This window comes from Phoxinus phoxinus (genome assembly GCF_949152265.1).
Source record: "Phoxinus phoxinus genome assembly, chromosome: 15".
In the NCBI taxonomy this organism is placed as follows: domain Eukaryota; kingdom Metazoa; phylum Chordata; class Actinopteri; order Cypriniformes; family Leuciscidae; genus Phoxinus; species Phoxinus phoxinus.
The window spans coordinates 14802538-14946716 of record NC_136890.1 but is presented as its reverse complement, the minus strand read 5'-3'; the positions used below and the strand labels follow the sequence as shown (position 1 = coordinate 14946716).

The window sequence follows — 144179 nt, the reverse complement described above, 5'->3', positions numbered from 1 at the left end:
AATTTAATTGTGCTACATGCTACCTTTATAGCCAGTGTTGTCATGCTTTCAACATATATATATATATAATTTTTATTTTATTTTTTTATTTTTTATGTGGTATTCTATTCTATTCTATTAGTAGTAGTATTCATAACCTCCTACATTTTTCTAAAAACCCAGTCCGTCCGTCCATCCATCCATCCATCTATCCATCCATCTATTTTAACTGCTAACGACTTACACAAATTTTATATGTAATATACTTCATGCTTGTATACAGTACTCCCATTAATCTCGTTGGGTAATTTTTTTTTTTCACTTTAGAGAGGTTTAATGCTTGATGGGTTCAGTGTCTTTTCTAAACATTTTCACCTGTGACTTTTACCTTGTTTGGTGTCAGTGCAGTGAAATGATCACTGTGAAATTTCCCTCCATCATGGTCAAAGTGTTTCTTTCCTCTGTGTTCATATGCTTAATTGCCAGCATTTAGGAGCGTGAGCTCTTGAGATTCTCTTGGTGATTTAATATGATCAATAGCGTCAAAGAGGATAAAGGGAAATCCAATGAAACAGTCATTACCTTTATCTCATTATTCATCCCTTCTCGGCCCATCGTTAGTCATTTAAGCTCATGCACAGAGGCGTCCTGACTTAATGAAAGCTGTGAATCTCTTCTTTCTTTTCCACAAGCAACCTAAAAAAAACATAGTGTTGGGGTTTATTTCCCATCTGTGCATGTACTTCACGTTTAAGAACTATTTAAATGTATCCTTTAGGATATTTCTGTCATGGGGACACTATGTTTATAAAACCAAATTAGTAACAGATGGCTAAATATACAATGTATGGAATGCTAATCATTTTGGGGGGTCTGTATAATTTGCTTATGGGTTTTTCTTCAACTACTGCCACTTTTATGTCTCAGGGGTTGGTTATACTGTGTGTGTGTGTGTGTGTGTGTGTGTGTGTGTGTGTGTATATATATATTAGGGCTGTCAAAAGATTAATCGCAATTAATCGCATCCAAAATAAAAGTTTGGGTTTACATAATATATGTGTGTGTACTGTGCAATTATTATGTATAAATACACACACATTCATATATATATTTAATAAATATTTGCATTTATATACTGTATATACATTTATATAATTCATATTATATATATATATGTGGCACGCCACCATTAGATCTGGTGCCAAAAGATCTTGCCAGCAGTACACAGACTTTCTTAACAGTAGAAAACTGAAGCGCCATGCCAATCGTCGTCCTCGACGCTAAGGGCCTGAATGAATGATTATATATAAATATTTTTTATGTAAATATAACCAATTTTTCTTAAATATATACATGATTGTGTGTGTTTATATATATATATAAATAATTATACACAGTACACACACATATATTATGTAAACACAAACTTTTATTTTGGATGCGATTAATCACGATTAATCTTTTGACAGCCCTAAATATATATATATATATATATATATATATATATATATATATATATATATATATATATATATATATATATATATATATATATATATATATATATATATGACACTGGAGCACAAAACCAGTCACATGGGTCATTTTTTTTGGTTACACTTTATTTTGATAGTCCACTTTAGACATTCTACTAACTATAAGTAACTTTTCAACTCCATGTAAACTAACTCAGAGTATTAGTAGACTGTCAGTAGACTGTTAGGTTATGGTTGGGTGTTAAGGTTCAGGTTAGTCGAATAAGATGACTTGTAGTTGCCAAGGTACTTAGTCAGAAGAATGTCTGACCAACAAAATAAAGTGTTAGAAGATATTAAGCAGACAGTCTACTAATTCTCTAATGAGAGTTAATTGACATGTAGTTGCAAAGTTATTTACAGTTAGTAGAATGTCTAAAGTGGACTATCAAAATAAAGTGTTACATTTTTATACACCACATGAAAGCTGAATAAATAAGCTTTCCATTGATGTATGGTTTTTTAGGATAGGACAATATTTTGCAGAGATACAACTATTTGAAAATCTGAGGGTGCAAAAAAAAACATTGAGAAAATCTCCATTAAAGTTGTCCATTTATGTTTGTGCTGCATTCATTTACAAAAATAAATATTTTATATATTTATGTTTGGAAATTTACAAAATATCTTCATGGAAATTGATCTTTACTTAATATCCTAATGATTTCTGGCATAAAAGAAAATTTGATAATTTTGACCCATACATTGTTTGCTATTGCCACAAAAATACCTGTGCGTCTTATGACTGGTTTTGTGATCCAGGGTCGTGCGTGTGTGTGTGTGTGTGTGTGTGTGTGTGTAATAATGTAACTTGTTGCCATGCCTTTAAATGACTTTGATGTTTAGATTTTTTTGTTTTACTCTTGTTTCAGACCTTGATAATCAATCTTAAATCTTGAAAATTCAACATAAAATATTTATTATTATTTATATTTTAAAATGTATTATAATCTAGACAAAGAGTAAAATAATCACAAACATTTTCAACAGTGGGCTCCACAAATATTGGCACCCGTGGTAAATATGAGCAAAACTGACTGATATTTTGTTTTTGCAATTTATCGTCTTGATCTTTCATATAAAAAAATTCACAAAAATATAACCTTTAATTAAAGTCAAATGAAAGAAAAAAAAACTCTTATCAAAAAACAAATATTTGACATATGACGTAGGCGTACCATAAGCGTATGTGAGAATTGACAAAGGCGGAAAGCTTCGCTTACATTGGAATACGTCATAGGTCGGATCAGAGGCCACCCTTCTGCCGAAACTCGACTCTCTCATGAAAGTGAGTACAGCCGTTGCCGGAAGCAAGTGATTATAGTTTATAAGGTTTTAAATAGGGATATTTTTCTTACAAAAACCCATTGCTTCACTTCAGCAGGCATTTATTAACCCACTGGAGTCGTAAGAATTACTTTTATTATGTATGGATTTGCTTTTTTGAGCTTTAAAAACAGGCACTATTCAGTCCCATTACAAAGCTGGGAACAGCCAGGATATTATTTGATATAACTCCGATTGTGTTCGGCTGAAAGAAAGGGTGAAAAGCCACCCAAATTATGGGACAATTTTCAGTTTTGGTTGAACTAATCCTTTAAACTTTCTGTTTAAAATGTATCACAGTTTCCACACTTTCTTAAGCAGCACGTGAAATGTTTCTTGAGCTCCAAATCAGCATAAGAATGATTTCTAAATGATCATGTGACACTGAAGACTGGATTAATGGCTGCTGAAAAATCACAGAAATAATTAAATTTTAAAATATATTAAAACTGAAAAAATATATTACTCTATTTTAGATCAAATAAATGTAGCCTTGGGAATCATAAGTGACTTCTATCAAAAATATCCAAAATCTTACTTTTGGACAGTATGGTACTGTACATAAAACATTGTTAGTGGACTAAATAAACCATTGAGAGTGTGACAAAAAATGTTTAAGAGAGTTCATTTCATAAACGCTGAGACAAAAGTGCCTATTGTCAAATAAACACCCGTGTGCACTTCTAGATGGAAACAAATGAATTATATATACAGCTGCTGAATAAATAAACCGTGGATGAGTTAGAAGGGCCTGGTTTAATTCCAATGCCATTACAATGGATCTGTACATGATCTTATCATTAAACAGAAAGCACATATCCAATAGAAATGGTTCAATATGCCCATCGCAGAGGACCGTGTCATGATACTATTCGATTCCTGTCCTCTTATGCTCTGCTGACACCGCTGCTCCTCACAGCGCAGTCAATAGCTGCCAATCATTTTGTCGAATAGGTACTGATTCGTGGCATCAGACAATCAGATGAGAGGTATCTAGAGCATTACATGATGAAATATTCTTTCTGAAGTGACATATGTAAAATGTACATCACACCAACCTGTCTGAGAAACTTTTGAAAACTTTTCCATAAGTCCAAACGGCACAGAGTGAAGGTGACTTTCAGATAAACAGTTTTGTAAGCTACTGTATTGAGTTTGACAAAAGTGCAAATCAGTGCATCTTTTTGTTTTGATAATTTGGTTTTATGTCCTTTATGATGCTTTTATCCTACTTAGACAGCATAAAACATCTATTATAATTTTTAATGCATCCTCTTTTGACGTTATGAGTCTAATTTTGAACGAGCTTCAAAATATTATATATAATTTATAAGCTAAAAACGCAGCCCCAGTAAAAACTCTTCGAACAGCTTGTCCACGGCTCCGTCCAAGCAATCATTCATGGCCTGGATCCATAGCGTCAGATGTTCACACATTGTCTTTCTGTTGCCCAGCACTGTCCTTCAAATCGATGCCTCGCTGACAGTTTAATGGCCCTCTAGCATGTACAGTCTCAGTGGTGTTCTAGTGTTTCAGAACGAGATTTGATTATGCTGACCACAAGTGTAAGCATTAATGCCCTCACCTTCTCATAAGTGCTGGTCACGAGCTGGCCATCCTTTCACCATCCATTAGAGCTTTTTCTGAGAAGACCAGCAGATGCCACGGTGGCTGTGTTATTGCACGGTACTGGATAAAAGTCATTTGAAGGGAGCAGGGAATGATTTGTGGGAAATGCAGTACACTTTGCGCACTAATGTGAGTAATTCAGAAGCAGGAATTGATCTGCACTGACAATGCAAATTACTGTGCTTCCCCCCCCCCCCCCCAACCCCCCCCCCATAGCAGAAGACTTTATCAAAAGGATATCCATCTCAAGTTTTGAAAGTCGGAAAGCATTGTAGAAATTGTGTTAACCTTTACTCAGACAAGCTCTGAACTTTTCAGCATCTGTGTTCGGTTTGAACTGATATATTTCACATGAATGTTATTTGAAGTGCAGGTGAGGTGAAGAGAATCGTAAATGCATAGCAAACTACACACTAACTACTCTGAGAGGAGAAAGAAAACCAGACTGAAATACTCACGCAGCGCTTGGGGGATACTATGCCCCGTGGCTCTGTTTCTATTTCTCAGAAACATTTCTGTGCCTAGAAAGATCTCATGCTCTGTTTTTTTACAACAGAATCGAGACCAGAGATGCCTTTATGATCGAATTATTCAGCACATTGACAGAATATAAATTATGTTCTGAATAAATGATGCTACCACCCATAAAGAAGAGAGAAAATTAATATACCATCAAAAGACCTGCTGCTAATTTTTTAGGTTTATCCGTGCTGGAAAATCCAGCTTAAGCTTAACATAGTTCAATTGAGCAAACATTGAAAGCTGTGGGCACTTTTGGCCCTGTGGACTTTCAGAAAATAAACTCCCTTAAAACATACCTCACACTCTCACTGGTTTATTTAACTTTTCCACTAGAACCCACTATGCAGATATACATGAATCCCTGAAAAACATATTCTTCTTTTTTTCTGTACACATGTCATTCCCACCACAGACTAATTTGAGATGTGGTGGAAATGACAATGTTTGGGATCCTAGATTCCTGTATCTTGCTAAAGCTATTTTCATAGCGGACATTCTATGTATTCCAAATAGACCCAATTAGATAATATTTTCAGTCTTTTGTAAAGTTTGACAAGCTACAAAAAGTAAACAAATTGCCGCTAAGGGTCGCTAACCTCTTACAATAACAAAGGTGTAGGCTGATGACGCATAAGCGGAATTATGGAACTCGTCGTCATGCCATGGATCTAATAATGTTTATGGATGAATATATTGAAGTTTTTAACATGATGTGGTATGAAGCAGGGAGAGATTGCTAATAAGAGACAGATATCAGCACCAATCAAACAATGTCACACTCGGTGAGGGATGCTATTGCTCTAGCCTATGAGAGGTGCATGGTTAAGCTTCGCCTCTAGCCGTTAGGGTTCATTCTACCGGGGGGTTGCATCCTCCAGGGCTTTAGCAAGAGGCGTCCCTTTGCAGCAAGTATGTTATATGGCAGGCTAGTCCTCTCCACACATATTTATTAGATTCTACAGTTTAGATGTTCATGTTGCTCCGGCTCACACATCCTTGAGTCGACATTCCAAACTTATATCTGAGGCCTTTCTCATGTTTGTGCACACACACTACACAATGCTTTTAAACTATTCAAGCACGACAAATCAAAAGAGAACGCACTGCCTGTGAATGTCCTCTTTAAGTGACACACGCAGGACGCACAGAAAGACGCACGCCAGTATCGTGCCCCGTACAGACGGCACAACAGAATCGAGTTCTCTTTCGCGCTTGAACGAACAATAACAAAGTTAGACATGACGTCACTACTAGTGCGACCGTGACGTATAAAAGGGGCGTCAAGAGAACATGTCATCCACTTATTGCCTAAATCTTTTGTTTTCTTGATTTACCACGAGTACACGATGTGTTCACCATGCCTCAGAGACAATTTTCAAGTGGCTAACATAGCATAATCAGAGAGAGAGCTTTCCCCATTATACAATATATTTTATTTTAAAATTAATTGCATGTCATTTAGCAACACAAGTCATCTAGTTTTCATTAATATAATATTCTAACATCAATCTAGATTACTGCAAAGTGCAACAAGTCTCTCATACCAGCCACCGAGCGAACTCAAAGAGTAACATTCAAACATAACTTTCAACACACTCAAATGTATTTATTATGAATATTTTTATGTTAACCAATTTATTTTAACAGCGCTGCGTTACTCCACTTAGACAATGAAAAGAGTGAATGCGTCTGACTGCAATGCATAATAAAAGCACCGCTGGCCTCAAAACCGGTGTGTATCGCAAGTGTCTTTCAGTAGCATTCGTTCCAGCGGCCTCGTACAAATGTAATACATCCGGTCATTTAAATCATGAACATGATTTAAATCTGTTGGATTCCTTTCCATCAGCAGTGGAAGTGAAGACACCAACTCCCATGAATCCATGCTCATTAACGGCATCATCAAGATAAGCATTTGTTTAGAATAAGACATATTGTGCCTTTAAAGCCAAGTTCTTGGTGTGTTAGCCACACATACTTCACAACCAGTCAAACAATGATGTTTTCCCATAGAGCTAAATCAGAGCAGCATCTTGTTGCCACTTTTTCAGGGAACAGGGTTACAGTCAAGTAACCCGAGACATTTTATTTATGTTTCTGTCACACATCAGATATTTTACATTGCCTCATATTTATAATTTATCATCTCAAGCTCTTCACTAACTTTAGAATGGATTTCCTGTAGCTCAAACAGAAGAGCGTTGGCGCATGCAATATCAAGGTCATGGGTTTGATTCCCAGGGAAAGCAAGAACTGATAAGAATGTAAAAATGTGTACATTTAAATGCAATGTCTGTCGCTTTGGATAAAAGCGTCTGCCAAATGCATAAATACAAATGTAGAAAAAAAAAGGGATATAATTGTTTGTGTGGTGTAAATGACAGTTTTAATTTAATATATATAAATATAATTTTTTTGGAGGCTTCACTGTCTGAAGAAGGAAGGGTGTGCTCCATATGAGAGGGCACCTCTTGCTGCAGTGCTGACTGCCTCCCATTGCGGTCTAGGAACTCCACAAACCAAACTGCTCCATGCCGGACATCCTCCACATGCTAATGGGCTCATAAAGGGCATAGTCATAAGCAAGTCATTGAGAGCCGCATCGTTGTAACCCAGCCCCTCCGCAGCACTCGTGAACTCCAGGGCATTTCCCCTCAGGTCAGTCCCCGTTGACAGAGGGAACTCAATGCTGTTACCTGGAGCATGTGTTGGTAGAGCAGGCTGCATGCAGTTGAGGCTGGTACATGGTGTGAGCTCGTTCTCGGCTGAGTCATCATGTTGGCGAGTTCACACTGTCTTTTAATGGGTTTATGGAGTTCACAGACCACAGTGGGAGGCAGTCAGCACTGCAGCAAGATGTTCCCTCTCAGGACACCCTTCCTCCTTCAGACAGTGAAACATCCAGTTCTCAAACCACCTCCTGCTGAAGGAGGAGGAGAAATAGGTCAATCTATAGCCTTGCTGCAGCATCCCCACTGGCAGCCAAATATGGTGCAGCGCCCCCAGAGTCGGTAAGCTTCATACCACCGCCCCGCTCTCGTAAATGGAGGAGGAGGAGGAGGAAGGCCCACAAGGCCCGGAGGTCATCCCCAAGATCTTTGCCCTGCCTTTGCCTTCGCCGCCCTTACTCCCTGTCAAGTCAACTCCACCCAAGCTCCTTTCTCTGCCGGCTCCACCGGAGCCCACCTGCTCTGTCCCTCCGGTCCCGCCCTGGCCGTATGCTGGGGTTCCTGATTGGCCAGAGCCCGCCTGGTCTGTCCCTCCAGCCAGGAATCTAGACACGCCGGAGCCCGCCTGGTTCAGCTTTGCCCTGCTGGTGTTTGGATCCAGAGTTTTTCCCCTAAGGGGAGTTTTTGTTTGTTTCTATATTTTATTAACAATAAAAAGCCCATTTGTTCTCAACATTACTTAGTCCTCTCCTCATCCCTCACCCAACCTTGACAAGAAGTCTCAAGTAAGGGTACAACAATGAAACCAACATAAAGATCCATACATTGCATTTGAAAAAAAGTAAAAACAAATGATAAAAGGATTTTAAAAAGTTCTGAAGACCATTATCATGTGACCTTCACATAAAAAAAAATACCTTTATTTGTTATAATTTTGATGATTATGGCTTACAGCTTATGAAAACCCCAAATTCAAAGTTAGAATATTGTGAAAATGTTTTCATAGCTGTAAGCCATAATCATCAAAATTATAACAAATAACAGCTTGAAATATCTCACTTTGTGTGTAATGAGTCTATATAATATATTAGTTTCACCTTTTAATTTGAATTACTGAAATAAATTAACATTTGCACGATTTAAAATTTTTTTGAGTTTCACCTGTAGCCTATATAAAAATAGTTATTTATATAGTAAATCTAAAACATGATACCATGCAATTTAAAAATCAACATGACATGAAAGTGCCTGAGGTTAAAGAAACTATTACTTCCATTAATTATAATTATTCCATTAATTAATGGCATATCGTGTAATTAAACATTTTAATAAATTGACAGCCCCATAAACGTGTGACCAAGTATAAAGAATAATTATATAACCATATATATAACCATATAAATCCATATATAACCACAATAAGACCAATTATATAACCATATAATAATGGAATACATTATAGGACTGTTGCTGGAGATTGGAGATTCAACAGAAGAGTGATACAATAATGGTTATTGTTGAAATGTTTCTTGATGTTCAGCTAAAGTATCAATTACCATGGTATTGAAACCAGACTTTAGGTTGGCTAAAATGTTTTAAATTTGATTTATCCATTTGGACAAAACGATTTGTTTTGTTGACATCCAAAACCCATTAGCCTTCCTTCAAACAAAAACAAGCAATCACATGGCAAACTTTTCCATTTTTCTGCTTTTCCAAGCCTAGCATTAAGTGGTGAGTGGATGAGTATGAAGTTTGTTGTGGCATAGTTACTATGTGTTCATTCCCCTTAGACTTCGGGGCGTAGCAAAAAAAACGCCTTATTTCAGCTGAAGGTGATTGTCTATTTTTTTCACGTGAATCAGTGGTGACACTGACAACTGGTGTGTCGCAACTAGAAAATGGGTCACAGACAAGATCATACACACAAGGAAAAAGCAAATACATGCAAAAAATAAAACGCAACTAACAATATAATATATATAATTTTTATTAACTTTTATTTGATTAAATGAAAGCTTTAGCATAAGTTCTGCTGGGAAGACTCAATCGTTACGTCACTTATTACCTTCTCATCTATCCAATCATATTCTTATACTCGTGGTATAAAAGATCGGTACTTACACATGTCTGAGTTCGCAGATGCTAACGCTTCCATTCAACTCCATCCTCCCCACCACCACCAAGACGGGTCTTTCCCTCCATCCTCCCCAACATCACCAGGATGTCTCTTCCCTCCATCCACCCGACCACCACCAGGATGGTCCCTTCCCATACCTCGCAGGGGGTCGGCTGCGCCCCTGCCTTCGTCTTCAGGCAGGTTATGCAGAGTCCGGACCCTCGGATTGCAAGCTACGGACGGGGCCTACGCCAAAGAACTTTATTGCTTGCTGGGCTGTTAATAAATGTATTGTTAAATCACAGTATTTATTCTCCCGAGTCTTTCTGGTAGAACTGTATAATTGATTAACTTTTTCTTTTTTGTGAATGAGTTGATTTTAGCTGAGAGGGGAAACTGAGTTTTCGGTTTCAGAACAGCTGAATTGTGTTAGTTCAATCAACTCTGAGTTAAGCACATGCATATTTGCGTGTACAAGTTGCGTACATTGCTGTTTGCGAATGTTCAGTAGAACTATGTTTTCGGGGAAACACCGACTCATTGAAGTATGCTGATAACGACGAAACTTGCGGCCATAGTTGGCTAGCGATGCTTTTGGGAAACGCACCCCAGGTTAGGTTCACAGAGTAAGTTACAATGGTAACTGACTCTTGAGTATAAGTTACCTTTCTTTCAGAAACGGGTTTGACTTACCCTGCTTACTTGGGTTTGACATACTTCCCATTCTGAAACAGAAAACCCAGAGTTTTGCCTAAAACAAGGATACCTTTGTGCCCACTAAAATGTGTTGTGCATGGTGTGTCACATTATTGGTTGTCAAGAGCATGAAACAGAAGAAAATATACTTCCAAACCAAATTGTTATTGTTCCTATTTCAGCCTACTGTGTAAAATACAGCAATTACCTCATCTATCCTTTAAAAATGAATTTTATTAATGCAACTAATGTAATCAAATTGATTCAGTAAAATAACATACTATTTTTCATAAAAATAAAAAAACACACACACATGGGAGACATTTGAGATTGCCTAACAATTATTTTTTCTGCATGTTAACAATTTTGAATATTGTTGGGGTTGTTAATAAAAAATTGGGGTATTATTAAATTGCAATGGTTTGATGTCCAATGTAAAATCTGGGTCCAAACCCTGTTCTTTACCTATTTTTCTCTCAGTTGTCGTCTTTTCTCTCACTCTCTCTCACTCCTTCTCACTCTTTCTGCTTCTCTCCTTTTTCTCCTTCTCTTCTCCGATGAGTGGAAAATTACCTCAGATATTTTACATTCCTCTGTCCCCTCTGTTTGGAGGCTGCGGGGATGAAAGTGGAAGAGGGAAAAAAAGGTGTGAGATGAGAATTCATACGTTAGATCACAAGATCTGCCTGATAAACGGCAGCAGACACGTCATTTATCACCGGGCCCACTAGGGAATGGAGACTCTCTAACTACTATGGGAAGAAACAGATACTTTTTCCACAAGGGCAGATAAAGAAAAAGAGAAGAGAAAAAACTGCCAATCAGTTGAGCAAATTAGCTGCAGAAAAGGCCTGGCGGAACTGAAATATAAGTAATGTGATGTTGGTGTTACAATGTCACACTGATTCATTGCCTGGACCTGTAGTCATGAATATTATAGAGTATGTGGAGTTTCCCACTTTCTGATGCAGAGACGACACCTGCAGTCTCTTGGCTTGTGGCCTGTTTGCATTTGAAAATATTTTGAAATGGATAGGATAATGGGGAAGAGATATGCACAGAGATGTCTATAGTGCTGTTGAGACCATGGATATTTGTCATGCTTTGTGCTCCACCAAATATATTTTCAGGGTAGTGTAGTTTGAAGCATGTTCGGAGTGTTACATGATATATTATTTTCAGCAAAATGTAAAAAAAAGTGATACAACACAAGGCAATTTACAAAACAAGCAAGTTTACAGACAATATACACCAATGAGCCAAAACATTATCACTACTTGTCTATTATGCTGTTGGTCCTCCGGGTGCTGCCAAAACAGCACCGACCCACCAAGTCATGGTCTCTACAAGATCCCTAAAGGTATCCTGTGGATTCTTCAAGTTCTACCAGAAAGACTCAGGAGAATAGATACTTAACAATTATGCATTTATTAACAGCCCAGCAAGCAATATATGCAATAAAGTTATTTGGAGTAGGCCCCGTACGTAACTCGCAATCCGAGGGTACGGATTCAGCATTTCCTGCCTGAAGATGAAGGCCCCGCAGCCGACCCCCTGTGAGGTATCGGAAGGGACCATCCAGGTGGTGGTGGGGAGGTTGAAGGGGAAGGGACCATCCTGCGGTGATAGGGAGGATGGACGGAAGAACCCATCTTGTTGGTGGAGGGAAGAAACCATCTTGGTGGTGGTGGGGTGGATAAGTGTAAGTATGAGTCTTTTATACTTCTAGCATTTGAAAGTGATTGGATAGATGAGAAGATAATAAGTGACGCGACAATTGAGTCTTCCCGGCAGAACTTACGCTAAAGCTTTCATTTATGTAGGTTGCTGTGGATTGAACTTGTTGGGTCCAGCACATCCCACAGATGTATATTTTCCTGTGAAAAGAGGCCACTTCCACCAGGGATCACCATTGTCATGAAGGGGTGTACCTGGTCTGCAACAACGTTTTAGGTGGCACGTGTCAAATTTACATGCACATGTATGGCCCAACCCAGCGTTTCCCAGCAGAACATTGACCAGAGCATCACACTCTCTGTTAAGCGAAATTTGAAGAGGAAGAAAGGAAAAGAAAAAATGTATATATTCATCATTAAGTAAAGAGATTTGAGATCAAGATGAGTGCAGCCTATTGGTTGTGAGCAAATAGTGCAACCTGAGAGAAACAAGGAAGCTGATTGGCCATTGAAACTGTACATGGCACATATATCCAGTTGTGTGTAATTACCACAAGGCAAAGAGATCTTTGTGAGCAGTGGATGTGAGATTGTTCAAAGACTGCTGGGAAAGGCCACAATGTGTTCATCAACTTTGAGATGCTACTGGTAGGACAAAGATTAATTTATTTAGTGACTACAGATGTGTATTTTTGGAAGGTGTTTGTTGATGCTACCAATTTTAGCATCTAACATGCTAACTGGACATGTGCACTGTACATTTGATTTTACATTGCTATGTAAACTGTGAATATGTTAACAATGTTGTTTGTACTTTGATATCATTGAATGTACATAGCTCTCAATAATGTGTGTAGTGACTCATATATTTATATTTATTTATTTCTGTATAGGTTATTAAGCTAACCATCTGAAATGATCATTGAAACAAATATAAGAAGATCAAGTCATTTTTGAGAGATTTCCAATAAATTGCTTCGATGATGAAGAATCAGATGTTTTGAGTTATTCCATGCACCCTCAGAAGTTGATTGAAGCCTTTTTCAAGTTTGGGCAGACATTGAGGCAAAGAAACCCTGATAACTTGACACTTAATAACCACTAAATCTAGGCAGACTAGTTGGTTTTATCCTCACAACTGGTGACATTGGCATAGTTTTTGGGTCTATAGGACCTGCAAATTGAGAACTTCTTTCAGCATTACGTGCAGTAATAAACTCACTGTTTCTTGAAACAAGCTCATTATTTTCTACTTTTAACTGCTTTACTCTTCTCTCAAAGTCCTTCTCTCCTATAGGAATCCATCGCTCCCAGCTGGATAGAGTTTTGACTGCTCTACTCACGAGCCTCTCCAAGTGAATAAGTTGAACTTCATATCCTTCACAATTGACACCAGCAACAGGTATTGAAGCAGAATGATCACAAGCTTTCTCAGCTTCATGGACTGCAACAGTCAATTCCTCTTGGCCATACCTCTGCCACAAGTTATCTTGGACAATTTTTCGCACCTCTTCGAGTTTTGTCTCACAATCATTAAGTCTTCTCAATATCTGCTGCCTGCTGCATTTCAAGCTCCACTTTGTCATCACTCTTTGCTTTGGTTTCCAGCTCTGCCAACAATCCCATATTATAGTAATCATTTGCATCAAAAAGTGCTCTTGCACTAAAAGAAAGTTTCTGGAATTCCTTCCTAAGTTCAGATTCAATCATTTGGCTTGACTCTCGAATGAGCAGGTTGGCTTGCTTTGTAAAACACATCTTCGCAGTGGTTCTCTCTCTCTCTTAAGTTGGTGCACTGTTTTCCCCAAAGCTTCTTCTGACATTTTATTTTCAAGCCACAATGATACGTCTTCTTAAATAACTCAATTGATTTTCTGATGACTTGTCTTGACAATGTTGCTTTCTTCTTCTTTGAACCAGCTTTATTTTCTGGACCATCAGAAGCCTTTAATCTTCTTATCCACAAGCGGTGGTTATTAAGTGTCAAGTTATCAGGGTTTCTTTGCCTCAATGTCTGCCCAAACTTGAAAAAGGATTCAATAAATTGCTTCGATGATGAAGAATCAGATGTTTTGAGTTATTCCATGCACCCTCAGAAGTTGATTGAAGCCTTTTTTCAAGTTTGGGCAGACATTGAGGCAAAGAAACCCTGATAACTTGACACTCTCTCCACCGGATTGTCGTCGTCCCACTATGCATCGTGGTGCCATCACTTTCCCAGATAAATGCTACACACGAACATGGCCTTCCAAAAGGTGTAAAAGAAAAGAGGACACATCGGACCAGGCAAACTTCTTCCACTGCTCCATGCCCATTGTAGGTGCTTTCAACGGTGGACAGGGGTCATCATAGGCACTCTGATTGGTATGTGGCTATGTATGATGCACTGTGTGTTATAACACATTCCTCCCATAACCATCATTAAAATTGAGTGATTTGTGCAGTAGACAACTTTAATAATAATGAATAATTTGTTAAATTTATATAGCTCTTTTATGTATACTCAAAGCGCTTTATACATGGAAGGGAGAATCTCCTCAACCACCAACAATGTGCAGCATCCACCTGGAAGTTGCGACGGCAGCCATACTGCGCCAGAACGCATCAAACACCAGCTTATTGATGGAGAGGAGACAGAGTGATTGAGCCAATTAGTATATATGGGGATGATTAGGAGGCCATGATGGACAGAGGCCAATGGGCAAATTTGGCCAGGATGCCAGTTTTTTTTTTTTTTTTTTTTGACCACAGAGATTTACGACCTCAGTTTAACATCTCATCCGAAGTACGGTGGTTTTTTATTACCGTATGAATGTCCCCATCACTATACTGGAGCGTCGGGACCCACACAGACCACAGGGTGAGCTCCCCCTACTCTCCTCACTAACACCTCTTCCACCAGCAACCTGGTTTTCCCAGGAGGTCTTCCATCCAGGTACTGACCAGGCTCAGCCCTGCTTAGCTTCAGTAGGCAAACAGCCTTGGGCTAAAGGGTGATGTGGCTGCTGACCTTCTGTTGGCTTAGACCAGACAGGAAACCCTTATTGCCTTTGAGCATCAATGAGCCTTGGGTCCCCAACACCCTGCAGGCAGTTTGTTGATTATCCATTGAATTGGCTCTATCACTCTCTCTCCTCTCTCCACTATAGCTGGTGTGTGGTGACCGTACTGGCGCCGTTGTACTGTGGCTGCCGTCGCATTATCCAGGTGGATGCTACACACTGGTGGTGGTTGAGGAGAGACCCCCTGATATAATTGTAAAGCACTCTGGGTGTACAGTAGTACATTTATGAAAGCGCTATATAAATGCCTCATTCTATTCATTCTATCCCTCCTCGGACCTCTGTTGGTAAATTGACACCAGTGCTGACCGGGAACAACCCACAAGCCATGCCCTTTTAGAGATACTCTGACCCATTCGCCTTGCCATAACAATTTGGCCCTGGTTAAATTTCTGCCCTTGTTTCCTGGGGCACGTTGATTTTGACAACTGATTGCTTGCCTACAACCTAATCTACACATCCCTTAACATGTGGTATTTTTAGAAGACAATCAACAATATTCATACCATCTGTGACTGGTCATTATGTTTTGGCTCATTATGGTATACTGATATTTTGGCTCATCAGTATATACATCAGTATATATGTTTTGGCTCATCAGTATTAGCACTGTAAACCAGTTGTCTTTTTCTGTAACCTGGGTTACAAATTATAAAACTTCAAATTATAAAATTAAGTGATGAAAATAAAGGTAAGAGTGTTTGAACACAATGAAAAATGGCAATTTGTCCTTACTGATGAGTTTCTCATTACATAAACATTAGACGGTGCACTTTCGGAATCTGTTAAGCTGTCAGTTGTGGCCAAGAAATGATAAAGCTTTTCATTCTATGAGTTTAGCTTGTACTGTGAACATTCAGATCAATGATAGGATCGATGAGAGGCCTCTTTTGAGCAGAACAGATGCTATGATGTGTAATCATGAAGCTTTTGATATTTCAGTAGTTAAAAATCAATAATCCAGTGTTATGGGCTACTTTGAGGGGAGGGGGGGGGGGGGAGAAGACAGCCATTAAAGATTCACAAAAAGTATGTTTCGCATTTGGTTTGCATGAGAGTTCCTTTAGTGCAAATTTTACTTTGACTTGTGTTAAATTACGTTTTGTAAACTAACTAAAAGGTTCTTAGGGAAGCATATAATTTAAATATATTGGCTGCATTCATATTGAGTGCACAAAAAAAATTATATTTTCTGTCATAAACCCTATTTGGACCGGATTATTTTACGTAAACGAAAACTGAATATAAAATATGAATGAGTATTATACATTTTACTTTTAAACTTTTAAGTTGCATTTGTTTGGTTCTTTGTTCAATCTCAAACAATTATCTTATTTTTATTATTAAGAGGTTTGCACAAATGTTAACTGTAAACTGCAAAGATTTTACTTTGCTGAAATGAAATGTCTTTAACTGGAAGTATTCTGTTAACTCTTTGTCATAACTTGTTTTGTCCAAACAATGAAGCCCTACTGATGCTGAGACATGTACACAAATACATGACTTGAATTACTTGCCCTGTGACGTGTTTCTTTAAGAGAACACTAGAATTCATTGCTATGCAGATATAATGAAGAAGACGACAGTCCGTCACACCCACTTGTTTACAATCACCAGAATTCCGATTAGCAACACCTGCTAACTCCCCTTGACTCACTATTTAAGCAGTCCACAGTTCAGATTTGTCTGGTCTTGTTGTTCCTGAAATGCTCACCTGACTACCTACCTGTTATGATCATCCTCAGTCTTATGTTATCTTCAGTTGCCAATCTGTCAGCACCTGCAAAGATAAAAACTTTTATAAAAACAACGTTATCCGTTGATCAGTGTTTACTGCTTATCATTTGACTCTATCACTCACCTACTTGCATCGCTTGTTTCCTGCTCATTACCGCCAATAATAAACTTGTTAGGAAGTTACGTGTGTGTATTCTCTTCTGTTTTGGTAACATATACCCAGCAAACACAGAATGTTGGCACAACGTACCCGACCTTCTAACAACATTTTAACAACATGGCCAAAAGATTGTTTTAACTACGTTGTGTGTAGGTTGTTACAGCGTTGTCACAATGTTGACATTAAACCACCGTTCAGGGCCATTGCTTAAGGTTGTGCCTAGGGTGTCTGGACAACCACTGGACTACATAATGTACTCGTCACTCACTGCCCTGAAGCGGGAAAATCAGCCTTTTAAATTCCAACCACCTGTTGGGCTCATTGTGTTCTCATTCATCATCGAGCAAGGATACGCGAGTACTGCGTTTAATTTAGCCTCAGCTATCAAACGCGACCTGCAATTTTAATTTAATGTGACTAATGTAGCCTCACTCGCACTGGTTTAGTTTTTCATTTGATTTGTCCGCTATTTAGTCTCATTCGTTTCTTTGCTCCTCTTGATTTGTTTATTTTAAAAAAAAATGTCAGAACGTCGTCTCTCAGTTGCTGAATGTCGCGTAACAACGTTGCTACAGCCCTGACACGTCTTACAATTCTACGTTGTTACAATGTTGCGAGCACATAGACAGCGACGTTGCCATTGCAGAAATGCAACGTGCCAGAGACGTTGCCACAACGTAAATGTGTTTGCTGTGTATAGCCTGCAAATGTTGCAACAAGCAGAAATCAATTTTACGGAATATTTTCCCATATTGTTAGTCTAATGCATATAGAAAGTATATCCACAAAAAGAAAGATTTGAAATCACTTTCAAAAGATAGACAACATTTACAGTCATTCTGAATGTCCTCAATGATAAACAGACACAATGGGGTAAAAAAAAAAAAGCTATTAGCTTACATATCTCATCATCTTGGATTTAGCTCAGAATATTTTACCTTGTTTTTATCTATTTCTGTGTTAAGAGCATTTATCTGATCACTGAACACAAAAATGAACTGAACCCGTGAATGTTGTGAAACTTCTCCATGCTTTTGGAAAGGTTTTAAGAAAGATTCTCTTTTGGCTATATCATCAGTCTGATTGAAACGGAACACTATGAACATTTTAGTAGATGCAAAACTGTCTTTGTGAATGCCAGCATATAAACAAACATGCAGTGACAGGGATATTTTCCATTATATGCTTATCTAATGATGATCCTTCATCTAAACAGTGGAATGACGGCTGGTGCTCCTTTGCATGACAATAAAATGTCAAAATTATGCACATTCACAGAGAGCTACAAAAAAAAAATTCTCTGAATTTGTCAGGCGGTATAGTCTATCCGTAGCCAGGTCATATGCCTCTCACATAATGGGGCCTAATTGCAAGCAATTATAGGCTCCATTATAGAAAATAATGGTCACAATTTATCATCTTCGCAGACAAAGAGTAAAGGGAGTTTCATATGGTTAAAATGTTAGATTGGCCTTTTTTTTTTGTGATGAAAGAAGAGATTTTTACAAGAGCCATCAATTAATGTGTTCATTTTGACATGAATTGATTTAGGTGGAATTCACAGTTATATTCACATAACAATGCTCTGCTTTGTCGAGCTGCTGACACTAACGGCTCAGCTAAATGTGTAAAATTACAAGGGTGGTGAAACAAGAGAAGGATTTAGGCACGGGTGACATGGGCAACGCCTAGGCTCAAATGACCCAAAAGCATTGTTAGCCAACTTGTTGCAAGTACCATAGAGATGTGTTGGTAACAACGGAACGTGCGACCATAGTTTGCTAACGATGATTTTGGGTCATTTAACCTGGCCGGGACTCCGAGTTTGCCCCTGGAGAAGTCCTCTCACTCAGAAGTAAGGAGGAGCGGGGTTGGTTTACATCACCGCAGCGCTACCATTGGGGAGACCTGAAGTGACGTCAGTAGGGAGAGCTGGAGAAGTTGTAAATCAACACTTATTTTTAAATAAACATTAAATAAAGCACCTTTAGGAGTGCTGAAGTCTGGAGATCCTAGTCTGAAGAGTGGTTTGCCTTGAATAGTGAAGTCTTCATGTACCCCTTTTCCACCAAGGCAGTTTGAGTGCTGGTTCAGAGCCAGAGCCTAGTTCCAAATCAGTTCTTTGTCTTTCGACACCCAAAGATCAGCTCTGAACCAGGAAAAGTGGTTCTTAAGTAGCTCCAAAACATTGCTGGTCAAGAAATAAGAACCACTTGCGTCAGGGGCTGGGGGCGGGGTTACCGTGACCAACAAGACGAACATAAACTTGTGACCACCATTTTTTTAAATAGCAGGTAATCGGGCTCATAGCAGCTCAATTGTAATCTCCATCTATGCAAGTTACAAGATCTTGAAAGCTTGTCAGTCGAACCAACTCCAAACAATAGCTCTGGCTCTGAACTAGAACTGGTGGAAAAGGGGTAATGGTGAGCATGGATTGATCCTCCCCCAGTTGAGGGTCTTTATAGGATCCTCCGCTCCCTGAGAAGAGCTTGGTGGGATTCCTGGAATATATCTACTAGTCAAGCTCAGATCCACTGATCTCTTGATAATCAACAGAAAGTGGTTTTGGCACAGACTTGCAACCCTTTTTTGTTTTAGGCACCTTTGACAGTGCTTATACTTGAGATCTTATGAGGACAGATGGTTATGGCTAGCACTCAACTAACTCCCTTTTACCAGCAAGCCTTCAGGTTCTTCTGAAGAGTGACCCTCCCCCAATGTTGAAGGTCTTATGCTGCATCTCAATTCGCCTACTTATAATACACCCTATAAGTATGTACTCTTTTTGTGAAGAAAAAGTAGATACTTTTGAGTGTGTAGCAGAAGAGTAGACAAGCTTTGGGACTTACTATCACGTCATACAATTGCGTCTTTAGCGGTTGCTCTCTGTTGCATCCTGTCACAGTAAACTGGCCTTTCAATCACCTTGTCACAGATAAAATACTCAACATTTAATTAAATTTCCTACCGTATCAGAGAGAACTGCAGTACGTTGATCTGCAGTCGCGGGTCTTTCATACGGAGAACTCTCCACTTATTAATGCATGATGCATTTAAAAGTTAATGGCCAAACAGATCTTTATAAAAGTCCACATTGTTAATGCAAATTAAATATAACACGGATAACATTAAATAAATGTATTTTATCAGGTTACTTGTCAAAAGCGTCTCTCATCTCTCTGGAACAACCACTCACATTAAACAAAACACCAGTGAGGGCGGGACTTAATACACATAAAAACCAATAAAATAAAAAACCAATAAAATAATAAAACACCTAACTTGTTGGTTAATGCCACATTTTGCACATGTACATCGCAATCAAACTTGACATAGGAACGAACGTTCTTAAAGGAACACACCTCTTTAGACATACTATACTGAGATGTATATTTAATTCACATTTTTGCTCTGGATTAGAACTAAATAAAAACGAATAAATTTAGAAAACCCATAAACTGAAGAATTGTACTTTTAGGATGGATAGTATGGACATTGAGACGCAGGGTTAGAGTAGGGTTCTCTTATACTCTCTTATGCCCTTTTATACTCACGGTCGCACAGGTAGGGACGTCCTGGACTGTCGTTGCCTAATGATATTGTCGTGTTTTAGCACATGCTTCAGTCCAGGGTTATATTTGTAAACAAGACATTCTCCGTTGTGGATGTGTGAAGGTGTCACTCTATTTTTGTGTGTTCTGCATTGATTTATTTCTTCTTTTTTTTAGGGTCGAGGGGTGGAAGAAAGGGTGGTTCGCCCAGGGCGCCATACGAGCTAGAGCTGCCACTGGGTGAAACAATAACTGTTTGGATTTTTCAAGATTTTGTCATTGGATATGTTTTAATTCTGGATGACTTCCAAAAAAATTATTTTACCACACCAGACTTACACACTGTGTACACACAGTATACCTGATATCAGAGGTATACTGCTCTAAAAAAAGCTATTTTGAGCAAATACATCTTTATTTATTCATGAGCATCCTCTTGTTTTCTTCATAGTAAAATGGAAGTGACACACAAATGAAAATACATAAACCGGAAATTGTAATGTCTGAGCACTCGGAAATTTCCTGTGCGCACGCAATAGTACTGTGGCCGAGAAAGCTCAAGAAAACGCATACAAATAGAAAAAACACCAGCAAATTAAGAAAATATCTATTTGACTATCTATTTTACTCACAATGCAACCAAATACAGAAATGTGCTACAAATAGCACAAAGCTCAACACACTGCAACTGAAGAAAACATGCAAATAGAAAAAACACCATCAAAGTTAGAAAACATCTTCATCAGTTTGACAAGACATGTGTCACAGGTCGGGGGGGTCAAGCCAGACTGCACCCACCCCTGAAACCCAGGACCACCTCGAGGAGCGTACCAGGAAAACCAGACAGACGAGAGAATAAAAGTTTACAAGGTTTATTTTGTTAAAATCAATTAAAAGTCTCAATGCTGATTCTGTGTCTCCCAACCAGAACGGGATTGGACCGTGAACGCCGGGAGGGCGTGGAGTTCCCTTCGGCAGCTCGTGCCTGTGCGCGGCCGGTCAGGGAAAGAGGAGTCGGCCACCCGTCCACCGAGTGGGGGAGTATCCTGGTAAGTAGAACTTGTAGCCGCTTTAGTCAAGACGATGCAAGGAATATTTCTTATGTCCAACTCTTTTCACAGCGACATCACATACGGCGTGGGCCAGGAGGATCCTTCAATCTGCACAGCAGAGTAAGTAGTTCAATCAACAAGTATATGTTCTTGGAATGAATGAGGGGGCTTACGACTGGGAGATGCTTCGATCCAGACGAGAAAAGGAATAACGCTGGTGTCTACCTCTCTTCACAGCGACATCACATACGGCGCTTGGCCAGGAGGATCCTTCAATCTGCACAGCAGAGTAAGTAGTTCAACAACAGGTATATATTCTTGGAAGGAGTGATGGGGCTTACGGCTAGAAGATGCTTCGGTCCAGACGAGGAAAGGAATAACTCTGGTGTCCACCTCTCTTCACAGCGACGTCACATACGGCGCTTGGCCAGGAGGATCTTTCAATCTGCACAGCAGAGTAAGTAGTTCAACAACAGGTATATGTTCTTGGAAGGAGTGATGGGGCTTACGGCTGGAAGAGGCTTCGGTCCAGACGAGGAAAGGAATAACTCTGGTGTCCACCTCTCTTCACAGAGGCATCACAGACGGCGCTTGACCAGGAGGATCCTTCAATCTGCACAGCAGGGTCAGTAGTTCAACAACAGGTATATGGTCTTAGAACGAGTGAGGGGCTTACGGCTGGGAGATGCTTCGGTCCAGACAAGGAAAGGAATAACTCTGGTGTCCACCTCTCTCTCACGGCGACATCACATACAGCGCTTGACCAGGAGGATCCTTCAATCTACACAGCAGAGTAAGTTAATACATATACACACGATCTTCCAGCAGGTAGGGAGGATCTTCACACCGGACGCCTGGATTGTTTTGTTACGGTGACAGTGGTGGGCTTTCGAGATGGTGAGCGTACGGCATTAACTCTGCATATGAGGAGCTCTTTTCCAAAACGCTATAAATCCATTTCAATAGTTTTCAGGAAAATTACATTTTTTACCTAGACCCACACATTTTGTGAATATTCAATTTATCCTGTTAAAAAGGTTGTGTGGCTCAGTCTGAACATGTTGAACAATGATTATTAAATCAAACAACAATATTGTTGATGATAAATTCAAAGTTTATTTATTTATTTTTCAAAACGCTATAAATCCATTCTTCTTTTTTTTCAAAACGCTATAAATCCATCAATTGTTTCCAAAAAAAATATGGTTTGTCTTTAATACTTTAAATTAATATAAATTAAACAAGTGCAAATGCATGAAATAAATAAAAGCCAACTATAATGAATAGTTCAATAAAATAAATAATGACACATTTTAATATTGTCCAGCACATAGCCCTAACACACAAATACCAGTCCTTAAATACAACAATGTTAAAAATACATTTAAATAATTTAGTAATTTAGGCTAATTGTAATTTGGTGCCGAACCTGAAAAAAGTAATGATAGCCTAGTAGCCTAATGATAACAATATTCAATAAGTTATTTAGTAATACACTCAGAGTCATTTTTAGTAAAGTGTCAACCTGTAACAAATAGGACCAATTTGTCCACTACATATGCATGAAAAAACGAATTATTAAATAATGATAATAACGATATTCAATAGGCAAGTCAGTCAGTAATAAATAAATAAAATAAAAATCAAGATAAATAAAAATCAGATCATCCGGTGACAGCCTCTCGGCCTGACAGAAACCTGTGGGAGCAGCTTTGTTGACATCCGACTGTTGGTATTAACGCGCCTCCCGCGAATCTTCTTTTGTTGTTGTTTTTTGTGATTATCTTTGTCCAGTCTGCGTTTAGTAAACTTTAAAGCACTCGTTTTGAGGAATTAATTAAATAAACGTCTGTTCAGATCGCCGCCTATTTTGATTGCTTAGAACGCGCCCGAATTCTGATTGGTCGAGAGGATGTATCGCGTTTAGGCTAAAAATAGGTTCGGCGCTTATCGCGTTTTGGAAAGAAACTGCATCTTGCAGTACATTTTAAACCAGGAAATATCGCGATTTTGGCATGACACGCTGATGGAGCAGTGAATAGGTTCAGTACACAGCAAAATGACATGATAAACTCATTTTTTTTTTAAATGGCGTTTATCGCGTTTTGGAAAAGAGCTCTTCATATATTCCCCACACCCTGAAACTTCACTTCAAGCAATGTCTTGTGCAAACACACCACTTCAGGCACTGCATATCCACTCTTAGTGACCAAATAGAGCCAGCACTCACCCAACGATTGCTCCTTCCACTGTCAGGCTGGAGTCCCACCCAGTGGCGAGGAAGTGCGAATGCCTCCTTACTGACCCGGGGACCAAGCGTTTCCTTGCCCACACTCGAAGGAGAAACGAGAGTTCAACGGATCCCTTAATCCACACACTCTCCGGTGATACAACCCCCGTGATCAATCCACTTCACAACGTTATATCAATCTCAGTGCAGGTACATGCATTCAATCAAATTCCCGATCATATTACTTATCTTCCCTCAGATGATAATGGCGCGACTTGGTCTGCACTTGGTCCTCGTAACTCACTCTCTTTCCGTCCTCAGTATCTCCACTCGATCGCTGTTATATCTGCCGCACAGCCGAACGGCCAAACCCCACAACAATCCTCAGATGCCTTAGCACGCCAGCCCAACCGTCAAAGAGATCCACTTCTCTCAGGGGAACACATCCGAAGAAAAGGACAACCAGGAATAACGACCGGAAGAACGAACAACCCGTGGGAATCACCCCGTGGGAATCACCAACTTCCTGGTCTCTGCACTTCCTTTTTATACGGTTACTCCGCCTCTATAATCCTCGCGCAGATCCCAACATCTAACCCTCCGCACCAGATGTCAATCCGTCATTAGCGTTGTTATGGTGACATTATGCGCAACCCGGAAGTGGACCGGTGTTACAATAACACCGTCCCGGGGGGAACACAATTCCAGCGGGACTCAGTTCCGCTTGTATTTCGTCACCCCGTGACACATGCAAATACTCACAACGCAACCAAATACAGAAACGTGCTGCAAATAGCACGAAGATGTTTCAAGGGGACCCCAACAAGTGACAAACCTGTCTGGGACCTCTTTTTGTTCAGTGTCTACTCATCAGTCGTGTTGTCGATCACCTGAAAGCTGAGGTATTTTAACATCCTGATCGTATGTGTGTTGTGAGTATTTGCAGCGTGTTTCTGTTTAGTTGCTTTTTGAGTATTTGCAGCACACGTGTTGTCAAACTGATGAAGATGTTCTTAATTTACTGGTGTTTATTTTTCTATTTGGATGTGTTTTCTTCAGTTGCACCGCATTGAGCTCACTTGACCAACGTACAAAATGTTTCTTGTGCGCATGCAAATGTCTGTATAGTTTTTCATTTTGCACAAGTTCCCTTAGATGGTCCGTGCACGCACGCACACACACACACACACACTCCATCATTGGAAAAATTTCAATAGAGCACATAATTAGCCAGAGCTCTGCAAAGTCCATTGATTTTGTCTTTTGTTGTGATAAATTATCTCTCACACTTCTTTCCATGTGACATACGACACACTGAAAGTCAATATGACCCCGGGGGTAAACGTTCCCCCTCAGCTGCCATAATACTGTCATGTTTGTGTAAGCTGTGAACATGTGGAGTTGGAGTGACACCCTCCGCTCCTATCACCACCATAATTACTGTGTTTTTGGTGATGTTTTGTTTACTGCTATTACTGTATGTCTTCATGTCCTGACATGATGGGTCTTGCTTCTCACATTTAGCTGAGATCAGGTGTGTGGAACTGAGTTGAAAAGTATGTTTATTGAAAAAAAGTGGCATGAGTATTGATTATCACCGAAAAAGTATGTGGGTGTGCATGAGGGATGGTTACTTTTGAGGGTTCTTTGGGTTTGTTTGAGATTACTATTGAATTGTTAAAAAGATGAGTTATTGGAAACTTTTTTTCCGCTACCTGGTAGATTGCGGTGGCGAATTCGTATGAATTCCTCACTTATTCGAATTCGTATGATTTTTGCTCAATCGTACATATCTTACAAGTAAAAGTACAAATAACCTACCTCTGAACCTACCCATCACTGGGGTTTAGAGAAATCATACAAATTGAGTGAGGTCGTACTAATTCATACGAATTTGCCACCTCATACTCACTCGTACTAATTGGTCATGAGATGGCGTCGGTTGGTCATTATGGAAATGATCTGACTGTGTCCATGTTCTTTAATTTACGCGCTGTCAGTAGATCACGCGCATAACTTTGCACTCCCATCGGCTCTGTTTTGGAATTGTAGTCTCACGCTAATTTGCCCAGTTTCATGAGTTATCAGATGAAATCAGATGTAGTATTTTATGCGTATTTGGCGTGCTGTCCGGGAGAGGGCTCCGAGCTCGGAATTTGGCCCGAACCCAGAGTATCCCCCCCCCCCCTTTTAACTGGGATGAAACCAGCCAAGAGTGAGGTGATGGGGTGGTGGAGGGATGCTGTGAAACTGTCATGGGACAGAGGTGAGGAAAGGCTTTATTTATACCGGCTTCCTCTCGTGCTGATTGGTTGATTACCTGAACGTGCTCCTCCCGAACTTTGTTACATAAAACTTAATTTAGTAAATCTGTCCCTATGCGTTAAGGGAATCTCATTCACACTGTAAGCAAAATGATATGCTACCATATGCTTAGCACGCATGTGTGCCCTAAACCATACAGAATTTGGCAGACGCCTTCCTTTATCATCTTAAACATATGCTTGATGTTAAAAGAAGCGATCTTTAGGAGATGAAAAGCCTCCTCCTGTGATCTGAAATACATTTTACTCAGATTTGGTGGTCCAAAAGTATTTGCACAGTCTACATTATCTTCCCTTAAAGGAACAGTTCATATTCATAGTGGCATATAGACACCCTCATATTGTTTCAAACCCATGGGCCGGGTTTTTTTCTTATCTTTTTTTTGTGGCACACAAAAACAGAATAGACATGAGAGAAAAAAAATTGGGGGAGGGGACATTTTTCACTTTAAAAAAGGTAAATGTGCTGCCTCCTGTATGTCACAGAGGTCAAACAGCTGCCTTGCATGTTAGGTGTGGGTGTTTGGATGAACATTCACTATCAGATCACGCAGCCCAACCTTTAGATCATTAATCAAAGGGCTGTTGATTCTGATAGTGTTTTATTAATGGCTTATCTGAGTTATATAGATCCATGGGAGGTGGAGGGGGTGCTGGTGCCCTCTGCAGAGATGGACTTTGATCAGCTGCATGATATGAGGCAACTCAAATGTGACCTGGGACCAGGTCATTGTGTGGCATGACAGGCACAGGGGAGAGAGAGAGAGAGACCACCTGCTGCTGGCCCCACCATCACACTGGATCTGTACAACACAGGTGATATTAAAGAAATTATTTTGACATTGACATGCAAAGAAACACCCTGACTGCCCAATGAGAGAAGAGTGCTGTTGAATGCTAAAATGAATGTTCTGCTGAATTTGACATGATACAGAAATGTTGGGATACTGTACACTTGCTAGCTGGAAACATTGCTCTGCAGTGAATATTTGAGTATTTGGAGTGTTCACACAAAAATAAAATAAAAATTTCATCTCCGTGTCACAGTCACCAGGGGCCTCATTTATAAAGCTTGCGTACGCACAAAACGGGGCTGAAAACATGCGTACGCCAGTTCCTGCGCAAAAGGTGGGATTTATAAAGAAAAACTTGACGTGAAAATATGCGCACCTCCACGCAAACTCTGACCCATGCGTACGCACATTTTGAAGACAAAGCAGTTTGGCGACACTGATGGTGAGTTGAGGAATTGACTGCGGATAAAGGGAATTAATCCTTTGCAAAATGGCAAAAATAAGTTTGACATATTTCAATATTTACAATATTTACAAGTTGCTCATAGGTCCCGGTTACAACAAAAAATACAAACTAGAAACTACAAACTTGTTGAGACAAACTTTAAGTTGGCTTGAGAAAGCCGGACCAGAGAGTTTGAAGAAGTTTAAAGTAGTTTGATGTTTAAAGTAGGTTAAAGTTTGATAGATAGATAGATAGATAGATAGATTTAGAATGGTAGTTTAATTGAATCTAGGGCTTCAGGGAGTTTATATTTGAGTTTTTGGCTTGTACACTAATGGCCCACCGTAGTCTTGGCTCAATTTGAGCACTCTGCAATGTAAGTCTATGGGATTTTTAATATTAATTTTTAAGAAAACTGAAAGTCAAATCAGTTTGAAAAGATATAGCACACCAAGTCAGAACATGTCTGAAGGTCGGACCCGAGTTTGGAGTTTGTAGAATTAAAGCTCTAGGAGGAGTTAGAGTTGTACATTTTTAGTAAGAAGAATAATAATAAAAAGTTTAAATAAATTTGAGTAAGTTGGCTTTCTCAAGCCAACTTAATAACATTAAATCACCATTATGGGTCCTAAAGATACATACATCCATGTTTAGTTTAAAGACATAAAAGGAACTATATGCTGAAAGTACGTAATTTTAATTTCTTTCACTTCCATTCTTAAATGGATGTAGGCTTATCACTCATTATGTTTTAAAAAACACAAATTTCCTTGCTCCTTTAAAGGGCACCTATTATGACATTTTAAAATGTTCCTAATGTTGTTTAGGGAGTCCCCAACAACAGTTTTACGTGCATGCAATGTCAAAAAACACTTTTGTTGTCGTATAATATGCATTTATTTTTACCTGATTTGCTCACCGACTCCCAAATGATTCGTTCAACGACTCGTTTTTCCAAACCCCTCCTTTGCGCGACGCTAATCTGCGTTGATTGGTCAGATGACCCAGCAGTGTTTACAGAGATAATACTTATTGTTTAACACGGAGTACAATGATGCTTTTATCAATTAAATCGTGTTATAATAATGATTATAGTCCACTGCTTTGTAGTTTGTAGTAAAAAAATTAAAATAAGATAAAGAATTTAATGTTATGTTAGCGAGCATAGCCCAGAGTTCATATTGTAAAAGCACAATCAGTCTTTGTTTGCATTAGCCCGATGCATAAACAACGTTTTTACAAAAAAAAAATGCAGTTACGTTACTACGAGGTATTACTCTATTCTTTAAGACAACTCCGAAAACAACGACAAACACTTCACATATCTCAATACAATTGCCATTGAAGACCTAGAAGCTAAACGGTGCTTACTCAACAATCAAAATAATTATTAAGCATATGCTACATAAAACATAAAAGCAATAATTATTAATAACACTTACAGGTTGTGATACGGATGAGGAAGCTGATGCAAATACACTTAGAAATGAACCTTCCTTCAATATCAGCCGGCTCGCGAATCCAAGTTAGATTGCATTTAAAAAGTAATCGTCTTCAAAATGGCGCGAACAAAGCACAAGGCTCGGACTATACTTCTGTGGTATAGTTGTATATATGAAATGTAGCCACTTAGTCTTCAAATGCTCCTCCTTGGGCAGATGAAAAAGGTTTGCTTTTGAGTCGCACTTCAGAACACAGCGTCTCGTCGCCATGATATTTTCCCTGCTGGCCTTGGAGCGCAATAAGTGGGCGTATCGTATTCAAATAACTTGACAAGTTGACGTCATCTAGTCAGCTTTGGTCTTCTAACGATTCATAAAAATGACTCAGAGTCGACTCTTACTTTTGAAAGACATTAACTTTATATACGGTGCACTTTCATATTTCAAACTTTGCAGGATGTTTTTGTTCACTTAGATCTATGTTACACACTACATGAAAGGTAAATTTCAAAATTCCATAATAGGTGCCCTTTAATATATGCATGGCTAATGAGGTAATTTGCATTGTCTATATATGGTTGAATGTGGGCGGAGAAAGGGCGGTAAATTTTTTTTTTTGCGTGCGCAAATTATCAGTTAGGCTGTGATTAATAAAGTGAAAATTGCGTGCAGGTATGCGTACGCACGGTTTTATAAATCTGTTTTTTTTTTGCGTACGCCATTTTTGGCTTTTGTGCGTACGTACACTTTTAGTAAGGTTCCTACGCACAGTTTTATAAATGAGGCCCCAGCTCAGTCACCAACTCTGTAACCTGTCTGCACTACACTTCCCAGCATCCCTTCTGGTCCCCACCTGCACTCAGTCAGCCATCACCACACCTACTGCACCTGCACTCCCTCATCAACACAGCCTATCAACCTGCATCATCCTCACACCAGGGTCTTGTCAACATTACCAGGAACGTAACTGCTACGTAAACAGTCAGACTTCTTACCTTAACATTCACCTGAGATCGTCAAGCCTCCTGTCTTCTCCTGTCTGTCTCCTGTCCGTCATCCCGATCCAGATCTCCAGTCATCGTGCTCATCCTTCACCAGGTTTCCACTGTTTCCACTTCAGTTTCCACTTCAGTCATCGCCAGTCTTCATCACCTATCATCAAGTCACCATCCTTTTACCTTCGTCTGGTTCCCGCTGTTGTCCCATCACTCTGCTTTTACTTAAACCATTTCACCATTCCATTTTTTGTTATCAGCAATGCACATTAGGATGTTTTGTGGTACACATTCTTTTCACTTATTCAGCTGTTTATTGCATTATTTGCAAACCCTGATGGTGTTTTTTCCCTTGTGTGTATTCACCATCTATTACCATGTTTTATGGACAGGTCACTTGATGAATTGAGATTTATCAAAAGGGTTTCCATTGTGCCACCTGTATTATTATGCTGGAACAGAACATTTTAAGGTAAAAAGCAGAAATGTAGTTAAAGTATATTAAGCATTATATCACTCAAAAAAATTGAATACGTTTTTTTTAAAATGCAGGCATTAAATGCCATCGCTTAATATTTGAAACATGGTAACGTTAATTTTACGGGCTATTTCTGACGTTTTTGTAGTGCATTGGAAATGTTAATGATATATTGACCCTATAACAACAAATGTCTCAAGTTCCTATTTAAGAAATTTCAGACATCCAGTCATCTTTCTTACTCTACATGACTGCCTTTCCTCATTTGGTGGCATGTCAGAGCTCATAAACATGAGAAGATGAACTGAGGCTTTGAAATAACACAATATCTAACACTGACCCTGTCAACTGTTAATCTCTGCGTTACTGTAAAGATGATAGATAGATGGATAGATTTGAAAGGATTGAAAGAGCTTAAAATATATATAGATTTGAAAGGATTGAAAAAGGCTTAAAAGATACATAGATTTGAAAGGATTGACAAAAAAACTGGAAAGATAGATAGATAGATATATTTGAAAGGATTGAAAGAGCTTAAAGATATATAGATTTGAAAGGATTGAAAAATGCTTAAAAGATAGATAGATTTGAAAGGATTGACAAAAAAACTTGAAAGATAGATAGATTTAAAATTATTGAACAAAACTTGAAAGATAAATAGATTTGGAATAGATAAATAGATAAAATGATTGAAACAGACAGACAGGATTGGATGGATGGATGGATGGATGGATGGATGGATGAATGGATGGATGGATGGATGGACGGACGGACGGACGGACGGATGGGTAGATAGAAAGGATTGAAAGCATATAGATAGACAGACAGATAGATAGATAGACAGACAGACAGACAGACAGACAGACAGACAGACAGGATTGAAAACATGGATGGATGGAAAGGATGGATGGATAAATAGAAAGGATTGAAAACAGACAGACAGACAGACAGACAGACAGACAGACAGACAGATAGATAGATAGATAGATAGATAGATAGATAGATAGATAGATAGATAGATAGATAGATAGATAGATAGATAGATAGATAGATAGATAGAAGAGGGAAACCTGTTACGCAGTGCATTGCTCTATATCTATAATAACACTATATTCCCATCTCACACATGCAAACACACACATACCCACACAGCAAATGTCAGTTTATCTGGGAGTATAGCATCAGCTCAGTCCTTCTGCTTGTGCCAGTAATATATGACATTATACACAGTCCCAGCCATCTGCTGGCGGTACCTATTTCCCCCTAAAGTTTCTCTCTCTCTTTCACCTGAGCCAACATCTCATCATCTCAGCCAAACAACCTATTTAAAGTGACATGTAATTCAGAGCAAGGATGGCTTGGAAAAATGAAAGTGTTCTCTCCCGCACGAGGGACATCATAGCTGTGGAGATGTACTCTCTGGCTCATTTGGGAAGATTGATGACTTTTGTTTACTTTTGAGACTTTTCAGGTGAAAGTCCTCATGCCCGCAGAGAGGGAATTTGCTGAAGTGCATTTTTTTGGTAATAGATAATGTCTGTGGGTAATGTGATGGCAAACATAACCCCTTTAACACTCTCGTATACAGTTAGAAAGTGATCAATGTACTTCAATGGAGAACATGAAAGGCAAATTGTCAACCTGAATTGTGCACTGCATTTCATGCCTCACGCTTCAATATTGTCTGAATCATAGTGATGCTATTGTAACAATCATATCTGGATTTCTAACAGAGGCAAATCAACAAGCATGGCCAAGGAAATGCAGACCGCTTTTAGCACAAATATGCTGAAACATTTCAAAACAGTCGCCACTTTGAGCAATAGCACAGTGGGTCATTTGAGGTTCATCTGAACAAACACATAAATCTAAAGATAAAACTCTAATGCAGCTGTCTGAGATGCCACAAATAGAGCTGAAATAAGCCATGCATGCATATATACAACTGGATCCATCCAGCGAAATCTAGGTTGAAATTCAAACAGGAATGTCTACATAACCAAACTTTTTTTATATATATATATATATACATAATATATATATATATATATATATATATATATGATACATATATATTTTAAGTAATGCTTATAATGCATCAAAGGACTAATTCACAATTCACGATATTTGGTAACATTGCAAACATACAATGAAGTAGAAATAGTCATCTACAGTAAGGTCAACATCTACAGTAAATAACTCACCTTGGTTCTCTGGGGACTGATAGAATAAGGTCTGGACAATGGAGACTGTTCTGAAGCTGCAGTTCCACATATCTGGACAAAACAAACCGAGAACTGAATCAATGTGGAATGCATTGATATGTTTCAATGCATCAGTCAATCTTTCATTCATCAATCATCGAGGACATGCTTTTAAAGCTTTGTTTTTAAGTCTTTCAAACAAAACTGAAGGTTTGCCTTCACAATACATTGCAATTATAGTTAAAATTTCAAATAATTTCTTTCAATTGCATTGTCAATTCACTTAAATGGTGCATAACACTGACTATTACTAATAGAGATTAAGACTAATGTGAAAAGACTGGACTTGGACTTGGCCTTTGAAGATCTGAGACATTTACTGTACATGTCTGCTTTCTACAGTGCAATAGGCTTTATTTACAAGTAGTATTAGTTGTAAATTCATAGACATTCACTGCCCTACCATAACCTCAAAGTACAAAATGTTTAACTGTGACCCTGGTTGAAGCAGTATCACTAAAGTCATTATTCCTGTAGATGGACTAATTGCATTTTAATTACCGTATACATTCCAGCTCTCACTCACCTTACTGTGCTAGTTATTTTGTGTGTGTGTGTGTGTGTGTGTGTGTGTGTGTGTGTGTGTGTGTGTGTGTGTGTGTGTGTGTGTGTGTGTGTGTGTGTGTGTGTGTGTGTGTGTGTGTGTGTGTGTGTGTGTGTGTGTGTGTGTGTGTGTGTGTGTGTGTGTGTGTGTGTGTGTGTGTGTGTGTGTGTGTGTGTGTGTGTGTGTGTGTGTGTGTGTGTGTGTAATGTAACCTGAGGTTGTGGACAGAATTAGACTCAGGCGTTTTTTAACTCTAGATTTGGGGACATTGGCTCGGCTGCAGCTGGACAAAGAACAAAGGCCCTGAGCTTACACATCCATCATAAAAGCAAGGGAATTGTGTGCTTTTCCTCATGACAGTGTATGTCCACACTGTATTTATGTGTTGCCCTATTTAACACATTATTAGAGATAGCGCACCATGTCCAATTTATGAACCTAGTGGATTTTTAATGCAACTTTGATTTATATATATTTATTTGATTTATATATATATTTAATTGTATCTGTGGTATCAACCCAATTTGTCATATTTCTTTACACCTCTGTGATATGTGAGCTTGATTCCAGTATCATCTTTTTAGAATGTTTATTTTCAAAATTAAACAGAAACAAAAACAACAACGACTTATTGGAACATGCGCTTTTCTACTATGCTATATTATATGCAATTCACTGCTGCTTCCAGCTGAAATAAACACGTGAGGCAGTAAAACATCAAATTATATTCCTTTTCACAAAATGTATGATTACAGCAGATTAATAACTTACTTGTGCATGGTTCCTTTCTCAATACTCGTGTAAAACATCAAAAACACTTTGATTTTGTAAAAATAATACATTTTGACATTTGCATCACATATTCAGCTTCATATGTATGGCTTTTCTGACATTGTAAACGTGTCCGGTAGTTCCTCTGGTACAGCATTGCACTTGTGATGCGGAGTGCATGGGTATGAGTCCAGTTAAACTTGAGTCATGTTAAAAGTTAAAGTTAAAATGGCACGACTGCTTCAGCAAATGTGTTTTCTATCTCATGTTTGCTTTTGTTAACTCTCTTTAAGTTTAGGGTAGGGTTTAGTGTAGGCGGTATGTTATTTTCAAATGCAATAGAACATTAACCTTTTAGTGCCACTGACATTTAATTTCTGAACTACCACCAAACATATAACAATGTTGCCAGATTCACATTCATCTGTTTCAGATAAAACTGAATGCGCCTTTAGTTTCACACTGGAAAGTGTGGGGAAACATGCAAGAAGCAATGTAATAAAATAATGCAGAAATGTCATCACAGGGACAATTTTTTTAATGAGCCTTGGTTGAAAAAAAAAAAATGTTACTTGGTCAAAATCCCCCAAAAAACTATAAAATAAAAAATATTTATAAGAAAGTATTTTTTTTTAAATATATATATTACATTTCATTTTATTCACAATTAGTATATCGAAATGAGAAATGTGTGGCTCTTAAAGTGTAATTAATAAATAATTGGAATGATTATTGTAGATAAAAAAGTTGCTTGTCTAAAATCCTGTCACCGGTGTAAATTTGGTCAATCCAATCGAGTCGAACCTTCAACAGATCCTTTGGTCTCAAAGCTGCTTTTTTCTATTGATCAAAAATACATGGATATTACTAATATTGATATGTATCTATTAGTTTAAGATTTTCACTTAGATCTCCTTCCTCTCTAATCAAAAACTGGCACTTATATTGCATGCATATGATGAATTACTATGTTTTTTTAAATCCGTGCTCATATCTTATCTTGCCAAAGGCACCAAACGAGTCTAGTTGCCTCTGGTGGGCCCTTCAAATAGGAAGTAGGTGCATGACGCACACGTGTGTGTGTGTGTGTGTGTGTGTGTGTGTGTGTGTGTGTGTGTGTGTGTGTGTGTGTGTGTGTGTGTGTGTGTGTGTGTATACATAAATCCAACTCATGCCTGCACGCCCTTCTGATTCAGTTACCCGTCATACATGTAGTGCCAAACATCAAACCAATAAAAGCACAGCTGTTGCTGAACAAATGAGAGTGACAACCACACTAGAAAAAAAAAGTCATATAATCAGGCAAAAACAGTTTGGCTTTTCCAAGGTTTCTACTTAAGGCTGTGTGGGCTTCTGCTGAGATTAAGCAAACTGACAGGGTCAGGATTGGGTGGTATGTGATGGGCCTTTGTGCAGGGGGATTCATGCTTGTCACAAACTATTTGAAGCACTTGAACTGTGCTGATGTGGACTGAACTAAAGGCACAGTAGAAGATATCATTATCTGTGTAGGGAGCCGCTCTGAGTGCGTCAGATGGTCTATTCGGTTTATGCCATGATGTGGATTCAACCAGGGAAGAGGCTGTGAGTCACAGACGGGCTGTGTAAACTGCGGCAGACAGAATATAGACAGCGAACACCTGTGAAGGTGTGATATGTAAAGGTATACATCCAAAATAAGACAGAATTTATGCTCTGGCGCATTCTGTCAGATGCTTTGACTACGGCTTGCATAGTTTTGACAGTATATTAACAAACATCTGAATGCATTTATCCTTCTAGCTTATGATCAAGAGGCTGCGTTTAGCGGAACGAACCTGCTTCAATTTAAAACAAAATATACACAAAGTTGTTTCTTGTTTTTTTTTTAGCTTCTCTTTGTTTTCAGTTGAACATTTCACATGTTTTGTCTACTTAATCTACTAAAATAAACATTTGTACTCGTCTTGAGACGTGTTAGGGATTATTTAGATTCAGGGTTTGCGTTGATCAAAGTGGATCAAAGATCAAGTTGCAAAATCGTCTCGTTCGCCGTTTCACTCAAGTTTTGCTGTGATGCTTCAGATCAAACCTTCTCGTGCAGAACACAAACAAAAACACCTTTTATTATTTTATTAAATATCAAAACACATTTTATTCTCAAGTATTATTTAAGCCGCCTGAATACAACATTTTGATTGTATCCAGTCGATTACTACCCAGCACTGTCTTCACAAAGCCTATTTCACCCTGTGCCTTTTATTAACAACAGAAACAATTTGACTCGAGAAAATCTGAGATCAAACAACAATGTTTTGTGGCTCTCCGTTTTCCTCTGGCTGTCAGATGAACTGTGCATTCATTTTACTCCCAGAGATAAGAAGGTCAGAGACTGTAAATTGGAATTCATCAGAGTCCTTCCCCATACACAGAGAGATAGGCAGGATCACAGAGGTCCTCCATGTAGGTGCACATGCAGCAGCAACTGTGTACCTGACATGACCTTGTCTGTATTGACCACGTGCGGTCCTGCAGAGGAGGATAGTTCAAGAGCAGACCACTATTCTCTATCGGCCAGCATCTGAGGAGAAGAGGCTGGGAGTTACATGATTATGACTCTTACGAGGCGCCTTAAGGTTTAACCCACTGCAAAACAAAATATGAGAGCAGCACTTCGAAATTAGGAAGGAGGGTGCAAGGTTATTTCAATGAGAAAGAGTTGCAAAAGGAGAGTTTTCTCGGTTTGATATTGACTAATTCGTTCCTTTGCTGCAGTATAGCAATGAGCATTAAACCCAGATCTCTTTCTGAAGAAGCTTAGCACAGCTTGAGGACATCTGCTCTCTCCTCTAGTTACACTGATGCCTGATGTTCACATTAGATCATTTACAGTAGCAGAATCTGGTTTAAACCACAATCATATTCTCTTGCTAAATCAAATTCCTCTTATTTAAGAGAATCTGATTGGATTTCGCTGATATGAAATTAAAAAAGGATTATATTGGTCTGGCGAAGGACTGGCCAAGAGGGCTTTCTGAGAAAAGAAAAAAAAAAATCAGAGAAACATAAGGTCAGGTTGTGGCTCATCCCTTTTTTTCCCTGTCTATTTATTTAGGCTATTCAATAAAAGTTTAGGTAGCTTAGCTCTGATCTTTTATATAAAATATTTATTTCTGTGATGGCAAAGCTAAATTTTCAGTATCATTACTCCAGTCTTCAGTGTCACATGATCCTTCAAAAATCATTCTAATATGCTAAACATTTATTATTATCAATGTTGAAAACAGTTGTGTACAATTGTTTTTAAGGATTCTTTGATGAATAGAATCTTGAAGAAGAAATTAATAATTGTTTCTTGAGCAGTAAATTAAATGATTTCTGAAGGATCATGTGACACTGAAGAATAATGATGCTGTAAATTCAGCTTTACCATCACAGGAAATAAATTACATTTTACAATAGAAATGTTAGGAACAGAAGGAGACAACACAGGTAATTCAAACAAGCAGGTATAGGTATTTGATTAATGGTGAGTATAAGATAGTCAGATAGATTGCAGACACTTAGCTGGACATTGACTGTGCTTTCTTGTTTTTGCAGAGAGAGATGGGAGCATGAAACGCTGGGCGAGGGAAACTGATGACTGAAGACGGAGAGCAGAAGACGGATGACTGAAGACGGGCAAGACGGGTCAATGGAGATCAGGTAGGTAGCCAGGTGAGTTGAAGCGTATAGCAACGAGACCATGACAGTGTGGAGAGTGATGGTTTAAGAGGAGTGAGATAATGAGCCAGTGCAGGTGCATTGCGTTAGAACTCGAGTGATTGACCGGATGGTGCTGGGTGATCAGGTGTTGAGGGTGTGATGGCTGGTGTGGAGGATCCTGTGACAAGAAAACAGTTGTTTTATATTGTAATAATACTTCACAATATTACAGTTTTTTTTTTTTAAATCAAATAATGCATGCATGCAGCCGTGTTGAGCATAATAGTCTTCTTTTAAAAACATAAAAAATCTTACAAATCCCAACGTTTTGAGTGTGTGTGTGTGTTTCATCATTGCTGAAATTAATCTTGGTGACCCTGTTTTGAGTGGTACTACGCTCCGCTTCCGGCTCATGGGACCTTATTTCGGAAAAAAATATGTATGGTAGTCAATGGCGAGAGACAACTTATCCTTTTATTCCGCCTGAACTGTGCCCTGAATTACACATATGATGTTTGTCAATTTAAAAGATAATTATGAAAGTCAAGAAAGTCGTAGTTTGTCATAAAACAGAAGAGTAACATTTAGTTTTATGTGAAAATCGCTCAATGAACTACATCTCTCGTCTCACACGTACGTCACCGTTGCTCGTATGTGTGCAGTCTGGTACAATACACTCAGGCATGACGTCGTAACGTTACGATTATAACGTAAGACTATAGAAAAAATGACAGACGTTAGCTTCAGTAAAGTTAGCTTCATTCATTTAAAGAAAAGGTATGACGTCACATGTGCGCCTTTTGGGTTTGTAGTCTTTGTAATTAGGTATTTTCACAGTCTTATATCTCAACAGTTTTACATCAAACTGCGACTTTCTTGACTTTAAAATGTATCTTTTAAATTGACAAACATCATATGTGTAATTCGGGGAACAATTCAAACGAGATCAAAATATTTGTTGTCTCTCGCCATTGACTACCATACAATATTTTTCCGAAATAAGGTTCCATGGTGGTCCACTGGAAGGGGAGGGACTTAGGCTCTCTATATAAGATGTAAGGGAAATATATAACTTTTTTACTTGGTTACACCACATGACATTTTGTCATTCATGACATGACATTCAAGTTACTCTTTTTTATTTTAAAAGTGTACATTTCTAAAAAATAGTGTGTTTTCGTTTATCATGGACATCCTTACTGACCCATTTATAAATAGCTGACAAAAGCATCTATAAATGACTTTGGGATGATGACAAGTCTACTGCTTAGACATGATTATATTTCTAAGAAACATAATACACATAGGAATAAGGGTGTTTGTTTACACGGTCTCTATTTTTATCTGCTTTCAAAAGCTTGTGTATAACTCAAAGATTTGATATCTAAACCAAAGGCATTTTGAAAACATTCCCACTAATCTGCAGATTAAACTAACCCACTGACTTCCCGCTAACATGGCTAACATTTCTGGACTGCTAGCAGCTGTCCCTACATTAATATACAACAGATTATTCCCAGTGCACTGACTACATTTTGGGAAATTCTCACTGAGCGTGTCTGCTTGTAAACAAGCTTTGCCATTAAGCTGAAAGTCCATTCACATCCAAAAAAAAACACACCATAGAAATACAATAAAACTGATTCCCCACAAAAAAAAAAAAAAAAAAAAAAAACCTGCAATACAGCCAGAAGGTGTTTTCTACAACATCAAAGAACATCTACTTTCCCTCTTGGCGGTGTGTAATCCTCTTGTGAGTCTGCTGGCGTGGTCTAAATTTGGCTCGATGGCTCTCTAGACCCAACTGAGACTTAATAGCACCAAATCAGTGGGATTCTTACCATGCTGAAATGAAGGACATTGGCCTAACCAAGGACACAGCTAGCTTGACAGATTAGACACCAGAGGGATTGGAAAGAGACATTAATTAACATAAACTAAAAAACAGATGAAGGATGGTGCAGGTCCAAACCCAGAGCTGACCATGCCAGCTTTAGCTTCTCATATATGTGAAAATAAAAAGACCAAGTCCCAGCGTGACAGCTAGCCCATCACTCAGAATCAATCCATGGCAATTCCGCGACTGAACTCGGAAGACAACTCGAGTATTAGAAGAAAAGACTTGACAGCAACATGTACATGTCTTCATCATAAACTTATAGTCGGGTCATTTTTCACCACTCCGTTGTCTTGTCTTTCAATAGAGCTGCTCTGTGATTAATGAGTGGTCTGGAATGTGTTCAAGCAGTGACATACAGTGCGACTATTATGCCAAGTGATCTATACAGCCTTTGATGAGCCACAACACTGGGAAATTCCATATTTTCTTATGAAATTTGAGGACATTATGAGGGTATTTTAGCATTATTATCTAATCCTTTAGCCAGTGTTTGTTCCTGTGAACTTTTCTCCTCGGTGTCGGGAGTAATTGAACAGGCAATGATAGATAACTTTAACAGTACACCATACTGTATATGTTGAAATGGATTGAATGGCAATTATGTTATAATTTGCTTATTAATCATGTTACTTTTTTTATCTGTGGAATTGAATGGGCGCTTTAGCAACAGGCATATATAGGATATATTAGTCAACGCTAAAATATGTTGAGGCTAAACACACTTCTGCGTTTTGTCCCATTCAACCACAAGATTTGCAAGGCTTTAAATAAATCCTCTGAAGGTGGAAATGTCACGACATTGACATTTTGGCTGCACAGGATTAAAGTTGCTAGAGTGACACTTGCCTTATAAGACTGGCCTGATCTGAGAGACTTATTTTTATTTTATTTTTTACTTAAAATAGCCATTTGTGTTATGTCTGAACATCTATAAAATGCATTATAATATAACTTTTAAAGACATTGGAAAGTTAACATTGGTGTCAGTACTATTTTATATGCATTATGCCATCAATAAAAATGCAATGCTTTCTTGCCAAAATGCTGTGACTTTCATAAAACTGAACTTTTTATCTTTGTTTACCCAGCCTTAAATGTCATAGAAAGAATCGGTAGAAATGTGGAAAGCTCTTGTGACTTATAACCCAAAGAGGTCAGTAATACCTGTTGAAAGTTGTCAATTAACATACCATTTATCTTCATTGTCCTCCGGACAGTTTATATATGCCAGGCATCTTTCATCATAAGCGTTCATCCAAAAGCCAAAAGAATGTCCTAAAACCTTCAGCAACTATAATTAGCTGTGAACTCAAAGTTAGCAGACGGAAAATACAAGTCCATTTCACAATTTTAAAGAGCCATCCAATAAAGGGCATTTCAAGTAAAATCTTATCTTTTGAATGGAATATTGCAGTATTTATTATAAATGATTCATCCGTACTCAACATTATTTATTTTTTAATCAATGCCCTTGTAATCTTTAATCAAAATTCCCCTCCCTCTTATAGCGACTTCTCTTCTCTTCTCTTCTCTTCTCTTCTCTTCTCTTCTCTTCTCTTCTCTTCTCTTCTCTTCTCTGTTGACGTGTTTACTGGTACAAGGGCGTGACAACCTGTCACACATGAGATCACTACAATAGCAAACCACAACCATCCAATCAGTTCCTGATTAACAAAATCAAACCGCCCTATACTGTACCTTTTTTTTCCTGTTCGAGAAAGCGTTTCGCTCATATATAGGCTACACGGCTATGTCACAATATGGAAGAAAAGACCATCGCAACATCCATTTCATGCTGACTTTAATCAGCAAAGCTTTGAATCCTTAATAGGTATAACCAAGCACTGCAGACAAAGGATGGCAAGGATTCATTGATTTGTGAAATCCTTATTAGTGCTTAACAATTGCAATTGAACACATCCATTCCACACCATTATTTCAGCCACCTGTTTTTAGAAAGGCATTTTACATGACGTCAGATTCCTGTCTCCCAGCAATATTTACATCAGTCTTCAAACAGCCTGATTATGATGTTTTCACACAGTGTATTGTGTGAAAATCGCACAATACACTGTCAAAGTCGCTTATTATTCGATGATCCCGTGCATTAAACTGTGCCAGACATGATGATGATGATGATGTGACATCTCTACAGAGGTAACACCAGCGAGTATTCAAAATGACAAGTATTGGGTCCAAACTTAAATGCTCAAAGCATAACACATCATAAACCAGCATGGACAGCTCAAAAGTGTCTAAATCCACCCAAAACCAGCCACATCCTGGTCATACAGAGAGACCATGTAACTAATTCCTTCTTGAATGCTCACTGAAAAGTATCCGTTTATATTGTAGTTACACAATTGCTAGAGCAGTTACTAACCTCTTGTCAAAAGTTGCATTTATCTTTGCCCTAAAACCTATTAGTTAAGCGTAGTATGGTGATTCAGCTTGACTCCTTGTTTGATTAACTCATCCGTCTCCGGATCATTTACCATGTGGTTTGGAGCGCGTAACGGGGGCACGTGCGTTCGCTTATGCTTTGCTCCACAGGAGCGCACTGCCTTCGCCTGAAACAGAAGTCTGTCCGCAGAGCTCTGCCATCTGAAGTTTCTCACTGCCTTTGCTTGGGAATTTCGTTTCGGACACTAACGGAAGCGGGAATATCTTATAGAGGAGCATTGCTTTAGTAAGCCGGACGTCAATTCTGCGTCCTTTTGCAATAGTAGAACATCAGCATTGGGAATATGCGTCTGTCCACCCGAAACCACCACGAGTAAACGGTTCCTACGGAAACCTGGGGTTTAGTTCCCCTCCTGAGTGGAACAGAGAACTTTTCCCTCTATATATGAGGCTTTGGATTATTTAGACAGGAAAAAGAATCATGGTCCGACAAACGCTGGATACAATTTGGGATTTCTAAGGTCATAGAGCGTTTAGAGCAGCATCGGTATTTTAAAAGGACTAAGCAGAATACAGTAATTTGGAGGGAACATATGACAGCACGAGCGGCTTCCTTTAACGCACGCGGACTCCCTGTCAGAAACAGAAAGATGTATATCTATATCTACGGATTTCTGCTCTTTTTAGGTAAGTTTTTGCCTAAATTTACATCCCTTTGCCTTTTTTTCTGTAGTCGAAGTGAATCTCCTCATGGAATTTAATTCAATGTATTATTCAGTTTCATATTTACTTTCCTCTGGTAACAACGTTAATGATGTGGCGGGATTACATTACATTTTAATACCATAATAGTTTATGAAGTTACGTGAAATTAAGGTGAGGTCAAGTTCAATAACGAGCAGAAAAGCAACGATAACCTATGCCTTCATTTGAGTTTTCGTTTATGGAAATCGGAATTAAGACATAAGAACTTCAATTCACGCGTATTGAAATGCATGATGATGCAAGTTACATGAGCTGTATTTCCTGAATATAACTAATCACGTTGTCTTATAGTTGTACATGGCATCTAATTAGTATCCTATATAATTCCCACTCATATATAATCCGAGTCATTACGAGTCAGTGTATAGAAAATAATTCACAGTAAAGTAAATGTTTCAATAACGCTGAGAATTATCAAGGTCACTTTGTGGATTTATCACTGGCCATTTCACACTGACGAGACTTGATCCTTTCTGAGCACTATATGATGAAAGATAGGCTGAATATTTAAACAGTCCGCAGAACATATTAACCATTTACACATTTATTCAAACTCCATACGCTTTACATTCGTTTTAATGTTGCAGTGTAAGCTCTGATGTGGAACTGTATTAATACTACAGTAAGTAGTATTAATGTCTATAATAAAATGTAATGTAAAGTAACCTACTACTTTCCAGATTTTTTTTCTTTTCACACATTTGCATTCTTAGAGCATAATTTCTCAGTCTTTTTATGTATTCATTTATTTTAAATATGCAAAGCATTCATCGGTGATTCGTTTTCCAAGGGTGTGTCAGAATCTTTCATTGGTTCTTCTCACTGATATGCTCTGAACAGTTTTAAGAAAAAATATATAGATTGGTAAGTATTCTGATGAATTTACACCTGTAGGTGTCACTGGTGGGTTGCACCTCCGTTATAATGACCCTATGACCAAAAAATTAATTTGCATACATGTACAAAAAAAAATGTCGCTCTCAAACACATAGTAAAAAGAGGACTTCAGCAAAGGCCTTTTTTAGTAGTAAAATAACGAGGAAAGTATAAAGCCACTAATTAAATCAAATACTAAATACTAAAAAAAGACTGTCACTCACTGGTGACTCATGTCATGCTAAATAGAAGTCTTTGGTGTGATGCATATGATATTTTACTCTTCGAGGGATGTATTTCGTATTTTGACACCATTCTGAGCTGTCAGGCGACCCTTGTGAGTCATTAAAAGGATCTCACAATCATATCATTGCCCCTGGCTTGATGGTCTCTAAATTGCACTGTTTTGCTGTATAGTAATTGCAAAATTATTTTATTTTATTATGAAAAAATGTGTGGATGCAGTCAATGTTGTCTTTCTAGATCCATTAGTCATAAATACTGTAGATAACAAATTGGTAAACTTCTATCCTTTTATCTAATTAAAGAGTTGTGTTTGTGGGACATTCAGTCCATATGTAAAAACATAACCTCCATTCCTCTCCACCCTCGTACATAGATGAGCTAGTGTTCTCCATGTCGGGCTCTTCCGCTCTCTCCGAGTCTGGGCACCAAGACTCAATGGACTGTTTAAGAGCCACCGAGAAGTGTAACCAGGACCAGAAATGCAGCCATCGCTTCAGGATCATGAGGCAGTGTCTGGCAGGCAAGGACAGGAACACCATGTTGGCCAATAAGGATTGCCAGGTAGCCCTGGAAGTGTTGCATGAGATGGATCTGTTCGACTGCCGCTGCAAGAGGGGGATGAAGAAGGAAATGCAGTGTCTGCAGAGTTACTGGAGCATCAACATAGGCCTGACTGAAGGTAAGAGCTCTCTGGGATTATGGATCAATGGATAAGATAGTCGGATAGATACACATGATTGATCCCAGAAAGGCAGTAGGGGAGATGGAGGCTATAGTCACACATTTAACTCCAGTTAATATTTCTCAGAGTAGATTTATTTTATGGTAATTTTCTGTAGACACCAAAGTCTTGCCAACAACAAAGCTATACTGAACATTGAAATGAATTAAACATTTCCACTGTTATTATATAAAAAGTGTTCTGGTAGAAAATATAAATTTACATTTTATATGATAATATATATATTATAAATGTGTGATATCGATATATATCGTCTACGATAATATCTTAATTGTTGTTTTAACGACATGCGATCTGACATTGTCGATTACACACTTTGACATTGACACACTTATTAACACACCTAGAGAGTGGACATACTCTGCGTAATGTTGTCTAGCAGGTTAAAGAAGTGCGTTTGCGCATTTAGAGTGCACACTTTCACTGCATGATTTAGTCTATTAAAATGCATTTATAATGCCCCCAAATATAAGGTGCAAAATTGTATTTTATATTTATATCACATGAAGAGTGCAGTTTTATCTCCCAATATCAGCTCTATTACAAATGTGATGTTGATTTTACACAACAGTTCAATAAACAAGAAGTTAATATTAAGTGACTTACATTTTAGACACAATAATTTAAGTTTTTGCTCCATTTCGCCAAAGTAAATAGTGGGCGAAACAAGGCACAGCACTGTTTTACGTCTGAGCAACACATGGCGGTGTTTCGTTACTGAGCGAATCGGTTTGAATCACATTGGCTCATTCATTTACAGTGACTTGCTGCCATATATATATATATATATATATATATATGTATGTGTGAATGTTTATGTGTGTGTGTGTGCGCGCGCTCGTGTGTGTGTGTATTTTGATAGTCCATTTAAAAGTTTGATGTAATTATTTGATTTTAGAAGATTTAGTTAGCTCCCAGAATCCAGTGCTATAGAAAACACAACTGTGAAATGATTATAACATCCCTACATAACACCTTCACTGTTCATTTATACAGTGCAAGTAGAGTCCAGTGGCAGTAGATGGGATGTGCATTAGCTGGTAGTGCTGTCAGGCCCATGAATGAGAGAAAACTGTCCTTGTGTACTGACATTACTCCTCACTGGGGTAACAGCCAGAAGTAATGCGCGGGAGGAGGGTGAGGACGCGCCATTGTGGTGTCATGTTGGCATGAGCTGAATTTATATGACTTGATCAGCTTTGGCCAAACACCTCAATGAGATGCTGCCATGCAGCTTGTTTTTTTCATTCCTACAGCTGCTCTAAAGCAAACACAATTCAGCAAAATTCAGTTTGCATCTTGTTTTTTTAGTTTCACTCAACATTCCTTTTCCTACCGGAATGTCATTTCTGGTTTGTAGTCAAGCAAGGTTTTGATGCATCGAAGTGTTTCCAATATTCTCATCACTGAAGCATTTTTCCCCCCATTAATTTGTTATAGTTTCATATGATTAAAATGTTTTCCACTGAAATTGAAAGCACAGTGATTAGCCTGGTTGAGAATCGTTTGGGCCTGAACAGAGGAGTCATTCAATGCCAGGATGTAGCAGTGTGTCTCAACTCACAGTTAACTGAGCACACATTCACTGTGATGAACGCGCAATGCGTTGTTCACTCTGGTTATGTGAAATGTGACGCCAACAATTGATCTTTGCATCCGATCTAACGCTGCACTGCAAGGAACATTAGAGCCCCTCTGAGCAGTTTTACAGTAGTGACCAGTGATGTTCTGTGTGGGTAGCATGGCTCATGCGCCCTGTGGTTATGGAATATTCTTTTTCTCTGCCCCGATCAAGCAGATGCAAACTGAACCGTGTGGAGTCAAACCGATTGATTGACCTCCTTTTGAGCAGCCATGCATACAGTACCAACCCCCATGTGAACAGAGTGTTCACAGCTTATTGGTTGTACTCCCTCAATACTGTTAACTAGATGTTGTTATAGATTGTTTATGAGATGAAGATGCATCCCTTATTGCCTTGTTGTGCTCTGTTCTTGTTGTATTTCATTACATTAGAAATCGTATCCCAATGCAAGCTAACAAACCCAATGCAAGCAAAAAAATGTTGATCGTTGTTGTTTAGGTTATTGTTTTCGATCGCGATCATTACAGTGAAATGAATGTTTGTCCAGAAACCTAAATGTGTTCCTTCTGGCAACATTTTAATTAAATAGTTTTAATTTTTTAAATATAATTTAATATATGAATATGTAGTTTCGGTAAGATTAAAATAATAATAATAATAATTTCAACAACTGACAGTGTAAACATGGACAACATTAGGTTACATTAATGAAGGGTCATATTAAGGGTCAGATGGGTGCATGTTTTCACAATGTCGATCTCATAGGTTTGGTGTGTTGGGTATCCCATTTCAGATTTGAATTATTTAGACAAACAGTTTTGTTGTCCCACTTAAGAACTTAGCTGAGTGTTATCATTACAGCACCTGATTTTCTGCTGAATGTATTTTATAAATCTAATTTTTGCCATGGCTTTAGAGATATTATTTCCCAGCAGGGCAAAGCATGGGGAACATGCTGAAAATGCAGTCAGGTGCAGCATTTTGCACAGAGGTGGATACATGTAGTCTAAACCAGAGGCATTATAAGGAGGAGATGGACGACTTGTAGAAAAAGTAATGGGAGAAATATTTTTTATTGTTTTTTTTATGATACCGTTGTTGTCAGATTTCATTGCTGCATCCAAATATGAAATGCTACTGCTATTTCGACAAACAGTTTCCTCAACTGTTTAGTTTCAAGATCTGTAATTGTTTGTATGTTCCCGGCCTAGAAAATAGTTGCCTGGAGGTGTTACCTTACCTTAAGGTTTATTGCTGAAATCAATATGTGCACACTTTTCACTCATTTTTTTTGTTTTTCTCACTCTCCATCTGGTCGTCTTTATAGCGATCCATCCATTCATCCATCATTGTATCTGCCAAGCTTAAATAAGCATGAGAACACTCCATATAGGCGGAGTATAGGGAAGTGTATACTGTTTACCTTTGGGTCCTGAGAGCCGAATTCATTCCATTCTCCACCAACATCATAACAATAGATTAGACAGTTGACAAAGAGTAATTGCTTTCTGCGGTATGTGTGCAACGGTGAGGTGGAAAATCAGTACAGAGGCATGCCCTGATATGGGAATAGTATATAAGATTTCATTTAAAGGCTCCAGTGTTTCAAGGCCGTGTATCCTCTGTAGGATGAATATGTGTGTGCAGTTCAATGGTACTGGTGAAAATGGTACCCTGTTGCTATGTAAGGTTATGCAAGCTCTGTTCTCCAGCCTTTCTGAGGTTTAATAGCTTAAATTTAAACACAAGGGAAAATAATGTTTGCATGCAGAACAAGCTGGTCTAACTACCTCCAAATGGCCACACATAAATACTTCACGGAGTGAAAGCTATCTGTCAGCGTTCCCGTTCATCTCAGCATCACTTGATATTGAATATGAATCTTTGCACGTAGACATGAAGCTGTTATTAGTTAAGTATTATAAGTAGACTGTCTACTTAATATCTGCTAACTCTTTATTGTGATGATCTCCCAACAGACATTCTACTGACTATAAGTTACTTTGCAAGTACATGTCAATAGGCCTGTCGCGATAATCAATATATCGACTTATCGCACGATAAATGGAAATGAGCGCGATCATTTTTGGTGCCGCGATATATTGCGACTGAATTTTTTTTTAATAATTAAAAATAATGAAAATTTTTAATTTTTCATAAAAATTAATTCACAAACCATTTTAGTCGATCGCGCTGTCATCTTGTCTGCTCTTTGTGTCGGAGGCGGGGCTCAGGCAGCGTCTCCGTCTCCACACACACAGAGCGTACACCGACAGGTGAAGAGAAGGCGTGAACCCGCTGTGTTATAAAGTGTTCTGTTTCGTGACATCTACAGCCAGTTAGTAAGAAAAAGTCCAACATGGACTTGGTTTCAAAGCCGCAATCTTCAGCTCCGGTGTGGGAACATTTTGGCTTTAAGCCGAATGAGAGAGGAGAGCAAATTAACGTGAACGAGCCGGTATGCCGACTTTGTTTTTAAAACAGCGGCAACGAAAAGAGGCAACACAACTAACCTAAAATCTCACCTAAAACATAACCATCCCACCACAGCTGGTAACATTGTTACCCAAGAAAGATCCTGCCTTAAGCGCCACAAGGTAAACATGTTGGTGTTCCTTTCTCGGAATCTGCCTAACAATAAAAAAAACGGATCTGGGATCAGAAATGGCCCTTTGATGCATCTGTGCCTGTGTGTGAGACACTTTAAACTGACTTTGTTAAACATGTTACTTTGTTTTAGTTAACTTTTTAGATCTAGTTATTGTACCTTGCACTTTTTTGTTAACAAAAGTGTATTTATTATTTATTTGTTTTATTTATTTAGGATATATTTTTTCACATTCCGATTCCAATGTCTAAATTTATAAAATATTGAATAGATTAAGAATAAAACGTTCTTTGTTCTTTGAAAGAGTGTACTTGCATTATTACGCTATTATATTGTCATTATGTAATCAGTGGCATAAAATGGTCTGAAAATTACAATAATATCGTTTATCGCAATTCATTTTGGTGCAATATATCGCACAACAAAAAGTAGTTATCGTGACAGCCCTACATGTCAACTACTAACCCAAACCCTTATTCTTCTAAACTCAACCCTACACCTAATACTCTAATGAGAGTTATTTTCCCCTAAAGACGGACAGTAAGAGCTCTAGGACTGACTCATGGGGTAACCTCGGGTTCACTGCCCATCATTCCGCACCCCAAAAAAAACATTTGTCCGGTGTAGTTGTAGGTCCAACATTACTTATAGTCAACATAATGTCTATAAAGGAGTGTCAAAATAAAGTGTTTCCTGTTTCTTGTAAAACATTTTTGAATAAATTGGCCATCAATGGAGAAAGACAGGGTTTTTTTCTGCCCCAGAATGTGTAGCTATAGCATCTTCTCATTCATGCTAACCACCAATTTCCATGGGTTTTCCATGACTTTTCAAGTAATTTGTGATGGATAAGGACTTTTAATAAACATTTAACAGGGTCTGCACTCACACAATCCGAGTGATTTATAGCCTATTAATATTTATGTTCATTATCGAGATTTCCAATCCTTTTTTATGAATTTTACAGGCTTGGAAATGACCATTTTCAAATGACTTGATTTTTAAACATCCTTAAAATTAGACAAATTTACTTGGCATAAATAGAGTGCTGCAGGGATGACATTTATTTTGTAGGCCAAAATGCTGAAATGAGTTGTGATCTGGGAAGTGCTAACTTTCGCCTGCTAGCATTGAAAGCATAAAATCCCACCCTCCCTGCAAATCCACACCTCGTCCAAAACACATGAACACACACAGACCAGAAGCGAGACGCCCAGAGACAACGTTATTGGATTACATCATGTGTCATTCACCTGTGAGAAAACAGAAGCGCTTGCTTGCATACATAAGTATGTGATTGTGAAATGACTCCAGTTCAGAAGTTGACCTGTTGACATAAAGGAAATAATGCACTGTATTTCAGCTTTATTCATATGCGATTTCAGGACATATCGGCAACACAGTCAAATCTCACTGAGTTATCTGGATAGGGCAAAGTCAGCGGTTCATAGAACTGTACTGCCAAACTTGTTTGCCTGCCATTCTCGCTCTGTCTGCACCGCATACGTGAAACGCTCTGATGACGTATGACGTCTGCCTGAACTGGCTGCGCAGTGGTATGCAAACACACGTTGACTGACATTAAAAACACACGGTATAATTTCATTCGGACCGAATGTAATGATTGAATGAACATTTTATGGTCCTACGGACGATATACATTTTATGGTCCTTCTACAGACGATATTTATTTATAAAAATACATTTAGACCGCTTGGTGAACATGGTGATTGCTATCAGGATATGAGGAGACTTTCAACCAGCATAATAAAAAAATCTATATAGAATCACCTTTTGCACCTTTAAGTTGTCCCATCGTCCCAAAGTCAAGTTTTTTTTTTGTTTTTTTTTTGTTTTTTTTATGGCTCTTTGGTAAAATGTCTGAAGTTTTATTCAGGCATTTCAAGTTTTATTAAATACATCGGTAATACCCATTGGTGATTTTTGTATGACATTGAAGTCACGTGGTGTAGTTTGTTTATAGGCCACGTTTAATTTAGTTTAGTTTAATTTCTGGCTTTTTAGGCTTCAAAATTAATAAAAGTTGTGTTCATTTGTGAAGATCATCATGATGAACAAAATGTTTAAGAATCATACACTTTTCTTGGTCAAAGTTTATTTTCTGCAATATCCCAAAAGTTGATGGAAAAATCCTATATATTTTTTTTTTTTTTTTTAGTTTGTTACAATATTATTTTTGTGGTCTAACAACCCTACTGATTTGAAATCAAACAATCCAATTCCTTGATTCATTGTCGTAATTTCCATGACTCGCACGTGTACGTGACATCACCATTGCAGCAAGCTAGCTTGGAATATGGAAAAGCTTACATTCGGTGGCTAGAAATATTGACATTACTTTTTTTTTTTTTGGTCGGGAGAAAAGATGACAAGAGTATTGTGGTAAAATGTATATTGTGGCATTACTTTACTCTGACATTACATGGCTTGCCCATCCACATCCCTTAGATCCCAATATACGTACATAATACCCACGTATCAAAAGTCTTTCTTTTTATGAGCTTTATGCTTCTTAAAAAGATTTCTATAGGTTAGTTAGGAACAGAGACATAATGTGTAAATGTAATGGAACTTCATAATCGGAAAAGACAAGGCTGGTTATGAACACGTAATATGAGTGGCATATGTGCAACAAATTATCTTTTTCTTTATTATAACAGTGACTCCGGAAGAGAAAACACAGGGAGACAGCACACTAATATGCTTACCAGATCACATAATTCAGTGGAAAATTAATAGAAATGATGACTCGCTAAAGAGACTCACTAGACGTGTAAATATACCAATATTACATGCAATGTCATAGTTTTGAGAAGAAAATATGCAATTACCAATTATGTGGGGTGTAACGGAGAAGTAATATAACAAGTGTAACAAATTACTGTTGACAGGGAGTAATAAGTAAAATTAGTAATATTAATTAATAAATAAGTCAACTTACTTTTTAAATGAGTAATAAATAATCATTTTTGAGTAAAGAGCTCACCAATGCTTTGGGTTGGCCTACAAAAATACGTCATCACTGCAGCACTGCACCTGATTGTGTAAGACTTGTGCAAAGTAGAATAATGCAAAGTACACTATGTGGTCTACTAATTAAGAATGAGTGTTGATTGAATACTCCCTGAACTGCAGTACTTAACACAGCATTAGTGCCACTTTATCACCCGCAGTAGCTAGCTTGAGTTGTGCTCTTGTGGACACTGAGAGTATGGCACAGAATCAGTCAAAATTAATTTGAACCATTGTGCAGTGAACCAGGTTCAACTTAACAGGAGGCTAATTGATTTTGACACAAGCTCCCCTGGTTGTCTTACCAAAGACAAACACTTAAGTAATTTTACCATAGGGAAAACTAGAGAAAGCCACTGAGCAGTAAGACAGGCTTGTGATCTGATTTTATACCTGAAGGAGGTTCTGTCTTAAGATACAGACAAATAGGGTTAGGGGAGTTACTGACATCACAAGATCTGTTCTTCAAAGTTGAGAACTTAAGAGAGACTCCTTTAAACGGTACATCAAACTATTATAGGCTAAGTGCTGCAGATGGCAGAAACCTATTGAGAATACAAGAAACAAAGTAAAGATTTAAAAGTAAAGTTCCAGTTCAAAATGTAGAGGATTTCCATCTTTTATCCACCTATAATAACCTTCAAACGCTATGCAAATTTCATACTTTTATATATAATGGGATTTTCTATGGTAAAATAGGTCTTCCAGTGAATCTCGGCCATTTTCACCACAGACAATATGTCATGTGGTCAGTTAGCGTCATGTATTGAGCGTCATGAATGTGATTACAGCTTTGATTTGTAATGATTTCAATATAAGGATACAATGTTGACAGTGTGTTCTTTCTGTGTAAATTGAATTGCTGAATGATTGTTTCCCTGAACCAGGGTTTTTATCGTTAAAGGAACCGTATGTAAGAAATGTATTTCAATTAATCATAAAATGATACACCGCTCTACAGAAATTTGAAAGTGATAGCAGTACCAGTTTTGGCCACAATCTTGCATATGGTTCCTTTAACTAAAACTAACTAAAACTGAAATAAAAATAAATTAAACATAAATAGCAATAAAAAACTAAAATGACTTAAAATTAACCAACTAAAATGAACACAAAAAATGAAATATATATAAATATATATAAAGCTAAACATATTAATAAAACAATAATAAAACTAAAACACAAACTAACATAATACTTTCATTGGTTGGACAAACATAAAAATGTATATAATTTATTAAGAAAAAAAATACACATTTCAGTTTTTAACTTTTAACTTTTATGCTAGCTTAATGCATTCTTTTTTATTAAAACTTGAATGTGGGTAAGTTTTATAAAAATTAAAAACATTTTGAGCAAAAAGCTGAGAAAATCATGTTTTTGTCAAAGACTATGTCTGGATGGGATTCAGAATGATGATCACAAGCCAGATGGAGCAGATTGAGTCCATCAACACCCCCAAAGCTTCACAGTCCTATAGCTCGTCCTGGGTCGACATTTAATTCGGTAACATTAGGCAGTTTTGATTCATATGCTGTTGATCATGTTGTTTGACATATGCATCTGCTTGCTATTGCTTGTTTCTGCTTCTTCTTCACATGTCTTTTGATCAGGAGATTCAGCACCCTATCAGAAGATACGAAATAGCGCCCCCTACTGTCTAACAGTGAAAACACGGAAAGACAGAAATTTAAGTCAATGGCGGGGAAGCGTTGTCTTTGTCTCATAAGTTACAGAAATTTCCATCAATGGCAGGGAAAGAGTTAATAAACAGATGAAGCTAAAATATGTTTGAACAACATGATTCCAGAGGGGCCTCAAAGGCTATAATCTATAATATGTACATAATATGTTTCACTTGAATGACGTTCTAGAATAATTCTATAATCATGTTCCTTTGATCTTTTGTTTTTATTTTATTGAAGTTGACTTCGGTTCAATTTAAACGTCAGCCTTAGCCTCCATCTAATTCTGGTTCCCATGGATACTCTGGAATCTCTACATATGCAATAAATCCCTGAGGAGACTGATTCACATCTTGTAAATTAAATGTCTGTAATTCCCTATAACCTGCTGCTCCATAGTAATAGATCCATCGCCACAGGGGACGTCCAAGACTAGATGGAATGACACCTCATTTCTTCCTAAATATTGTTTATGAGACTTACAATCTTGTTCATTTAAAATTTCGATTTGAAAGCCAAAGACGGATGACTTTTGCCTCAAGGTCATGTATTGTGAGCAGAGGTTGACAGGTACTTGAGCAGGTGAAGAAGCTGAACAAAAGCAGTGTGATTTCAGCAGCAAGGTCCAGCCTCAAGTATTAAGAGCTTCTTCAAGGTCAAGGTTACCGGGGCTAGCGATGGAATTGTAACTGCATAGGGTTCCCACAATCTCACTGCACTTTTTTTCCCAGAATTCTTTGTCTTGTTCTCAGTAAAAATATTCAAACAAAACCAGTATTAGAAAATCTTGAAATTTCATGATATAATGAATGTATAAATATATTAAGTTTTAGTGAGCTTCATGCTTAAAACAATACATATTTAAAGATTAAAACAAGATAAATATATTAATTATTATGATCTATTAAGAGGTTTTTTTTCACCATCGGAGGATTGCTTTATTTTGGCTTGAGCATAAATCTATTAAAATGTTTTGTGCAAAAAGAGAAAAAAAAATGGCAGTAGGGTATAAATATTACATCAATTGCACAAAATATTCTGTATAATGGAGCAAGGTTAAAATGTTCTTCAAACTTTTCATTGAAAGATTATTTTGCTGCACAAAAAAGCATTTGTATTTTTTAAATACTTACGTATTTTTTGCTTAGAAAAATACTGGTAGATTCACAGATTTGCTATTTTCAAACAAGTCAAGGAAATCTCTATAATAATGAACATACATTTTTCTAGTTATGCTGAGCTCTAAGATATTTAATGCTCTTGAAATTGCTCTTTGTGATTTCGGTCTCTATAAAATGATTGTTAAAAATCCTCATCCGTTACGAACCATTGGACAAAATCATGGAAATTCACTGATTAAAATGTATGGGAATCCTGACGGCTGGAGCCTTGTGAGTTTAAACCCTGGAGGGTATGTGGTTTCCCAACGGTACCATAGCAAGTAAAAGGAAAAAGAAGAAGAAAAAAAAGAAAAGAAAAGAAAAAAAACACTATGTATTGCTTTCTGGCATTTTTTTCCCCTCTCCGTGTGCCGGCGCTCTCTCAAGCTATGATACTAACGCCAAGCACAAAGTATCTTTCCCCAGAATCTAGCTATTAACTCTATGACCAATAGCAGCAGTCAAAGTCTATTACCTCAGTCATCCACTTTCATAAGGACAGGCTGGCCACAGGGAGGCGATAGGACGCCTCACCCCCACCTGCTCTATTTGTCCTCTGCTCCCTCCCTTTTGCCCCGAACCCAACCCAGCACCCCCCTCCCACCCCTAGTCTACAGCCACTAAATCATCAGCGCTGGCCCTAGGGCAGCTCAATAGCTCTACACTGGATCACAGACGGTTTCTAAAACTGCCAACCAGCCGGGTGAACCCACATCCACACACACACACATACACACACACACACAAGCTCCCACATTTTCCCTAGAAACATTTCGGTGCATGTGTTTATGTGTACAGCGGAGAAGAAATACGATGACAGGCACAGCACTTGTATCTCCTTGTGAATCCCTTTTTAATGATTTCCATTACTGTAAGTGGAGATGCAGCGAGACAGTAGTGCAAGATTGATGAGGCTCTAGGTGTAATGTTAAAACAGTCTTGGCGCTGTGCTGGGACTCTGAGCTGGCGGTGTGAAAATGCCAGGGTTTAGACTGCATGGGGAAATACCTTATGACTGTGCACTGTGCATCCAGAACCAGCAGCCACTGCAAAACTACATTCAAATATAGAACAACACATTATATATTCCCTTCCCTGAAAAGGCCAGCTTTAACCAGCGTCATTATCCAGTTTATGTTGACTAGTGATTATTTTGTGCTGGTCTTTTAGTTGGTGGACCACCACAACCATGCTGTTCACCTACCTAATCTAGCATTGGGATAATAATTAAAATTATAATTGAAATCGTTTAGTATATATTAGTATTAATAACAGACAAAGGCCATTTTACTTGCTTTTTTACAAAGTGTGTTTTTTAATCAAATAATGTTAGCATTGGCATAACAGACTTTTCAAAAACATTTTTGAACATTTACCTCGGTCTTCTCAGTGTCACCTGATCCTTCAGAAATCTTTCTAATATGCTGATTTGGTGCTCAAGAAACATTTCTTATTATCATCAATGTTGAAAACAGTTGTGTTACTTAATATTTTTCTGGAAACCGTGCTACATTTATTTTAGGATCTTTGATGAATCGAAAGTGTCTAAAATGTCATACTGCCACTTTTGACCAAATAAATTAATTTTTGCAGAATAAAAGTACTAATTTACCATATTCATGAATACATTTTCCATTTATTGGTGTCTCTGAATGTCCCTGAATCCAAAAATGTCTAACTCAATGCAGATACTATAATGAAAACGTAATTATCCAGAGAGGAATTTGCACAATTATACAATCTTTAATACGTCACATCGTAAGAACAGGACCCTGCACTCAAAAAAAATGCTGGGTTGTTTTAACCCAATTTTGGGTCAAATATGGACAAAACCAAACATTTGGATCAAAAATGCAAGTTAAAAATTTAACCCAATGGCTGGGTTTGTCCATATTTTACCCAAAATTGGGTTAAAACAACCCATCAATTTTTCAGCAGGGTGGACAGAGACAAATCTCACAACACTCATGCAGGTAACGTAACATAACGTAAAAGGGGTTTTACTGCAAAACAAAGGCTCAGTAATGTACGCTATTGGTTTATTCACTGACTGAGACAATTGGAAGAACTTTATCCTTCAGATCCCTAAGAGTCGGACACAACTGAGTGGATAAAACAACAACAACCACAACACTGATGATGTATACCCACCCATGCCCTCAACATAGAGATGAGATGGGAGCGATTCTTGTTTGCCAGTTAAGATTTTCTATTTCAGTTATGATTTTGGCACTTTCCATTTCAGAGAATCTCCCTCCTGCTGTTCAATAGTCCCACTCATCTGGAATGATGTAGTTTGAGGAACAAATGCCACCACAACACAAGTGAACATTGTTGCCAGGCAAAAAGGACAAGCAATCTTGCTGGCAGGAATATTGACTCTCAGGTAGATGATTGTTTTAGCTCCATTAAACTGGAAATGGATGTGCTCTTAGAAAATGTAATGAAAGAAAAAGGCAATTATTCTGCAATATGCTGAGGGTTATTCTTCACCTCACTTTGCAACTCCCATATGAGCAAGCTTTCCCATAAAGAGTGTGGGAAAAAATGTTGTGTAAACAAAGAGAAATCAGCATATTAACATGCTGCTCTGAAAGAAGAATTGAAACCCAACTGAATTATACCTGCTGGCCAAAACGTAGTAGGTGGCGTAATTATGTTTTTGAATAGCCAAATTGTTTATTTTTACCCTTTTTTATTTATTTGGCCCCATTATGAAAGTCTCGATCATAAAGTTATCCAGTTGTGGAGTTTTTTGGCAGGTAAAAGAATTTTAAACACTTTATGTCAATCATATAAAAGATCTGAAAAGAAAATTCCTGGTCTCACATTGCAACAACTGTTTTCAGTTTAAAACAAAAACAAAAAAGAAAGAAACAACAAGAGCAAATGCAGCCAAATCCATTATTTACTCGTAACAAAAGAAGCATGTAAAATCAATTGCACATTGTGAGTCTTGTTTTGGATTAACCTGCTGTACTCACTGAAGAAATACCAGAAAAGCGGTTTGTAAGCCAATATTACATGTGCAACTGATGTAAACCGTACCTACAACATTGTCAAAACTAAAAAAAAAATATTGAAAATAGTTTTTTTGACCTTTATGAGCCTAGGGATTTTTTTTTTTTCCGAATAACCTTATAAGTGCATTTGCAATATTATTATTTTTTAATTGCATACAAATATGGCCCAGAGTTGCATACTATAAACTGTTTTTTCAGCTAGTTGTCAAAGTAATTTTTATTTTTTTCCATTTAGTTTAACTTGTTTACAAAAATAAATAAACTAAAAATAAATAAAACTGTAGGCTGCGGCTATTTGCACTAAATAGCAACAAAAAGTATTTTCTTTGCACTGGTCTAAATAGTTGTTAGATACTGGCAGACACTAGGCATATTTGCACCTCTGTATATTGTAGTATTCCATAAAACAGTATGCAATAATAACAACATATTAAGTGTATATGATTATAATGATTAAAATCGTAAATGGAGGGCGTTTACTTGTCCATGTCCCTAAAGCCCTCTCCTACACCAACCCCTAAACCTACACATGCTTCACTGTATTCCCACTATTAATTACCTGCTAGGAACTTTGTCAGGTTTATGTTGAGGGGCCGTTCACGCAGCACCGTTTTCAACTAAAAACTGAAAACTTTTTATGCATTTTTGTCGTTCATTTATGACAACGGCATTTATGTCAGGACCACTATCGTCAAATACGATTGACTATTAGCATACAGTTATGATTGGCGGTATGGTTCCGTTCTGAACTCCATGCGCATCCATGCAGCCTAGCATGAATAAGAGCAGGGAGAGCGGCAATAACCCCCCTTGGGTAAACAGAACCAACATGAATGTTTTGCAGATATCATTATTTCAAGATTTTAAAGTACAACATAATTCGAGAATTTATTCTGATTCAAGGGGAATCAGAATGTCAAATCCTGACAGACAAGAGGAGGAGCTTCTGAGAAACGTGATAGCTGCTGATAATACTGAAGGAGCTTATATATGTATACGGTGATAGGTGTCGTATTCCTATAGGTAGACGTGGATCAGCTGAGAGTCAGCTGATGCGAGCTTGACTAACGTGACCTGCCAGAACCAGCAGCCATATCATCCTGTAGCCCAAGACTGGTTGCCCACTGAAGCTAAGCAGAGCTGAGCCTGGTTAGTACCTGGATGGGAGACCTCCTGAGAAAACCAGGTTGCTGCTGGAAGAGGTGTTAGTGAGGCCAGCAGGGGGTGCTCACCCTGTGGTCTGTGTGGGTCCTAACGCCCCAGTATAGTGACGGGGACACTATACTGTCAAAGAGCACCGTCCTTCGGATTAGATGTAAAACCGAGGTCCTGACTCTCTGTGGTCATTAAAAAATCCCATGGCACTTCTCGTAAAGAGTAGGGGTGTAACCCCGGTGTCCTAGCCACATTCCACCGGCATTGGCCCCTACCAATCATGGCCTCCTAATAATCCCCATCCATTGAATTGGCTCTATCACTCTCTCTCCTCTCTCCACTGTAGCTGGTGAGTGGTGAGCGCACTGGCGCTGTTGTACTGTGGCTGCCGTCGCATCATCCAAGTGGATGCTGCACACTGGTGGTGGTTGAGGAGAGACCCTCTGATATGATTGTAAAGCACTTTGGGTGTACAGTAGTACATATGAAAGCGCTATATAAATGGCAAAAAGAAAAGAAAGAAGAAAGAACTGATGCTAAGCTTGGTTTTGGGGGCCTGAAAATGCAAACTTTTGAAAACGTGTTTCAATGTGAAGGCTTTTGAAAAATACCATTATTGTCTCGGTGTAAACTAAAAAACTGTGAATTTGTGAAAACGGTGGCATCATATGCATATTACGTGTTCAGTCTGTAGGCGCAAAGTGTTTCTACAAAGTGACCTTGCCAACTACTGGCCTGGAATCCATTATACAGGGTTTTTAATCGTTTTTGCGGATCCATGTGAACGGAGATTGTTTTGACATCATTGTCGTCTGTACACAAAAAAACGCAAAGGATTTCCATTTTTAGTACATCCTTATCGTGTAAATGTACCTTGAGTTTGTTGGCGTTTTAGTTTGGTTAACCCTGTCTGCCCGTCTGTAATCACTAGTTAGTTTCCTTGTTTACCGATTATGCTACGCACCTGTTTCAGTTTCTTTTGATTCTGTTGTGTATTTAAGCCTTTAGTTCTTTTAGTTCTTGATATTCCTTCAGTGTGCACTTAAAAAAAAAAAAAAATTGTTTTAGTATGTCTACTGCCGTTGACATTATTTTTGGATCAACCACTGGGTTTGCAGAATAAAACTAAAGTGGACCACAAATTAAGAGAACGGGGTATTTGCCTACTGCAGCATGTCATTTTGAAATAATTGTACTGCATGAACGGAAGACAGGAAGAGAAAGGCAAAAAACAATGAGGATCTCAATTAGAGACTTTTTTGGGGGCATTTTTCTGTCTTGTTCCCACGATCAAATATCTTCTTTGTTGTCTTGTACTCCTAATGTCGCATTAAGCTAAGGCATATCTCAGGTAAATCCAGACTTGAGCCTGATTAATACCCCAGCTGTGAATGAATCAGGGTGGAGTAAATGATCAATGGGTCGAACAGGAGGAGCGGCCCAGTGAAATTAAATTAACTCAAATATGTCAGCCGTCCAGAGACTGATTATTGTCCTCAGCCCTCTCACAAATCTCTCATTTGCCTCAATTTGCTGCAAACGGAAAAAGGACAATGCGGTGAGATTCCAATTGAATCCTCATCTCTCTGGGAAAATGTAAAGACCCTGGTTTTGTTGGGGTAATTCATCATCAATCTCTAATTTATAATTGAATATAATGTAGTTGCATTCTTGGTACATATTAATTTTTGGCACAAAGAGAAAAACATGTCTAATAATGGTAATTGTGAATGATATATACAGTATGGTATTTCTATAAATATATATATATATATATATATATATATATATATATATATATATATATATATATATATATATATATATATAAATATATATATATATATATATATAATTTATTATTTAATATATTATATTAATTTTTAAATATATAAGTGTTTCAAAAATAACACATTTCTGATGTAGGAATGAGTATGTGAAGATAGTTGGGTTAGGAAGACAAAAAAATATTGGGAAACACTATGCAGTCATTTTTGCAAGACTGCAATGCCTTACTCATAGAAGTATAACTCAGATTCAGTTGTCTCAGAGAGGATTTTAAAGTATTTTCAGCTGTGTTTATTGATGCAGGTTTTTCGTGTATCTCTGTACTGTGTGTGTTGCAGTGTACATGTTGTGGCTGCACTATTCCTTAAGAACTCTCTGATCTTTACTCCTAATTACCATCTTGATTTCCCTAGGGGTGTCTTGGCTGAAGTGCCAAATGCTCTTGATAAACAGAAGTTTGTTTCTTTAATTAATGTACAGAATTTTGAAACGCACAATAGGCATTTAAGGCAGCTGTTCATTCAGTCGTCTCACAGGACTTTTGTGACGTCTGTATTAATATAAACTTACAAGTAACCTTACAAGTGCATTTTAGAGAAAAGTTCCCCTTGTCTCGTGTTTAGTCTGCTCAGTGGTTCTTATCTGGTTTTGCTTCAGATTGTACCTATAATCTGTATGGTGTAGTTTTTTTAAACAATACATAATGTCATGCAATCTGGTTTTAATGTGCCCTTGTTACAGTGTAATTATACATTTAAGTACTGAGTAATATTAATTAACAGCATGTACTACTTATAGGGTTAGGATTAGGGTTTGGGTTAGTTGCATTATAATTATGCATAATTTACTGATAATACTACAGTAGGTACATGCCACAAATATAACAAGCATACAGTAAAAATGTTGTGTTAAAAAAGTGTTACCAAATCTTCCTGTTAAAAACTGATATTTATTTTGCCATACAAAATGCATAGTTTTATGATAGTTGCATTTGATTAGGTATATGTGTTGTAAATGACATAAGGGGCCCTATTTTAACGATCTGAAATGCAAGTGTCAAAGCGCAAAGCGCAAGTAACTTTGTGGGCGGGTCCCGGCGCTGTTGCTATTTTCCCGGCGGGATAAATGACTCTTGCGCCTGGCGCAAATCTAAAAGGGGTTGGTCTGAAGTAGCTTCATTATTCATAGGTGTGGTTTGGGCGTAACGTGAAATAAACCAATCAGAGCGTCCTCTCACATTCCCTTTAAGAGCAGGCACGCTTGTTCCATGGCGGATTGCTATTATAACGGCGGATTTGCCCAGCGCACGCCAGTAGCGGTTCACAGCCGAGGAGACCGACGTTCTCGTCAGGGCCGTAAAACACAGAGAAGTGACACTGGGGATGATGGGAGAAACCACCCAAATTAGCTTCGGTTAAACAGGCGTATAATTTGGGTAAATGTGTAGCCTAATCTAGATTTTTTTTTTTTTATCTAGATAGATCTTTTTCACATCTTCACGGACACAACAATGATTTCCCTCGTGTGTTAATATGTTTCCTTGTAATAATGTATGATTTGCACAAATGAAAACTGCTGCGTCTGTTTATATTAGAGAATCAAAGTGTATGCGCGTTAACACGCTACATTATGGCCAAGCACGCGCCCTTAAAATACCATATCACTAACGCGCAATGCGCCACTGTCTTTAGACTGTTTTTTTCCTGGTCAGTGGCGCAATTGCTTTCTAAAACTGGAAAATAGCACCAGGGAATTTTGCGCCGGAACACGCCTTCTCTTTGCGCTGAACCGCCCCCGCGAGCGCAAGTTCATTCCCTAATTTACCAACGTGTGTCTGTGGAGGGAAAAGTCCGCTGTGCGCGGGTGCAAAATAGGAATGATACATGCGTCGGTGTTCAAAGTCAATTGCGCTGGGTGCAAGATAGGGCCCATAGACTTTAATTGTTAATATATATATTAAATTTGATAATTACTAATTTTCCCATTTTACTATTAAAATATAATAATTATATTATTATTATTACAAGAAGAAGAAGATCTTCCATATTCATGAATAATTTGTCTCTGAATGTCCCCACAGGGAAGATTTGCCAGTTTTTAGCTCACTTCTGTGGACACTTTTTGTACTCGTATTGCTATGCAAAACAACACACACAGGTTATGTATATTCATGATCTTTAAGTCTATTAACAGGATGTCTCTAAAATAAACTATTGGATGTGGATTGAATCACAGTCTGTTTCTATATCCCGTGTCTATTTGGGACAGGATCAAAGGCCTTGCTCAGTCAGGTTGATATTGAATGTCTTGGCTGATGCTTTAGGGACATTAGTGCTTGCTTTGCTTGAATTACTTGTTTCCTGCTGACCTAATGGAGTATTAACAGGGGGCTGAGGCTTATTAGACACAGTGTGTGTCCCAAACATCAATGTTATGAACAAAGGCTGTAGTGACAGCATTGAAGAGAAATGTTACTGCTATTGGATACTGCTAAAAGACTGCTATTGGATTGTTAACTACATTCTGTTATTCTTATGCCAATGAAAGAGACTACAGATAAACATACGAGTTTGCACCATCAAATCTCTTGTTTTAGTATAAACTAATTACAGTAACAGTATGAAAAGGGTCTGCAGAGCCTAATGATGTGACATTATTTGAAAATGTTGTCAGGAGATGTCGTAGAGGTCACACATGTTTTGAATGTCTAAGGATAATGGTGCGGCCTCCTCATTCTCTGGTCCTTCACAAACAATTATACAAAAGCAATTATCCAGCATGCATCAGTGAAGCGTAGCACACTGTGATTTAGCTGCAGATTGGGATCTCTGTTGCTATCATCATTTTGTTCCGTTCTAAAAATTTCTCTCTCTGTATTTTTACGACTAACTACACAGGCGAATTAGCCCGCAGTTGAAGCCTGACTACAAATATTCATTTTCTTTCAGGAGGGCAGGCGATTTTTGAGTTTACTTTCCCCATTATACTGTGCTCATCGATTTTGTGTTTATTTTTCACAGTGAACAGACTGTGGAGGAATGATTCTTTACGGTTATGGTCTTCCAACAAACATCCATCAAAATGGTTGCTCCCTCCGCAGGAGAGATTTTAAATATTCATCTTCATCACCTCAGGATTTGAGCTCTTTTTTTAATGGTGTACATATCCTGAAGAAAGGGATGGGAAAACAGTGAGGGGAAACGAAAGCACAGGATGAGCCTCACCTGTATAGTGTTAGATCTATGTTTGGGTGCAGTTTGTTTTGTACTAGATCGCTATCTCCATCAGGACGTACAGATTTTTTGACCGTAAACAAAAACTGAAAAACTGGAGTAATGGCTACTGAAAATTCAGCTTTGCCATCACAGGAATAAATTACATTTAAAAAATATATTAAAGTAGAAAACAGTAAGTAGCGAGCATGAAGTGGAGCCGCGCGGTATCAAGGTCCCGCCCACAATCAGTTAGTACAGTTTGAAACTGTGAATGGAAGAGCTTCTGTGCTCCTATTGGTCAACTTCACAGATATGACAGAACCCTTTGTGCAGGTCCGAAAAAAAGTTAAAGTTGTTGTATGTACTGTAACTTTTCCCCTCTACTAAAGCATACAAATAGCATAATATGAGTAACAGAATTCACGTACTAGTTTCTCTGAAAAACACTTCTACAGCCAGTTATTTTACTTTGAAATGTGCGTTCCGTGTTGCAATGTCTGTTTTTGTTGTGGTCTGTGAGATCTCGTCCACTGCTAGTTCACCCAATAGTATTTCAACACCCGGGATGCCAGTTGGCAGGAAACACAGCGTATTGCAGCCAGCAAACAAACTGGATCAGAGATGGCAGATTCTACCCAACCTAAAAAGCACATATCGGTATCCATCTAAAAATCTCTATGAACGAGAGCATATTAAAACGCAGACACTTTAGTTAGAAGTCTCCTCGTCTTTCATTGTCAATTGTGCTCGTTCCTGTTGCGTGTCCTCAAACTGGCAACCCGCGTGAGCGTCGAGTCTGAGGAAAAGGGGGCGGGGGAAACAACAATCTCCGATATTTTGAATTTGGACTGCAGTACCTATTTCGACCACTAGCTGTCATTCTTACAGACTACACCTTTAAACATGCTTGTCTTTCTAATGTGACACCGTGAAGCGTTGCAGACACAGCGTCGGTTGTCATCCACTATCACACACTATATGAGGTGAAACGTTCGATTTTACGCCCATTGTCATTTACGAATCACCAAAGCACCCTACTTCAAAAGGATTGTGCCAAAATCTGGCTGACATTGTGTAGTCTGAACCCGGCTGAACTCCCGCATATTGATAGCGGCTCACTGATGCCCGCGAATTAGTTAAAATCTCCCGGAATCTAGAGCGAGCGCGCCCGCGAGACAGAGTCTGTGCTCCAAACCGCGTAGCGCGTGCACAGCAGAGAGGGAGAGAGAGCAAGAGACCGCGCGCGTGTGCCTGTCAACCAGTCAACGATCTAACAGAAATTAACAGCTGCCTGTCAAACAAAAATGATTACAAACCGAATAAAATCATTAACTGGCACACAGGCAAATGACAAATCGCTTAATAGCCGAAATAAATATTAATAAAGTGTAACAACGTTTGTGACTCACAAGCCTAAATTCGCTTTAACATAGTCCTCTTACATTTACTCTTCAAAGTAGTGATTAAAGCGTAGAAGAAGCAGATTTTCGAAACGTTTGTCCGACAGTCGATTTCTCCTGGGAGTAAGAACGAGACTCCCGAGGCTGAAAAGCCTCTCCACGGGTGCGCTGGAGGGTGGTGGGGTATTGAAGCGCAGAAACACTGTCTTGATCCTGGGGAAATTTTTTTATTCGTGATTTTCCTTTCCTTAAAATAACGGATTACTTTTTTTTAAAAATAACGAAGTTACTGATTAGTTAACGCACAAAACTAACGCGTTAAGTTATATATTTCACGAAAAAGGTAATTAGAGTACTCTAACGCGTTACTTTATAACGCGTTACCCACAACACTGATTTTTACACATCTCGCAGTTGCGTCGCGTCTAGTGGGGTAATTATAGTAATTATTTATCGCTGGATCTTATCGTATCGCATCTGGTTAGGACACGGTGTGAGGATACTGAATTATACTTTTCAGTATATATTGATCAAAAGTACAAGTAAATATACCAAATAAACTTCAAGTCAAGTAGCTATACTTAATTGTAACTTTAAGTATATTTCTGAGAAGTACATAAAGTGTATTTTTGAGGACATAAAGTTAAAAGTAGACATTTTTTTAGTTTTAGTTTGAAAGAAGTACTAATAGCACACTTGAATAAACGTATTTTTTGTAAGGGAAGCTAAAATGCTATGTGTAGCGCTTACCTGTACCTTCAAGCACAATTATACATTATGATAAATGTCTTCTAGTATCAAGTAATTTGATACTAGGCCCAATATAGATTTTTTAAATGATGTGGGAATGATAAGCAAAGATTAGCTTGTCTACTTGAGAGAATAGTGCTATATTTTCCCCATTCACTTTTGTGTAGAAGAAAATTCAAACCCTGTAGTGGAATGCATTTTAAAATCCTGCCAACCCTGTCCGCGTGCAGAAGCCGTTTGGCATCTCTCACCTGATGCAACAGTGAGACGGTGAGTGTTCTCTAGTAGAAAGCCGTCAGACAACATTTGTCTGTTCAGCTGTCACCTCGGCACTCCTGAGCTGGGCTTACTGACAAAATGAGACAGACACATAACAGAGACAAAGAGACAGAACACAAGAAAGCGCGAGAGGGAGAAAGACACGAGGGAAAAAACAGAGACAGACTCCCTGTGGACTCATGTAATAGGCTGTCTCTCCAAATGACCATCAGAGTTCACTTCACATTGCGATGATTGCAGGTGAAGGAACGGCAAAGGGAGAGCGACTGAAAGATGGAGCTCTTATTCAGATTGAAATGTCACTCGGGAAAGGACATATGCTAATTCTTATGTTCTGTGCATTTAGTACGTGCTATTTAAAACAGCTTCATACTGTGCTTTGGGTTGTCAAGTTCAAACATAACTATTCAGTCATAACAAAGACGCAAAAAATGAGACAGAGTCCCAAAGGAAAAGCTGATCACTCAGAGGTTGCTTTGTCAAAGCGCAGGAAATGTGACGAAGATGTTCCATTGCACTTTAAACTTTCTCTAATGCTGCTCGTAAAATTGCTTAGGAGTAATAGAAATAGACAAAAAATGTGACCATCTCGACATCCAGTTGTTTTTGCTTTCAGGGGAAACATCTAAAAAAGCAGATGTCTCAGTTTGTTCTCCATTTGATATTGTCAATATTGGGGAAACAGTTGAGATATTGAAGAGATCTTATATGTGATTTTTCATTCCCTTGGGATGTTGTTTACTCCGGTGGTTTTCCTGGAATGTTAAAATCATTATTAGCGTACCTGACACACATCATAAAAGGTCATCAGTCATTCACACATATGCTCTGTTGACTTTTTATGACCTTTTAAGTCTATTATAATTTGGCTAAAAGTAACTGGACTTTCCATCTCCAGATAACGTTTTTAAATAATGTCATGAGACAGGCCCTGGAGACACTGTTTCATGTATACATTTATTGCTAATATTATTATTCTAATAAATGTATACAAAAAAAAAACAACCACCTTTGTATTTTAAGCTTAAGGGTCAATGACATGATGCATTTTTCTCAGGATATATTAATTTATTAAAAATTATATTGCAATTCTTACATACAATGACTTGACCTGGTGAACATGTTTTTAATTTCAGAATTAACTTAGATATTTTTGGTCATGTATTAAAAATACATAATTCTTACCATGAAAAATATATTCAAAATATATAATATTAATATGTAGAAATGTGAGGTGTAATGAACATTTTTACTTTTTTTTCAATATTTCAAAATTCAGAACATTTAAAAAAAAAACTTGACATGTGTTTTTGTAAAACTTTATTTACATTTTTTTTTCTTTTCTTACATATATCTTTTTTTTATTGACCTTTGAATATTTCATATTTCTAGTTTATCTGCAGTGCAAGTTTCCAATCCTTTTCAGATTATCAAGTATGTATAAGTAGTCATAAGTAGTCTTATCAAGTATGTATAATCAAGTCATTTTACTTTCAGACTTAATTGTACTAGACGTTTTGGTCTATTCATTTTAGTTAGGATAATTCATACAATTCTATCTGTCTGTCTAACTGCAGAGTGAATCCTTTCCTTGACACTCGGTCAGCAGGTGGAGTGATGTTTAATACGCACTGTTCCATGTTAGTGATCTAATGTGAGTTAGGGACCGTCTGAAGACATATGCCATCTTTAATCACATCTCTACATGTGCACACATCCATGTGTAGCCCATCCGCTTCAGAAACTGCTGTGTGACAGTGAAGCTCACGGTACGATAAAACGAGACTGACACAGCTTAAATACTCCAATGATCCGCATTCCCCAACAGAAAAGAGGATCCGAGTGCCCCCTGCTAGTATGCAGGTGTGTGAATTACAGTACATGGAATGATTGTGAATTTCGAATTCTGGATTAAAGCTCCTGAGAGACTTTCAGAAGGGAGGACCGCAGGCAAAGGCTGGCTAATTTTTAATTTTGACAGGCACAATCTTCACACACATCGTCGAGGTGTTTTTACTGTCTCCCCAACTCAGTTCAAGAGTCACAAAGCTTCTTATTTTAATATGAAGTTTACACACAGTTTTTAGGACATTTAAAAGTGAACAGTAGCAGTGATATGACATAATTCCCAATGGGTTTTCATGGTATAGCGGCCTTTCAACCCTTGTGGAAAAAGAAGTGTGCTTAATCTTATTGAATGTGCACTTTTAGTGTACTTCAAATTTATTTTTAAAGTATATTTTTTAAGTAGCCTACATAAAACCTGTACTTGCAGATAATATAACTTTAATGAAATAAAAAGGCCACTTAAGTGTACGTTCAGTAGGCTACAATATGTATTTAAATAGTAGTACATCTTTATATGTAATTTCATAATTACTTAATTGTCTCTGACATCTGGTTACAGGTTTAACTAAATTTTGGTAGCGATCACATCGTTATCTACATAGCTCAGCTGATTGGTTGCTGTTGCATCAGAGGCCAATGAGCTGCGGCTCAACATTTAAATACTGGCAGTGTTTGCTGTTAACAGTCTGCAGCGCACTTCCCTCCCCCTTCCCCAGCTCCACCTGTATAGATCTGCTACGGGGGGCTTATTCATGTATGTTATATGTGCAGCATGTCTTAAGCCTGGAACACACCAAGCCGACAGTCGGCCGTCGGGCAGTTTTTATGCGTCGGCCGACTAAGTTTCCTCAGTGTGTTCCGCACCGTTGGCTGAAATTGGTCCTCGTCGGCTTTGTTTCGGCCGATTTGACATGTTGAATCGAGCAAAGAAGTCAAAACGGCTCAAATAGAAGGCTGTTCTAATGTTACATTATATTACCAGAATGTTCCTTGGTGAATATTTCAATATCAACATGAGCAGAGTTAAATAAAGAAAGTGTGTAGCAGGATTGATATTCAAAACGGTACGCACGCATTGCTTTGTTTACGGTTTGTGTATCTGCAGCCTGCAGCGTCGGTTTCCCTTTTTGCATGACGGATATAGACGAATATATCTGCAGAAATAGACAGTTGTCACATTTACATGCAGGCGCAGAACGCGCATTCTAGCGGACAGTCGGCTGTAGTTCTCTCGGTGTGTTCAAGTGCAGCTTTTTACCCCGACGCGAGGCGACAACACAGTCGGCTTTCATCAGCGCTAGTTCGTCGGCGTCGACTTGGTGTGTTCCAGGCTTTAAATGCTCACAGCAATATCTGTGAATGTATTGGCAGTAGCAAGTCACGGTACTTGCTTTGCAGCAGCAGAACCGTAGCAGATCTATTCCACCGAGACCAAATAAATTAACATTGCCATATCCATCACCATGCCAATCTCCCCAAGAGTTGTCATGACAGAACTAAACATGCGTCATCGTTTTCAAATACGTCCGTTTTCATAGTCCACTCTACAAAAAACACTGTGTTCAAATTGATCCACCTGGGAAAGCTACATTTTTGTCAGGATAGAAATTCCATCTCAGTGTGGAAGGAAGGCCAGAACAGAGAGAAAAAGATCAGTTTTCAAACGAAAACGAATTTATGTGGACAAGGCTTTAAATGCACAACAAGGCCTGGTGCACTATGAGTGCCTAGATTATGTACTTGTAGCAAATGCTTATGTGTAGCAAAAATAAAAATAATGTAATTGCCCCATTTGGTACAACAGTATCTTTATACATTATATGGCGAAGTACATAGAGTATAGTGTAAGTGCATAGTGTGTACTACCACTAAAGATGACCTGATACCATGAACCAAAAATGTGCAGTATACAACAGAGCATATTTACTCTACTTAAGGCTCTACTTGACCTTCCATTCCCAGTGTGATGAATGAACTGTAAGTAATATAAGCTGAGATTGTTTCCTAGGTTTTTTGGCTTATTATTTTATCAGACAGCATTTTTTAACACAAGGTTGGATTCTCAGATGATAATTGGATGCCACACATTGAAATAAACATAATAAGGACATGTGACAACAATGTAGCACAATGTACTAATCTAGCATACAAATGCAATGTAGCACTGTAGTGTGGGTATGTACAGTGCTTAACATTATTTTAATAGTCTATAATTATGTCTTTTTTTTTAGGTGAGGATTTTTATGAGCCATCTCCGTATGAACCCATGACGCCTCATCGACATTCAGATGCATTCCGCCTGGCGTCAATCATCTCAGGTAATTATCAATATTTCCATTACGAATACATTCTGGCAACGTGCTGTACTGTTTGCTGTTGATATTGGCTTCTTTTTATTGCCATCTCTTATATGAAACTCAGAAAATCCAGCACTAAATGAATTATTATTATGTTCCAATACAGAACAGTTATAGTTTAAAAAGTTTCTTCTTCCTAAATGTTTCTTTTAGCACATTCCAAACATAATAAAGGGAGAAGTGAAGATAAATTAGTCATTTTCCTTTCTAGGAAAAAAGAGAAAGAAACAGGAGCAAGCGCTTTTTCCAGTGAAATAGAAACCTTTCTAGTTATTTGTCACCTTGGCATGAGTTAAGTGTAATGTTTAATTTACTGACAGAAGTCATTACAGACAGTAGAGGACAGAAATATTGCATCCAATCCATTATCACAGCCTCACAGAGCCTGGAACAACCAGAATAACTCTTTTTTTTATTCTGATACGAAGGAAAAAAATAGCCAGTGAATGACAAATCTCATGTGCACACTATAGAAATATTGAATTCAACAGGGTTGTCAGATCCATCTTCTTGCCATAATACCATTTTAGTGTCTTGAAAGGCCTGCTGTGAGTAGCAACTGAGTTTTGGAGTTTGCATATTTTCTTTCTTTCTTTATACAAAATAAATAAACATTGCTGCCGGGAAATGTGGACACAGCCTCCATTGGCTGATTGTGTAAACATTAGCTGATCATGTAATTTCACAGAGAGGTGAGTTAAGTATGGTTGGATGTCTTTGTTGTATAATTGTATGTATTGTTATGGTTATCACATCTTCAGTTGATTGTGTGACAACGTAAATGGGGAAAATTAATTTGGAGACTGATTTAACGGGAAAGTTCACCCTCAAGTTCACATTCTATTATCATTTACTCACCATCATGTTTTTCCAAACCATTTTTTTCTTTTACTGCTTCTTCCTAGCAAAGCAAGAGTCATTCATACAGCGAACCAAAGGCTACAGTTTCTCTCTAAAGAAACCTTTAAAATCCTTGCTGATAAAAGGGAGGCCTGAGATACGTCTCATTGCGTCTCACTCACAACCCTCGCAGATTGAGATGGCATCTTTTGATTTGATGTGACAGCCCGAGTCGTTATTCTAGACCGGCTGTGTCTGTTCATTTACTACAGAGGGTGAGAGGAACAAGTGGACCGCAGCACTAACACTGACATATTGAGGGTAAAGCTGGCGGACCCGCTCAGCCCGTATCCACTCCCTGGCGGGGATCTCTCCCAATCTGGAAGTGGAACAGCCCTGTGTGCCATATTTAGGATCAGGCAACATTAATTGTGATCCCTTAGTGTCCCAACTGCTGGAAGCACTATTGTGTTACTGATGTTTCTATACACGCAGTAAGTGGATAGTATAAAGTAAAATCCTAAAACACACACGAGGGAAATCAGTAAGAATGAATTGCGTATTCATTTGTTAAAAGCCACATTGCTACTTATGAAGTTACATATATGTGATTCATAACGTCACAATTACGAGAAACAAATTCATAATTGTGAAATATAAAGCTACTTTGAGATTTTGCACATTAGTTTGTCACATTCTGAGATGTATTCAAATTACGAGAAACAAAGTCACAATTGCAATATTTAAATTTACACTGTGATTTATGAAGAATCACAAAAAATACATTCAAAATTGTGAGATTTGACTGGATATCTGAGAATGACTTTTAACCAACTAATGCGCAAAATCTTAATATGACTTTATATTACTTGAAATAAAGTCTCAATTGTAAGATATGAAGTTACATTGTGATTTATAGTCACAAATAAAAGAAACAAATTCACAATTGTGAGATGTAAAGTTACAATGAGATTGTGTGCATTTGTTAAGTCCGATTCTGACATATGAATCAAGTTACAAGAAACTGTCACAATTGCAAGAAGGTGCTTTGTGGTTTATAAAGTCACAATTACGAGAAGTAAAGTCATATTGCACTGGAAAAAAAAAATACTAACATACTGCATTTCAACATAAATTACATTAAACTGACTTTAAAAAATGAGTTGAATCTTGTATAACTTGTATACTTGCTTAACTTATTTTGATGAGTTAAAGCAATGTAACATTATGTTGTCATAACTTATTGATCATGTAATTATTTACAGTGTGAGATTTTGCATATTACTTTGTTAAAAGCCACATTATGAGATATGCAGTCAAATTAGTCGATATGCAGATATACAGTAATTACATTGTCATTTTATTGTACACATACTGTACAATTCAGACAAACAAATTTGCAACTATGAGAAACAAAGTCAAAGTTGCAAGATGTAAAGTTTTGAGATGTAAAGTCCAAATAACTGAAACTAAATTTGCAATAACCTTTTTATGTAGGCTAATCGAGGGCAAACAGACATCACTATGAATTACTACTAAAATATTTAGATTAAAAGATTACTTTTCAGCTTTATGTCGCAAATGCTTTACATTTTGGTTGTTGTGTCGAATACCTCTGTAAACTTTCCCCTTGCACAGGTCAACAGTTCAGGATCTCAGAGTACCACTTCATGTTGTGGTTCACACTCTGTGTTCAATTTGATAGATATCAGGCCAGGGCAAAAAAATATTTGTCTGCCTGAAATATGACAGAGCATTTTATGACATGACATAAGACTCTCTTCATGGGTCATTTCAGGTGCCGGCGAAGAGTCTATTAACAGGAGAATCTTCTCTCTTGCTTGTTCACTTTCTTTTTCATTTCTTTTGACAAATCCCTCAAGCCTGTCGAGCAGAAATACTTCCCAACAGAATAAGCCACTCGAAAAAGAAATGCAGACAAATAGAAGAATAGAACAAGTAGAATATAAATGAGATGAACCCTTTCAGGCACAGTGGTCTGTGAGAAATCACTTATTATTTTCTCACCTTTCAATTTGCATTAAAGAAGGAATCTTTCCGTTGTGTGACATTTTGTGTCTCACCAAAGTTAGGTGTGCAGTTTCTTTGAGCTTTTGAAAAATCAAAGCTATAGTTAAATTTGTTGCAACTGTTCCTATTAAGTGTTATGTTGCATAGAATTGATAAAAAAAATTATGTTACACATTTTTATATAAAGATTAGGTGGTTTTGCACAGCAAACACTGTGAATATACAGGAAATACCTAATCATATGACAAAATGGTGGTAAGCATTCTGTGTTTGATCAAAATGAGAGATCTTTATAATATGGCCAAACCATTTTGACTGAAGAAAAAAAAAACTTTAAAAAAGAAATGTCAGTCAGTGCACAAAATAATACACTCGGTTCATTGAAGTGCTTTTTACTAAGAACTTTTAGTGAGAAACCATCTCAAAAATGCCTGCATAATCCTGTTTGAAAGAAATTCAGTGACTGGGTCTAAAACGGTTTGAAAAGAGATTATGGTGGCATGAGACCATAATCTCTGCAGGTTCAGAATAATATAATTGTGCAGTTTTATTATACTGATAGTGGCTTCCAGATTTACACTAGCTTCTGATCAAATCTTTTGGACCAATAAAAGAGCATTCAGACTGACAGTTTGAATGATGGCGGCCTCTTTCATAATCATTTTCTTGCGTTTAGTATCTTCATGTAGCGTTTATTTGCTGTATTGGAGGTCCACTTTTACGGTCATGGCCAGCATTACTGTCACAACAGGCAGACGGAGAAGGTAATAATAGTGTGAGTAACAAAAGCAAGACTTTATGAGCTTTCTGCTCATATTCAGAATCCGAAGTGCACATGAAATGCATGAAAACATACAGTATGTGTGCAAAGGGAACTTGGACAATACATGAGTGAGATTGATGACGATTTTATGATAATACACTTTACTTCATGGCTAATGTAAATAAGAAATTTAAATATTGCTGTTTATCATTAAAGTCGATTTAAGATTAGATTATGCAATTCACCTGTTAAAAACACCTTAATCTTTGTAATTCACTTTGTCTTTATTGCCTCAAGCATTTTTCTATTCTGAGTTCAGCATTGGAAATGATTGGGTATATTTGCCAGGATAAGTCCTTAGGGGAGATGAAGCGATAGCTACATGTTGCGATGATCTGACAGCATGCAGAGCCAATGATAGCACTGAGTTCCTCACACCTGGCATTGAAAACTTAGAGATTTCTGGCTGAAATTAGCAAAGACACTTTAAAAAATACTGTTGTTTTAACCCATGTTTGGGTCAAATATGGACAAACCCAACCTTTGGTTTAAACTAAAAAGGTAAAAGCTATAGGTAAATTTAAACCAACGGTTGGGTTTGTCCATTTGAAACAACCCAGCTTGTTTTTTTCAGTTCTTGTAGCTCATGTTGAGTTTAGAACTTACAAAACTAATTTGAATTTAGTACATTTTTGAAAGCAGTTTCTTGTAATTATTATCAGTTATAAAGGGCAACTTGACTTTAGATTATTATTGTTCTTTTTATTTTATTGAACACATTGAATAAGAGTTGAAACACCGGTGACAATATCACTGTGATATTGTTACACCGGTGACAATATCATAGTGACATATTCTCATAGTTAGTGTCAATATCAAAATACCTACCCCTGATCAGATAAATAATCAATAAATAACCCCATAACCAATAAATAAAATAAATAAAAAATCTATCATACAAATACTAAACAATGTAATAGTAATGATACGTTTAAATATTTCATATGAAAAATAAGCAAATTAATACAATTTTCAGCCGATGAATTATTAGAAAAATAATGCACACCCAAGGTGGAAATGCACTGTAAGTTGATCTACTCCAAGAACAGCGCCGTTGTCACGGGTATGGTGCGGATGAAGACAGGCAGAGGCCCAAAGTTCCAATTCAAACTTTTACTATAATAAAACTTAAACAAAACTGGTACAGGCAAGGGTAACACTCTCCATACACAATAACATATACACACATTGACCGACAACTGAAAGGAGAAAGACAGGAACTTAAATACACAGAGGATGACGAGGGTACAACAGGTGAAGACAATGAAGGATGATTAACTGATTAACTAGACAGGTGAAGAAAATGAACTAATGAAAATGACGACAGAGATGAAGAAAAACACTGAATGAGAAAAACAACCTAAAAGTCCAAGGAAACAACAGAAAACACATTAACAATGTGACAGAACCCCCCCTCCCCCCAGGCGCGTCCTCGCGCCGTAAAACATCCAAAGGGGTGGGAGGGTGGGCGCCCTGGAGGCTGATGAACAGGTGGCCGATCTGGAGCAGGAAGCCTCCAGGGCGGAGCAGGACGTGCAGGTGGCCAGGGCGGAGCAGGATGAGGGCGTGGCCATGGCGGAGCAGACGGACCCTCAGGCGTCCATGGTGGTGAGGACCCTTCGAGTGGCCACGGCGGAGACGACCCCTCGGGCGGCCACGGTGGTGAGGACCCTTCGGGCGGCCATGGCGGTGAGGACCCTTCGGGCGGCCATGGCGGTGAGGACCCTTCGGGCGGCCATGGCGGTGAGGACCCTTCGGGCGGCCATGGCGGTGAGGACCCTTCGGGCGGCCATGGCGGTGAGGACCCTTCGGGCGGCCATGGCGGTGAGGACCCTTCGGGCGGCCATGGCGGTGAGGACCCTTCGGGCGGCCATGGCGGTGAGGACCCTTCGGGCGGCCATGGCGGTGAGGACCCTTCGGGCGGCCATGGCGGTGAGGACCCTTCGGGCGGCCATGGCGACCGTGTCGGAAGGGCCTCCACGATCCCCTCAGAGGACTTATTGCCCCCCCCCAAAATTTTCTTGGGGAGGTCAGCACTGGACTGGACCCGCGGCGAAGAGGACTCTGAGCTGACCGGGGCCAGCGGCGAAGGCGGTCCTGGGCTGGACGGGACCAGCGGCGAAGGCTCTGGGCTGAACGGGACCAGCGGCGAAGGCCCTGGGCTGGACGGGACCAGCGGTGCAGGAAGCTCTGGGCTGGACGGGACCAGCGGTGCAGGAAGCTCTGGGCTGGACGGGACCAGCGGTGCAGGAAGCTCTGGGCTGGACGGGACCAGCGGTGCAGGAAGCTCTGGGCTGGACGGGACCAGCGGTGCAGGAAGCTCTGGGCTGGACGGGACCAGCGGTGCAGGAAGCTCTGGGCTGGACGGGACCAGCGGTGCAGGAAGCTCTGGGCTGGACGGGACCAGCGGTGCAGGAAGCTCTGGGCTGGACGGGACCAGCGGTGCAGGAAGCTCTGGGCTGGACGGGACCAGCGGTGCAGGAAGCTCTGGGCTGGACGGGACCAGCGGTGCAGGAAGCTCTGGGCTGGACGGGACCAGCGGTGCAGGAAGCTCTGGGCTGGACGGGACCAGCGGTGCAGGAAGCTCTGGGCTGGACGGGACCAGCGGTGCAGGAAGCTCTGGGCTGGACGGGACCAGCGGTGCAGGAAGCTCTGGGCTGGACGGGACCAGCGGTGCAGGAAGCTCTGGGCTGGACGGGACCAGCGGTGCAGGAAGCTCTGGGCTGGACGGGACCAGCGGTGCAGGAAGCTCTGGGCTGGACGGGACCAGCGGTGCAGGAAGCTCTGGGCTGGTCGGGACCAGCGGTGCCTCTGGATCGGCTGGTGTTACCGTGAGGGAGGAACCACAAACCCAAAGAGCTCTGTCCATAAACTCAATAAAAGGTAGATCTAAGTCCCTGAGCAGCAAAATCTGGGCTAGTGGATCATCAAGTCCTCTCCAGAACCGTTGCTTCAGAAACTCCTCCTCCCAGTAAACATCCTGATGAAGATGCAGGAATACGTCCACAAACTCCTCCAATGAACTCCCATTCTGATTAAACAGAAATGCCTCCATTACTTTTTGGTCGGTCAATCTGTCACGGGTATGGTGCGGATGAAGACAGGCAGAGGCCCAAAGTTCCAATTCAAACTTTTACTATAATAAAACTTAAACAAAACTGGTACAGGCAAGGGTAACACTCTCCATACACAATAACATATACACACATTGACCGACAACTGAAAGGAGAAAGACAGGAACTTAAATACACAGAGGATGACGAGGGTACAACAGGTGAAGACAATGAAGGATGATTAACTGATTAACTAGACAGGTGAAGAAAATGAACTAATGAAAATGACGACAGAGATGAAGAAAAACACTGAATGAGAAAAACAACCTAAAAGTCCAAGGAAACAACAGAAAACACATTAACAATGTGACAGCCGTTATTACCTCGCTAGTGAGAAATGTCAAGTAGCTTTTAAGTTTGAAACTCTTCAGAGCAGCGCTAACAACACGTTTCTGTGCGAGTGTGTGTCCATACTATATGTGTGTGTGTGTTACTGCGTTTGAGTAGGAAAGAGCGGCTGAAGAGTATGAGAGCATCTGCTTTCCATATATAATAAAACGTCATTTTGTGGCAAGAAACATGGAAATAATTTGTCGTTTTTATCCTATTGTATATGTATTTGCTTGTTGAGTTTCGTTGTGGGTTTTGGTTCTTTTGCTGTTGTAGACTATAAGGACCTTTGAAATAACTGAAATCATTTGGCGAGATGATATGGAACTGTAATGCGGTCAATGTCTGCCTGGAACTACTTTAGTCGTGCATTTACCGTGAAAGTAATTGCACACGTTAGAATGTTCGTCAACCAATCAGATTCAAGCATTCAACAGCCCTGTAGTATATGCGCAAAAAATCAAACAGGCAAATTAATTGAGAATAAATTAAAATAAATAAAATAAAAAGAGTTTCTGGACTAAAAGTCAAGGGACATACGTTTGACACAAAATCTTTATAATGACCCCCTCAAAAAGTGACACTGAAAAAGTGAAACTGAAGAAATATGTATCACACTTCTAATTTTCAATCTTGAACCATGCATATATTGATTCAGAACATTACATTATATGAGAACACAAACATTTTGACAAACTTGTGCAAAACTGCAAAGATGTGTTTACAAATTACAGTGTAAAACGTAACCTTCAGCCACTGAGACCAATTCCCTCTTTCTCGTCCCCCTTCATTCCCTTCAAAGGGAAAACACTGTTAAACACCCAACACAACCTTAGTTCAAGACATTGTTATCTTCTCTCTTCTTCCTATTACCTTGCGCATATATTGTTTCTTTCCCCTTTACTGCTGGCTATATTAACTGTAAAAGCACATTTGAAATTCATACTTCACTGTTGCCTTTGTGCCCCTTCAATGGAGAAATGTAATGAGACTTTGTTTACCATGTGGCATCCCTGTCAGCAGGGAATGAGATATGGTCTGCGTTATACAAACAAGCCTGGGTCGTATAGCCACTGATTATTAAACCAACAACAAGACTGTCGCTTTGTGGTCCCTGCTGATGCTAAAAGTTTGAAAGTAAACAGGTTTTAGACTTCAGAAATGTCCACACAAATCAAACGATTCATATAATGAGGAGTCAAATTTTCCTGGATGTTTTGAGATAAAAGAGATTATTACTGTAACTTTCAACAGCAAAAACTTTTTTCATACTTCTGCAATAGATGAATACATTTGAATCCTACATCATCAACACCCATTCTGCGTTTCAGCCTATGACAAAGATTAATAAAAACTGTAACGGTAACACTTTACAATAAGGTTCATTAGTTAACATTAGTTACTAACACAAACTAACCATGAGGAATACATTTGTTACTGTATTTGTTAATCGTTGTTAACGTTGTAAAATAAAAATATAGTCATTGATTGTTTGTTCCTGTTTGTTCCCATTGCATTAACTAATGTTAACAAGATTTTAATAATGTATTAGTAAATGCTGAAATTAACATCAACAAAGATTAATAAATGTTGTATAAGTGCAGTTCATTATTAGTTCATGCAAACTAATTTAGTTAATGTTAACTAATGAACCTTATTGTTACCACTGTAAAAAATATATTGCTTATTTTTAGTAGTTAATACATTGACTAACATTAACTAATGGGACCTTATTGTAAAGTGTTATGCATTTTTAGAAGTTATTAAAACAATTATATAACCAATGTAATTCCTGAGGTCAGTAAGATGATTGAGCATAGTAATAAAAAGCATATTATAAAGATTTTGTTGCAGAATTGTTTTTACTAATATTATAAGTGAACCTCAGGGACCCATTCTGTTACTGCAGACTGAAAAAGTTTGGATCTCTCTTTCCATCGCTGCTTTTCTCTCTCTTCCTCTCCCTCCCAAATAAGCATTATAATAGAAGGAGATAATGAGTAATGAGAAGTAAAGAAAGGCTTCCCGTTCTCCTCGCAGCAACAGTAGAAGCTAAAGACTTTCTAACGAGCTCACGCACCTCAGAGGAGATTACATCTAAACTGTGGCACTTCTCCTAATTGCAATCAGCGTAGTCAGTGCCAAGAGCTGTGAATAACCCAGACTGAACCTGCTGTCCCTTTAGCCGTCCATTGCACACATTGTGCATTATTCACACATTATATGCCCGTGAGTGATCTGTATAGTAGCTTGCTTAGTATGAGTATTTGCACATAAAATAAACCCACATGCAGCTCTACTGGGGCACAGATCCCACATTGCTTGTCTGAGATAGCAACAGTAACTAAGGAGGGCGGGCTTACCGATAGGTCAATTAAATATAAACTTGATGATTCATTGATATGACACACAATCAAAGCCCGTACAGAACACAACAATGTGTTTATTTTATGTGCTATACAGTGCGGCAGGTTGCAAAAACACCAGGCTGGGTAGTTAGGTAACTTAGGGGGGTTGGGGGGCATGCTCCCCTGAGAAAATTTGGATTTCTCGGACCTACATATGTGCATTTTAAGGTGTCTGAAGGCAAAAAAATTGGATAACAATAGAAGCAAATAATGAATAAAAATACTATTATTTGTATTATTTAGAAACTTTTGTTTCGTCATGTTTTCATAGCCTACCTCAATAGCGTGCCAACACCGGACTTCGGTGTGCTCAGATGTGTGCGCGCTGCAGTTGCTAGGAAACACCGGACATGGATTTCTGTCGCGCGGGTCAGCTTCTGTTTTCGGTTAAACTGCGCTGCTTTTACAAGCGTTGATTGTTTTACTACTGCGTTGCAAATAGATCATTTCTATTACCATATAATATAATTTCTATTAAATACACGGACAAATAAAATAAATTGTTAAACTCAAACTTCAGGTTTACTGGGGCACAGCAGATTTATACTGGGGCACGTGCCCTAGTAAAAGGGGTCTAGCAACGCCCCTGCCCACATGCCTTATAAACTCAAACTAATTCATTAAATGATTCTGGTTATCACACAGTATTTGTGACCTTTCAGCAGGCAGGTCATTTCTGGTCACAGGTTGTTTTACAGGTTACAGAATAGCTGGGCTCCCTCCAGTATTCTTGCTGAGAGGAAGAAAAGAAAGAAAAAACTGTAAATCCTTTTTATACCTTTGTCATTTTCACTTTTTTTTATCTCAGTATGGAGTTTTTGTGACCCAAATGGTTCTCTCTAGAGGAGGTTTATGGTTTTCTATTTCTCTCTGATGCCAAATAAAATTCCAAGTGTCATTTGTTGTCATGACTTAAATGTAAGAAACGTATTGGTTGAATTCACTAAAACAGTTGCACCACTTTTGTTATGGACTTTGGGCTACTGTGGATTCCTGTATTTGATATTTGCAGGATATCTGAACATCTCCCAATATTTTGTCCCATTTCCTTCTGTTCGGTTCCTATCCCGTTCTTTAACCAGGCAAATGTTTGTGCATGCTGAGCGCAGTCTGTGCTGCAGCATCCTCTGACCTCCAGACGCTGGACGCTTTTTTTATGTACATTCTCGCCAACCAATTTCATACCTCATTTACGGCTTCTTCCTCCACTGTGAGACACACCTAAAATTGCTCTCTCACAAACACACACACACACACACACGACAAGAGAGCGAGGACTACTGAATCAAATTTAGAAACACTCTAAAACCACACAGTATTTTTAGATCTGGGTAACCTTTGCTTGCCGCTCATTCAGAACATTGCAAATGGCTTTTGTCGATTGACAGTAAGAACTTTTAAAGGGTTATTATTGTTAGTATTATGGGAACATAAGATTGCACCAATTACAAGAGACTTTCTCAACCTCGTAATGTTACAGGATACTTGTTTGACCTCAGTCTAAATAGCTATAGATTGCACTGCAAAATAATGTTCATATTCAGTGTTTTTGTCATGTTTTCCAGGATAAATATCTAAAGTTTAAATAAAAAACATCTAAACAAGATACATTTAAACCAATATTGATATTATTGTTAATATATAGTTAGGGCCTGATACTGTAGGTCCTTTTATGTGCAGTTTGCAAGCAATCACATCATTACCGCATGACATAAGCTGATTGGCTTCTGCTGATCATGCGGCCCATGTGATTGCTTGCTCAACATTTGAATAGTCTGGATCAGTGTTTGCTGTAAGCTAGTCCTGCACCTCCCCCAGCTCCGCCTGCCTAGATCTGCTATTGGATTTATGTATATCTATTTATGCAGCAGCAGCATATCTTACATGCTCACGGCATCATGTGTCACAATTCTGCAAGAGATAGGACGCACATGCAAATGAGCCAAATATATTACTTTATATTACCTTAATCACTGTCTTGTTGGCTAAAACATAGCACCATTTTGAAACATATAAGCAACTCCTAGCAACTGTTAGCTAGGCTTAAAATATGTTTTATACAGCAGGGTTAGTGGTATAGCGCAGTGTTACAACTAAGCCGCCAAGTGTACAATGATAATGAAATGAAAATAGGGAGCCACAAAACTTTTCAGGTTTGATTATTTATTTCTGTATTTATTTTGCCACATTTAACTTTGTTGGACTTTCACAAACAATATTGGAATTGTCAAAGTATGATTTTTTTCACATTTGTTTACTATACATTGATCACTTGTTTATTTATTAGAAAGCTGTTTTTCATGCAATAAACCCTTTTGTGATTTTGAGCTAGTTTTTATTATTATTACTGTTATTATTAATAATACTAATTTTGCATGCAGCTGCCACACACAAATATAATTCAATAGCAATTACAATATATTATTTATTTATATATTGCACAACTGTGCAGCCCTTTCATATCTCTATCCATGATATCCATAACGATGATTGGATGAGGGATGGATATCTATCTGATGTACTAACAATATCAAACTATACAGATAAAATAGTACTGAATTATGTGTTACAAACTAATTTCACATGTTTGTGTAAAACAATTATATTTTGTGAAAAAACAACAATGGGGTGAGTTAACAAAAATAACAATTGATATGCAAACATATCAATATGGTTGTATTTTCAAATTCAGAGAGGATCAGTAAATGTACTTCTGGTGTGTGTGTGTTTTTTTTTTTTTTTTTTCCTCGGGAAATGAATCTTTTTAAGCCTAAAACAAGCTTGCGGAGTAAGGTTACGAGGAAGAGAGGCTTCATGCATTGATTGCACTTGCTACAAATTGTATTGATTGCATTCAGGAGTCCCTCCTGTATTTAACTGTAGTGATACTTGAGATCAGAGGCAATCTGTGTTATTTCAAATATCTGACAAATGCTTGTACTTGCTTCTAGCAGGGATGGCCATGGTAAAGTCACGAGTCCAGATCTACATCAAATGTATAAATCTGTAACACAGATGAGTAATATGAGGATATGTTTGAGTCTTTAATAAGTAAGGATATGTTCGATGTAAACATTCCCATGTCTTATTAATGTCAGGCTTCTGAACATGTGTTATTAATCATTGCTTTGTAAATACAAGACCTCTGAGCAATGATGTCTACTCTGAAACCAAGATTACTCCCAACAAACATCAAGATAGTTATTAATATCAATCAGTTTCAAAATAACTTCAAAGGACTTCATGAAAAATCCCTAATGTTTCCCTGAGTCGTTTGCTGCCATAACACAAGGTAATTTATATGCCTACTCCCTTTTTATTTACATAAATATTATATTTCCACTCATTTAGAGTAAACAGTTCAGACATTTAGATCATTAGCACTTTATTCATAAGTAACAAAAACCCATTCGGAATGAAATTCGTCTTTTACTCTCCACAAGGGGTCTGATAAACCATCTGTTCTCAAAGTTATACCAACACCCACTGGGTTTTATTAGTTTCTCTCTCTCCCTCTCTCTCTCCAATCACCAGAGCTGCCGTCAAGGCTAGAGACGCCATTAGGGCAACATATCAATGCCGACCTTCATACACTTTTAGAGGTCCAGAACTTCCCCACAGTCTCCAGCTGATAGTTCCACAATCCCCTGAATACTTCGTTCAGCTGCCTTCAACTGAACACTTACAGACGTCGCACAGCTGGATACATGCCCTTGTTTCCCTTTCCCCACTTTTTCTTTATCTTGAATGTACTTATCAGAGTGTGCACACTATATACATCACTTGAGGATTCAATAATGCAATGGTTTCAGTAGGGTTTTAGATAATACATTTAAACATCTTTTGGTTTTAGCAAGGGTACAGCTAATGTTTCATGTCCATTCTTTTGTCAGGACCTTGTTAGCCAAAGGTCGGGATTACATGGGATAATCCACAACGAAAGTGCATTGCCCATTCTAACTGATAATAATAAGATATGTTTCTTGAGCACCAAATCAGCATGTAGAATGACACATATTAGACTGGAGTAATGGCTACTGAAAATTCAGCTTTGCCATCATAGGATATTATGATGTGTAAGTGAGTGTATACACACACATGTTGGTGCAATGTTGGTGCAACTACATTATGAGGACTCTCCATAGGCATAATGGTTTTTATACTGTACAAACTGTATATTCTATCCCCTTACACTGCCCCATATCCCTAAACCTACCCATCACAGGAAACATTCTGCATTTTTACATTTTCTATAAAAAATTTAATTACGAGGACTCATGAAATGTCCTCATAAACCACGTTTAAGTTGTAATACCAGTGTAATACACATGTCATTATACAAATTTACGTCCTCAAAAATCACATAAACAAGCACACACAGACACACGCACACACACACACACAAACACACACACACACACACACACACACACACAACTCAATGTCTTGTCTTCAGGTTTTAGGCCACTTCCCCTACATTATGAGGACATGCAGCTGTCCAAATAAGTAAATCGCTAAATAAGGATTTTTATTATTATTAAAAATGCAGGATTATGTTTAGGGGTGGTGTTATGGTTATGGGATAGACAATATCATTAGTCCAGTATAATAATAATAAAAAAACATCTATGAACAGTCCTCTAATAATAGGTGTGTGTGTGTTCTGAAAGCATCCCTATTGCGACATTGAGTTGGAATCAGATCAAAGAGTTCATTGTTGTGCTGGAGTTGTCCAATACATCTGTGCAACTCTTTTTTTCTTATGCACACCCACTCTCGATTCTTCTTTCACTCTCTTCATATCATTCTCACAAACACAATCTCACTTGTCTTTCCTGCTCTCCTCTCCTCTCCTAGGCATACACTCTGGCACAAGTAAAGGCCAGCCACACTGCTCAGATCCCAGCCGCCCATGCAACCCTTGTCTGGACGCCACCAAAGCCTGCAACCTCAATGAAAACTGCAAGCGCCAGCGCTCCAACTACATCTCCACCTGCACCCGTGCGCAGACTCAGGGCCAGCAACCCTCACAGTCTCAGTCACAGGACAGCTGCAACAGAAAGCGCTGCCATAAAGCCTTGCGTCAGTTCTTTGAGCGCGTTGACACGCAATACACCTACGGGCTTCTCTTCTGCTCCTGCAAGGACCAGGCCTGTGCTGAGAGGAGGAGACAGACCATTGTACCCTCTTGCTCATACCTAGACAAGAGCAAACCCAACTGTCTTCAGTTGCGCAACACCTGCCGCATGGATGTACACTGCAGGTAGGCAAGTCAATGAGTTTTATAATGTAGCCCTGAAATGAACTGACATTTTTTCATTTAACATATGCTTTTATCTAAAACCACTCACCATAGATAGAAAAACAAGTGATTCATCCAAAGAAGCCTTTAACGTAGAAGAAAAAAAAAACAGTTTCCATAAATCTGTAAGTCTTGAATCTTTATTTATAACCACAGCTGTACCACACTGTCGCCATGGAACAGTGACCACAAACTTATTACAGGGAAAATCCCCTTGGAGCTGGGGTTTCAGGGATAGGTCATCCAAAAATGAAAATTCTGTCATTATTTGCTCCTCCTAATGTCATTTCAAGTCTGTATGAAGAAAAAGGGACCTTTTGATAATGTGCTTTTTGCTCTTTTACATGCAATTACAATGAACCGAGACTTCAAAAAGCGTCAAGCTTCATAAACGTAAAAGCAACATAGAGGCATCATAAAAGTAATCCAGACCAGTTGTGTGCTGGTTTTGATATTCTCTGCATTGTTACCTATGACATTTAAGTCATTATTCACTGGAAATCTTAAACAAATAAATGATTGTAATATGTGGCTTATATATGGCTTCATAAAACTATTTTCGTTACTATATATCATGCTAATTTTATACATATATATATATAAGTTTGACTTTAGAAGATTAGGAGTAAAGATATTTTAGAGACAGACCTTGTTCTCTTTCATTTTGTTTTTAAATAACTGTCCAAGATATTCTACAAAAAACTCCACTCTTAAGGCTGATTTATACTTCTGCGTCGGACTGACGCCGGAGACTCTACGCTGTAGGCAACGCGTTGGTTTTCGTTTATACTTCTGCGTCGTTGTCCGCGTTGACGCGCAATTACACATGCAGGCGTGTGAAACCCGAGGGAGGGGTTCTAGCAGACCAATCACAGCGTTTGCGTCCGCGTAGAATTGACGCGTTGTTACATTTTTGGAGAGGTGCACGTCAGGGTACGCCGAAGGGTATGCACGCTACACACAGCCTACAACGTAGCTACGGCGTGAGTTTGACGCAGAAGTATAATGAGGCCTTTAGGTTGTAAGGATGAAAAAGTCGTATGGGTTTGGAACATCTTTTTGGATGAACTGTTCCTTTAAGTGCCTTACTCGGGAGCCTTAGTATGTGTGCTGTGCTCAAAGGCTCAATGGTGTTGGTTCACAGCTCACTCTTTGCTGAACCAGCATCCTTGCAGTTAACTGCTCTCATTCTTTAACCACAGCAAACCAGAAAACAGATGCTACATTTAAAGTACCCGTTAAATTGAACGTAAAGTAAATATTTTGATATTTACTTAAGCATATACCTCACATTCATTTTCCATTTCATTTTTTTAGGTTATTCCCAAAGCGTTTAATGTTGCTTTGAAATTAAAGTCTGCTCTTTCCCTCCACCATATTCTATTAGTGCTTTGAGCCTTCGCCAGGAATGTAATTGCAGACATTTTAAGAACCTTCTATTAGAAACAGACGAGACTTTCTGCTTAATTGACAAGACAGTGTTCAATTAGGCTGAACTGACCATTAGTACATCACTTTTACTGTTTCCCTGTGATTTAATAGCCAACCATTTTATTAACACAAGCCTATCCACTGCCACTTACCAGTGGACCATTCCTGGATTACTTCGTCAATACCTGTCAAGAAATCAGGCCTCTGTAAAATGATGTTTCCACACAGATTAGTATAGTTTTTTTAAGTTTCTGTGTTTATTTTAGATTATTTTGTCTTTTCATTTTAATTTAGGTTTGATTTAGTAGAGTTTTTTTTAAGTTTAGAAATTTTAGGTTCCAATGTTCATTGAAAATCTTTTAAAAATGTTTAATGGCGTTAAATATTTCAGCAGTATGGTGTTTTTGCAATCTATTGCCATTTTCATGAGCAATGCAGGTGGGTTGTAAAGGTTTCAGAATTTGTTTTATATACATGCATCAAAAACTAATATTAATTTGTTTTAGTTAGTTTCATTTTATTTTAAATGCATTTAGTTCAACATTTGGTGCTGATACACCGAAGGAACACAACCCTGATCATTCACAAGCCCGAAAGGCTCATGCTTATTATATGCAAATTACAGAAGTGGCATCGAACATGTATTTTGCTTTTAGTCCACAGATGCCGTGAAGCATCCTGGCGCTTAATCCGTGGCTGCGCTGGAAGATGAGCCGTTATCTGTCATTCTCGGCAATGTAGCAGAAATAGCCACATAGTGTGAACAGCTGATATGTCGGAATATTGCATTTCAAAGAAAACTATTCATTCGATTGGATACACGTTAATGTCTTTCACAGACTGAGACAATTTGGTCTTGTAATGTTAACATGGCCTTTGGTAGTAATCTGCATTTAGCAATGATTGATAGGTTCATTGAACACATATACATAACCAAATGATCGCTGAAGCATTAATGCCGACAAATTATATGAAAACTCCCTTGAACGATTGAAAATAAATAATCACGCAAGGACACACATGCACACATTACTTATAGAACAGAACACACTGTTCCTGATGTTGCTTTTAAATAAGTGAATGCGTATCAAGTGCTCAATCTGGGAATCATCCGTACTGCATGTTTCCCTGCTGATTTTTGACTTTGAAGCCGTATGAAAGCACTTTGAAGGAGAGATCAGAGATATAAGCTAACTAAGGGTATGAAGCAGCATTAATGAGGATTTTTAAGAAGACGGATTTGTTCTTGTGTGGATGTGCTATGTTTAACAGTAGTGCTCTGCTGGACCCGATGTATGCGAACAGTCATAGAGTCAAGACTGCAGAGGATGGACATAAATCTCTTCATTGCTCTGTGTTCTCGTGTGGAGGCACGTCTGTGGAGGTGTTCATGTGGGTGTGTGTTTATGTGAAATGGAAAGACAGATAATGTAGGCGAGAAAAGGCATCTATTCCCTCTTGTTGACTGCTTCGTGTTTAGGATCAATGAATCGCGACAGGATTTGCTTTTTCCCAATGCCACACAAACCAATAGTACTGCCAATTACATGAATACATATTAATTACAATGTAAAAGGATTGTATTAGTAGTTTTTATTTTATTATTAATACATATATATATATATATATATATATATATATATATATATATATGTGTGTGTGTGCGTGCGTATATATTATATATATAGCACACATATATTATGTAAAAAAATATTTTATATATATATATCAGGGGTGTGCATTCCATACTGTATAAGCTGCAAATTCTCTGCATACCCAAGACATTTGTGGACTCGCTAATTAACATTAACACTATAAAATACTATAAATTCCCTTGTTTGAGGTGTACCATAAAGCTTACATGATAAAATTTTGTTAATACATATGTAACTCCGTTATTTATTTATTTGGCAAACGGCCATATTTACTTCAAATCTGCCAGTTAAGGAGGGTTTCGGGTAAGCACTCTGTTGTTATGTATCGTCATCATTGTCCCACGTTTTTTAATGGTTTGCTGGCAGACGGGTGATTTCATGCCGCGCAGGGAAAGTTGTCCAAGGATCGCTCTCCCAAGACCAAAAATGTGCTGTTGCTGACAGATCTTGTTCAACAAAAATCACAATGTATTTGAAACAAAACGAATTAGACAAGTGAAAAAAGTCATAACTGAAACTATTTTCGTAGCATTTCATTTTCTCCGTAGGGAAATTTATTTGTGGCTATAAACGGTTTAAGACCTATAAGCAGACCTACTGTAACTATCCAAGATTGTTAATCGATAGTCTGTTTGTTAAAGTCAAATCAATTTCCATTATTTCAACTTATTTATTTTTTTATATTTATATATTTTTATTATACTTGCATTTATTCAAATTATGGTTTACTTGTATTTTATTTTATAATAGACTACTAATATGTATTATATTATATATAAACGCCCCAACACTATTTTCACATAATTTCCTCTGAATTCACATTTTCCATTTTTATCAATTCGCCGTCTTGAATGACAGATCGCTGTTTGGTTTGGCATTATTAAACATGAATGTCACAGTCAGCCTAATCCAGTGCTTCAACTGTACCGGGCCGACTAACAATAAGCCTGCATCCCCATCCGTCTCCACAGCCCCCATCCGTCCTCACATCATGGCTTGAATCCATTGCAGTGGAAATTGGCCTCACATCATCTCTCATTGGCCGGGCTGCGATCGGAGCTGTGAGGGATGGCTTTGTCTGAGCAGAGGAATACAAGATGAACTGGGTAATGAATGACACTGCGGGCTCATACAGAGCTTGACTATTTAAAGCCACAGTTGGCAGCCCCACGACCTCACTGATTCAACACTGTTTGGGTCAATAGCCTCAATAGCCTCATTCACTGTCTGTATCTCCTCCCTTCAAAGGTCACTTTAGGTCAATGGCTCTGGGTCTTGGCAAGGAGCATCTGAAATGCGTGTACATTGTGTTATTGTGGGACATGAGATCGAATCCTGGCTTGGAACATTTTCTGATCCTGTTACTCTTTCTTCTTCCCCTCATTTCCTGTCCTTTTTTTTCTGGGCTTAATTTGCCAGATCTAGATTTTAGATATCCCTGGATGCCTTAGAAGGAAATTTATGCAATGACTTAACACATATGTTTATTGACAGTGTATATGTAAATATAATAAATGTTGTCAATAATTTGCAATTCACCCATAAAAAACGTGTATTAAAGGGATAGTTCACCCCAAAATGAATAGTGTGCAATCTTTTGACATACAGTTAACAGGTTACGGTATAGTGCTTATTTATTCAGTGGCGGCTCCAGGATTTATTTCTCAACCGTTCAAAGGGGGTGCTAAGAAAAACAATCCCTAATGAAAAAAAAAACTTTATTACTACTTTATTGTATTTAAAAGATATTCCCTTTTTCATTAGTACATTGCAAATATACAAAAAAAAAAAAGTACTATCTTTAAATATTTTAAAAGTATATTAGCATCATGCTTTTACCTATTTTTTCATATATTAAAAGTATATTAGCATCATGCTTTTACCTATTTTTTAACACACTTTAAAATAATTGTACTTTAGTATATTTAAAAATATATATATTTTAGAAAAATATACTTGAAGTGAATTTTTTTCTTTTAAAGTGTATTTATTTGCACATTACTTAAAATATATATTTAGGTATATTTTTAACTGTGTGCTAAGAATGATCATTGTAACAATACATTGAAAGTACACTTATACTTTAATCATTATAGTATAAAATACTTTTAAGTAATATTTGTTTGTTAATGTGAATTTAATATTGAATATAAATTCACATTAATAAATGTAGACAAATTGACAAATTTGTCTTCATTATTGAAGACCAAGACAAATTGTGAAATTTTTAGTATTTGGAATAAGCCAAATGTATTACTGAACATATACTTTTTACTCAAATACAATAGACTTATGGTATATGCTTGTATGTTTCGAAGACACTCATAATGAATTTGTAATGCACTTGTAACACAAATAAAGTACACTTTAATAGCACTAATCAAGCATGTAATTAGTCCAAACACTGGCATATATACTAACCACACTTGAAGTTGTTCCAATTTAGCACATAAAAGTACACTAAATACACTTAAAGTTATGCTTTACTACAATTTAATTACAACTAATATATACAAAATGAGTAGTTTTAATTGTGGGGGGAAAAACATATATGCACATTACTCAAAATGCCTGATGCATAATAGGTATTACTGTACTTTAATTTTAACATAATTTATTTAAAAAAATAGTGTATGGATGATAAGGTTAATGTCATTACATCTTCCCTCTCTTTTTGGTAGTTAGTATTCCTGCTTTCATAAAGCATGTTGAGCTTGAGTTGACTGCCCCTAACCATGCCCTATTTATGTCAATATGACACAACACATTTCATTTGTTTTTTTAGCCCAAATCCTAGTCCTGGTATTATTCATGTTATGTAATAGTTTCTGCAGTGGAATAAATGAGCTTTTTAGCAAAACTCGTTCTTCATTTGGAGCTGCATTTTAAGCAGTTCAGCCTAGTGAAGTTCATGGCATAGTTCATTTTTCAGAGGCTGAATAAGCAGCATGACTACTGATATGATATGATTATTAAGGTCTAATGTTCACATACTGCCTCAATTGACTTATCTAGAGTTTGTTTATGCAGTATTTGATGCAAGACTCAAGACTTTATGATTTTATTAAAGGTAAATCCACCTGACTTTAAAGAGCTTAAGCATTTAAAGTGCCATAAGACATAACTGCAGCTTATATTTTATTGTACTTTTGTGTGGACACTAAAATTGTAATCTTTCTTGGTGTGAGAAGGACTTTAATATGAGGCCGTATCACCACAATTATATTTGTGGAGGTATAAATGTAATGGCAGTTTCATTGAGATTATATTTCTTTGATATGTTTGTTTATACTGTCATTTTTGTGATTAATGTTACCGTTATTATCCTCAGGTGTAATACATAGATGATGGCTTTTTAATTGATTTTTAATTAGGCGAATGGCTGTGCATTCCAGACCAAATGGTCTATATAATTGTCACGGGGAAAAATAGCTTGAACCAGCAAAGATTTCTGGTCTTAACTGATTTGAACTGGTCTAGCTGGTTTTCAGATCATTTAGCTGATCAGTCAGCTGGACCCCCAGCCTGACAAAAACAACAAGTACCATAAACCCCTCTAAAACCTGCAAACCCGAGCAGACTGACCCGCTTAGCTTTGCTCAAGCCGTTCCGTCAGATCAAGTGTTTCAGTATCTCCAGTTCTCAGAGCTCTGTTTTAGGATGATTGTTGTTGTAGCTTCTACTCTTTACTGTTGTGATTGGGAGCGTTTCAAGCCTGCCATTTTCATTCCGGATTTGAATCTGTGTCTATTGTGACGCTACACTGCCGACGGTCGTGACAAGCTAAATCAGATACTGGTTGTGATTTTTCTTTTCTATTTTTTTTCTCAGAATGAAGGATGTAGTTTAAGGATATCCATCTAGCACTCTGGGTGTCCATTTGCACAGTATCCGAAGCAGTTGCTTGAGTGTGTGTTTTTTTATCTCCCAAAAACATGCACTTTTTTTTAGCCCTGATTTATAGTACAGGAATGTTGTTTATCTGTTTTGATGGGGACTGGTGGAAGGCCAAATATAGGAGCAGTCAAGACTGGTTTCGAGCATACAGTCCAGGCAAATAAAGCACAGACTGACAGGGTTAGCTATCGATCCCTCGACAATAGGAGCCAGGTCATGGTTCTGCTGGAGAAGTATGGATCTGACAGGCTTTCGTGCTAGTAGGATGTGGTGTGTTTTCCAAACACGGGTAACATGCCAAATGAGCAGTCTGTCCCACTGCTGAGTTTATTTATCTTTGAACAGCAATTCCAGATGTGAGAGAAAGGCTAAAATATGCATGTTGCAGCAGCTGAGGTAAGTGAATTACAGAGGTATCAACAAATTTTCCGTGTTGACCCTTGACATTACAAGACACTCTAAAATCCCACAATGACTTACTGTACAAGATGTTGCGTAGTGCAGCTTGATGCTCGCTGTCTACATAAGGGGCTGTTCACTAAGAATGTGTTCTTGTGTTTATAAAGGTGAGATGCAGCACAACAGAATAAAAAAGAAACACAAGCATTTTAGATGTTTTAGCTTAACATAAATGTGGCGCTCTTACGACCCTTGTGAAAAAGAAGTACACTTTAGCATGCTTTTAAACAGTGCTTATTGCGGAAATGATATAGCCTACTTAAAAAGAATACACTCATATTAAATGTGAACAGTTTAAATATAGTTTAAATGTATATTAAATGCAATTAGCTGAACTTTTTTGAACCACTTAAGTAGGACTTAAGTACATATTTTTATATTATTTTATAATCACTTCTATTGTCTTTGAAATATGGTTAAAACTACTGAATTTACTGACAAGCATTTAAGAAGACGTTCAATTAATTTCTATTGAAAGACAGAGCTCACTCTTCTACTAGACTTGCGTACTGCTGTTACCAGAAGCCAGTCATTAAAGTTATATGGATATTTGTCTTACAAAAACACGTCGCTTCACTTCAGAAAGCTTTAATTAACCCTCTGGAGCCGAATGGATTACTTTTATGATGGATGGATGTGCTTTTTAGGGCTTCAAAAAACAAGGTATCATTCACTCTCATTTTTAAGCTGGGAAGAGCCACTATATTTTTTTATATAACTCCGATTGTGTTTGGCTAATAGAAAAAAGCCATAGACCTATGATGGCTTGAGGGTGAGTAAATTATGGGATCATTTTCATTTTTGGGGGAACCAAGTGCTTCTTTTTCATAAGGGGATACTAAAAGCAATGAGATGCAGAGCAATCGTCGAAGATGTCTGTCTATTACATGTTTACATAGAAAACTAAAAGCGATGCAGTGGAACATAAAGATGGTGATTTGGAAAAGTCTAAGCTCATAAATGGCATAGGAGACTCAACTCAAAATCAATTTTTAGAGATTTAAGGTTAGTTTGCTACTGAGCTAATACCACAATACAAATACGGGATCAATGTTTTTCAGAATTCAACATATAATACTTTTCAGTATTGAACATTTAAAACTATATAATCAACTTGCGTCTTCCACTGATTTGTATTTCTACTAAGCTCATCACAGTGCATTCTGGTGAAGAATGGAAAGTATGGAATATCCATTCCGAAAAGATTTCTTTTGACCTGGCCAAGTGAACGGCTTTATGTGGAGTGATAAGAAAACAAGATGACCAAATTGGATGTAGCCAGTCACATCAGTCTGAGTGCGGTGTGTGGTTAGGTAATGAATTGCAGGTAGCAGGGCACCAAGCCAGTGACTGACTGCACTGGCTAGAAACAGTGTTATGAATATGATTCTGGCAGCAACTTCCAGGGCACAAACTCAAGTAAAGATGTAATGTGAAAATAACCGGAGGCTATTAAGTCAAACAATGTCAAGGGTTTTGGATGCACAATGGATTGTGTAGTAAATGCAGTTTTGTTGCCGATGAATGAGTTGCTTTAACCCACTCATAGAATACAAAAACAAAAACAAGGAGCTGAATTAAAATGGTGTCATTGAAGGACCTGGTTGTATTTCTGTTGTGTAAGCAACATGATTCAGCAGTTACCATAATGTGCTTTACAAAACCAGGTCACCTGTAATAATGCAGGGCTTTTGCATACCTAGAGGCTGCTACTGTGTACCTTTATCTAAAACGATAAGACATTTACTATGTACCAATTCAGCTGCTTATACTACACCCTAAAAGTATGTACTCTGTGTGAAGGAAAAGTAGATACTTTTGAGTGTGTAGCAGAAGAGTGAGCAAACTATCACATCGTAATTGCGCTTTGTCGCATAGTTACGTGCATTCTGTCACCGTAAACCGGCCTGTCAATCATCATTAACATCCTCACACCGTGTCCTAACCAGACGCAATGCGATAAGATCCAGCGACAAATAATTTGTCTGTCCACACTAGATGCGACGCGACTAATCAATCAAAACCCACAGCCAATCAGAACAGCATGTGGGCGGGCTCTCGCGGCAAGTGCTCAGCACCAGAGAGTAATCTTGACGGCAATCGCAAGAAAATGGATAAGTAGGCTACATAATCAAATTCACAAATATTACACCATTTAAACAGTATTCAAATACATTTGACATACAATCTTTGTCAAATAATACATTTGTTTCTTTACGGTTTGAACATTCTTGTTTCGATTTGTTTAATTTCAAGATCTGAGATGAATTATCCATTGTTGCTTTTACGCTACTAAAACCAGCCTTCCTACCGTATTGGAAGGAGAACAAGTAGCAGATTGATCCGCCAGTCAGAGATTTCTGCTAATGTTTTTTGCAAAATGATGCGTTTAATAGTTAATGGCCAAACCTATCTGCTTTGCTGTTGTGACATCCGTATCTTTATAAAAGTTCACAGTGTTGTTGCAGATGGAACGCATTACAGAAGAATCATTTTTCGTCAGGTTAAAAGGTTAGGTCGTGTTTGTTGTTCTGAACCAAATCCTTATCCTAAGCGCAATGGGTTGTGGGCAATATCAGCCGTCAGAGTGTGCACAGATCAACGCTTCGAAAATCTACCAGAAATAGTAGACCATCTGGAGACATTTGGCATACTCTTTTCAAAATACTATGCTTTGGGACACACTTGTAATCTCATAGTATTTAGGACGGATAGTATGCACATTGAGATGAAGGGATTGAGATGGTTGGGCCTTGGGAGGAAGAGAAGCTTCTTTTTCGTGGTTGAGTTTGTTTGGCATGTTCATATCTTATCTGAAATAGCTGAAGTGGTATCAAAGAAGATAAATGAAATGAGACAAAGAGAATGACATGGGTTGGCATTGCTATAAGAGTGATAAGTGATGCTCCTTACTCAGGGTGTCTTAGAAAGCAGCATTAATCTTAATTCGATGATGTTACTTATCTTCCATCAAGGAACCTAATAAGTGAATGATTTACTCTACATAGGCAGCAACTCAACTCACAATTTTAATACACTTTGACATTAGCATGTTGCTAATCTAACATGATAATATTCTAATAAGCATAAAAAAATTACCCATAACATAATGGGTAAATAAATACCATTTTCACACTTTTCAGTTTAGAATGATATTATTTATAATTACTTTAAAATGCATTACATTCAGACAGTCAGTTAAGTCAGTTAAGGCCAATTCATACCTATAACTATATTACTGTCGACACCAACTGATTCTAACCTTCTGTTTATTATAAGGCAGTATAAATGCTAAGTTTTATAATTATAGGCTAAGGGCCCTATTTTAACAATCTAAGTTAAAATCACAAGTTCACTTAGGGCGTGTCTGAATCCACTTATGCTAGTTTAACGATGTGAATAATGGTCGGCGCGCCAGGCGCATGGTCTAAAAGGCTTGTCCCTATTCTCTTAATGAGCAATGGGTGTGTTTTGGGATTTACGTGCGTTAAACCAATCAGAGTCAAATCTATCATTCCCTTTAAATGCCAGTTGCACTTGCGCCATGGCGGATTCGCTATTTACATGACGGAATTTGATAGTGGAATGACCAAACCCATCTCCAGAACGCAAACGGAACTGCTCATGCGCGAGGTACAACTGCGCAAGCAGACCATCTACGGGACAAGCCGGATTCCACCATATCTTTATGTACACAATAGTAATCTTTTACATTGCAATCCTTTTATTTAAAATATTTGGCATGTTTGTGTGCAGATTGTATGCGCGTTGTGGACCCGCCAATGGGACGCACTCTTTAAATAACAAAAAAATATATATTGTGCCATTGACTTTCACTTGCGCAAACAATGCGCCTGAACACACCTCGTTTTCAGACCAACAAATTATGTTTTATTAACAAGGTTCGGGAGGAACACGTTCTAATGATCAAGCAATCAAGTCATTCCAACCAGCTGTCATCAATCGGTAATCAACAGGTCCACTCAATCAGCATGAGTAAAACCTATAACTATACACAGTCGACTCACCCATATTCCTCGACAGTTTTTCAGCATCCCTCCACCACCCCATCTCCTCACATCTTCCTAACCAGAGATGGGGGGGGAGTACTCTGGGTTCGGGCCCAATTTCCGAGCTCGGAGCCCTCCCCCCGGACAGCACGCCAAATACGCATAACCGTTTACTCTCTGATTATTCGTAAGTGTGAACTCGTGAAATGGGCGCAAATGCATTTGTTATTTAAACAACGTGGCGGTGGACATGAAAAAGAAAACTGCGCTGGACTGAAACTAGCAAAAAACACTTGCTTGGTGCTACATTGCGCCAGGTGTATGATAGGGCCCTAAGTGTAAATAGCAACAAAAAAAAATGTCTTTGCACTTAATGAAATAGCGTTAAATTATATTTACACTAAGTGTAAATTGCAGAATTTTCGTTGCACTAAGTGTAAATTACAGAGCCCCTAAAGGGACCTTTGATAGTTCCTCGTGCGCACGCAAAAGTTTCTCGTGAGCAAGAGATACGTTTCTCATGAGCACGTGAAAGTCTATATTTTTATATTTGCAAAGGTCCCTTTAGGGGCTCTGTAGTAAATAGTTGCTATTATTGTCCTTGGTTTGGATGGGCCTTTAGGAACAATGCATTTGGGGATTTTCCCCACTAAAGGTATTTGTGATTATTGTTATTGATTATTGTGATTATTCTGAATTCTACACTTCCAAACTATATCTACCATAGGCAACATAATTCAGATGACTAGAACAGAATTTGTGTTGGGAGCATTCCAATGATTACTTAAAATGCATCTTTAGGCAGCTCACTGGGTTTTGGAACAGAGTGCATGTAATGACAGAAGCAGGTGATTTGTTGTAAACACAGAATAATGAAGTGAGAGTAGGCAAATACCTGGAGATTGTGGAGATCAACAGTGGTTGAGCAGAACAGACATGTCCAGAACAATGGAGCATTTAAGAATCATTCTTCATACTTAAGAGGGCAATACCAACATTTTTTAACTAAAACCTCTGTGGATACTGTGTGAAAATATCACAATAGATGAGGAAGAAGACCCATAAAAGACACAGAAGTCATTGGAGGCACTTGGGCATCAAATCATTTGGCTTGTTCAGCTCAGAGGCTCTTTCATGCATAGATGTGAAGCTGGATCGATGCGACACATCAAAATGTTTGAAGTCTCCACTCTGTTGTTTTTCCTCCACTGCATCTGATTTGTTTGAGAGATCTGGATAGGCTCTCTCAGGGAGAAAGCAAAGAACAGATCGATTTTAACATGGGTACCCTGACCCACTTCTCTGCACTTTAACCCTGACTAGGAGGAGCAAGATATTTGTAAGGACTTCAGATGGAGAAAATATTAAGTTAACTAATGTGTTTGTGGACGGGATGTATTTGGTGATAGAGCAAAAACTTGTGTTTTGTAGCTTTTAATATAGTGTCATCATTCATTCAGGCAATTATTTCAAAAGCACTGATTCATTCATGAGCAAAAAATTGACTGGCTGAAATCACATACTTACCTACTATACTGTAGTTGCAGAAAAACAGTGTGGGAAAAAAACAATAGGCAAAACGTTATTGGATGACTTCCGGCGAGATTCTGAGGTGCGCATAAAATGGACCCTTTACTATTCCATGAGGCCATGGAGAGGATTTGTGAATGGCAGTCATTGACGTTGGTTGGTCACATGACAATGACAATATGATGAATGTAGCATTACATTCATACTGCACACATTCACACTCTATAGAATGTACTTTTAAATGATCGCAAAGTAATTACTTTTTTAAAAGAAGTAGCTATTAAGAGTGTCCGCATTCTCTTATTTATGAGTTAGCCATTGGAATCATTCACTCAACAAATCATTCGCAAACCCTGATTCATTCAGGAATGAAACTAGTTTCATTGCTCAGAGATGTGAACGACTGATTTTGTTGTTGCTTTGAACTATTTTCCAACTATTTCATTTGTAATCGTGCTATGGACAAATACAACAAAGATGCCTCAAAATATCTTCTTTTGTGCAGGATAAAGAAATAGTCCATACCAATATATGCGTCAGTACAACTTATTGAACAGACTTGTTCGTCTATAGCCTCATAGCCTCATTTTCATTTGTGTTCAATTAAACATGATGTCTATTCTAGAACACAAATCATATCAGTCTGCTTTTAAGTAAAAATATTTCAAGTTTACTCTATACTATGAGGAGAAATGTTTCTCTCTGGGGTGAATCCATAAATCTGGACATGCCCCCCTCGGTGTTGGAAGACGAATCTAACGTAATAAGGCCCAGTAATGGCCCTCAACATCGATAAGTCTGAAATTCAATAGAGATTGGACCATTTCAATTGCTTTCTTGGCGAAAGGTGCAGAGCCCTTTTGTTTTTCAGTGTCAATCATTAGTCTCAAAGTGGCTCAGTACTTTGTCCTTCAAGCCAGCATCAGGAGAGCTCTTTCATTCTCAAGTATAGGGTGACTCCATCATTTTCCAATTGAGAGGCATAGATTTAGGCGGTCCATGTGCAATGAAAGCAGATTTTAATCTTTAGTCGCAAAGCAACTGGATGTTTGAATAAAACCTGGACTCTATGCCATCAGATTTTGCCATTTCTTCTCACTATTAGGTAAATAAGTACCATTTGCAAATAGACCCATTCATATTCTTGACATTTCTGATAAATATAATAAATAGTAAAATAATAAAATGATAAATAGTCACAAAATACCACTGTACACTATGAATCCTAAGATAAATGCTAACTGCCTGTCGTTGGTTCAGTGCCAACTAGAGCTGCACAATGCTGGATAAATTAAGAATCCCTTTTTTTGTTTGATTGTTTCAAATAGAGATCATGATTCTCCTACAATTCTGACCAGACAACTAAACAAAATAGCATGCAATTTTCTAGAGGTTCTGTCTAAATATTTAATTAATTTGAATATATATTTTGTAATGGTTTGAATGAATGATTAAATGACTCACATATTAATACTTCACTTGTTTCATTACTGGATGAATCAGTTTTTTTTTTTTAAAACAATTCTCTAGAATGAATGATTCAATTACAAATAAATCTTTCAACACTCACTTGTCGCCATCGTGGCGTAACGATGTGATCGATACAATAATTATTGCAAGCACCAATCGTTACATCAACGCATCAGTGTTATATCCATACTATAAACTTTTATCTCAGTACTTCTGTGATAATTTGAATATTTGTACCACGGAAATAACAATACTGTGTGGTGGAAAAGATGGTTTGTGAAGCTGTTTCATAGCTAGCCTAACTGCTCTCTCTGGGTCAGCGGCAGTGGCAACGTATATATGAATGTTCTAGAAAAAGAGCCGTCCATAGCAACGAGAAGCATTGTTTAAAAGATATGAATTCCCCACAGGCCTGAAGAACACTGGACTGAGATTCATTACCACACAAACTGACTTCTAAGCGTTAGATTTTTCATATATATATAATGAATCTCAGTCCAATGCTTTTGTGTGTGTGTACATGAAATGCTCATTTTGGGTCTCTCTGAGAATAAAGAATCTAAAAGGACCTTTCTAACCCTTCGGAGGCAGACAGGCTGTAATTTGAGCAGTGAGTGGTCTGCTCAGGTATAATAGAGGAGTCCTGGCGAGAAGTGAAATGTGCTTTATCTTGATGCCAGAGCACTTTCTGCCCAAACAATCCAAGAAAGCCTTTTCTAAACTTCAAGTGAACAGTAAATTATAGCAGTTATATTGCCCTTACCTGAAAGGCAAAACCTGACGCTAAAGTCTCTGTCTATCTTGTCTCGCTTTCTTCTCTCTTCCAAAAACACACTGTTTAGTAGGTTCTTGCATCTCCTCTGCTAATAAGATACATTTCAGTTACCATAACAGCTCCCCCAAGACATATGAAAACACAAAACAACCCTATCCTTTTGGTTTAAACACATTAGCAGGCTGAGTACTTCATTTGTAAAATAAGGAAGATGGAGAAAAGTATGTCTAAAATTAGGAGGGGGGAGGTTGGGGGGGATCATTACAATGAAACAAAAAGGAAGAGTGCAATGTGCTAGGAAATTACAACTAATACCCTAAGAGCGAGTGAACAAATAAGACATGGAACAAATAAGACAAGCATTATTTGCTTCATTAGCTGGTTAATGCAGTAGAAAGAGAAGGAGGCCCAGTTTCAGAGTCTTTCATCCTGGTATAAAGTTGTAGCTGTACGTGAGGGAATAAGAGATACTACTATTGATTGAGTCTAAGCAATTTCAATTCCTGAACACATGGGGTGTCCATCAATTGTCACTTTGACCATGAGCGTCTAGGAGGATGTAGCTGAAGAACAGGAATGTTTTATTTCCAAGAGACTATGGCAGAAAAGCAATCAATAATATAAAATTAAAACATATTACAAAATAAAAGTCCAAATAATGTATAAACCACTCATTTCTTTTAAGATAACACTGTTTAAGGGGGAGGCTGCGTCTTTTTATGCCTCCCTTGAGCTCATCGCTTTCTCGTTGAGAAATAAAAGCACAAACTCACATGAGAGAAGAGAGTGCCTCCACATTTCTGGGACTGGCTAATTACTTTGTGAATGTGATAAAGCCGGGTTTATTATGAATTTGCTACATCAAAACAGCATTAATGTGTCACACTGGTCAAAATGGATGGAGTAATAAAAAATAAAAAAAACATAATCATCATCAGAATAAAAAAATGATCACAGAATTATCTGCGAATTATTTGGTTTTAAGAAACCACTCTGTAATAATAATGATAATAAGAAGAAGAAGGAGAAGAATTATTCAACTTTGATGTGGTTTAATTAAAAAAGAATGCTTTTATAAATATTTAAAAAATATTATAATATTGATTGCTTGTTGTAGTCCCTAATGTAAGGTAAATAATGTTCCATGCGCCATTTTCCAGTAAACTGTGTACAATATCAAATGTAACTATAAATTAATTTACATCGGACTCAAGATGAAACAAACAATGAGTGGGAACTTTTGCATTATTTATCAGTACTGTAAATGCTTTGGAATAAACTTAGCTTTTGCCAAACTTTTGTCAAGTATTTATTTTATTGGACATGGGTTTTGCTTTGAAAAACAAACAAACACGGTAAATGTATTACAGAATATAAAACATCTTGCCTGTTTGTCGTATTGTGCAATAGTTAAGAAAGTAAGAACTGGGAGCTTGGAAAGTTTTGTGGAGTTTTATGACTTCCAGGTCCTATTCTTTGAAGAATTAATATCATGTTGGGAACCCAACTGGTACATCAATATTTTTTGCACCTCTCCATTTGATTCCAGCAGCGAGAACAGATGTAATTAGACATGTAAATCACAGCAGGGTCTTTAGCGGTATGCTAATTAAAGGTGCATTTACAAAGAAGGGAGGGTGTATGATTTAAATACACTCTGGATGCTGCTGGGAGTGTAGAAGGCTACTGCATTCCACAGAGACCCACTTCTAACTGTACTTTCTGTCTGACTCGAACTTTAGAGTGCACTAAAGGGCACTCGAACAACCGTCTTTGCCAAGTGGATTTTGAAGGAAAAGATTTTAAGACTTGAGATAATGTCTGCAAAATACAGTAATGAATAATGAAGACTGCCAACTGTTGTAATCATGTTTAATAGTAGGGTTGTTTGAGAACAAGTTCTTCTAAGTAGCTACCTTAATATAATTTTACTGACCACTTGTTTAGTCTCCTGTAAATCCTCAATGGTCCAAAAATCACACTCCACATATGTATGTTTAATAAAGTATGTTCATGATTGGATTGGATTTTGTCATGCTTTTACTCAGCAAGGACACATATCAAAAGTTACAGTAAAAATTATGTAACTAAATATTTCTAATAAATGCTTTTCTTTAAACTTCCAACAAAAGTTTCCACAAAAAATATTAATCTCCACAACTATTTTCAACATTTATAATAATAAATGTTTCTTCAGCACCGAATTAGCATATTAGAATGATTTCTGATACTGATGGCTGGAGTAATACATTTGCTAATGCCATCACATAAATAAATGACATTTTGAATTAATAAAAACAATCATTTTCATTTTAAAAACGCAGCCTTGGTGAGCATTCTATATTCTAAATTCTATATCCTCTGACCCCGAGGATCCATGCAGTTGTTCATTCATAAAATGTTTTAGATGTTGTCAATATGTTATTAATGTATGCATTCGTGTCTATGCAAATGCATTCGTGTCTATGCAAATGTCTACGCAAAATGATTCTGATCATGGAAATGTAAAGGAAAAAAAATTAAGTGAATTGTATGTGATTAGTACAAACAATGCATTTTCATGAAAAGAATAAAAGAGAAATGAAATTAAATGAAATGTATGAAAAATATATGTGTGCTGGAACCAACTACTAACGAGATCATGCACAGTTCTGTCATAGACTGTTCAGAATAAGATAGCCAAACCAAACAGCAAAGAAGTGACTACCGTATATGAAAAGGACAGAGGACTGTGTGTGTGTGGTTGGACTGGTGATGTTTGTGGGTGTTGAGAAACAGCCACTGTGTCTGTTCACTTGTTCGGCCACTGCTCCCAGATTTCCTGTAAACTTGTCCGACAATGTTTAAAATTCTCTGCAACAACAAATTGCTTACACAGACAGAGAATGAAAGGCTGAGATATAGAGAGAGATGACTATAAGAAGACATTTCAAGTGTTTGTGGAAGCTCTTATGCTCCAGAGAGGATGTCCTGTCTCCTGCCTGACCCCCAGGATGCCTCTGAACCACAAACATGCTGTGGTCACAGTCAGCAACGATGACTAACTAATGGACAAGAGAGAGAAAGAATGAAAGACAGCAAAAGAAAGAGAGATGGTCATGGTTTCCCCTTATCTTGAAGAAAAAGCATTGATGTGTAAAGCTGAAGATGCCTCTGAACATGCACAGACTCAAACTCTGTCCTTTGTGTATTGCAGCTGGCCTCTTCAGGCATAAACACACATGCACAAACTTTCCTCAATTTTTCACCCCTAGGCAAAACTATTGACTGACTGCATTTCGTTTTTCCATGTAGTTTCACGTTGACTTGATGCTGTTGTGTTTTTCTGCCAAGGTCACGACTGGCTGATTTCCACACAAACTGTCAGATGACCCCTCACTCCATCAGCAGCTGCCTCAACGATGACTACCAGGCCTGCCTTGCGTCTTACACCAGACTCATCGGTGAGCTAAAGAATGTTTTTCAGAATTCTGTTTGATATATAGATGTACAACAGAAGTAAACGCAGTGAATTTTCATAGGTTATTTATCGAGATTATGTTTTTGCTGTGGTCAAACTGACACCAAACAAAATCAACATAACTTTTCCGAATAGCTTTTCTGAAAAGAGCATATACTTAAAAATAAAACTGAGTGGAAATAGGTAGAAACGCACATTAACATAATACAATTAATACAAAACTGTTCATTTTGAAACTACTATTAATATGTTGACATTAATAATTTTTAAAGAAATTAATACTTTAATAATTAATAATTTTATTCAGAAAGGATGCATTAAATGAATCAAAAGTGACAGTAAAGACTTTTACATTGATACAAATCCTTTATATTTCAAATAAATGCTGTTCAAATTTTTTTCTTAAAAGAATCCTAAAGCAATTATCGAGGTTTCCACAAAAACATTAAGCAACTATTTTCAACATTTATAATAATAAGAAAATGTTTATTGAGTATCGAATCTGGATTTCTGAAGAATCACGTTACTGAATACTGGAGTAATTATGCTGAAAATTCAGTTTTGTATTGAAGTAAGACATTGCATTGAAAAAATATTAAAGTAGAAATAGAAGTTGTTTAAAATTGTAATAACATCTCACAATATTGCAGATTTATAGTATTTTTTATCAAATAAATGCAGCCTTGGAGAGTGTAAAAGACTTCAAAACAAATTTTAAAAAATCACACCGACACCACACTTTTGAACTGTAATTTATAGCATAATATACTGACAAATGTAATCTCAAGAGAACATGAGGGTTAAAAGCACTATTAATATTTTATCAAACATTGTATAACTTTAAATATTTATAATACTTTATATGAATTATTAATATTAACTGATTATTGATTCAATTAATAATATAACATTTTTAGAAAACATTGTGCACATCAAAATATAATTAACTAAACTAAAAACTTTATATTTATTTTTCATTGATCAAGACGATAAATAACAAAAAGATAAAGAAATTGTTCGAAATGTTACCTCTGAAAATAAAGTAATGTTGATGCCTGCGTTCATTACCTAATTCAATGTGATATACATTATTAGTTACTAGAATTACATATTTTGTTTGATTTGTTCTCCCTATAGGTACGGACATGACTCCTAACTACATTGACTCAGGTCACTCAAACTTCACCATCTCCCCCTGGTGTTCCTGCAAAGGTAGCGGGAATCAGGAAGAGGAGTGTGAGAAGTTTCTACAGGACTTCGTGGAAAACACCTGTCTCCGTAAGTCTTTCCTGTCTTCAGTTCAGAATTATACTCCAATTTTTGATAAGTAATTCAGGATATGGTATGAGCATGTGGTTGTTTAGATATGTTTCTTTGCTACTTTTTAATCCTGAATGCTTCAGCTACTGTGACGATGTTTGAAAGCTGCCATGTTTTGTGTTTACTTTCCCTTACAAAACTCATCCCATGTGTGGAAGCTCTACCCACCTCCAGAATCATAAAGTCTGATTGTTTTGTAACTAATGTCATGCTTGTTAGCAGAAAGTAAACATGTTGGCTGAGGCTAAATAAGGCTTCCACCCTGGCTTGTTATCGTGTGCTGCTACAGGACTCCTTTTTTGGTGTTTAATGGTAATAATGTGTGACTTCAGCCATTTAGAACTGAGTTTTTTTGCCTGTTTTTCAAATGATAATCTAATTAAATTCATGCGGACAGATGTTTAGATTTACAGATTTTAGATTTAGTTGAACATGTTCATTCTTTAGCATTAAAGTCGGCATTCTTATTGTGACGTACACTGGTGAGCCAAAACATTATAACCAGTCACAGGTGAGGCGAATATCGTTGATCATCTCCTAACAGATCTGAGCGACTTTGACCAGGGCCAAATTGTTGTGGCAATGCAAATGGATCAGAGTATTTCTGAAATGGCAAGGCTTGTGGGTTGCTCTCAGTCAGCAGTGATGAGAATTTACTAACAGTGGTCCGAGGAGGGATGAATCACAACAGGCGACAGGGTGTTGGGCACACAAGGCTCATCGATGCACAAGGGCAACGGAGGCTATCCCATCTGGTCCAGGCCAACAGAAGGTCTACTGTGAGACAAGTCACACAAAATGTTAATGATGGTTACGGGAGGATTGTGTCACAATACACAGTGCATTCCACTCTGCTGCGATAGACCAATCAGAGATTGGTGATGACCCCCGTTCACCATCAAAAGTGCCTAAAATAGGCACGCGAGCATTGGAACTGGACCTTGGAGCAGTGGAAGAAGTTCGCCTGGTCCAATGAGTCTTGTTTTCTTTTACATCACGTGGATGGCACATGGCAGTGTATGTACAGTATGTGCCGTTTACCTGGGGAAGTGATGGTACCAGGATTCAATTGTGGGATGACAACAATCCGGTGGATGGAGTGTGATGCTGTCGTCAAGGTTCTGCTGGGAAACCGGCCATTCATTTGGACGTATATTTGACACGTGCCACCTAGCTAAACATTGTTGCAGTCACACCACCAAAAACTCTGATTGTTTTCGTTCACCGTTTCTCCCTGCCTTGTTTGTCGTCATGGTCACTGGTTTGATTTCGTCATTGTGTTCAGGTGTGTGCGTGTCATAATCTCCCCTTCTTAAGTTCTGTTCAGTTGGTGTGTCTTTGTCGGGTCTCGTCTATATGTAGTTGTGTTTGGATGTACCTTGTGGAAATTGCATTAAAGCCTGTTAAACTCTCTTCATCATCTTCGTGTTATTCGTTTGTTTAGTCTCTCGGTCACAACCCGTGACAGTTGCAGACCAGGTACACCCCCTCATGACACTGGTGTTCCCTGGTGGAGGTGGCCTCTATCAGCAGGATAATATGTTCCCTGCCACACTGCACACATCGCTCAGGAATGGTTTGAGGAACCAAGAGTTCAAGGTGTTGCCCTGGCCTCCAAATTCCGCAGGGCGTGTTATGAATAACGTGGTTTTCAATTCTTAATTTCAATAGGAATGCACGTGTTTGGATTTCATGAGGGCAAAAAATTTCACCACAAGGATTTTGCAGCGGGTTACATTTGGTGACTGTGTTGACCAGCAGGAAGCTTTTTGAGCAGCTACTTGGTTTACTTCTGTATTATCTGTGCTTTATACAATGATACACTATTGACAATAGATAGTGGTTGAAATTTCTCTAATGTGACCACACCTTTAGCTTCGAGACAATGATAGTTCCTAAACAGTGAATAAATTAACCTTTAACACTTTTATGTAGGAATGCTTCAGTCTTTCTCTTTATGAAAAAAAGGGCCAAAAAATCTAATGACTGATTCTGCACTCATGTCCCATCGTATTTTGTCCAATCAAATGCTCTCTAGAATAAGAATGGCCACACTCAATACCATTTATAGGTAACGGACTAGCAATAGCATGTAGCAAATCATAGTTCATACATGTAGCTGTTGGCGAAAACATCTTGTTTCTATACTGGCAAGTACATGATTCTTTGTCTGGGTTTTGCTCAAGAAAGGGATTTTTGTTAAAGAAAGCTCTTTTGAGGAAGAAAGGAAATACAGAACAGGTTCTTTTACTTTGATTTGTTAAAGAAAGATTAACTTTACAATCCTTCAACAGACTTTGTATATCACATTTCATATAAAAATTCATTATTAGAGAGACAATTAGGAGGAAAATAAAACAGAATCTAAGATGAAGAAATTCCACACACACTGAACCTTTTTTTTTTTTTTTTTTGACTGCTTGGCATGAATATCTTCCAGACAGTGAAAGAAATAACAGAGCGGAAAGGAAAACATAAGATAATACGCTACAGAGCTTCAGGCATTAGCACAGGAGACATTTCATCCGATATCCCACTGTGAGATAGGCTGAGAGAGATTTTTCAAGTCAAAACAAGCAAGGATACAGTATAATTTGCATGGATTGCATGTAAATCATGGCTCTGTTACCACAACTAGCGAGCCTGCTTTCGTAGACTGCATTTTAGGGAATTGTAGGTACACCTCTGACGTAAGGGCTGTTCCAAAAATATCTTGTGAGGCAGCATCACATATATCCTTGTTGTGGATTGAATGAGATGTTATAAATATACATGCAGAAAAGTAGCAAACAGTATTTGGGTCTTGATGTTTGATGTTAGCAAACTCTTTTGAAATTAATTGTGAGTCAAATTTCCTGTCTTCTTCGCATAAACAGCATTATTCTTATAGTGTAGGTAGTGTACGTGAAGTTGTTGCCTATTAAACATGTTTTGAGCACAAGCATGAAGGCATGAAGGCTCACTAAATTGTGAGACAGCCTGTGGATGTGTGTGTGGTGAGTGGATGTGTGTCCTGGTTTGTTTTTCTGGCAATTAACTGATCCAAAATCTGCAAGCGTTGCAGGATTAGCATTTAGCTGAACTGCTGACCCCCATATACAGCTAACTAATGCCTCATTCCTCACAAACTTGGAGAAGAAGACACATATTACTTTTCTTCTCAAGGGACCTAGTGATTTAAAGTCTCTCTGACTTTCTAACTTCCTACAGAAAAATTCTCTTATGAAAATGTGCTTTGAATCTATGATTTATTTTCTCTTTTGTGTTTCTTTTCCTTCAGGAAATGCCATCCAGGCCTTTGGCTATGGGTCGCTACCCAAGCCTGATCCTCAGCCTCCTACAGGCTCGGTGAAGCCTGATCTTGAGCCCACTGCCAGTGTCCCCAAAACAACCATGGAACCTGGGGAGGATCCCTGCATCATATCGTCCTGTCCGAATTTAAACGTAAGTCAAATTTGAGGGGGTCAGGACATTTTAGCATTGTATATTGCATCGTATTATAGGTAAGTTTATTGCAATGTACTTATTTTATATTGTTTATCGAATTTATTTTAACCAATTATTTTGAGTAGTCTTTTACCGTTACAGGTGTAAGGATCAAACGTAACTAATAATGATAATGTAAATGCTAATCAGTTAAACCCTTGTGAAAGAGAAGTGCACCTAATTGTATTGAATGTGCTCTTGTAGTATACTTAAAATCTGACAAGTATATTTAAAAAAAAACTGTAGATAATATAATATTAATGAAATAAAAGGCAACTTACGTGTACCTAAAGAGAGTACAGTTTCATGACTGTTTCGTAACACACTTAAGTCCACTTTGTAATAATGTAAAATTAAAAGATTTACTTTAAAGTACATTTTAAATCTTTGTTTTATTTAATCTTTTGTCATGCTGCTTTTGTCAAATACACTTATCTTATGTGCTGACTAATATACTAAAGCACATGTCAAAGTATTTTTAACTGTAGTGTGTTATTATTGCTAATTTAATATTACATTTAAATGTTTTAAATGTACTAAACTTAATAAATATATCATTTTAAATATATTTAAATACATGACATTTAAGTTTCAATAGAAATGACATTAAAGCATATTTTAGTTGATCATATACTTGCTAGTACATTCTGCAGTACACTTTTACCATATTTTTAAAGACAATATAATTAATTATGAAGTTACATATAAAGATGCACTTAAGCCCTACTTAAGTGGGTCAAAACAGAACTCAAATTTGTAGCTAACTGCATTTAATTTTAATTTAAACTATACTATATTTTCAATTAATGGCAATTAACATGCAATTAAATGTCCACAAACATCTCATTAAGTTCACACTTAAGTACAGTCAATTTAAAAAAGCATACTTCTTTTTCACAAGGGTAAGTCTAATAAGAAATTGATGCATCTTAGTCACTGATGCAGAAAGAGAAAGAAGCAGCTGTGTGAATGAATTAAAATACTGAACATGTTGCTTAGTAAATATTTAGATCTGACCACTAACAAAGCTGCATTTATAAAGAACATCAATTAAACACTTTACTCATTATTTTCAGTCAAACATGCTGTAGTAAAAATAGAAACATGGCAACATGTTTACACATAAGAATATTGTATGCTAACTGCTACTTTGCGTTTAATTAGCAGTGATTGGACTAGTTGACGATAGTCAAGTTATGAACAGCTGTAGAATAAACAACTGACAAGATATAAATTAGTTGACATTTGTACCTTTGTTTGGTTAATTGCACACAAGCACACACGCTTTGCTTTGCACAGTCTTTCACCTGAGTGTAAAATACTCTCCAGAGATGTTGATGGGCCCGTAATTAACATATTAAAGTTGAGAATGTAAAATGATTGAGTGCGCCCGAGAAAACAGCACAAATAGACAAGACAGAAGAAATGTGTCCTCACAATTTCCCCAAGGAGCCACAAAACTGCATGTCACTATTTACACCGCATGATGATGTGTTTGTGTGCGTATGTGTACGACTGTACGTGCTGGGCCAGTAGAGCAATGTTTAATTTATTGTAAAAAATTATAATTAGTGCATTACCCAAGCAGGAAGTTTATAATCAGAGAATGCCTGAGGGCAAACATTATCAAACTTTACCATTCTCCAGCAATTCAAAAACGTGTCAGATGTGCATCACAGATTCACCCCATTGCTGAAACTCAAAATGTTTTTTTTCTTCTGGTCCCACTCAAACGAAAGATGAATAGTTTGCCATGGGCCATTTTTCTCATTCTGACAGGTAGAGAGAAAATGGGCAAAGTCTCGCTCTGTTTACCGTGTTTTAATTCCAGGCAGGGTTTGGCATCACAGTGATTTTTGGAGGTGAAATTCAAAAGGGGCGCTTTGCTCTATCTAGCAGGTCCAATAGCACTTAAAGTTTGCCTGAGGCAGAAAGGATGTTCCCTCACAGAATCTACATGTAGAAGTGACACGTCTCGCTCATGGGCACAACTGAGGGAGCGATTCTTTTCACCCAGCACTATAGATGGTCTCCAGTGCTCCATTGGTATGAATTATCAGATATTCATCAAGTTATTCATACTGCTAGAAAAGAATCGAACAGAAGAATGGAAAATTAGTAATAATCAAAGCATGTTTAAATGAACACAAGGAATAACTTTCATTTGCATGCACCAATCTAACAATACATGTACTCAACATGTAATAGACGTCTAAGAAACAGCAATATTCACCTAATTACTGGTATATTTTTGCTAAATTTGTTTAAAAAAAAATGTTGCAGTGCACAGTGACGCAAAGGAATCAGTGACATTGAATCAATTTGAAGCAGAAAGTTTAAATTTGACATAAAAAATTGGTTTTCCCAATGTTCATTTCCCCAAAGGATGGAATCCTTAAACGGCTACTGACGTCGGGGCCAATATGACTGGCTTGTGAGGCGCACATAATCCAAATTGACTGTTACGCTTTCTCCACTTATACAGACGTGGAGGTTGCCATTTCCTCCTTTAATAAGAACATGTCTGATTTAAATCAGGGATGCTAAAAGGAATGTTTCGATGATGTCAAACTGACAGCAAAGAATCTTGAAATTATGCTACCTTCAAGTGCACAAGGGAAATTGGTACTTCCATGTTGGGCATTCTTTATTACTATATGTCCCACATTTAAGTCATAAACTTAACATGGATGTAGATTCTATTGTGAACAATAAACCCATATGGCTACATCTGAATTCATTAAATATAACTTCACTTGGTCATGTGCTCGGGAACTCATAATTATGTTATTTTCGACTCCACTTGAAGTCCCGATCATAACATTTAAAGCTGATACCGATCATGATATAAGTAGCTTGATTTGTAATCATATCTTTATTTGTTAATTTATTTTACGTTTATTCTTAGTATGTTTGTCCTCTCAGTAAAGTACCTCTTAAAAACAGGAATTGTACAATTTATAGACATGCAACATGTAGCCTGATCTTAGTTTCCTTTTCAAAAGACTTTATGTTAGAAAGTTTCTAATTTTGATGGCCAATCACAGGAGAATACAGGAGAAGAATATCGGCCAATTAAAACGATGACCAATCTCTTGGTGCACCCGTATTATGTTAATGTTTTGCTTTTATAACGCTTACACAAAATTCAATTCTGAAACATCTTTTATGTTGATGTAACCAAGGCTGCAGGTGGTAATATTATCCAGTAGGCCTAATATATATATTTTTTTAAATCCCGGACATTTCATGATCAAATCTTGATGGATGAAATCTATCCACGCCCTGTTACATGAGCTAATGCTAATTCCAGCTGATAATGCGTCACAATTCATCGTAAAAAGAGTTTTGGAGTACGTTTTACAGTCTTTATACTTAAAAATGTCACATTTAATTAATATCACTTTGTAATTATTTGTGAAATAGTTTACAAGGAAATCCAACACCGATTTATTTTATTTTTTTCAGTGTACACAATGTCTTTGGCCTGCTGATCTGTGCACCTACGTACGGTTTTATGTGAAGCGTGGTTTGCTCCCACAAAGATGAAAGTCCTGTGTACCAGGATGAATGATTTTGCGAGTATTTGTGTGCTGGTTTGTTTGAGCAGGGATGTATGTAGCGGTGCGAGACTACACGTCGGCGTCTTTCTATGTGTTTCTGCGTAAACAATCAGGGCAAGTGTGAGAGTTCTAATGCAAAGAGATGAGATGTGAATGAGTGGAAGAGAAATGGAGGGAGATGTGAAAAGCAAAAGGGGAGAGATGGGGCATTAGCAGAGCTGTGAACAGAGATCTGGGCTGATGTCAACAGGCAGCTGACACACATCACCGCTCTCGCTAATTAATTGGCTTTTAGTCACTGTCCTCTGTTTTCTCACCCCCACCAACATCCTCGCCTGTCAACACACAATTTCTGTCCCCTCCTCCGTCTCTCGCTCTGTCTCTCTATCGCTCTCGCTCTCTTTGCCAGCTGCAGTTCTGGCAGTTCTGGCTTTTGCCTAAGCCTGCATCTAATTATGTATGTTTACACAGGAGACGCTGAAAGTTCACTGCATGAGCTAACGCTAATTCAACACAATCACTTTATTCATACATCAGGTGAAATGACACATAAAACAAAAGAAAGAGACATACCATACACAAACAGATAAATAATGTAATATTGGTTACTGTAGTTGTATTTCTTTCACTGAAAATCACTTTTAACTGATTTGCTGCTATGGGCATGGACAGGAAGATATAAACATAATGGGGTGAATTCACTAAGATTGAATTGCACCTACCATTCGTGTAGTTTATTTTGCACTGGTTGTTTTAGCACCCTATTCGCTTAATGAATTATGCAAATCAGGCAATGGTGCAAAACACAGAAAAAACACCTCTGTGCTGAACACAATAGGCACGACACAATTCCAATGTCATGAAATCTTGATATGAAATTAAATAATCATCATGTTTTCCATGTTTCTTTGTTTTTTTCTTTGTTTTTTCTTCCAAAATTAGAATATTGAATTAAAAAAAAAATTTTTGATAAAATTAAACTGAATAAGGATTGATATTAAATCATTTTAAATAACATTATAAAATGAAATAAAAAAAATTCCAGTTAAAGGATACCTGTCGCCAAAATTGAACCTAGGCTCTTTTTGTTTATCTACCCGAGTTAAACTTTCATTTAAAAGCATAATTAGAATGGAAACGCCACTTTTAAGATTGACCGTATTTTCGTTTTAGGTCAAAATGCCCTTTGAATGGGAGTGCATGGAGCACTTCTATGATAGCATCAAAATCGCTATTTTTAAAACACTAAGAAGGCTCGACACAACATAAAACTGTGCTCGAAGTATCACCAGGGGCTCTACACATGAACTGGAGCATTTACTACATTGTTTGTGTACACAAAGTTTACTAAAAAGAAAGGTTTTGAACAACTCACTGTAGCTGTTGTTCTTCCCGGCCGCCGCCATTTTGTCAGTCAATAATAGTTGATCTGTATACTGAATCATTTCATTATTACAGTATATGAGGATCCTTTTTCAAATACAAGGTCAATATTGATTTTCACTAACGACAAAACAACAAATTATCCGTGAATTTATATGGAACCAAGCTTTAGGAGCTTTCCATCTTTACTCTCATCCCTGTTACGTTGCATTCGGAGATCGACTACTTTTGACTGACAAAATTCCAGCCACCGGAAACACTAACTGATACAGTGAGTCGGTCAAAACCTTTCTTTTTAGTAAACTTTGTGTACACAAACAATGTAGTCAATGCTCAGACATTGGTGGGCAGAGTTTGTGTAAATAGCCTTTGCCAACAAGGGAGGCTATTTACACTTAGTGCAAATAGACACTCCATTATTAATATTTGTTAACATTAGTTAATAAAAATACAACTGTTCATTGTTTGTATCAAATTCATCAACTCACAGCCATTAAATAATATGAACAGATACAACTTTTGATTTTAATAATGTATATGTAGATGTAGAAATTAACATTAACTAATAAATGCTTTAGAAGTACTTTCCATTGTTAGTTCATGTTAACTAAATGGAACCTTATTGTACCTAAGCGTTACCAAGGACTGAATATGTATCAAACACAATAGCCCAATGCTAATTGAATATGTCACATTGTGTAGCAAGGCTAATTTACATAGAAAGAGGCGTGTCTGTATTGAAAATAATCAAAATGACTTAATTAAAATAACCACACAGCAATTATCACACTTTCTTATACTGTTTACGGGGTTGTTCGTGAATAAGGCGCAGGGGTTTGCGGTGAAATTCCACACGCACTTTAACAGCTCATATAATACACTTACTTTCAAAACATCTTGAAATCACTCATTCTAATAGTGCTTCATGCTCTACCTTTTAATCAGAGGAGGGAAGATTAAGATCGATTGAGTCTCGGGTAAATAGCATTGTGTGGAGAGAAGGCTGACTAAGGGAGCAGCACACAGCGGACACAAATTGAGGCACTAAATCCCTATGGGATACAGTCTCTGCCTTCTGGCCATTGTGTGTGTCGTGGCTGTTCGGTTTTCTTGACTACAGCACCTGATTACACCAACAGCTTTGTGAGATGCAAACATATGCAGGATGTTGCTGCAAGAATGCGATTTTAATTACAAATCGCTGAGAGGTGTTCTTGATATCTCTAGAAACAATTCAAAACCGAGACCGGGCATTGCATTGTCCACATGCTATACTTTTGTCCTATCTTGAAGGTGTCGGGAGATGATTGTATCTCTTCTAAGCCTCAGTAGGCTTATTGCAAATGCCAACCTGGGCGCACGGATGTACTCCAGGCCCGGCTGAAAGGTCTCAGTCTTTATTCTAACATAATTGAAAACAGATTTATTGGATTAGGGCGAGTCTGTGTCTGTGCGAGTGCACTAGTTCAATTCCATCGTTCTTTGTCATAAACAATGCCGCGGCGACGTCTTGACAAACAAGCTTTGATGACCTTGTTTGGGGAACAGAATTTTACAACATTAGATGCAGGAATAAATGTATGGTTATATGAGGGAATAGGAAGGGAATGATTTGCACCTCCTTGCAAAGACCTTCAGAAGTACGAGGCCTTATGAGAATTCAGTCAATTAAAAGAAGATGGCCAAAAGCGTTGGCTTAAAATAAAGCAAGATGAGTAGAATGGGACAATGTATGTCTGTCTATATTATACGAGTGTATTTAACAGAACTTTTACCACAAATGCAGGACATGTAAATGTCAAATGTCTAGGTCTCAAGGAAAAACACTGAGAAAAAAAATACAGAAATTGCTTGTAAATGTCACAAATGATTACAAAAATGGCAAGTAATACATTGAATTAAAAGTGAAATTTCGAAGTAAAAAGACTGAAATAGTATTTTCTAGAACAAATGAAAAAAAGTTTTTTTCTATTTTTAATTATTTAAATAAACGTCGGAAAAATATAATGAAATGCACACTGTAACTTTTTTTGCTCCTTTATTCAAAACAAAGGCGTAGCTTGATGACGCCTTGATTTCGCGGAATCATGGGAGTTGTTGACATTGTTGTCTTCACCTCTACAGTCGGTGGATAATATGATGGGTCTCGGGCAGAAATCATATTCATAGATGACCGGTAATGTATTGACGTTACGAAAGCCGTTGGAGTGGAACGAGCCACTGGAGCGATTGCTAATGAGAGACAAGAAAGAAAATCAAGAAAACGAGATTTAACAATGATTAGTTTTCCGTTGATTAATATATCCAAACAGTTGCTCACCTGGCTAATAAAACACATAATATATTGAAGAGTCTTTGGTGTTTCCATGGTTTCTACAAAATGAACCCGGAAATCGCGGGTATGTCATTGATAGGCAACGTACAATAGGCATTGTAACCTGTGTCCTGATTAAAACAGCTTATTTCTCCTGTTTTAAACATTCTAAGAAACATTTGGGATAATGTAAGTACAAAAATCAACAAAATATATAACATTGTTCTAGTGATTTTTGGATATTTTAATCCAAAAATCTTACATAGAGTGCCTTTAAATGAATAGTTCACTTCAAATTAATTTGTCACTCTCTACTCCCTATTCATCATACTGTATGTTCTACATTAATAGTATTCCTATATATATATCTTAAAACTCCCCTTTGATAAAAAAAAAAAAAAAAATGCATAAAAATGCAGTATACTAGTTCAACATTAAATTAAATTAAATGACACAAATTTTCAACCTTTAAAAATATTAAAAGAAATCATATAAATCAGTGGCTCTAAAACTTTTCAACCCAGGTACCAGCCTAAAGCACATCAAAAAGTCCAAGTACCTGGACATTTGTACCAGCTAATTACAACAATATTCCCTCTCATTTTTTTCAGCACTGTGCAGAATGACATCTCTTTGAGTGCAAGCTTTAGAACTGAGTGGCATAACGACATATTTTGATTGATATCCCTGTAGTTCAGATAAATCATGCTTCTGCAAGAGCCTCATCAATCCCTTTATTACCCTTTACAGATCTGAGGAAGAGCCCCATCAGAGCAGCACACACACAGAGACACATTTAGAAGATTACAATGTATTTGCATGTGTTATTATGCACATTTTGACATCTAACTCAAACTTTTTGGATTGGATTTTGGATTTTTTTTTTTTCTTAAACCTTATCCTAGAAACACTTTGAACTCTTCTGTCAGACTGGTTCAATTATTAAACTGGACTGCAATATGCTGGGTGGTGTTGACCCCAAAAAATATATAAAAGAAAGACATATCAGAGAGTCTGGTAGCACTTCACATTTGATTCATTGTCAGATGATAGATAAGACAGAATGATAGAATAATGCATTACAGACAGATAAAGTAGATCCTTTCAAACAAGACACCATCGTATTATACTTAATTACATATTTTAAGGATAACCTTATTTCCTTGCAGGAATTTGATTGCTATCAAGCTAAAGACTACATCTGCGAAAGTGAGGTAAGAAGTGCAGAGACGAAACTTTCCAAGCCAGTGAGTTCAAGCATTATCTATAAGGATCTCTTGCTTGTGCATGAGGGGAAAAAAGGATTGATGACTATCATGTGTCCAGAGCACCATTGCACCAGAGCATGCATTGTGGCTTTATTGTAAATGTGTTATAATAAGACATTTCCCTTGTACAGTCACTTGCATGTGCTGCAAAAGCTTTAGAGGGTTTGGGTAAATCTCACAAAAGCTGTCAAGAACTTGTCCGGGTCATATTATACACCAAAGTATTAAGTATTATTAAGTATTAATGATGGTATTAATACTAGTGTTTGTCGACTATATGCAACTGCAGTATCATTAAAATAATGTCAGTCATAAAGTAAAATAAATAAATGAATATTAATAATAATAATTTGTATTACTGTAATATATTAATGTAATTGTAATAAGAATGAAATGGCAATCACCACTGAAAATAATGTAAAATATAAAATAATGAGTTATTATATAATATTCAATAAAAGTAAAAACATTACAAAGAAAAATGTTCAGAAGCATTTTGTTGTATTTGTCAACAATATGCAACTGTAGTATCTTGAAAATAATGTCAATAAAACAACAAAAATAATGATAATACTAATAATAGTAATGGTCTTAATAACTTTCATCTGTAAATCATATCATAAAGATCCATATCATATACTGTATATATAATTTTATTTTAATTTTTTTTGTAAAATGTGACCTGGACTTATTTTCACGAGATTCACCAGTTTGAACGATGTCTGGTGTTCCATACAATAATATTATTATTATATATATAGTATATTATATAATTATTATATATATTTATATATTTAGTGTATGGTCCTATTCTCACTATGAACTAGTTGCTTATTAGCATGCATATTACTAGGATATTGCCAGATTATTGGTACATAAAGCACATATTAATGCCTTATTCTGCATGAGCATATTCTACATCCTTAATCCTACCCAATACCAAAACTTAACAACTACCTTACGAACTATTAATAAGCAGTAGTTAGGCGTTTATTGAGGCAAAGGTAGTAGTTAATAATTAGTTGAGAATTGGGTCCTAATCTGAAGTGTGACCTATTATGTTGTTTGTTTGTTTACAGGTTCCTGGCAGCCCACCGAACACAAGAGTAGAGGTCCCCACAAATTCAAGTCCAGGCACAAAAGCCCTAACTGATGTGTTGATGCTCGGTCTGTTGTTTGCTCTTGGAAACCTCACTATGTAGAACTACCTGAGCTTCATAAGCCAGCACAGTGAGGCCAAGGCTGATGGAAACCCCCTCATGATCATCTTCAGACCAAACTCACGCCTCTCTCCTCTACTGCAGCTTTCTTTCTTTCTTTCAAACGAACACCGAACAGAAAGAACACGGAGACACATATCGAAAAGTCTGCTGCATCTTTGCCATGGCCGATTGAGAAAGTTGCACAGCAAACGGCCAAGAAACAGATATTGCGTACTTAGCCGATTGATTCCAAAGTCGAAGACCTGTAAAGCGCCTGATTGGTGGACCTGCAACTAAAGACGCAGGCACAAAGCTTTCCAGTCTACTGTACTACTTCCTGCCGCCCACACCGCCCATAAGAAGGGTGTCTCGCAGCACCCATCAGGCCTGAATTAGCACTGTATTACACCATCTCTGAGAGGCATTCTCCATCCCGACCCACTGCCCATTTATTGGATTTGCCACGCTCTTCTTTGACAGCTGCTTTAGCTTTCTCATTGTGATTATTCCTTTTCAGTTCCGTCTTTTTTCCTTCTTTTGTCCACCAGTCGAACAGGAGTAATTACTTTCCAGTGGTTCTTTTAAACGTGAAGTGTTTGAAGTTTAAATCTGTACCCTGTCGACACGGCGCGAGGTGGATGTCACGGGCGACAGCTCTCTTAGTCACATTCTCTTCTTAGTTTGACAGATTTGAAAAAGAAAAGGAACGTTGAGATGAAAGCGTACCAGTGGATCAACAGGAGAAGTATATCTTTGCAAACGGCTTCCGTGTGGGTTCGCAATGTCGATGGGTTGCCCACACATGTATAATTTTGTCTGTGAATATGAATGTTTTTTTTCTTTCCAAAAGTACAGCTGTTAATAATTATGTGTTGTCTTTAAATGAAAGATGAAGAGACCCTAGAGAAAGTTCTAGACGAGCAGTGGGAGTGACAAGAACTGCATGACTGAGAAAAACCTGGAGGTGCTCATACCACTAACCATTAATAGTCATGGCATAATCTGTCTCTGGTTCTACATAAGAAAAACCCTGACAAAAAAAAAAAGGCAACCGTTTTGGGACATTCATCGTCATGTGAATCATTGTGTGCAATTTCTGATGTGGCCTTACTCTTTGTTTTTCCTCCTCATTATTTTCTAGCCGCTGTGTGGAGAAGGTCGATGCCGAGTTTTGATGTTCGGAATGTTTCTAAAAATGTACCCACCTCAATTCACAGGTTCAGTAAATGCACTAGAAACGTATGACTCTTTTATCAACATTCCAAACACTGAAGTTATTAACAAACAGACATCGATATAAATATATATAAATGTAAAGGATCAAAACTAAAAAGATTTATATATTGTGTCCTAAAGGCTTGTTATATACGTACAATTGCAAAGCAAATGATAAAAATGAACATTCTTTGTGTAAATATGACAATAATGCAATGGAAACACATTAAAGAAATGTCGTATCAGTGGGGATCCATCTGTCAAAACAGATAAACATCAACAGGCAAACTTTTTTTTTTTTCATTAATAGATTAAATACTTTTTAGTACCAAAAGATTTATGAGTATTCTAGGAGTACATTGTTTCTAAAAGGATGGAGTGATGTAATAATCAGATCTATTTTACCAGATGTTCTCATTTCGTGTGAATGTTCCAAGACTTAAGGTCCTTGCACGCAGAGTCCGAAATTCTCGTCCGAAAATTATGCACGTTAAAAAAAAGTTAGACCTCACGTTGTGTCAATCACGTTTACACACTGCCTCCGAACCTTTCGTCCGTCATTAAAAAAAATCAGATCGGGTTCGATTTTCTTCTTTTTCCGCAAATACACAGAAATGACGCAGAACGTCAAATAGCAAGCATTTTGAGAGGTGTTTTGACAATTCAGAGCCAACGAATACGAAAAACCACATATGAAAAAATGGTACTCAGTGTGCAAGGACCTTTACTTTTGTTGAAACATCTGGAATATATAGATATATAAACAGTATATTTTTTGAAGTATGCTGCCTTTTTGAAAAAAAAAAAAAGTATATATATTTTGAGGGAGGTATTAAGTCAAAAGGCAGGTTTGTCATTGTTGAGTGAGAACAAGAACAAATTCAAATGATAAGAAAAATGGTCCTGTCACCAGACACTGATATCGCAATCCTTGCTTTGAAATTATTTTCAAAACTGTGCTGTCATATTCGGTCAGAACAAAAGTAGCAGTGAATGGAATCTAAGAAACACAATGTGAATTCTCTGAAAGGTGTCAGTTCACATTTAGACATACAACCTTTTAGCAAAAAGACAAAGTAAATTTGAATCTCAATGTACCAAAAGCATTCGCCACATACTCCCCAAAACAGTGTTGATACTGTACGGTTTGTCAAAAAGGCCTATGGTTTGGATAATGTTGTGACTGGTGGATACAGAAGTGTGTGATTGTTGAGTGTGTGTGTAGCCTACATGTACAGTACGTTTGTGTATAAGATTTTTAGCTATGGTCAGGCGAGGAGGGGATTTGGTATCAGAATGAGACCATTTGACGAATGTAAGTTTCAGATGCAAAGAAATGAACTATGAAAAAGAGTAGCACTTCACAGAGACATTCAATGGAGCTTTTGCTGTGTCACATGACTTTGATAAACCATTGTGATTTGATCACCTCTGGAATTAGCAGAGTTCTACGTCATCTCATCACTGCTTTGATGTAAGGGTCACCTCCCTTTGTAGACTGCTGTGAGCTCCAGATATGCTAATGCTGTGCTTGTTTCCTGATCAATAAAGCCACTTCAATTTTTACTGCTTTCCACATTTGTTTTGTGTTGAGGACAACAATAAAAGGCTTGTTGCAAATGTGATCCTTTAGGTGATTGGCAAAAATATCTGTGTTAGTTAGATTTACCAACACAGGCTCACTGGAAAAACACACCTGTGATGACATTTCTGCAAGATCCATTGCTTCTTGTCCAATTAGTGGCTCTAAAAGCAGGTTCAGGTTTATCCGAAACAGATTAACGCCAATCTGACAGCGTTTTATGTTAGTTGTGGAACGTATCGCTGCAGTTCGGAAATGAAATGTCCGGTGAGTGATGCTAAAATGTTTGTGTTGGAAAATAACGTACCTACACCTACACCTACACTAAACCTAACCAATAATGTTAACAAAAGCAAACGTGCGATAAAAACTAATTTGCTGAAGCAACCATACCATTTCAGCTTGCTTTTACACGTCTTTGAGCTCTTTTATCAAGTGATGTAACTCGTGTTTCACGGGACTCGTACCTGGGTGCTCTGTATCACAAGTGCAACACTGTACCAGGTGAGCTACTGAGCAAGTTTACAACGTAGGAAAGCCATAAATATGGAGCTGATTATGTGATGCAAACATCAAAATGTATTCATTTGCTAATACTTTTTGAGGTCATAACATAGTATTGTGCAAGGAACCATGCAACATGAGTCTTTATTTATAAACAACAGGTATCCCAAAGATTTCCTATTTATTTCATTGGTCAGTCAAACAATAGCCACGCCCCAAACTCACACTATTTGTTGAGCTGTTGTTGTGCATTTCAGGATACTCAAAGGCCCTGTCCCAAATGGCACCCTAAGCACTCGCGGTCTTCCTCTGAGTCCGCACTTTCGTGATGTAACGCCACTTTGATTGTCGGGAAGAAGTCTGCTGCGGAGCCCGCATCAAATCGACCGCGAAGGGGACACTCGCGAGCACCCTTCTGAGACCTAAAATGACAAATGGGACACCCTACGGTCTCACGGACTTAACGGACACACGCACTCGGCAGCCATTGTAAGTCCACAAGACCAAAAGTGCATATGAAGTGTGCCATTTGGGACAGGGCCAAACAAACAGAGCAATGTTTTAAAAATAACCACAGAGCAAGAAGGTACAACACTTTGTGTCTCTGCAGCTGGAATAACAGTATTTTAAGCTCAGCATTACAGTTTTATCTTTAATATACAATAGTTTTTTTATATATATATATATATGGTATAACAACCCTATAGTTAAACATTATGAAAACATAATTTTTCATCAGTATTCCTGTTTTCGGTCACATCTTTGGAATTGCTTGATAGGATGTTCATGATAGATTCCAGTTCGACGTCTTCCACCAGTTCAAAAATAATACCACTATATGACTGCTGGTCTCGACTTTTTATATTGTACTGGTATAGAGTAATATATGCCTTTGAGACGTTCCAATCTAGTTAAACAAAGAACAGATTGCATCCCACTTTCCTTTATATCCACCAGCTCAATAAGCTTTATCACAGAATGTTAAGATGTTATCAGATCATTTTGTCCAAACTTCATCTCAAGAGACTTTTTCATTTGTGAGCCATTTCTTCACTGGCCATTTTTTATCTTCACACACACTGTTGAAACAAGAACTGACATATATATTTAAGGATCCATTTGGGATCCACCTTCATTATACAGAATTGGGTTCGAGCAGGGTCTATATTTGAAACTGAATGCCTGATACAGACTGTGAGTTTGGCCATCAAAATTTGTCAAAGCCATGGCTAGGGAAAAGAGGCCAACTTGGGATGCCAATTTTGCAAATGGAGCTTGAGGTAAGTAGTTTTAAGTTTTAGCACCATGTCGCATTGATCAACACGGCATTTCATGTAGCATTTGTATTGGCTATCATCAGTAGACGTAGGTCATACTGTGAAATTATCATGCTAACTTTCTGACATGGTCAGAAGGTGCAGGCTATCTATGGTTGCAAGAACGTGGCAATGGCCGTCTTTGAACCTCTCACTGTATGATGTAGGACCGTTTAGGAGCCACGACCACAGAAATCGCCACGATTGGTCATCTTTTGTCTGGGACAGCCCAAAATCTTACAATTTGTACCAGGCATTGTAAAGGATAGCTTGTGCTGTATGTTATGGTTATATATCCATTGTCATTTTATTTCACCATTTAATCCCAAAATGAAATACATCTGCAAGCGAAAACACCCAGACTGAGGCTCGTACACTTAATGAATATCAACAACGCACTTTTTATTTCCTGCAGAAATGGGGCCTTTTCATAAATGAGAGGCTAATCAGTTTCTACCGCATATAAAGTGTATTCATACACTGTTCACCCACTTGTACGTGATGCCCCTATAAAGCAGCCTGTTGATAATCCAGACAGCAATAGTGAGGAAGAGATAACACTCTTTTATCTAGACTTTTATTTATTGTATCAATCAAATCTAAATACGTCTTGGAGAGAGGAGACGAGAGGCGCGTGATGTAAAATTTCCAATCTGAATATGAGTCAAGATTTTGCCTGTGTTTGAGTTTAATGGCATTGTCAAATGTGATGAAACAAGAGACAAGGCAATCCATACCCCCCTGCTGTTTAGGCTGTCTTTGGTTCAGCGTGTGACAGCTGCATTTTTCACTTTGAGTTTCATTCCATTTCTATCTAATATGTCAGTGCATTTGCCACGTCTGATCTTAAAGCGCGGAAAATATGTGTGAAGTCATTTCAAAACATTTCTAAAAATATTTCAGCACTGCAAGTTGCTAATTCTTGTTGAAGAAGTGAAAGGGTAAATATTTTGCAGTCACCTTCGCCTCTGATATTGGCGAGCAGTCGGTGACAAGCTTTAAGCATTTGACTTCCCTAAGATGTCTTACCATCTGCTAAGCTCTGCATGTTTCTGCCTCTGCTTTGAGACAGTTTATAGACTTTACAAACTCTATCATTTCCATGTCTATTCCATCTTCTCTCAGACCTACCAGAAATAAGCTCTGGAGAAAGAACAATTCATTAAGAAATGATTGTGTAAATCACAGGCTATTTACTTGGATATGTTCTATTTGCACTATTTTATCTCAATGAAGCAGATACAGAGATCATCGTTGTTGTGATGTAGAATTACAGATGAAGAGGCTGAGCTGAAGTGGAATTTTGTCTCAGTTCAAGTGTAATTGCTTGGAAAGTGTTAAGCATTTCTTTTAGAATACCGTTTTTTTTTTTACCTCCTAGAATAATTTGACGGTCTGCCTCTATTGGAACGTTACTAGTCAATTTGTCTTTCCAAATAGATTTTTTTTTTTTTTTTTTTACAATCTCCTGAAAAGCCTGTGGTTCAATCTTTGAAGTAATTTGTTCAACTGGCAAAGTACCATAACAACCTTCAACATGCTCCAGAAAACACATTATCTTCAATATAGAGATATTTCTTCTTGATTCATATGTTATTTCATATATATATATATATATATATATATATATATATATAATGTTGTTGTTGTTGTTGTGATAATAGAATTGGGCTGCAGGTAACAAGAAAATGTGATATTGTATTTATATTAAATTAGTATTTATTTATAACAATTAACATTTACAAAATATGTCAAATTGGTTTAGAACTGGTGATCATTTAAAATTAGCTCGTTCATCAGACAACATATATGGTTTCTTAGATGACTGCACTTTCTTTTCAGAAAACTGTGTCTAGCGTTGACAGGGAGCAGTGTTGTGTGAGGAAGTGCAATGTTGTGGCTTTAATGAGTGTTTATGAATATGTGCTGACGCACGTGATTAATGCAGTGGCATTCTGGGTAGTGAATGGTGCGGACTAGGCATGTTTTACCCAGTACATATCTGAAATAATTAGCACTTCATCTGCCCTCTGAAACCACTGAGCTGAGTCAGACAGATACACACACAGTCAAGATATAATGTGGTGATACACACAATCACACAAGCTACACTGACACACATGTGCAAAAACCAGCAGTTCTCTATCAGGCCAATCCACTATCTAAAATGCTGCAGACTGGAAGTTCTGAAGCCCATTTCAGTTACATTTCAAGTCATGTAAAATAGTATGAAAGCTTATTTTTGCCATGAAATAAACTTGTAAAAATGGTGATTGCGACTTTTTGCCTCACACTTAGTTTAGATCTCACAATTTGGACTTTTTTTTCTCACGACTGCAAGTATCTCACATTTGCACGTTATTAACTCTGAGCCTATATGTTCAGACTGCAGGCAAATTCGATTTTTTTTTCAGATCTCTTCAGGCAGACTGTACAAATCTGATTTGAATCGCATTTTAAAACACCTCCAGATGTGGTTTGAATCAGATTTATAAAAAAATAAAAAAATAAAAATTACATGTGTTTTTTTTTTGCTGTCCAGACTTTCGATAACCAATCTGGATACAATCTGAATATGCAAAAAAAAAACAAAAAAAAAATAAGCCCGTATGGAACTAGTCCAATCTTGATTGGTGTTGCGTCATCACGTCACTCATGACGTTGCATGTGACGGCAATGCGGAAGCTATAAAAGGACGCCTGATCATAACAGCGTCAGCGTTCCCTTCTCAGAATGAAGAATGAGGGTTACAGTCTTAACCCGAGACATTCCCTTTCGAGGGAACTCGTGCTGCGTCGAGAATCGACACTTTGGGGAACGAAATGACCGCTGCACCACATTGAGATATACACACCCTGGTGTGAAGCAATCTGGCACACTCAAGACGAGAGAACTTGTGAACCTGGTGTAGAGGGCAGATCCATACTGTAATGTCTCATGAAGGTGTGTGGGGAGGCCCAGCCGGTGGCATCACAGACGCGTCTCGTACGCTGAGGAAATGGCCTCTACTATCCATCTGCTAATAGTTTGTTTAGAGGCAGGGGAACCCTTCTTAGGTGACCCAAAACACACAAGCAGCTGGTCCGACTTCCTCCAGCCTGAGGACCTATGTACATAGACCTCCAGAGCTCGGATCGGGCATAATAGATATAGCTTAGCTTGATCGGCCGACACATGCGGTGGAGGATGGAAAGCCTGAAGAATTATAGACCGTGCCACATTTGTAGGCACCTTAGGCACATATCCGGGTCTAGGGTGGAGAATGGCTCTCACTCTGCCAGGAGCGAACTCGAGGCAAGAGGGAGCAACGGATACCACCTGCAGGACCCCGACTCTCTTTAGGGCCGTAATAGTGAGTAGGAAGGCTACCTTCAAAGATACAAATTTATCAGACACCTTATCCAAGGGTTCGAAGGGTGCCAGGGATAACCCCTCAAGAACCACTGCCAGGTCCCACGTGGGGACCCTGGACTTGATGACAGGCCTCATCCTTCTAGCTCCACGAAGGAAACACACTATAATTTCCTCATGAGGGGGCTCTAGGGTTTAAGATGGTCTCAACAACCTCAGTTGAGAGACCAGCATTTACGAGTTGGTCCCCGTCAGGGGCCAGACCCACAGCTTCCACAGCTCCGACCGAAGGTGAAATATTGTGCCCCCGGCCTGAGAAAGAGGGTCTCTCCTGATCGGGATTTGCCACGGAGGGCCTGCTAGAGGAGCCATGATGTCCGAAAACAATACTCGGGCTGGCCAGTATGGAACTACTAGATCGGGGGAAATGTGTACAGACAGCCTCGGCCATGCCTGCACCATGGCATCCAGTCCCAGAGGAGATGGATGTGTGAGGGAAAAGCGGAGCGGACAGTGGGTTTTCACATGAGAGAACAGATCCACTTCCGTCAGACCGAACTTCCTCCATATCAATTCCACCGACTTGGGGTGGAGTTTCCATTCCCCGGGCCTCAGCCCCTGCCTCGACAGGATGTCTGCCCCCATATTTTTGTCCCCAGGAATAAACATTGCTCTGATTGGGAGTAGTTTGTCCAGGGAGCACAGAAGGACCTGGTGCGCCAGTCTGCATAGAGGGCGCGATCTCAGGCCCCCCTGTCGATTAATATATGAGACCACCGACGTATTGTCTGTTCGTACTAGAACATGATGGCCTCTGAGGTCTGGAAGGAGATGTCTGAGAGCCAGAAATCCTACCAACATCTCCAAGCAATAGATGTGCCACGAGAGATGGTGGTCCTCCCCTGGACCTCTGGTGTAGCGGCCCTCCATGACCGAACTTAATTTGTTCTCGACACCCTGAAGCGGAGGACCGGCAGGGAATACTCGAAAAGAGTTTCCAATGTGCGGATGCGAACACTGCCTGGCCGCAAGCCTTTGGGGCGGACACTGCAGTGTGCATTCGCTGAAACCGATGAGTCCCGGAGTGCACTTGACACTGGATACAAACATCGAATTCCTGAGGGCTCTGCGGAGCAGCGATTCTCGCTCATCCCTCCATGGGGGGACAGCCCTGCTATTTTCATCTTCATGATGTCTGGACGGAACACTGCACTGCCGCAAGCCTGTGGGGCAGACAGAGCAGCGTGCGTTCGCTGCTCATCATTTTAATTCCTCAGAATTAAATGCAGCAATAAACACTTGATAAGTGAAACACGGTCTGAATAGTAGGCTGAATTAAAATATTCCATCATTTTAATTTCTTAGAATTAAATGCAGCCAAAATTACCAGAAAATACTGTTTTAATATTTATACGGTCTCGTAATCTACACACTGCCTTGGCAAACGCGAGATTCGAGCCATTACAATATATTTGGCTTTCATCCCTCAAAAAGAAAGTCAACAGGTGCGAGGCAGAAACATCCGACAGCGCGTCGAGTGTACGCATCGAGATATTTCTCAGTGAACACTGCCAGCACCCACAGGAGCTGACTGTGAATGCCTCTAACACAAACAGTATTATCTCACAGATCGTGTGTCTGTCTCTTTTATTGCAGACCCGTAATCTACGCGCTGCCTCTGCAAACGCGAGATTCAAGTCGTTCACAATATAGTATTTGGCTTTCATCTCTCGAGAAGAAAGTCAAGGCGCGCGAGGCTAAAACACACAACGCACAGCTGTGCTCGTCGAGGTATCTCAATGAACACAGCCAGCACTAGGGATGGGAATTGATAAGGATTTAACGATTCCGATTCCATTATCGATATTGCTTATCGATCCGATTCCTTATCGATTCTCTTATCGATTCTCATTGGGTGAGGGAATAAGAACAAATTTGTTTGTTTGTATTAACTCGCTTTAATATCTGATCAGAAGACACAGCACAGAGCACATATACACAAATTATGTGTAGCAACCTCAGAACAAACCTAAAAGTAGGTAAGCTACTTCTCAAAGGAAAGTCCAGGGACCTATAGCCGCAGTGCTTCTCAACCAGTATGCCATGGCACGCTAGAGTGTGCCTTGAAAGATTATCAAGAAGAGTGCCTTAGTGCCTTCGCATTCATTGGTCCAGACAAAAAAAACAAACAAAAAAAACTGCCATTTATGTGCCATAAAAACTAAAAACACAGACTGAAAACAGTCAAGGAAGAGCTTGTGCCTTTTGGAATATTAACAGTGCTCATTTGGATTCAACCTGAAACAAAACGTGTGTGCGCTAGTGAGTGAGTGAGCGAGAGTGAGTGAGCAAGAGTGTGTGTGCTAGTGAGTGAGCGAGAGTGAGTGAGCGAGAGTGTGTGCGCGCGGCGTGTGTGTGTGTGAGTGAGCGCGAAATAGTGTGTGAGTGAGCATGTGTGCATTTGTGTGTGTGAGTGAGTGAGTGAGTGAGCGCGAGAGAATGCGTGTGTGAGCGCGAGAGAGTGTGTATGTGCGCTTATGAGTGAGCGAGAGTGTGTGCGTGAGCGCAAGATAGCGTGTGAGCGCTAGTGAGTGAGTGTATATGAGCGCGCGCGTGTGTGTGAGTGAACATGTGTGCATTTGTGTGAGCGCGAGTGTGTGTGTGTGCAGTGAGTGCGTATGTGTGCGAGTGAATGTGTGTGAGACGGCACGCGATGGCTGGTCGGAAAGCAACATGGCGTCCCGTTAAAGGCCTCATTATACTTCTGCGTCGAACTTCTGCCTCTGCCATGTTTGCCGCGTTCTGAATCAAAACAACGCAGCGCGTGTGACGTCATGACACATTTGCAAAGAGCAGAACCGATACGCGGAATCGATACGCAGGCATGCTAACGGTTCCAAGGAATCGATTCACTGGGCACCGGTTCTGAAGAAGAATCGGTTCTCGGTTCCCATCCCTAGCCAGCACCCTCAGGAGCTGACTGTGCAAGCCTCGCACCCACACAGAATCTTTTTGCAGAATCATAAATATTCGCGCTGCCTCTGCAAACGCGAGATCCGAGCCACTATAGATTCTGTATTGTAATGCAGACCTTAAATCCACGCGCTGCCTCGGCAAACGCGAGATCCCGGCCACAGAATCTTTATTGCAGAGTAGACTCTTAACCTACGCGCTGCCTCTGCAAACGTGAGATCCGAGCCACTAGATTCCATATTGCAATGCAGACCTTTGGGACAATTCTTATGGGACAAACAACACCAAATAGGACAGACAGTTTGACACAGAGCGCTTGCTGAAAAGCAAAAAGCTGACGCTGTTATGATCCGGCGTCCTTTTATAGCTTCCGCATCGCCGTCACATCGTGACGTCATGACACAACACCAATCAAGATTGGACTAGTTCCATACGGGCTTCAAACGCATCACGCTGAAGGCGTTCCCCAAAGTGTCGATTCTCGACGCAGCGCGAGTTCCCTCAAAAGGGAACTGACCATGGCCTTCTTGAAAGCTAAATCTCAGGTCTGTAATTATTTTCCAGTAAATGGACTTCTAAAGTACTTCCAGGCAGGTCTTGACCGCATTCCATGTCCATGTCACTTTGCCAAATGATTTCAGTTATTTCAAAGGCCCTTAGAGCCTACAACAGCAAAAGAACCAAAACACAAAATAATGATGATCAAACAAATAAAGATAAAAAAAAATAACAACACGATAAAAATGTCACACAGTTTTCTTGTTTTGCCCACGAAATAATGCTCTATTATCTATGGAAAGCACGCTCTCTTTCTCCCGCTCTCCCTTTCAAACACACAAACATACACTACAAACACAGACGGAAACATTCACGCGCACAGAAACTTTTCGTCAGCGGTGCCCTGCGACTTTATCAATAAAATAGTTTTGCATCTGCAAAAAATTGCATGACATTTCTCAGTATCGAGGTAGTAACGTTGCTGTTAAACTTACAGCTTCACTTCACACACGCTTAAGTATCTATATCTCCAATAACTACATTAGTCTGCTATCAATGGCTCAAATATCTGTTACTAGCTCTTAAATAATGCTTTGAAATTGATCTGTAAGCCCTTCCCCTTGAACACAGATGAGCCAATGGCAGTTGAGTATCAGTTGCACGGGGACCGGAACTCGGACATCTTTAGGTTTCAGCGCCATAGAGAAACATTGGAAGATCCTAAGTTTTCATCAGTTTGATGGCGTTTCTGATTCCAGGTATCCTGAGAGGATGGGCAATGGCATTTGTCAAAATCTCTTTTGATTCCCTAAGGATTCAACCCCAATCCCAATGAAGACGAAAACGTTAATTTTCTGGTTGTCATACATTCATTGAGTTACAATTAAAGTGAGTCTTGCTAACGTACAAACCTAAATAGCTAACTGTTCTCACACCATGCACAGTATATGTAAAAATGCATAAACAAAGGTCTACATTTCAGTTAAATGTAAATTAATTTAATCTTACCCTGCGGTACATGAATAGTGTTGATCCTGGATGTTGTCATCTGCGATCTTGACGACCGTAACATGAGGCTTCTCCCGCTTGCACTGTGATCGGTAAACTCTCGCTTCCAAATTAATCTTGTTACTCACCATATTTATTTTTAAAATCTTTTGTATATCCCTCCATGGCATATTTAAGTCCCACTTGAATGCTCCTTGACAAGAGGTGGTCCTTCTGTGTCCAAGATTTATCAAAAACATCATGGGAGAAGGTTTTCACACTGACAGCTGTCATTGTAAGACATTTGACAGTTTGTTTGTCCGAGTTAGCAACAGTAACTAAGGGGGGCGGGCTTACCTATAGGGAAATTAGCATTGGAGGCTTGGGACGAGATGTGTAGTTCAAAACACAAGAGCGTTTTAAGGACAAAAACCTCACAAAAGTCTTGAAATAAAACATCTAAACAATGTCTTGAGGTGTGGTAGCCATTGAATTATTAGAAAAATACCTATCCCTTTAATACAGTGCATGCATGTTTCCTGTAAGGTCCCGCAAAGCTTCATCCCCTGACCTACACTGCTCATTTCAGCTGACAAAGATGACATGTATCTCTGTTTCACTGTCCGTAACAACCAGAGGAAGGAAGGGAAAGATCCCCTTGGTTCTCCACCTGTAATGTCACATAAATGTCTGATGACATCTGCAAAACAACAGTCCTCTTACTGAAGGCATTCCGGTCTCAGTAGTGAATAATTGATTTGCGTTTAACCCCCGTGGGAGGAGTGTGTGTCATGATTTCTTTTAGCTCTGTGAGCTAGAAGAATGTACAATGCATCAGCGTGTAACTAGAGTCAGCCATCTAGTGCAGAAACAAGGAGATAAGCCCTATCATGTCCCGCTTACTAAACACATTTTCTCTTATTTACTTTATCTCTGTCTCCTTTGTACCCCCATACCTCTGATCCGCAACATACCACATCGGTGACGCTCTCTGATTTCTGACAGCGCAGTGTGAACGTGTGTGTGTGGGGGGGGGGGACTTTCTTTTCATCAAAGAGTCCTTAATAAAATATCACCGTTTCCACAAAAACATTAAGCACAAAACAATGTTTTGTAAATAATAAACATTGATAATAATAAGAAATGTTTCTTAAGCAGCAGCCTATTAGAATGATTTATGAAGGATCAAGTGTCACTGAAGCCTGGAGTAATGATGATGGAAATTCAGCTTTGCCATAGAAATAAATTACATTTTTAAATATATTCAAATAGAAATAAAGCTATTCAAATTGTAATATTTGTTTTTACAATATCATGTTTTTAACTGCATTTTTATCTTTGGTGAGCATAAGAGATTTTTATAAAGAGATATTTATAAAATGTGCACTGATGTTTCCTGCTTATTTTCACTTGTGACTTACTTTGGCCATTTTGTGTCTACAGCTATCCATTATGGATACCAGCATTAATGGCCTTTTGGTGTGGGCGTCATGCCAGAGTGTTTCGCTCTGACGGCACAAAGAGCTGTGCTGGATGTGTGTGGATGTGCAAATTATTGAGCCGAGGCACAGGAAAGGCTTCTAAAGCCTTAAGCTGGCACAGCGCAGTAGCGGAGAAAGGCAGAGCCTGGCTGAGATGGTAAAACATTGCAGTGAAGTCAAATTCTTGAGAAGTGCCACCCACTTCTTGTCAGTATCAGAGACACAGGTGACAGCACAGCACTAGTCAGTAATACACCTCTGCAATAAGAATTAGCACCTTGCAAAGACAAAGCCTCTCTTTTCTCATTTGAATGGCAAGGTCATTTACCATCTCAGCCAGGTTTTGCCTTTCTCCACTCCTGCTCTGTGCCATTAACGAGAAACTTTCACACTAAACCTGTTGTTCCATCAATGTTCAATAAAAATATAATATTTTTTTTCTGCAATCCCACACTATGGGAGTAGTGAAAAGCACATTTTTCTTAAGGTGTGCCATTAGCCCCATTGTCCCCTAATTGATTTAAAAATTCCGGCATGTAATTACATCTGTAAATAATTTATGCAATTACGAAAAACTCAAAGGAAAAACTTATCCGCTTTAAGCATATCGCTGTCGTGTAAACGTATCCTTAGGCTGGCAACACGCTTGAAGATTTTAAGACAGATTTTAGGCCCGATTTGCAACCCCCAAAGATCTGTAGGGTGTGGTCCGATTCGAGGAGTCTCACAACCAACTTTTGGTCCAAACATCAAACCTTTGTTGTGATACCCGCGATAGCCAATGAGAGCGAGCAAGCTTCACCAACCGGATGTTGCGTGCTTCTTTAGCTGAAAATATGCGCACCTCCACGCAAACTCTGACCCATGCGTACGCACATTTTGAAGACAAAGCAGTTTGGCGACACTGATGGTGAGTTGAGGAACTGACTGCGGATAAAGGGAATTAACCCTTTGCAAAATGGCAAAATTAAGTTTGACATATTTCAATATTTACAATATTTACAAGTTGCTCATAGGTCCCGGTTACAACAAAAAATACAAACTAGAAAAAAAAGTTTGTTGAGACAAACTTTAAGTTGGCTTGAGAAAGCCGGACCAGAGAGTTTGAAGAAGTTTAAAGTAGTTAGATGTTTAAAGTAGGTTAAAGTTTGATAGATAGATAGATAGATTAGTAAGAAAGAAAGAAGGATAGATAAGGTGTGCGTACGCACGGTTTTAAAAATCTGTTTTTTTTTTGCGTACGCCATTTTTGGCTTTTGTGCGTACGTACACTTTTAGTAAGGTTCCTACGCACAGTTTTATAAATGAGGCCCCTGGTGAGTAACCAAAACAAATTAATATAGCCAATGGCAATTCTATTGCCAATGTGTGCGTAGTAGACTCAGAGGGTTGCAATAAAGGCAACATTTTTAAATGAAAAAAGTTCTATTGAACTATTCCTTTAAGACTTGTAGTGATGATGAAGAAACAGATGCTTGAATGCAAAGTTGAGTGGAAGCCAGGGTGAAAAATGCAGTCATCAAACAGCCTGCACAGCAGGGGTGCTGGGATTGCCCTGAACTGTATTATCCGTTTTGACAGCACCATTAAACTCCAGCAAAATCAAAATCACAACCCATATTCAGATGTGTTGTGCATGTGTGTGTGTTAGCATAAGACAGTCACTCACTGTGGTTTTAGAGGGCAGGTGAAGTGCTTAGTGTTCATTTCAGATATACACTGGATAAACATGCATAGTCCGCACCATTCACAACACCTCTGCATTAATCACGTGTCAGCACATTTCCATAAACACTGAATATAGTCACAATATCGCACTTCCTCACGTAACATGCATTTCTTGTCTTGCTGTGAGGAGAGGTTTGTAAAGCTTTGTTCGATTTGCATGATGAGAAATGAACATAACATAACATTATATTATATTGAATATTGCATGGATTTACATAATCACCGATAGCTTACTTGTTCCAGCAAAATGGATGCTTATCAAACTGTCATTTGAAACAATAACAACAACAAAAAATCCATTAGTAAGTGGCATATCGCTCAATTAATGAGAAAGCTGTGGGGGGGGGGAAAACTGCTCATTCAAAAGCTTGGGGTCAATACGATTTTTTTCGTTTTTTTTTTTTTTGGAAAAACATTTTTACTTGGTAAGGATACAATAAAGTTGATCATAATGTAACAGTGAATACATTTATAATGCTACAAAAGATTTAAAATAAATTCTGTTCTTTTGAACTTTCTATCCATCAAAGATCCTGAAAAAAAATGTTTTTCAAAGATAATACCAAGTATAAAGATAAGGAACTGAGGATTACTGAAGGTTGTTTTGGTGCTGTATGGAAAGTCTGCTTATGGAGAGGGAAAAAATGCTTTCAAATCAAGTCAAATAGTGTCTTGCAGGCCTTTCTATAAAATTGTGCTCAAAAATGTATCATTTATTTGGAAGTGCAAAAATAAAACAACTGATTCCTGTGCTCACTTAAAGGGATGGAAAATCAAATTATTTTACACAATGTACACAAATCATTCCCATCGCCTTTTCTTTGCTCTTCTCCTCCACATTCTTGTATCTTATAGGCGATGCAGCATAAGCAATGTGCGGTTCTTTTGTGTAATTAAGTCTTTCAGAAAGATGTCTGCTTTTGACTCGGCAGACCCCTCATTGAAACAGGAGAACAACGAAGGACCAATTAATGAGACCCATTTGATCTGAAGTCACTAACTCCATCTATCACTTACCCATCCCTCCATTAAATATGTTTAGGTAATTAGGCTAAATTAATGAGCAAAGCTGGGGCGCAGCCCACCAGGAGTAATTGCCTGAACTAATTCGCTGCCTCTACATCTGCAACAAATGAAACAGGAAATGCATGGAGTGTCAATGTTTGCTTTATTCAAACATACATATTCATTTTCAAACAAAATAGTAAACATGTTATTTCTTGTAACGTTCTTTTATTTCATACAATTGAAAACTAATGCTTCCATGGCCATTCTGATCTCTTGTTTTGTATTACAGTCATATATTTTCTATTATTCTAATATTAACAAGCATCTGTTTGTACTCTCACCGCATCAACATGCCCTGCACAGTAATGACCTCATGAACCATGCAAGAATATAAAACCTACTTTACACTCCAGCACTTCCTCCCTCTGGGTAAGATGGAGCTATTCCTCTGTGTTTTTCAAAGTAACTCCCCTTCACACCAATGAAGGGAAAAGCCCAGAGGGTCCTCATTAACTCTGGGTTAGAGGTATGCTTCACCCAAATCCACTCCCCCACACTTAGAGTCAAGACCCGCAAGGCTTTTTCTACATGCTCAGCATGCAAGGAATAGCTCTGGGGCAGGACAGCACTAAAGGCCAAATTCAAAAGAATGTTACTTTGTGCCTTTGTAGGTAATCTAAGCTCACAGGTAGGGCCGATAATGATGTAAATTAAAAGTGTTAACTGTGGTAAGCTACTGCTGAGACACTGGGCTTCCAAGGAGGAAAGATATGATCTGTTCATGGGCTTAAAATCACAGCAATTTGCTTGCCTTCGAAGCCTCCAGGATTTGAATGTGTAATAGCGTTTATATGTGCCTCATTAAATGTCATTATTATGCAAGTCGTTAGGTTAACATCGTATAGCATACTGGTGTACGGCTAATTGATTTTCAGCTGTTTTCAAATGATCATTTAACTTCTCTAGTAGACTATTTAGTCATTTCTTTTTGTTGATGATTTATTTATTTATTTGGATGAGTACAAGTGGCACTTAGAAGTTCTCTGTAAATTTGTTAAATGTAAAAGCATATATATAGGCTGCCCCTGACTAAGATTTTTTCTACTATTTGACTAGTAGTCATTCATATAAGCCATTAGTCGACTAATCGCACATTTATATTCATTTATTTACTTTAATACTGGGGGAATACTAAACCATAATGAGCCTTTAATATAGGCATAATAAATAGCTTATTCTGCGCTCAAGCGCACACATGAAGCTTGCTGCAAAGCACTGGCAAATGTAATTATTATAAATGTGTCAGAAAAAAATAGCAAAGAGAATTTTTAATTATGTATTAATAAACTAGTGTTTTCTGAGTTAGTGTCAGCTGAGAAGATGAAGTTGACGATGCTGACTTGCAATATAGTAGATGCGCATTTAAAGAGAAATTAATCTTACACATGGATTACATAATCAGAGAGTTTTTTTTCCTGTTTGAATTGGTTTGTTTAAAAGTAGGCATTTCAAGTTTTTTGTAGATATATTTCTCGTGTCTGTGAGGCAAGTGGCCTACGCTGAGTTGTGGTTCATTTTTATGACATGCTCCAGTTCACAGAGACCGAGACGGCAGAAAGTGTTTGTTTTCTTTATTTTACAAAAGCCCAATTTGTTGTTGTTATTGTGAGTTTACACGAATAAACGTTTTGAAGTTTCGAATGATGTATTCATTGTATCTGCATGGTCAAAAATGTTGGAGTATAGCCTATTTTAGGTTGTTTCTGCTGTTATCAGGAAAAATGCAAGGGATCGCGCCGGCACCTTCATGTCATTCAGTAAGTATGTTGTACTTTAGCTTCCACACTCCGTACACACACTTAGATATGCACCTAATACTAGAGCACATTTATCTAGGTTACCGTTAGAGCGAGCGGTCAAGTAAAGTTGCCACTACTTACGTTTCACGAGTTTACACTTACATATTATATTATTAGTAGTAAATGTTATGCGTATTTAGCGTGCACTAGTGTTAATTATCTGAACGTGCCCCTCCCGAACATTGTTAATAAAACCAAATTTGCCATATTTACCATAAAACCAAAAGTGCCAAGCCATATTTAAGGTCAATGGATGATAGGCAATCGTTTGGATTTCCAAATGACCTGCCGTTAACGATCTGTCCCTCAAGGACTTCATGACTTTGCCACTTCATGTAGATTTTTATTGGACACATCGGGATACACCTACACCATGCAGCACATTTACATCAAAATATATTTCTTCTTCACCGCAATGAATCTCCAACAGGTCAGCACCCTGAATCTCTCGATATAATTATGCAAACATACATGTGAATATAATCACTAGAAAAGACCCAAGAAGGCAGAACACAGAATAAATGGAAGAATTAATGAGACAGAATTGTTTAATTTTCACTCTCATGCACTTCATTTTCAAAACATTCTGGTGGCCATTATGGAGGGCAGAAAGGAGCTAATTATTTCACTGCAAACTTTAATTTTCTTTATATAAAGTTCTGCTCGGAAATGTAAGATGATTCCGCTTCTTCGTGAGTACATTTAAGGTAAATTATTTCTGCTGCGAAGTCTACAGCGCCTGGAGCCTTCATTATCTAGTTGACACTGTGACAATGTTGTGGTGGACTCACGGTTTCTTTGATTAAAAAAAAGTAAGTCCACAAATCAACTTCAAATATTATGTAAAGCTATATTACATACATGCAATGATTTTACGTACATTGGAAAAAGGCATGTTCTCTCTCTTTTTTTTTTTAAGTACCATGGAAGTACCATATCATGTGAATAAGGTAATCATTCAGTATCTTGAGACAACTGACCATCACTCTACCATGGATGTACCAACATAGTACATTTTCTAAAGGTCTGTTGGATTCGTTGGAGTTATAAATGAGGGGGGAAAAAGATTAATGAACAAGAAAAAAATAATATACTGTAATCTTAATTAAATTAATTTACTAATTAAATTCACAGAGCCTCAGGAAGTCTGATAAATGTGTCTTTTCTGTGGGGATATAAAAACACACAATCATCAATGGCTCTGGGGAATGAATGACACAGGGGAGGGGAAAGAGGGTGGCATAAAACGCTCCTGTCAGCCCATTTACAGGTGACAGCTAAATACACGATAATAACTACCCAAATGTGACACAACATGCACCGCCCCATGACAAAGGCTCTACATTTTTACTCTTACAGCACAAGAAAGGCAGGAAAGTGGGAGGAATACATTACTTGTGTTACGTTTGTGCGGTAGATCGGATGAAAACAGCCCGAAACAAATCAGACATGCAAGCCAAATTCTGCTTTTTGGTGATGAAAAGGTACTTTTGGGTCTACTAGTCTTGACTAGTAGATTTTAAAATGAATGAGTCATAATAGACCAAATCTAATTGAGTGAGATGAGCATTCTTCAGAAATTATGGTGTAGTGTTTATGATTGTGGAAAAAAAGAGGCTCCTAAACATATAGTCTTGCTTAAGTGTGGAAGCACAATAGGGTGTGATTGTCACGGACGAGTTCAATATCTAGTAATTAGGGCGTCAATATTTCTATTCAAATTCGACAGCATTCTGTTAATGTTTTTCCGTTTAAAAGACAGATTCCCAATGAGAGACAAATGAAACACGCCCGTGGAGTTTGAGAGGGCCTGGCTTTAAAAAATACTGTCATGTTTAAAGATTTGAGCACTTGATGCTTTCAGTTTGAGGGCTCTGCAATAAATCTGGCACCCATCATGTAGGAGGCTGTCAGAGAATCTCGCATATCCAGCAAATCAAAATGTCACAATCACGCCAGATAGAGAATTTTTTTTGATAACATGAGAAAATTACTTCATTTGGTCATTTGGATGTTTTAAAGAGGGAATGTTTAAAACAATAGTTCCAATGTTATCTCATGAGAATGCGTGTACATTTTTAGTTCTACACGTACATTTACTTACGTTTTCATACACACTGAAATGTATAATACTGACATATTGACAGCACTAAAATGTAAAGTATTTACGTTTTTTGACAGCACTAAAATGCTAATTATTTACATATGAACAACTTTACTGACGTACAAATTTGTACTTATTCCCATTTATGAATATTAAAATCGTGGCATTGATGTTTTTACTATTGTATTCAATTATCATATCAATTACGTTTAGTCGCATAGTTCAACGTCTCGAAATCATAGTTCCAACAAACGTTCACAAACAGCATCACAATGTTGTGTGGTTGGAACGACAGCTCTCGACCTGTGATTAGAAGCATAGTTTCTAGTTTGCATTAACAAATCATTCTCTTGAGAAAAATAAGCAAGCTGGCATTCAGTACAATCAAATATTATTATTTTTTTCGAATACATACAAATGTCGTTTACGTCTTTTAACTTGCCAAGAGATTTAAAGCATAGTTTTTTAAGAGTGTGCGTGTGCGTATGTGCTCTAGTACGTAAAAACGAGCCTATGATTAAATCTGGAAATAAAATTAAAATTACAATTAGTCCTCAGATACCATGTCTGTGATTTATAGCAAAACATTTATTCGATTTTAAACGGATTCATTAAAGAAGTTATTACTCCACTACCTGCGTGACATCATTAACCAATGTGGTTGAACGACAAATTTGCGACAATACAGTTTTGGGAAACAGTCTTGACTAGCCAGGAGTTGATTTCTTCAACAATGCATCATAGTAGCGAGTTACATCATAGTACGGGAAACACATCCCTGGTCCTTAAAAGAGCTTAGCAAATGAGTTGAACTTGAGAACGGTGTCAGTTCGTTTGCAAATGAATTATTTAGGGGTGTGTTTCCCGTAAAATTACGTAACTCGCTGCTTCACTACCATGGATCGTTGGAGAAATCAACTAGCTAGTCACGGCTGTTTCCCAAAACCATGTTGTCGCAAAGTGGTCGTTCAACCACCTTGGTTTATGACGTCACGCATGTGGTGGAGTAATAACTTCTTTTAATGAAACTGTTTGAGATCGAATTATAAATGACAGACATGGCATCTGAGGACTATTTCTAATTTTTCTCAGTTTTATTTTGCTTTATTTCCAGATTCAGTCATAGGCTCGTTCTTACCCTGTAGAGCAGCGGTCCCCAACCTTTTTTGAGCCACGGACCGGTTTGATATCAGACAATTTTTTCACGGACCGGCCTTTAAGGTGTGGTGGATAAATACAACAACATAAAATGATATGATCGGCATAAAAACTGGGGTATTATTTAAATATAATAATAAACGTGAATCCAATGTGTTGATACTCGCAATTTTATTAGCAGCGTCTTTGTAACATCGCGCCAACAACATAACATGAATAACATCCTCTCTGCCCAGACCCCCCCCCCTCCCCTCCCCCCTTACCCTCCCCTCCCCCTAACGCTCTCTGGTCGCTATGGTAACGTTTAAACATGCCTTCAAAATAAGATACACCACAAAAACAAATATAAAGGGCATGAAAAATACAACTCACCATGACGCTCAATCAGTGGGAGCCCTGAGCCTGTTTCTCTCTAACGAGACGGTCCCATCTAGGGCTAATGGGAGACAAGGACACCCTAAGTGTGTTGCTTATGTCCAGTCTACTCCGTAGTTTTGTTTTGGTTGCGGTCACTGCCGAAAACCCCGCTTCACACAGATAGGATGTCGGAAATGGCAACAGGGTTTTTAGTGCTGTTGTGGCGATCTCAGGGTATTCTGCCATGACTTTTATCCAGAACACCGGCAGAGTTGTTGTCTCGAACACACTTTTAAGGCTGCCGTCACTTGCGATCTCCAGCAGTTGATCTTCATCTTGCACAGACATGCTGGATTCACCGGGTTTGTTGACAAATGGGTCGCGAATCCATTCCTTGGCAGTTCGTGGGTCTTTTGTGGTTGGGAAGTAGCGCTCAAACTCTTTTAAAAGCGAAGACAGGTGATCGTGCACCAGCTGGGAGAATAAAGGCTCGGGCTCAGTCTCTTTTAAAATCCCCGCCAATGTTGGAAACATGTCAAATATACCTCTGTTCACGCGCCGTCCCCACAAATCCAGTTTGGCTTTAAATGCAGCTACTTTATCTGCCAACTTGAAGACTGTTGTCATTTTCCCCTGAAGTGACAGATTGAGTTCATTGAGCAGGTTGAATATGTCGCACAAATAAGCGAGTTTTACGACCCATTCCTCGTCACTGAAATGTGCTGCCAGCAGTGACTTTTTTTCTGAGAGAAATCTCTGCAGCGGCTCTCGTAATTCAAACACTCTGGCCAGCGATCTCCCTCGGGATAACCATCTTATTTCTGTGTATAAGAGAAGGCGCCTGTGCTCCGCGTCCATCTCCTCACAAAGCTGCTCGAACAGACGCGAGTTAAGGGCGTGTGCTTTGATGTGGTTAATAACTTTAACAACATCATTCAATACACTGTTAAGTTCCGGTGGCATTTTTCGGCTAGCCAGCATTTCTCTGTGAATGACACAATGTGTAGACTCACATTCAGGTGCAACCTCTTTAATCCGAGCAGTTAAACCAGACAGCCGTCCAGTCATGGCAGCAGCTCCGTCTGTGCATATGCCAACACAAAAGGACCATTTCAGTTTTCCTGATATATAGTCATCCAGCGACTTGAATAGTTCTGCGGCTGTGGTTTTGGTTGGCAACGATAGTGCACATAACATATCCTCATGCACATCCTCCTGATAAAGATATCGCACATAAACAAGTAGTATTGCCTTGTTTTCAATATCTGTAGACTCGTCAACCTGGAGTGCGTACCACGGTGATGTATTTATCCTCTCCAACAACTGTGTTTCAATGTCCTCTGCTATTTCGTCAATGCGCCGAGTGACGGTGCTAGCCGAAAGAGGCACCTGTGCTATCTTTTTAACCGCAGCGTCTCCTAGAAGTTCACGGCAAATGTCTTTTGTGGCGGGAAGGATCAATTCTTCACCAATAGTGAATGGTTTCTTAGCCTTAGCAATACGGTGAGCCACCAAGTATGATGCTCTCAGTGCACTCGCATTTATTGATGTGGTGGCCCTCAGCAATTGCTTCTGGCCTTCTTGTTCTTGCTTTTTTCTTTCAAAATACTCAAAAGGCTTGTCTTTTAATGCGGGGTGCTTGGTCTCCAAGTGGCGAAGCAGTTTTGAAGGCTTCATTGCCTCATTAGAGAGCTGGTTGCCACATATTATGCAGAGCGGGCTTGGTGCGTGTGAATCACCTGTTGCGATAAATCCATATTTCAAGTAGGACTCCTGGTATTGTCTGTTAAATGCAGCTTTCTTTTTCTTGGAAGTCGTAGGCTCTTCTTCTGTCTCCTCACTGGGCCGTTTCCCCTTCGCAAAGAAACTTTCCAGCGACGTTTGTTTTTTACTCATTTTGCTAGCTTGTGGGTTTATTTTTTAGCGGTAACGTATCACGTGACCGAGACAAGCGTTGCTATGCGCCAAGAGAGATTCATAGACGGATGTAACGGAGAGATTTTATAATTTTAAAATGTATTATTTTTCTAAATAAAACATCGTTCAGACTCAGATAATAAATAAAATAAATAGCCTAAATGTTTTTTTTTTTGTTTGTTTTTTTTGGGGGGGAAATAATGCAAGTTATTTATTCTTTTTGTGCGGCCCGGTACCAAATGACCCACGGACCGGTACCGGTCCGCGGCCCGGGGGTTGGGGACCGTTGCTGTAGAGCACGTTCGCACATGCGCACTCTTCAAAAAACGACACTTTAAATCTCTTGACAAGACGTCAATGACATTTGATTGTATTCTAAATAAAAGATACGGATTGTACTGAATGTCAGCTTGCTTATTTGGCTCAAGATAAGGATTGATTAAGTCACCATGTCATGTAAACTAGAAACTATGCTACATCCACACAAGTTTGAGATGCTGTTTGCAAATGTTCGTTGGAACGATGGTTTCGGTAAACTCAGACTCGTTGAACTATGCTGATAACGACAGAATTTGCAAACATAATTGGCTACTGATGCTTTTGTGAAACGCACCCCAGACCGATACAAAGCCCTATGTAGTAAGTGATCTTGAAAGCTCTCAATAGGCAGCAGTTCTGCCCACCACACTAATAGCACTATGCATTGGAGCCTCAACAAGATTTGATGGTAGTTTAGATTATGTTAGTATGTTGCACCACACTAATGCCTTAAAATGCTATCTCCGGTTACAAAGCACATGACACCATCCCTCGTCTATGTCCTGGCACCAAAGTGAGCCTGTTCTTCAACCTCCTGCACAGCATCAGCACCTCCAGAGGCTGGAGATTTAATGGATTCCTGCTGTCAGGCCAATCACTGTTGGTCTGCGTGACCATAATTACATCCTGTGGCTTAATAATAAACTTTGAGACTCTAGCCATGATCCGAAGTTCATTTGCCCCCCTGCTGTTAAACTGCACTTTAAATGACTTTGTGTTACACAACGTTGCACTTGCTAAACACATGTCAGTGTGCACAGTGCAATTTTTCAAAGCAGCTTCATTTATTCTGCATAGGGCTCCTATTCCTGGTGCATGCAGTTGGATTCTTGTGTATTGTGTGTTTCAGTGCTCAGATGTTTTATTATGTGTTTTATGTGCAATATATATAAGTGCTATATATATAATAGGTTTATTTTCATTATATGTTTAAGATTTGAACAGCCTGTACAGATGTTTGCTGTAAAATGATGTCGTACTCGAGTAGGATGATGCATGAAGCATGATGGGATACATTTACTGTGGCTTTAGTGTGCTTTAAGGGCAACGAGCTTTGGCATTTTTAAGATTTGGGACAGTCTTAGACACTTCTTATTGTGTGCACTTACTTCCTGTTGTGTTCTTGTCAAGTGGCCAAGACCACAATTCTGGGTATTTGGACAGGCCTGTCTTTATGAGTGAGTCATTGAATCATTCATTCAAACAACTCCTTCAAAAATGGCAATTCATTCAAGAACAAAATAAATG

The 144179-nt window shown here is 38.2% G+C and overlaps 2 protein-coding genes across 3 annotated transcripts; one reads left to right on the top strand and one right to left on the bottom strand.

The window, feature by feature from the left end:
* Positions 1-42138: 42138 nt before the first annotated feature.
* On the top strand, positions 42139-121355 carry gfra2a (GDNF family receptor alpha 2a). 2 transcript variants are annotated; one of them, XM_079636481.1, is made up of 9 exons: positions 42139-42677; positions 44251-44556; positions 70380-70466; positions 84908-85313; positions 103913-104022; positions 105177-105317; positions 108640-108803; positions 117275-117319; positions 118453-121355. In XM_079636481.1, the coding sequence occupies exons 1-9, from the start codon at positions 42584-42586 to the stop codon at positions 118573-118575; spliced, it is 1476 nt and encodes a 491-aa protein (XP_079492607.1). In that variant the 5' UTR covers positions 42139-42583; the 3' UTR covers positions 118576-121355. The 2 variants fall into 2 exon arrangements, with proteins under 2 accessions (XP_079492607.1, XP_079492608.1); XM_079636482.1 differs by lacking the exon at positions 117275-117319 and having other exon boundaries at positions 118453-120586.
* A 19368-nt stretch (positions 121356-140723) lies between these two features.
* On the bottom strand, positions 140724-142592 carry LOC307012228 (SCAN domain-containing protein 3-like; the record flags this gene model as incomplete). Its single annotated transcript, XM_079638644.1, has 1 exon — positions 140724-142592. The coding sequence occupies one exon, from the start codon at positions 142590-142592 to the stop codon at positions 140724-140726; it is 1869 nt and encodes a 622-aa protein (XP_079494770.1).
* Positions 142593-144179: the final 1587 nt, after the last annotated feature.

Coding starts and splice junctions, on each gene's coding strand:
- gfra2a (XM_079636481.1), top strand. CDS start 42,584: ATGACAGCACGAGCGGCTTCCTTTAACGCACGCGGACTCCCTGTCAGA. Junction 105,318..108,639: donor CGTGGAAAACACCTGTCTCC/GTAAGTCTTTCC, acceptor CTTTTCCTTCAG/GAAATGCCATCCAGGCCTTT. Junction 117,320..118,452: donor ACTACATCTGCGAAAGTGAG/GTAAGAAGTGCA, acceptor GTTTGTTTACAG/GTTCCTGGCAGCCCACCGAA.